This window comes from Gobio gobio (genome assembly GCF_949357685.1).
Source record: "Gobio gobio genome assembly, chromosome: 2".
NCBI lineage: Eukaryota > Metazoa > Chordata > Actinopteri > Cypriniformes > Gobionidae > Gobio > Gobio gobio.
The window spans coordinates 48234206-48378384 of record NC_137098.1 but is presented as its reverse complement, the minus strand read 5'-3'; the positions used below and the strand labels follow the sequence as shown (position 1 = coordinate 48378384).

General features: G+C 40.6%; 5 protein-coding genes across 11 annotated transcripts; 1 reads left to right on the top strand and 4 right to left on the bottom strand.

Moving 5' to 3' along the window:
• Positions 1-48994: 48994 nt before the first annotated feature.
• tspan3b (tetraspanin 3b) lies at positions 48995-56896 on the bottom strand. 3 transcript variants are annotated; one of them, XM_079842849.1, is made up of 7 exons: positions 56700-56896; positions 55516-55707; positions 55357-55431; positions 55159-55260; positions 54916-55068; positions 54753-54836; positions 48995-51172 (listed from the first exon to the last, which is right to left on the bottom strand). In XM_079842849.1, exons 1-7 carry the CDS (start codon positions 56760-56762, stop codon positions 51080-51082), a joined length of 762 nt encoding a protein of 253 aa, XP_079698975.1. In that variant the 5' UTR covers positions 56763-56896; the 3' UTR covers positions 48995-51079. The 3 variants fall into 3 exon arrangements, with proteins under 3 accessions (XP_079698975.1, XP_079698976.1, XP_079698974.1); XM_079842850.1 differs by having other exon boundaries at positions 49277-51172; positions 55516-55632; positions 56700-56883; XM_079842848.1 differs by having other exon boundaries at positions 49277-51172; positions 55357-55707.
• Positions 56897-72069: 15173 nt separating this feature from the next.
• On the bottom strand, positions 72070-88525 carry alpk3b (alpha-kinase 3b). 4 transcript variants are annotated; one of them, XM_079845738.1, is made up of 14 exons: positions 87892-88525; positions 87093-87131; positions 83507-83628; positions 83282-83399; positions 80670-83202; positions 75554-77393; positions 75035-75179; positions 74733-74860; positions 74573-74611; positions 74182-74456; positions 73936-74024; positions 73595-73812; positions 73446-73494; positions 72070-72898 (listed from the first exon to the last, which is right to left on the bottom strand). In XM_079845738.1, the coding sequence occupies exons 1-14, from the start codon at positions 88023-88025 to the stop codon at positions 72634-72636; spliced, it is 5994 nt and encodes a 1997-aa protein (XP_079701864.1). In that variant the 5' UTR covers positions 88026-88525; the 3' UTR covers positions 72070-72633. The 4 variants fall into 4 exon arrangements, with proteins under 4 accessions (XP_079701864.1, XP_079701866.1, XP_079701867.1 ...); XM_079845740.1 differs by having other exon boundaries at positions 83282-83427; positions 87892-88324; XM_079845741.1 differs by lacking the exon at positions 87093-87131 and having other exon boundaries at positions 83282-83427; positions 87892-88324.
• Positions 85706-136836, top strand: LOC307143991 (retinol dehydrogenase 11). 2 transcript variants are annotated; one of them, XM_079845901.1, is made up of 9 exons: positions 85706-85759; positions 87902-88036; positions 128709-128880; positions 129310-129450; positions 134813-135004; positions 135152-135313; positions 135634-135750; positions 135844-136048; positions 136380-136836. In XM_079845901.1, the coding sequence occupies exons 3-9, from the start codon at positions 128805-128807 to the stop codon at positions 136474-136476; spliced, it is 990 nt and encodes a 329-aa protein (XP_079702027.1). In that variant the 5' UTR covers positions 85706-85759; positions 87902-88036; positions 128709-128804; the 3' UTR covers positions 136477-136836. The 2 variants fall into 2 exon arrangements, with proteins under 2 accessions (XP_079702027.1, XP_079702026.1); XM_079845900.1 differs by lacking the exons at positions 85706-85759; positions 87902-88036 and having other exon boundaries at positions 128628-128880.
• On the bottom strand, positions 90888-122477 carry frmd5b (FERM domain containing 5b; the record flags this gene model as incomplete). Its single annotated transcript, XM_079845855.1, has 14 exons — positions 90888-94124; positions 100789-100895; positions 100988-101056; positions 102358-102432; positions 105549-105640; positions 105802-105865; positions 105972-106060; positions 106194-106281; positions 106420-106543; positions 106694-106791; positions 106954-107032; positions 107178-107220; positions 107865-107969; positions 122376-122477. 14 exons carry the CDS (start codon positions 122475-122477, stop codon positions 93556-93558), a joined length of 1704 nt encoding a protein of 567 aa, XP_079701981.1. The 3' UTR covers positions 90888-93555.
• tmed3 (transmembrane p24 trafficking protein 3) lies at positions 124548-126198 on the bottom strand. Its single transcript, XM_079837063.1, has 3 exons — positions 125930-126198; positions 125455-125700; positions 124548-125368 (listed from the first exon to the last, which is right to left on the bottom strand). Exons 1-3 carry the CDS (start codon positions 126071-126073, stop codon positions 125135-125137), a joined length of 624 nt encoding a protein of 207 aa, XP_079693189.1. The 5' UTR covers positions 126074-126198; the 3' UTR covers positions 124548-125134.
• Positions 136837-144179: the final 7343 nt, after the last annotated feature.

The window sequence follows — 144179 nt, the reverse complement described above, 5'->3', positions numbered from 1 at the left end:
ACCGTGTGGGGGCATATTGCTCTCGCTATATTCCGCACTGCACAAATCCTTGTGATATGATTCTGTTTTGCCTGCCGTATTCCCCATTTAATTAGCTCCTGACAAATCTTGTATTAAAGCAAAACATGCACTTGAGCAGTGAGTGATTTTAACTAATAAATACCTCTCTGACGGCCACCTTTCAGGATCACGTCAGTGATGATCGGCCGCCGCCCATCGCTGCTAAACACGCCGCAAATGGAACACGTATCCCAGAGCCGAGATGAGCCAAAATGATATAATTACAGGATCATCCAGCGTGGTTGCTTTCGTTGAGAAAATAGCCTATAATGTTAGAACTTGAACCGCCACATTCGGGTAAGATTGCATGATTGAATCATTAGCCAACACATAGGCTACTTATCTCACTCAATAGAACACAAAGTGAAAGGCAATGCACTTTAAAGAGCCTTGTGTATGTTCGATGATTTGTTAAAGCAGACTGCACAAAATGCATAGTGATAAGCAAAGGAAAACCAATAAATTCTTATCCTGGTTGCAAAGCCCACGTGATCCCACGGTTGGTGTTCGTATTGCTGCCTGCCTAACAGACATTTCTGCCTGGATGAAGGAGCATCACCTGCAACTCAACCTTGCAAAGACTGAACTGCTTGTAGTCTCAGCCAACCCAGCACTTCATCACAATCTCTCCATTCAGCTAGGATCATCAACCATAACTCCGTCCAGGACAGCCAGGAATCTTGGAGTTGTGATCGATGATCAGCTAAAATTCACTGACCACATTACTGCAACAACCCGGTCCTGCAGATTTGCATTATACAACATTAGGAAGATTAGAGCCTTCCTATCTGAGCAGACCACACAACTCTTGGTCCAAGCTCTTGTTCACTCCAGACTGGACTACTGTAATGCTCTTCTAGCAGGCCTTCCGGCATGCACTATCAAACCCTTGCAACTGATCCAGAATGCAGCGGCGAGGGTGATCTTTAACGAGCCGAAGAGAGCGCACGTCACGCCTCTCTTCATCAGACTCCACTGGCTACCAATAGCCGCTCGCATCAAATTCAAGGCACTGGTACTCGCCTTCAAAGCAACCACTGGCTCTGCACCAATTTACCTTAACTCGCTTGTTCAGACATACACACCCTCCAGGAGTTTGCGTTCTACCAGTGAACGACGCCTTGTGGTGCCATACCAGAGAGGCATGAAATCACTGTCACTGACCTTTTCCTGGACTGCCCCCACCTGGTGGAATGACCTGCCTATCTCAATTCGAGCAGCCGAGTCTTGTAGCCATGTTCAAAAAACATCTAAAGACGCATCTCTTCCAGCAGCACCTGACCAATCAAGAATAGCACTTAACATTCTATTTATTTTTCTGTCTGTCTAATTTATTTAAAAAAAAAAAAAAAAAAAAAAAAAAATCCTGTGTATTCTGTGTTAGATTAACTGAGACTTGTTACAGCACTTGCATACTGTAGCCTCTGACTGTTGTAGTTGCTTCTATTGCTCTCATTTGTAAGTCGCTTTGGATAAAAGCGTCTGCTAAATGACTAAATGTAAATGTAAATGTAAGCAGCGAGCAGCAAGTAGTAAGAGCGAACTGGATCTGCTTTAAATAGGCGCCCTGCTTTTAGCGTAGCCATTAGCAGCGAGGGGAGTTGAAACAGATGATGCAAATCATCTGATGAGACAGTGTTGTTACCAATAGCGTTAGCAGCGTCTTGACTACTTGGCCTGCCAGAACTGATGCTGACGCTCAATTTACGTTCGGCAGTTGATAGGCGATGAGAAAAGAACGCTCACGGGTGCATCTTATCGTCCGCGGCGGTGTGCTGGGAGAGCACTGCACCTACCCCCACCTGTGACGCGTCAACCTCCATCACAAACTGACGTGAAGGATCAGGGGCTACAAGGATGGGAGTTTCAGCTGCATTAGACCACCTGAACGTCGTTCTGGTGGAGTTTAAGGCAGTCAGAGGAGCGGCTAGTTGGCTGAAATTGCGAATAAAACGCAGCTAAAAATTAGCGAATCCCCAAAACCTCTGCAGGGCCTTACGGGAATCTGGGATTGGCCAATCTATCACAGCCTTAACTTTGTCAGGATCCATGCGCATCCCCTCAGACGACACGATGTACCCCAGGAACGGAACTGACTGTGCATGAAACGTGCACTTCTCCGCCTTGACAAAAAGCCCATTCTGAAGCAGCCTTTGGAGCACTCATCTGACGTGCTGAACATGTTCCTGGACAGAAGAGGAAAATATCAATATGTCATCCAGGTTGACATATATGAACTGATCGACCATGTCTCTCAACACGTCATTAACTAGTGCTTGGAAAACGGAAGGGGAGTTGGACAGGCCGAAAGGCATGACCAAGTATTGAAAGTGCCCCCTGGGGGTGTTAAATGCCGTCTTCTACTCACCCCCTCCCTTATGCGGGTGATGTCGGGTAAACTCTGTCCACCAAGTGCGTGCACTGAAATAGTCTGTTTGAGGGGAACCAATGTGTGGCGAGGGGGGCGTGGTTTAGCGAAGTCTGTGACGGGAGAGAGAGTCGGAGGACGAACGGCCCGTAAGTGGATCAAGCACAAATGATGAACACCTGTCTCTTGTTGTAGTAATTGGCGTGGAGAGAGTATATAGACCGGGAGGAAACAAGGACACAGTGAGAGAGAGCTGGAGACGGAGTGACAGACTGGGACTCGGCTGGCAAAAAAAGCAGAGAGGAACTGCTGGGAAAGAAACCGACGATTGAGACTGAAAAGTTATGAGAGATGTTTTGTTTTTGCGACGTGCACAGTGTTGTAACCTGAGTGAATTGAGTTATTAAAACCAGTTATGAGTCCCAGTAAGCCGACCCCTTTGTCTTCTTCCTTACCGTCACACAAACTTTACTACATTGGTGCCGAAACCCGGGAGGAAGAAGACCAGAGCCGCCACCATGCAAGCCCCGTCTCCATCAGGTACGCCATTTGCGGAGATAATCAAATCGCTCGCGGGCCTTCACCAGGAGCACCATCAGACGATGCTGGAGGTCAGAGAGGAGCAGGAGCGGCGGTTCCAGGCACTCCTCCTGACCCAGCAGCAGGACCGCAAGCTGATCCGGAGCTGGATTGGTTCCGGCCAGGGGAACACCATCGACCTTGGCCAAAGCCACCCACATGCAGCTCAACAAAATGGGACCGCAGGATGATCCGGAGGCTTTCCTGGACCTCTTCGAGCGGTCCGCTGACCGTGTGGGTGGCAGCGGTTGGACTGGCCAGTTCGCCTCATCCCACTACTGTCGGGAGAGGCACAGATCGCAGCCCAGCAACTGCCAGTCCAGAACCTCCTGGTCTACGACGACCTTCAACGGGCCAATCCTTCGTGATGGCCCAGCAGCTCCGGGATGCTTGCCGCAGATGGCTGATGGCCGACCAGGGTGACGTCGACCAGGGGCCAGTTGCATAAACTAAGCCATTATGTTAAGACAGTGGCTGCGTCCGAAATCGCGTACTATGTGAGTATGTACTACATTTGAATTAGAACGTACTTCACCACCGTTAAAAAAGTACGTTCTATATAGTATGAATACGGGTAGTATGAATGGAGTCCGGACGTACTACATGCGTCATGATGGAATTGTGATGTGCCATAACAGCGCATGTCACGTGACAGACGCTGTCATAACAGCGCGAAAATTTAAAGAGCCCATTCCACTGACTGCACCAACTAGCGATGTTTTTAGTTCTGCTTTCCGCTTTCATCAGCGTTTTTACGTTGTTCGAGCTCACAATCCAGAGGAGGCGTCGGTCAGCTACTCGCAGATCACGCCTACGTCGAGAGCTTTTGAGGAATTTCTCAAATAACGTAAGTATTATAATTTATTTAGCTATTAAATTTTACCTCAGAAAAAACAAACAAACACACAAACATGTGAACAATGACAGATGTTGATTTTTGGCAAAGAAAACGTACTTTATTTGCTTGTGATATTATCATTGATGAATAAACATGAGTTAATCAATAGAGATAAATATATGTGCGTCTCTATTGATTCATTCAGCCTGTCAGATACAATACACATGTATACATGTGTACATATGAAGACTTCAGATTTAAAAGCCTCTAAATGCCGTATTAAATTTTCTTCTAAAATGAAAATTTTATCAAGCACGTATGTTTAGGTTCAGTAATTAAATTTTAATGGTAATAGGTCCTTTTCATTGTCATTACATGATATGGACATGATATCTTCAGGTAAAGTGAGTCCTCATAACTCTTTTATTATATAACTTTTTTATTTTTATTTAGAGGATGAAGCTAGAAATATATATTTGTCATTACAGTGAAATAACTGAACAGAAATATACAAGCTCGATAAAAAAAAGATAATTCTAGAAGAAAATTTCAGATGGCACTTCAGAAGACATCTAAAGTCTTAATTTTATATATATATATATATATATATATATACATATATACATATATATATATATATATATATATACATATATACATATATATATATATATATACATATATATATATATATATACATATATATATATACATATATATATATATACATATATATATATATATACACATATATATATATACATATATATATATATATATATATATATTAAAAAATACACAAATATATAAATACACATATATACATAAGAAATTGTATCATATACATATAAATTATATTTATAAATAAGTCAACACAGGAAACAAGTGTCTTCAAGTGTATTAAAACTGTATTCTAAAATAAAAACTATATACACGTTTACAGATTGTGAGCCCTACAACCTACTGCCACCTGAATGCTGCGGTGCCAATTCTTCGGCTATATTTTGAAGATGGAGCTGACCTCCGCCCCAACCTCCGACTTTCACGGCAGTCCATCCAGTCCCTGATTGCTGCGGTGAAACCTGATTGCGACCACGGTTGGGAAAAGGACATCGAGGTGCTGGTGTTCCTTTACTGGATGGCCCATGCAGCATCATACCGGGTAAATCGCCTTTGACATCCCAAAGTCTACTGTGCACAACATTGTGCACAGAATGAGCAAGGCAGTCATCGGCATTTTGAGGCAGCTCATCGCTTTCCCCAGCGCAGATGACCTGGAGGCAGTGGGAGCAGGTTTTGCCCAGCTGGCAGGGTCTCCAGCGTTCGTGTTGTAGCTGGTGCCATAGATGGATGTCACATTCGGATTAAACCACCAGCAAGTGACGTCCAGTGCTACTTCAACCGGAAGCTATTTAATTCGGTCCAGCTGCAGGCCATCACTGACCACAAGGGGAAGTTCCTCGACATTTTTGTTAGGTATCCTGGGTCTGTGCACGATGCCAGGGTGCTGAAGAACAGCCCTGTGTATGCTGGCCGCCTGTATCCACCTGCAGGAAAGTGCATCCTTGGAGATGGTGGGTATCCTTGCCTGAGTGCGCCCATCTGCCTCATGACCCCATACAGAGAGCCTGTATAGAATGCTGTACAGGCTCGCTACAACAGGAAGCATTCCAGAGCACGGAGCATCGTTGAGAGGGCCTTTGGGATGCTGAAAACACGCTGGCGGTCCATTTTTTTCAAGGCCCTGGAAGTCAGCCCTGCTTTTGTGCCAGATGTCGTTGCATGCTGCACGGTGCTCCACAACCTCTGTCTTCTCAATGGGGACATTGTTGATCCTGAAGTTGCGGAGGATGATGATGGCCCACCTGAACCCCGCAACACAGAAGCCAGCGCAGGAGAGCACGTGCGGGACAATCTCGCTGCAGCGGCGTCTGCACCAGGCAACTGTGTGCCTGCTCTTCATGAGCACAATTACCTGTAAGACACTTTTTAACAGGTTATGTTTTTGTTTTCTAATCAGTTCTTGTTCTCAGAGTGACATTGTTCCAGCTTGTCTATGTTAGTAATGTTAGTTATTATATAAATAGTTAGGTGTGTGTGTGTGGGCACAGCCCCACAGGGTGCTGTGATGCGTACAGTGCAGTAGTAGTAGTTAGAGAGGTGCATGGCTATCTGTGTGCATCTCTCTGGATCTTACAGCTCACTGCGCTGGACAAAGCCTCTCCAGCACCAAGACTCCTGTTGGGCCTCCTCGCGGCTGCACATGGTAACTGGGGATATTGCAGACCCAGGCTAATCGACAGGGGATCTCGGAGCTACAGTGGTCCCTAGAGGTGACACCCACCAACCACTGGCACACTGCCTTAGGCTGTGTTAATTTGTGTACCAATTCTAACCCTAACCCTAACCCTACATATCACATATTCGAGGTTCATGTTTTACAAATTATTTACTGTGGAAATCCAAAAATTACCCAAGGCGTAAAGTCCTCATCTTGTACAAATGCTTTGAAAGAAACATATATTGAATTATTTTAAAGTGATGCCCTATAAATGAGATTGCTAGTATCAAAGTCTGTTTAGATCTTTTTGAAACCTATGAAAGTTATCTTACTGAAGTTAATTTTATTTCCTCATGATGACACTATAATAAAAAGTTTTAATACTTTTCTTTTGGTGGTGTTGTAAGCTCTATTATACTACTTTATGCCAATGTTATGTGATTTTGTTTTAAGCTTTGTATCCTGTATCCATTTGAAAGTTAAATACACAAAGATAAAGCAAATAGATTAGATCTGGATTTTTCTCTACAGTGCAGCACTCATATTCAGAGTCAGACAGCATATTTTTCAGATATACCTGCAGTTTGCTGGTTTCAAAAAACATCTGGAATCTGCTACAAAATAAGGACATACACAAAACACTTTAAAAATATTAATTACTCAATGCCACATATTAAGCACTTTACAACTGACAATCTAGATACTGTAAATCCCTGGAAATTAAGTGTTTTGTAATATAACTTGATAAAACAGCATGACAGTGAACTTACAAACAAATAAATGAAAATAGAGTGTGTATCATTTGATTTCTTTATTAACATTATTTTTTAGCAATTATTTCTAGTAGCTGAAGGAATCTTTCCTCTCTCTCTTTTGTCTCCCTTTCTCTCTCTCTCACTTCTCGGTCTCTTCTTTCATCTCTTTCTCTGGCCTCCTGTTCTAGTCTCTTCTCATGCTCTCGTCGCTCTCTTTCTTTTCTTTCCTCCTTCTCCTCCATCTCTATCCATCGCCTCTCCTCCCTTTCAATGGCATCTCTTTCTCTTTCAGCTTCCCTCTCCTCCATCTCTCGGATCAGCTCCTCAAAATCTTTTCTTTTCCTCCCTACTCTTTCACGCTCTGACCTCTCTGAGGATGGAGAGGTAACGTCTCAGGTTACGTATGTAACCTCTGTTCCCTGAGAACAGGGAACGAACGCTGCGTCTAGCTGACGCTATGGGGAACGCCCTTGGCGTGACTGGTGTCTGAAGCTACTATCGAATCACGTCAATCCTATTGACCGGCGACAGCCCATGACATCATCAATATGCGACCCGGAAGTATATAAGGGCGCCGTGCCAACACATACACATCTTCTCGTCTGAAGGGACTGTATGGCAGATAGGCCCTGAAGCATGGCAACGAGACGCAGCGTTCGTTCCCTGTTCTCAGGGAACAGAGGTTACATACGTAACCTGAGACGTTCCCTTTCGAAAGGGAACTCTCGCTGCGTCTAGCTGACGCTATGGGGAACGATATACCAACGCCGCCATGCTGAGGGGAGTGTCTGCCTATTGGCAGTGACAACTGTCAACACAAGTAAATTCAACTGAAAAACCTGAGCGACTCCCCCTCAGGACACACTGGGCTGTCAGCGACAGCACTCCCTACGGTCATAGCCCAAGCTATGCGACTAAATGGAACCCTAACGCCACTGCGTGAGGTTCTATCTAGACAGCTCAAAGGCCCGGGACCACTACTTCGACAGAAGGGGTCCCTTTAAGGGAATGTGGCTAGGGGACCCGAAGGAGCCCCAGCCAGTCACTGCTCGGGAAACAAGTTCTCCCGAGTGCCACCAGGGAGGCCTGACCTGGTGCCCTAAGTGTTATGGACACTTCGGTTTAGCCAACCCTGTCTGTTCAAAAACAGAGCCTCTGGATGGTGCCCAAACTAAGGGACTGAAAACTGGCAGTCCTACTTAGCCCGGAACTCAGAGACGGGTTATCCTAGAGAGCAATACTCAGGCCTATAGAGGCCTACTACCTAACAGCACGCCATGCTGGCAACCCGAGCATCCTGGCTCGGGAATCCACCCTCAGGGAGGCCTAGTGAGGCCTACTACCTGACAGCAATATATGCCAACTTTCAGAGCGTTCAAGCTCACCTCTAGGGAGGCCTAGAGAGGACTACCACCTGCCAGCGAAGCATGCTAACTGCTGAGGTAACGTCTAGGGAGGTCCCGTGGGCCACCTGATAACAGCTGAAGCTGTCTGTCAAGGTAACTGGAAAACTGAACTTGTTTTCTCAAGGAGGCCTAATGGAGGCCTACTACCTGACAGTCAAGCTACGCAGGCTAGCCGAGCATCCTGACTCAGGAACTCGCCCTCAAGGGAGGCCTATTGAGGCCTACTACCTGATAACCAGCCTTTAGGGAGGCCTGGAGAGGCCTGCTACCTGTTTGCGCCTCGTGCTAACGGTTTCTCAAGTGACTGGGTCCCAGGAACGCCTTAGGGAGGCCTGATGAGGCCTACTACCTGCCTCTGGGTAAACCCGGTGCGGGCCTACTGTCAGATAGCAATTTATGCTACTGATCTAGTGACCACAACCTGGGAACTCACCTTCAGGGAGGCCTAGTAAGGCCTTCCACCTGATAACCTGCTAGGCAGCATACCCGGACGCTGTGCGCCGGTACTCGCCTTTGGAGAGGCCTGGTTAAGGCCTTCCAACTAACAACAGGCCTTCAGGGAGGCCTGATGAGGCCTACTACCTGCCTCTGGGGAAGCCCAGTGCGGGCCTACTGTCAGATAGCAATTTATGCTACTGTTCGAGTGACCACAACCTGGGAGCTCACCCTCAGGGAGGCCTAGTAAGGCCTTCCACCTGATAACCTGCTAGGCCGCATACCCGGACGCCGTGCGTCGGTTCTCGCCTTCGGAGAGGCCTAGATAAGGCCTTCCAACAAACAGCAGGCCTTCAGGGAGGCCTGATGAGGCCTGCAACCTGCTAGCCGGCAGGCTAGTTGTCCCGATGTGACCATCGGTACTTCCTCCAGTGAGGCCTGGTCGAGGCCTTCCAACTGATAATGTGCCTTGTTCAAGAGGCCTATTGAGGCCTTCCAATTGACAGCCGACCCTCAGGGGAGCGTAATGGCTCTTTTATAACCTGATAGCCAGAATACTCCCGATGCCCAAACATCGGTACTTGCCTCCAGGGAGGCCTGACTGAGGCCTTCCACCTAACAGCCGACCATTAGGGAGGCTAAGTTTGTGGCCTATACCCTCATAGCCGGCCGGGCTATTTCTTTCCGATGGCCCGCATCGATACTTGCCCTCCCAGGGGGCCTGGTGAGGCCTACCCCGATAGCAAGTCATGCTAGCTGCCCAGGAACCTACTCCGGAAGCTCACCCTCAAAAAGAAGCCTGATGAGGCCTTCTATCTGATCGCAAGCCTACTAGGGAGGCCTAGTGAGGCCTACCACCTGCTAGCACAAACTCAACCGTGCTAACCATCAAGTGACTGAGACTCAGAGCACTCCTCCAGCGAGGCTTAGCTTTAGAGGCCTGTTAACTGGAAACAAACATTTGCACAATGTGAGAGTAACAAGGAAGACCCTAGGGGCTCGTCTCCATGGAGGCCTGATGAGGCCTACCACCTGATAGCCCGTCAGGCTAGCCATACCGATGTCAACCATCGGCCCTGGCCCTCAAGGAGGCCTGATGAGGCCTACTACCTGATAGCAAGCCCTGCTAGCTCCCCGAGTACCTGATTCAGGAACTCGTCTCCAGGGAGGCCTGGTAAGGCCTACCACCTGGTAGCAAGCTCACACTGACTGCTACGAAAATCTTGACAGTTAGACCACTGGCTGACTAATAGCTACCCATTGCACTGCTATGGGGACCCGTTCCCAGGGAGGCTTGTAAAGCCTACAAGCTGTACGAGTCTTACAATAGACGAAAAGAAACTGCCAGAATGACAAGCTGGCTGCTACTTAAACCAACGACTCTCAATGAGAGGAGGCTAACATAGGCAGGGAAGGTACAACAGGCTCAGAATCTCGTAGTGAACAGCCAGAGGTGACAGTGCTTCAGCAACGCACCTTCGTCATCCACATCCCAACTGACGCAACAGCGCTCAGTCTCTATAAACACTCTAAAAGAGACAAACTAATCCACCCTGAAGTGGCTTAGGGACACCAAAGACACATAGTAACCTTAAGCGGTAGACAAACACTCCATTCTCCCAGAAGGGCGTGCTACCGCTTAGTACTCCGCAAACATTTCAAAGAAAAGAGCGGCGGCCTAAACACCACTCTCACTATGAGAGGAGGCCCTCATTACATACATGTGACAACCATGCGCGGTGGCCTGCCTCGCGCCATCTTGACCGCCAAGGGAAAGCCAACACACGCTCACCTACACAGCCCAGCTCCTGGTGCTGCAGTAAGCCATCCTACAGGGGGAAACTTCAGTTAACTCCTCCTTCCTAATGGTTGCGTAAACCCACACTCTATACAGGGAACAACGGTCTGTAAGAAATACATATTTTAGTGTTATCACACAAAATAGACCAATCTCACCTGCGGCGTGTAGAGCGAAAACTCACCACACAGTTCTCATATGACCGCGGTGTTCTACCGCCCTTGCATGCCTGAAAGGGCGCTCTCACTGATCAAGCCAAGGCGGGCCGCCCCAGGCCTGATGTAAGAAGCGCCTGGAGAAACGCTCTATGATGAAAAGCTATGAGGGATCCTTCTTCCTACGGGAGACCCGCCCCTCTTGCGACCTCCTCCTATGAGGGGGCACACGAAAGGCCATACTGGTACTCTGGCCCTGTCTCCAGCCCTCGGGCCATGACGGGCCAGGCCCTCCCGCCTGCCTGGGTGCGGATCCGGATCTCAGCGGTACGCAGGTTAAACGCTGCCGAACGCGCCTTTGCCTCTGCACACTTTTATTGAAAAGTTTGCAAGGCAAAAACCCGGCGCATCGTGGAGAAAGCTCTTTCCTTTCTCCACGATATCCGCCGAGTTCGACCACAGATGTCTCTCCGAGGCCACCATCGCCGCCCACGATCAGCCGATCGCGGCAGCTGTTTTGCTTGGTGGCACGGAGAGCTAGACCTGTGGTGCTGCGCAGTTCGACTACCGCATCAGGGGTTAAAAAACCTACCCCTGATCGAGATCGCCCAGCAGATCTGCCTGGTACGCCTGAAACACCGCCATGGTGTGAAAAGCAGCACCAGCCTGACCTGCTGCCGTGTATGCCCCTGCCATTAAAGCACAACGTGATTTAGAGAGGTAGATGGCAGAGTTTGAGCTCTCAGTGTTGATGCCCACGAAATGCGAGAAAAGTTCGCAAACTTTCCTCGCCAGTCGGTAGCCTCAACACATATCCATATTCCCCTATCCCCTCGACATCAGCAAAGTTAAAACGCTGATGTCGATGAATATTGGGTCGAATATGGATTCTTCCATGCCCTCTCGATCTCTGAAAGAAGATCAGGAAGGAATGGAAGGCTCATCTGAGCTGATGGTTCATGGCCAAGGAGAAAACGATCTTGCAATCTACCATGAGCGATCTCTCCTCTAAAGCGCCAACATGGCAGCCGCAGCCTGCCTGCAACGTGTTCCATAACATTCATCAGCTCAGCATACACGGTCAGGGTGGCTGAGAGGATTCATACCACTCTCACCAGCCATCCCTAAGAGCACTTGCTGATTAGTCTCGTTAGCCGCCAGATCGTCAGAGAGGAATATAACCTCTCACGACGATCGGCGAGCTGCATCTGAGAACCCATGATGCATGCCAGTGCTCAGCCTCAGCGTGAGCGGGACAGCATCATCCAGTCCCAGATGCCAAACTCTCTTCCCTCAAGAAAAAAGCCAGACTAGAGTGGAGCGATCTCAGATTGAAAACCGCTCACACTCACACACAAACAACTTCAAATGAACTGACTGTGCATGCTCTTGATCCCAGGCAGTAAATACACACTCGTGTGTATTAATAAATGAATTTGTTTTACCTTAACTCGTATAGCACTTCAAACAGACAGTCCCTGAAGACGAGAACGATGTGTATGTGTTGGCACGGCGCCCTTATATACTTCCTGGTCGCATATTGATGATGTCATGGGCTGTCGCCGGTCAATAGGATTGACATGATTCGATAGTAGCTTCAGACACCAGTCACGCCGAGGGCGTTCCCCATAGCGTCAGCTAGACGCAGCGAGAGTTCCCTTTCGAAAGGGAACAGCAACATCCGGGCCATATGAGGCAATAAGGGTGGGTGGTGTGATGGAGGGTCTGCCCCCTATTGCCTCATCCATGGCAGAATACCATTTCCAGGATGCTGATGTAACATCCCCATCCTCAGTGCTCACCCCAGTCTGTGGGCATTTCAGATCCTACAAATATTTGAAAACAGAATATCAAGACAGTCAATTATATTGTAAAACATATGATTTATTAAATTACTACATTACAGGGCCAAACATAGGCATGATTAAATCATGACAGAATTCTCATTTTGGGGTGAACTACAATAATTAAAAAAAAAATCTTACTTTGTATTTTTGTTTAAGGTTTTCCCTTTTTTTTTTATCTGAACAGCAGACATTTTGCCCACTAGCCTCTGCTCTGTGATAAAAACTCTGCAATAAATGCACAGAAATCAAGCATAAAATGAATGCAGTAAGAGCTAGAGTAGAAATGTTTACATCTAACGTTAAAAACTAACTTACCATTGAATCTACAGCACTTGAATAAAATTACATTTGTCTTGTATACTTACTCAAAACCTTTTTTTGCTGCGTTCCTTTTCCCAGTGAAGAGGGCTTCATTAGCCACTCTCCACTCAATTAAAACACGGGTGTGTTCATCACCCTCTGCAAAATCAACACTGATTTTAACATGTGATGAACCATGGTCAATCTATTAATGTTACATAGACAAGCTGAGGTACACTTGTTAACAGTAGCTTGCTATGTAGCCAACAAATATTTGATAATATCAACACTGGTAAAGGAGAAATAAAATCGTTTTAATTTACTGAAGTTGTGTAACTATCTCATTAAACTGCTAAACAACGAACGTCGTTGTTTAATGAAAACAGTGTTACCTAGCTGATTTACATTAGCTCGGTCTAATAATGATAAAACTATAATTTTTCTAAATTGGCTGGAAAAGGACACCCTCAATTTACATTATTTAAACGTTTAACAATCAATCGTTTACTTATATGATGTTAAACAAATACAATTTAACCACAAATAAACAAAAAAATGTTTCTAAAGTACTTACACTTGAAAACAGCCGCATCTCCGTTTTCCGCCATTTTCAAATATAACGACAACTCCGCTCTCCCGTGGCATCATGGGATAGTAAAGTGTCCATCGTATGCGCACTTCAGAATCTCGCCGGAAGTAGTAGGCCATCCGGGTACTTTTCGCATACTGTTTTTCGAATTCTATGAATTCGGACATACTACTCTGCTCGCGTACTGTTTTTCGCATACTATATAGTATGGAAGTACGCGATTTCGGACACAGCCAAGATCTGTCTTAAGATCTAGTATGAGCCACCAGCAGTTAGGCAAGTGGCATTCAGTCTTACTTATCGTATCAAATTAGGCCAGTCTATGTTTTTATGTAACTGATTTTAAAAAATGATGAACAGTCTTAAAGAAAAAAATTTATGTCTAACTTGTAAGACTAGTCTTAACAGTTTATGCAACCGGCCCCGACCAGATCGTGGATCGAGTGGTGCTGGAGTAGTTCATTGCGCGGCTGCCCAGGAAAACCGTGCAGTGGGTCCAGTGCCACCGGCCGGCGTCGCTGAGTAAGGCCATTGAACTGGCGGCGGACCAACTGGTGGCTTGCCCGGGGGTCGGCGAACCCCTTCCGGCGGCTTCACTCTCTCTTCCCGCCCCTTCTGTTTCTCCTTCTCCCTATAGGCCGGTTCCGGCTCCCCGGACGAGGGGGGGCTTCCAGAACCGGGGTGCAGCTCGGGGAAGGTCTGGAGGTTTCCCGGAACGGTTTTCGGGAGTGCGAGCGCCACCCAGGGGCGTGGAGCCGACGGAGATGGAAGCTCCTCCCAGGAAAGCCGAGCCCTACCCACCTGCATGGGCTCATGATTGACAGGGTGACTGACCGCACTACCACCGTTTCCGCAAGGAAATCCCCGGAACTCCAAACTCGTGACTGGACGTGTATGATCCCTCTGTCGTTGTAAACCAGCGTCCACTCGGAATGCTAACTCGATCAAACCGTCAAGCTTGTTCGGTAACTCCAGAGTATAAATCTCCTCTTGTATGCGGTCAGCCAGCCCATGCAGGAACATGTCCCACTGCGCCTCCTCGTTCCAGATACACTCCGCTGCCAAAGTGCAGAATTCAATGACATAATCCGAAAGGTTTACGGCCTCCCTTCCTGACGCAGATCAGCTAGGTGACGGGCCGTCTCACGTCCCGCCACTGCCCGGTCGAAGACTTGCTTCATCTCCACGGAGAGTGTAGCGAACGAGGTACAACAGGGATGGCGGTTCTCCCACACTGCTGTCCCCCACAGTGCCGCACGTCCAGAAAGTAGCGTCATGAACAAGGCCACTTTTGATACCTCTGACGCAAATGTCACAGGTTGCAACGAGAAAAATATGTCACACTTCGTTAGAAATGCACAAAAGAGATTAGGCTCACTGGAATATCTCTCCGGTGTCCGTATCCTTGGCTCATGTTGACCACTCGTGGGAGGAAGTTGGGGAGGGAAGACGGAGAAGACGGAGAACAGAGGACTGAGTTTTGGGTTTCAGAACAGCTGAATTGAGGTAGTTCAATCAACTCTGAGTAGACTGACAGTGCACCACGACCATGTAAAGCCATGAACAATGGAGCTCCGAAATTACGATTCACCATGGCAACAGCACATTCGCATACTTCCGGGTCAAACGTAAGTTTAATTCTTAAAGGTCCCATGGCATGGCATTTTTCTATTATTAATAATGTTTCCTGAGGTGTACTTATATTGTTAGTATGATTTTTACATCATAAAATAATTATTCTTTTTCATAATTTAGAAATAAAAGGCATTTTTTTGTGGGGTGCACTGTAACCAGATAGCAGACCATTAATGCAGAGTTAATGCATCAACTAAAATATCATTGAATCAATGTTGAAATTTAACATTGATTTTTCATCAGGTTTGCACCCTGAAATAATGTTATTTCAATTATGAAAAATAGATGAAGATGGGCTTAAAATCAATATTTTTTCAACTACAATTAAATCACTTATTTAACAATGAATCAACATTGAATCAATGTTAATGCATTAATCAAATTATCATTGAAATGTTGATATTTAACATTGATTTTTCATCAGGTTTGCACCTTGAAATAATGTTATTTCAACAATGAAAAATAAATCAAGATGGGCATAAAATCTATATTTTTTCTACTTAAATTAAATAACTTATTTAACACTGAATCAACATAGAAACACTATAAAATCAATCTTTCTTTATGTACAGCAGGATTCTATGCCAGTTAATTTTCATATATGGCTGCAATTGATATGATTTTACATGCAAATGTATTTATTTATGCCCCCACAGTTTCAACAGGAAATCTCACATTGACTTAAAACAATTACATCTGAATTTATAACACACGTGAAAAACATGACAACCTGCATCTGCAAAATGGAAGTAAATACAAATGGAAACTCGCCAATAAAGACAGAAATGGGACAGTACTACTGAAAGAAAAAAGGTAGAAGAAAGAATGAAATACTCTGAATACTCTAAACTCAGGGGTTTCCACCATGAGCAATGCCCCCAAGCTTTTCAGGGGCGTAACGGAGCCATTTGTGCACCGTCCCAGCAAAGATTAACTCTGATGCCTCCTTTTTATCAGCATTCACTTGCAATGCACCTAAAAAAAACAAGAAGTTAGTAAATATTTGGAAATGTGACTAATTATACATTACAAATGTACTACAAAATGAAGTGAGATCAAAATGATGGTGAGATGGTGAGATGGTGCCCCAGTGGGTTAAACCATGGAACTGATCCTGTCACAATTCACCAGTGTGAGTGCCCATGAGAACCACCTGAGGGCACTCCACTTCAGACTGTCACTCCACCCCGGACTTGTCACTTCATCATAAACTACATTACCCATAATCCTTTGCCCGGACTCATCATCACTCATTGTTTGCACCTGTGGCTCATCACCTCATTACCCCATTACCCCAGCCCATATAAACCATGTTCACACTGTCTTTAACTGCGAAGTCTTGTTTTGTTGTAAACTGCATTTCTGAGCGTTTCCCTGGTTTCATGTCTCTGGTTTTGGATTTCTTGCCTGTTCCGTGGATTACCCTTTTGCCTGTCTCTCCTGCCTTGTTTGCCTGTTTGGACTGCTTTCCTGTGTATGACCTTTTTGCCTGTACTTTTGACTATGATTGTGGATTACCCTCCAATAAAGCTGCGTTTGGATCTTCTACCTTCTGTCTCAGAGCAGTACGTTACAGAAGACTTCGTCATGCACAGATCCAGCAGCCAAGTGACAGTCTATCCACAAATGAGTCCAGCCGCACAGATCATGCGTCTCCGTCAAGGAGATCGTCCTATTGAGGACAATGTCGTGGACTTTATAGAGGGGGCACATTTGACTACTATGGACTCGGTATGTCTTATGATTTTCTTCCTTGGGGGACTATCTGAGCCACTCAGTTCAATTATGCCACTTCACGATCCTAATTGGACATTAGAATTTTATATCAACATAGCATTATTGTTGAGCGGTTCTGCCTTTATGGTTGGTGTTGCAGAGGAGGAGTGCAGCACTCCCTCTGCCAAAATGGCCGTCACCCTACCAGAACCCTCTGTAGAGATGGCTCCTTCAGCCACTGACCTGCGTCCAGAGACGGCTGCTCCAGCCACTGACCTGCGTCCAGAGACGGCTGCTCCAGCCACTGACCTGCGTCCAGAGACGGCGGCTCCAGCCACTGACCTGCGTCCAGAGACGGCGGCTCCAACTACTGACACCGTGTCCCGAGTCCAGAGAGGGCTCCGGCCCGTGGCCCGTGTCCCGAGTCCCGAGTCCAGAGAGGGCTCCGGCCCGTGTCCCGAGTCCAGAGAAGGCTCCGGCCCGTGTCCCGAGTCCAGAGAGGGCTCCGGCCCGTGGCCCGAGTCCAGAGAGGGCTCCGGCCCGTGGCCCGAGTCCAGAGAGGGCTCCGGCCCGTGTCCCGAGTCCAGAGAGGGCTCCGGCCCGTGGCCCGTGTCCCGAGTCCAGAGAGGGCTCCGGCCCGTGGCCCGTGTCCCGAGTCCAGAGAGGGCTCCGGCCCGTGGCCCGTGTCCCGAGTCCAGAGAGGGCTCAGGCCCGTGGCCCGTGTCCCGAGTCCAGAGAGGGCTCCGGCCCGTGTCCCGAGTCCAGAGAAGGCTCCGGCCCGTGTCCCGAGTCCAGAGAGGGCTCCGGCCCGTGGCCCGAGTCCAGAGAGGGCTCCGGCCCGTGGCCCGAGTCCAGAGAGGGCTCCGGCCCGTGTCCCGAGTCCAGAGAGGGCTCCGGCCCGTGGCCCGTGTCCCGAGTCCAGAGAGGGCTCCGGCCCGTGGCCCGTGTCCCGAGTCCAGAGAGGGCTCCGGCCCGTGGCCCGTGTCCCGAGTCCAGAGAGGGCTCAGGCCCGTGGCCCGTGTCCCGAGTCCAGAGAGGGCTCCGGCCCGTGGCCCGTGTCCCGAGTCCAGAGAGGGCTCCGGCCCGTGGCCCGTGTCCCGAGTCCAGAGAGGGCTCCGGCCCGTGGCCCGTGTCCCGAGTCCAGAGAGGGCTCCGGCCCGTGTCCCGAGTCCAGAGAGGGCTCCGGCCCGTGGCCCGAGTCCAGAGAGGGCTCCGGCCCGTGTCCCGAGTCCAGAGAGGGCTCCGGCCCGTGTCCCGAGTCCAGAGAGGGCTCCGGCCCGTGTCCCGAGTCCAGAGAGGGCTCCGGCCCGTGTCCCGAGTCCAGAGAGGGCTCCGGCCCGTGGCCCGAGTCCAGAGAGGGCTCCGGCCCGTGGCCCGAGTCCAGAGAGGGCTCCGGCCCGTGGCCCGTGGCCCGAGTCCAGAGAGGGCTCCGGCCCGTGGCCCGTGTCCCGAGTCCAGAGAGGGCTCCGGCCCGTGGCCCGTGTCCCGAGTCCAGAGAGGGCTCCGGCCCGTGGCCCGTGTCCCGAGTCCAGAGAGGGCTCCGGCCCGTGGCCCGAGTCCAGAGAGGGCTCCGGCCCGTGGCCCGTGTCCCGAGTCCAGAGAGGGCTCCGGCCCGTGTCCCGAGTCCAGAGAGGGCTCCGGCCCGTGTCCCGAGTCCAGAGAGGGCTCCGCCTCCAGTCACGAGTCCAGAGAGGGCTCCGCTTCCAGTCACGAGTCCAGAGAGGGCTCCGCCTCCAGTCACGAGTCCAGAGAGGACTCCGCCCCCAGTCACGAGTCCAGATAGGACTCCGCCTCCAGTCACGAGTCCAGAGAGGACTCCGCCTCCAGTCACGAGTCCAGAGAGGACTCCGCCTCCAGTCACGAGTCCAGAGAGGACTCCGCCTCCAGTCACGAGTCCAGAGAGGACTCCGCCTCCAGTCACGAGTCCAGAGAGGACTCTTCCTCCTGTCCCGAGTCCAAAGAGGACTCTAACCGGGCCACCTGCTCAGCCTGCACCGTCGTGGGGGTCTCCAAGACCGTCTGCGCTGCTATGGTGGTCGTCTGCTCCGCCATGGGGGTCTTCAACCTCGTCTGCACTGCTGTGGTGGTCGTCTGCTCCGCCGTGGGGGTCTCCAAGACCATCTGCGCTGCTGTGGTGGTCATCTGCTCCACCGTGGGGGTCTCCAAGACCGTCTGTGCTGCGGTGGTGGTCATCTGCTCCGCCATGGGGGTCTCCAAGACCGTCTGCGCTGCTTTGGTGGTCATCTGCTCCACCGTGGGGGTCTCCAAGACCGTCTGCGCTGCTGTGGTGGTCGTCTGCTCCGCCGTGGGGGTCTCCAAGACCGTCTGCGCTGCTGTGGTGGTCGTCTGCTCCCCCATGGGGGTCTCCAACCTCGTCTGCACTGCTGTGGTGGTCGTCTGCTCCGCCGTGGGGGTCTCCAAAACCGTCTGCGCTGCTGTAGTGGTCATCTGCTCCACCGTGGGGGTCTCCAAGACCGTCTGCGCTGCTGTGGTGGTCGTCTGCTCCGCCATGGGGGTCTTCAACCTCGTCTGCGCTGCTGTGGTGGTCATCTGCTCCACCGTGGGGGTCTCCAAGACCATCTGCGCTGCTGTGGTGGTGGTCTGCTCCGCCGTGGGGGTCTTCAACCTCGTCTGTGCTGCTATGGTGGTCATCTGCTCCACCGTGGGGGTCTCCAAGACCATCTGCGCTGCTGTGGTGGTGGTCTGCTCCGCCGTGGGGGTCTTCAACCTCGTCTGTGCTGCTGTGGTGGTCATCTGCTCCACCGTGGGGGTCTCCAAGACCATCTGCGCTGCTGTGGTGGTGGTCTGCTCCGCCGTGGGGGTCTTCAACCTCGTCTGTGCTGCTGTGGTGGTCATCTGCTCCGCCATTGGGGTCTTCCACCTCGTCTGCGCTGCTGTGGTTATTTGCCCAGCCTGCTCCATCCTGGCCTCCTGCTCTGCCTCAGTCTCCAGGCCCTCTTCCACTCCATGGGCCTGGCCCTCCACCCCGCCCCCAGGTCCGCCTCCGCTCCACCTCCCTCCAGGATTATTATTATAGGAGTGTCTGGAAGCCACTCCTTAGGAGGGGGTCTATGTCACAATTCACCAGTGTGAGTGCCCATGAGAACCACCTGAGGGCACTCCACTTCAGACTGTCACTCCACCCCGGACTTGTCACTTCATCATAAACTACATTACCCATAATCCTTTGCCCGGACTCATCATCACTCATTGTTTGCACCTGTGTCTCATCACCTCATGTTCACACTGTCTTTAACTGCGAAGTCTTGTTTTGTTGTAAACTGCATTTCTGAGCGTTTCCCTGGTTTCATGTCTCTGGTTTTGGATTTTTTTGCCTGTTCCGTGGATTACCCTTTTGCCTGTCTCTCCTGCCTTGTTTGCCTGTTTGGACTGCTTTCCTGTGTATGACCTTTTTGCCTGTACTTTTGACTACGATTGTGGATTACCCTCCAATAAAGCTGCGTTTGGATCTTCTACCTTCTGTCTCAGAGCAGTACGTTACAGATACGCAGAAGGTTGCTGGTTCAATCCCAGTGGTCACCACCAGTGTGTCTTTGAGCAAGGCACTTTACTCCATGTTGCTCCAGGGGGATTGTCCTTGTAATAAGGGCACTGTAAATTTGGATAAAAGCGTCTGCCAAATGCATAAATGTAAATGTAAGTGAAACTTGAAATGAGATCAAAATCTTTACATTCCATTTAAAACACGCTGAATTTAAATTCAAGACTATTTAATGAATTTTAGTATAGACTTTTCCCTTTAAAGCACCTGCAGATACAGGAGGAATGAATGGAAAAGCAAGGTGAAAATACCTTCCAATATCTATCTTGTTTTATCTAATATTAATAATGTATTTAATAGTAAATAAACAAATAGTGTGAAAGTAAAACAAGTTAATCAATAATCAAGTAGTTAAATTAATAAAAGAGGAGCTGGATAGGCTACACAGTGGTTTGGAAGAGATTATCCATTTTACAACACGAACTGGAGGTGCAACAGTTTGCTAAATTTCTGCAGTTTGATATAACATTAGCTGCTTACAGAACTTAAAGATCTCACTCTTCTTTCGTTTTCTTTCTTGCTGCATTAAAGATTAAATTGGAATTCTGTAATTGTGGTCGGCCCTCGTGAGCTAATTGCACAGCTGAAGCAGAGCTACGAACTGATTGTCCTATTTCCCCTCACCGCACCAACAGGGCAATCAGTTCATGGCTCTGCTTCAGCTGTGCGATACCCGAACGAGGGCCGACCAGAATTACTGACATGCCAGAAATTCATCCGATCGCCGCTCGTTTCTCCCTGTACACTGGACAAATATGGGATGATTGTACTATCAAAATTATTAATAAATGCATGCCCAATTATCCATGAACTTAATATATTTTGTAGATATTTTTACTGTCCACAAACAAATGCCTTTCAACTTATGTGTGCCAAATACAGAATTACATGAATGTGCAGCATTTTGTACAAATAGACATAATTGTGAATGCACAACTTCGATTTTGTAATAATGTTGGTCAGAATCTGTGCGTGCAACGAGTAAGATGTGCATTTGTGGATCCGGTGCCGCACATGCATTCATTGACTCGTTTGTGAGTCAATCCTATTGTCTCAAAATCCAAATGAATTAAATAGGATCAACTCACAAACGAGGCAATGAATGCACACGTGGCACCAGATCCACAAAAGTACATCTTACTCGTTGCACGCACAGATGAATCATTTTGATTCTAAAATCATGCGAACACCTCACAACAAACGACGCATGACAAAGCTGAAAATCAGCCCGGCCCAAATAAGAGTTGCACGAGTCAGAATTTGGCTTGAAATCAGACGAAATTTGCACCGTGTATGCCCAGCTCAAGAAATAAAGATGAATAAAAATATGATAGGGTTTGGTGAAAAACAAACCGAAATTCAATGTATTAAAGGAACACGCCAACTTTTTGGGACTTTGGCTTATTAACTGTATTCCCCAGAGTTAGATAAGTCCATACATACCATTCTCATCTCTGTGCATCCCATAACTCTGTCTGACGCACCCACCGTTAGCCTAGCTTAGCACAAAGACTGGAGGTATATGGCTCCAGCTAGCCTACTGCTCAATAAGTGACAAAATAACACCAACATTTTCCTATTTACATGTTGTGATGTGTATAGTCACAGTGTGAACAAATAACAAAGTTACATGAGACACAGCCATATTATAAACGTCTACACACTGGGGACTATATTCTCAGAAGGCGCAGCACTGCTCTACTTCTGCGGAGGGCGGAGTGATTTGCTCGCAGGACCGGAGAAGCCCCGCTGTTACGTCTGTCAACAAAACCAATGTGACTAGGAAGATAGTAGCGAACGTGACTGTTGATCATGGCTGACTTTGAGGAATTGTCAGAGGATTTGTACTTTGTATCAAACCAAAATCCAGAACCATATCGTTTTGAGCCAGAATACACAGACAAGGTTTTTCACCAAACCCTATCATATTTTTATTCATCTTTATTTCTTGAGCTGGGCATACACGGTGCAAATTTCGTCTGATTTCGAGCCGAATTCTGACTCGTGCAACTCTTATTTGGGTCGGGCTGATTTTCAGCTTTGTCATGCGTCGTTTGTTGTGAGGTGTTCGCATGATTTTAGAATCAAACTGGTTCAGGTTCATCTGCACCATGGTACAACAGTGCTACACATGTTATCAAGAGAGAAACTCGTAACTTAGAGCGTAAATGGAAACAAACTAATTTAGAGGTATTTGGAATCGCGTGGAAAGATAGTATGTCACGTTATAAAAAGGCCCTAAAAGCAGCCAGGGCTGAGCATCTCCGCAAACTAATAGAAAATAACCAAAATAATCCAAGGTTTTTATTTAACACCGTGGCTAGACTAACAAATAAACAAGCATCGCCTGAGCAAAATATTCCGTTACAGTTTAGTAGTAATGATTTTATCAATTTCTTCACTGAGAAAATAGAAAGCATCAGAAACAAAATTGTAAATGTACAATCTTTAATGATGTCTTGTGATTCAACCGCAATTATCGCCCCTCAAGAACTATTACACTGCTTTACAACTATAGGACAGGAAGAGCTAAATAAACTTATCATTGCATCTAAACCAACAACATGTTCATTAGATCCAATACCCACTAAACTACTGAAAGAGTTGTTACCTGTAGTGGAAGAGCCTCTTCTCAATATTATTAACTCGTCTTTATCTTTAGGTCATGTTCCAAGAATATTCAAGTTGGCAGTCATAAAACCTCTCATTAAGAAGCCACAATTAGATCATAATAACCTAGCAAATTACAGACCAATTTCAAATCTTCCATTCATGTCTAAAATACTAGAAAAAGTTGTGTCCGCTCAATTGTGCTCTTTCTTGCAAGAAAATGATTTCTATGAAAAATTTTAATCAGGATTCAGGCCGCATCATAGCACAGAAACCGCGCTCGTTAAAATCACAAATGATTTACTTCTAGCTTCTGACCAAGGCTGTATCTCAATACTAGTTCTACTCGATCTTAGTGCTGCGTTCGATACTATAGATCATAAAATACTCTTAGATCGACTTCAAAATTTCACTGGTGTTCAGGGACAGGCATTAAACTGGTTTAGATCGTACTTATCAGACCGCTACCATTTTGTCTGTCTAAATGGGGAAAAATCAAAGATAACGTCTGTAGACTATGGGGTGCCGCAAGGATGCATGTTAGGCCCTCTGCTATTCTAAATATATATGCTGCCACTTGGTAATATTATAAGAAAACATGGAATTAATTTCCACTGTTATGCTGATGACACTCAATTATATATTTCATCACGACCAGATGAAAACGCTAAATTATCTAAACTGACAGCGTGTGTTGAAGATATTAAATACTGGATGACGTGTAATTTTCTGCTATTAAATTCAGATAAAACGGAGGTATTACTTATTGGTCCAAAAAACTGCCCACAAAACCTCTCACAATACAACTTTAACTTGGAAGGATGTCCTGTCACTTTATCCACTACAGTAAAAGACCTGGGTGTTATATTAGACCGCAACTTGTCTTTGTTACTTTGTTACTATGTTACAAGAACGGCATTTTTCCACCTTAGAAACATTGCTAAGCTACGTAACATGCTATCTATTTCTGATGCAGAAAAGTTAGTTCATGCATTCATGACCTCGAGACTAGATTACTGTAATGCTTTATTAGCTGGTTGTCCTGCATCATCAATAAACAAGCTACAGTTAGTCCAAAACGCAGCTGCTAGAGTTCTTACTAGATCAAGTAAATATGATCATATAACACAAATTTTATCATCTCTACACTGGTTACCTATTAAGTTCCGTATCAATTACAAAGTATTGCTACTGACCTATAAAGCCCTAAATGGTTTAGCTCCAGTGTATTTAACGGATCTTCTATCGCCCTACAATCCATCGCGCTCTTTAAGATCACTAAACTCGAGGCTTCTGGTCATTCCTAGGATATCTAAGTCCACTAAAGGAGGGAGGGCATTTTCACATTTAGCTCCTAAACTCTGGAATAGTCTTCCTGATATTGTTCGAGGTTCAGACTCGCTGTCCCAGTTTAAAACTAGATTAAAGACGCATCTCTTTAGCCAAGCATTCACATTATAATTACCTTTTATACTACAGTTAAATCGGATCAAAAGCATTAATATTCTGAACAGCAGCTATGCTAATTATTTCCCATCTGCTTTTCTGTTGTTATCTCGGGACACTAGTCCCGTGGTAATGAGTTTGTCAGCTCCAGTTTGTATCCAGCCTCTCATGGAGACTTCAGATGCCCCAACACCTGTGATGAGACGACTCGACGCCTGTGAAGAGACGACTCAATGCCAGCGTTGTTATGGCCTAAATTAATACATGATTGATTAACTTTTTCTAACATTTTTCTTTAACATTCTCTTTCTAACATTTTTCAATGTACATTTATGAAATGCACTTTCTGTAAAGCTGCTTTGAAACATTATGTATTGTGAAAAGCGCTATACAAATAAATTTGAATTTAATTGAATTGAACAAGGAGTTACAAACTTTGGAAGCTGATAGACAAGACGCCGAATGGATATGGATCCAAAGACACCTGTAGCCATCATCAAGTAGCCTACCATCGGGTTTGCTCAGAACATTTAACCGAGGACAACTATTTTGAAAAAATGGAATTTGCCCCACGGATCATGAAACGTGGCCTGAGGATACGGCCATCCCATAGGTAGTGACTACAGACAAGACAAAGAGGACCACCTGTGGCTGCGGTAAGTGTTCCGTTATGTTTTTAGATGACTAGCCTCCTGTAACAGTGCCATTAGCTAGATCTAATGTACGTTAGTGACACTATTACATGAATAGGGAGGTCACTACTGTATTGCAGTTGTTCCCGTGCTCCGTGTATCCCCTGTATGTTAGTATTGTGTTGTCCCGAACACGCTCTGACTGTCACAGTAACAAATGAGCGGTGCCAGAGGTAATTCGGCGTCCTGTCTAACAGCTTCCAAAGTTTTTAACTCCTTGTCTCTGTATTCTGGCTCAAAACGATATGGTTCTGGATTTTGGTTTGATACAAAGTAAAAATCCTCTGACAATTCCTCAAAGTCAGCCATGCAACAGTCACGTTCGCTACTATTTTCCTAGTCACGTTGGTTTTGTTGACAGACGTAGCAGTGGGGCTTCTCTCCGGACCTGCGAGCAAATCACTCCGCCCTCCGCAGAAGTAGAGCAGTGCAGCGCCTCATGAGAATATAGTCCCCAGTGTGTATACGTTTATAATATGGCTGTGTCTCATGTAACCTTGTTATTTGTACACACTGTGACTATACACATCACAACATGTAAATAGGAAAATGTTGGTGTTATTTTGTCACTTATTGAGCAGTAGGCTAGCTGGAGCCATATACCTCCAGTCTTTGTGCTAAGCTAAGCTAACGGTGGGTGTGTCAGACAGAGTTATGGGATGCACAGAGATGAGAATGGTATGTATGGACTTATCTAACTCTGGGGGATACAGTGAATAAGCTAAAATCCCAAAAAGTGGAGTGTTCCTTTAAAGAATATCCTGGCCGTTGGTTGTGTACGGAGGGTGTTCACGTGACTCTATTAACGTCGCAGTTCAATCTGACTCGCCCAGGAGAAGCACACAAGTTGTAAGAAATAAAGATAAATAAAAACACAAAATGAAAATTGAGATGAATTGTATTAATCTTTTTGTACTTACCTCTAAAAAAACACTGCTGCTGTCCTGTCTCTGTCTCTTTCGCTTGAAGAAGTCTGTTAAGCCGTTCTTTGATCTGAAGGTGCATTACCGCCACCTATTGGATTGGACTGTGCTTTGGGTTGTATTAGAAACAATGGCGTCTATAAAACCATACCAATCTGAGCCCAAATCGGACCTAGAACATTTTAGTGAAGATGATCGAGCAGAACCTGTTCAACCTGTTCATTCCTCAAGAGTAAAGACTGCGGCTCTATAGTGATCGCTACTGAATGTCACTGTTACTTTTGTATTTTTGGAATGATTATAGCCAAATATCTGTCGCAAGAACTATTAACCCAAAACGAACACTAAACATTGGCTTTACTAGTAGCCAAATCACACACAGAACCATGTTTAGCATGCCTGTAGATAAACAATACATAAAAGCTCTAATCAAAGAATAATTTACACTAATGCCAAGTTTGCTGTTGTGATTTTAACGTTAGGTGTTTGTAACGTTAGGTGTTCGTCGGATAACGTTAAGTATGAATGAGCATTTAACAGACTGGTTTGCAGAACAGCGTTGTCATCTGTTTACTTCCTTGCTACAACGTACAATTTACCTATTACAGGAAAACACATCGACGAAAAATAAATCATACTTACAGGTTGTGGCCCATAAACAGCTTCTGTTTTTAAATCCATCTTTCAGGACAAGCTGTTGTGCAAATCCTGCATTGAACTCGCGAAGATTGTGGAAGCTTTCCTCCGTGAAATGTGCAGTGGGAGCCGCGCGCGCCCGTCATGCATCCACACACTAGCAGTGTTTGTCTCGCGCAGCTGAACCGCGGCTCGTGAATTCCAAATACAGACGAATATTGTCCATTAGGTCACATTTTCCAGTCTTCTCCTCCAACCCCTCTCTGTCTTGTGCTTTGATTTATGATGGGCAGCATACAGTGAGGAAAATAAGTATTTGAACACCCTGCTATTTTGCAAGTTCTCCCACTTAGAAATCATGGAGGGGTCTGAAATTGTCGTCGTAGGTGCATGTCCACTGTGAGAGACATAATCTAAAAAAAAAAATCCAGAAATCACAATGTATGATTTTTTAACTGTTTATTTGTATGATACAGCTGCAAATAAGTAACACCTGAGAAAAACAATGTTAATATTTGGTACAGTAGCCTTTGTTTGCAATTACAGAGGTCAAACGTTTCCTGTAGTTTTTCACCAGGTTTGCACACACTGCAGGAGGGATTTTGGCCCACTCCTCCACACAGATCTTCTCTAGATCAGTCAGGTTTCTGGCCTGTCGCTGAGAAACACGGAGTTTGAGCTCCCTCCAAAGATTTTCTATTGGGTTTAGGTCTGGAGACTGGCTAGGCCACGCCAGAACCTTGATATGCTTCTTACAGAGCCACTCCTTGGTTATCCTGGCTGTGTGCTTCGGGTCATTGTCATGTTGGAAGACCTAGCCTCGACCCATCTTAAATGCTCTAACTGGTCTAAGGAGGTTGTTCCCCAAAATCTCGCAATACATGGCCCCGGTCATCCTCTCCTTAATACAGTGCAGTCGCCCTGTCCCATGTGCAGAAAAACACCCCCAAAGGGAGTTTCTTCCCCCAGGCCATCAGACTCCTGAACTCAGTCACGTGACTTCACTTCACCCCGCACACACATAAACATCCAGTTTTTTAACATTAACATCCACATACTGCCATTGCACTGCACTTTACGTTCCTATTGTTACTGCGTAACAACCTGTAATAAACCTGTTTGCACATCATACTCCTGTTTACACATCCATTATACTTCTTCATATATTTATATATATATATTTTATGTTAACCACTTATTTTTAAGTCTACAGTTTATCTCACGTATCATATCCACTTATTTTATATTTTTATATTTTTATTTTTATATTTTTATTTTTATCTTATTTCCTATTTTTATCTTTTACTTGATTTATTTATAATTCTACTTATGTTAATACTTTTTATTCTAATTTTATTCTATTTCTATTTCAATTTCCCCTTGTGTTTCTTGTAACTGTTATTTGCACTGTCCATGGAGCGGACCTGTTTACATTTCACTGCCAGTTGTATATTGTGTATATAACTGTGTATGTGACAAATAAAACTCTTGAATCTTGAATCTTGAATCCAAAGCATGATGCTACCACCCCCATGCTTCACAGTAGGGATGGTGTTCTTGGGATGGTACTCATCATCATTCTTCTTCCTCCAAACACGTTTAGTGGAATTATGACCAAAAAGTTCTATTTTGGTCTCATCTGACCACATGACTTTCTCCCATGACTCCTCTTGATCATCCAAATGGTCATTGGCAAACTTAAGACGGGCCTGGACATGTGCTGGTTTAAGCAGGGGAACCTTCCGTGCCATGCATGATTTCAAACCATGACGTCTTAGTGTATTACCAACAGTAACCTTGGAAATGGTGGTCCCAGCTCTTTTCAGGTCATTGACCAGCTCCTCCCGTGTAGTTCTGGGCTGATTTCTCACCTTTCTTAGGATCATTGAGACCCCACGAGGTGAGATCTTGCATGGAGCCCCAGTCCGAGGGAGATTGACAGTCATGTTTAGCTTCTTCCATTTTCTAATGATTGCTCCAACAGTGGACCTTTTTTCACCAAGCTACTTGGCAATTTCCCCGTAGCCCTTTCCAGCCTTGTGGAGGTGTACAATTTTGTCTTTAGTGTCTTTGGACAGCTCTTTGGTCTTGGCCATGTTAGTAGTTGGATTCTTACTGATTGTATGGGGTGGACAGGTGTCTTTATGCAGCTAACGACCTCAAACAGGTGCATCTAATTTAGGATAATAAATGGAGTGGAGGTGGACATTTTAAAGGCAGACTAACAGGTCTTTAAGGGTCAGAATTCTTGCCGATAGACAGGTGTTCAAATACTTATTTGCAGCTGTATCATGCAAATAAATAGTTAAAAAATCATACTAGTGTTAATTTCGTCAGACGAGACGAGACTAAATATGTTCGTCAACAACCTTTTTTTTCATGACAAAGACGAGACGATGACGAGACTGCACCAATGTCCAAAAACGCTGACTAAGACTAAATTAACATGCATTATTGTTGACGAAAAAGGACGAGACTAAAATGTTTTGCTTAAAATAAAAACTAAGATAAAATCTTTCTTCATTTTCGTCTACAATTGTCTATACTTTTGCATCATGAGATAGAATATTCAGCTGTTCAAAATATTCCGAAAGAGTTTGCGCTGTTGCTCAGTACAAGTCTCTCTCATACTCCTCCTGTTGCTGCAAGCCTGTCATCTCGCGGTGGCGCGCACGGTCACGTGGTTCCCAGAGCGCTCAATACTTCTAGCGCTGTGTCAATACATTTGAATGGCTTAAGCCGCGTAAGTTACACAACAGCTTCCCAATACAGGTGTTTGCCGCAATTTTTTGGTAAACAGTACAGCATAGTGTGCATTGATTATTACGTCAACCACATTTACAGTATAGTTTTATTATGGGGAGTGGTAGAGATGCAACATTGTTAACATTAATGTTAATGTTTTTCTTGTATTTAGCCCTCAGGTTTTCCTTACTAATTAAGTCACACTTATACTCATTGGTGGTCAAATGTGACCATACACCTTAACTATTTTTAAAATAAATAGACTATATTTTAGTTCAATAATATTTATTTAATATTTTGAGGAGATATTTTGGTACTAAATACTATTTGTGCAATAATTATGGTCCATTAATGACCGCTTAAAAAATATTTCTTCTAATATTTTTATTATTTATATTACAATTAGTGTATTTATTAAGGTTAAAATAGAGAATTCAAATGCAAAGAGGCAAATTAGAGTCATTTTGTGGCTGGAAAAATATAAATTTTCACTTGTAATGCCATTACTGGTGCCTGTATGGCTCTTTAATCAATATACATGCAGTCTAGTTGTCACAGGGTGTTTTGGTGTTGGTTCATGTTTATTGTTCATTGTTCTAGGTTCTGTTTTCAGTTTATGTTCATGGTTATGTTTGAGTTTGTCATGTTCACAGTCTTGTCGTGCACTTCCTGGTCTTGTCACGTGATTCCCATGCCCTCATGTGTTGTCATGTCATTGGTTCATTGTCTCATCACTGTTCACAGGTGTCACTTGTCTTGTCATTAGTCTGTGTGTGTATTTAAGCCCTCATGTTTGCCTAGTGATGGGCAGACCGAGGCTTCGTGAAGCACTGAAGCAGTTGAAGCAAATGTGTCATATTGTTTCGAAGCTTCGAATCAATCTGACACCCGTCTCTACGGCGCCATCTAGTGGTCATTTCCATGTGTTGATCTGAAATACCTTGACAATGATCCATGTAAAAAAAATTGTTTTTAACATCTGTCTGACAACTACATGATCTTGGTTTTGTAACCTGTAGCCTTGTCATTGTAAAGAACTATATATATTTTGTTTGTTATACAAAATGAACATTAATAAAATAAATAAAGCCACAATGTGTCACATTTGTCACAAAACATTTTTATTCAAAAATATGAATTGCTCTGCTGTTGAAGGACTCAGCTGACTTCTTTTTTTACATATAATTTCTCCAGCCTTTGAAAAAATCCTCTCACAAGGGACACTTGTTGCTGGCATGCACAAATATTTTTGGATGATGTAAATACATGGATGATGTATTGTTGCAGAAGGCTAGCTGCCTATCACAATACACACATCTCACTTTATTTGGTGCTTCCAAATGGAAATGCTCCCACACCACAGATGTACGGCATCTCTTGCGTGCAGCCTCCATTTTTATATATTCTATTAATATATCTATCTATATATCACCTATGAATCTATATCTATATAATTCTATATATCTAACTTATGCTGTGCTATCTATCTGTCACTATCTAACTTAGCCTATATGAATGTGTCACTATATCTATACTATATGTCACTGTCTATACTGTCTATCAGTCAATATATCTAATTTAAATCTAGCCTAAATATAACTAACCAAAGCGCACTATAAATCTCACTGCTATCACAAAATCACTGCTATCACAAAATCACTCTCCTCTCACAAAAACCCACGAGGTGAAGATGGATTTACTTCACTTTTAAACTGTGGTGGTTTATACAGATGTGTGACTGTGTGGCTTGTTCCCGCCCCCTTTAATCAACGCAGTTTCGGCAGCGCCACCTGATGAAACACTTTGAAGCTTCATTTAGCCATAGTCACGTGACATGGGTGTTTCGAATCACAGTTCGGAGCAGTGTTTCGAAACATCTGCGCTTCGGGATCTCGGCAAAGCCCCGAAACGTCTGTTTCGCGTCTGCCATCCCTATGTTTGCCATGTGTCTTTGTCAAGTATTGAATGTTGTAACCCGCTGTCGGTGAGTTTTGTTTAGCCATGCCATGACTTTGTTTTATGTTTTGCCAAGTTAAGCCAAGTCTTTGTTTTAAGTTTAAGTTTTGTTAATAAAGCTGCATTTGGGTCCAACTACTTGCCTTCAGTGGATAAACGTTACACTAGTTGCTCAAAAAAGTATTGCAGATCATAACTGCTTATATAAATATGTAGAGTAGGCCATATAAATATGAATTCATACTGAATCAAGATCGAAATATCTGTGCCCATCGTCTCATAAGCTAATGCTGATTTTAGGCATCTACGCTGTAAATCAACCAGTTAGCTATGGTGTTGTGGCACATACATTATGCAGGTTATATATATTTTATGTAACTTATTTTTCCACACAATATATTGAGTTTTCCTTTGACTAAAACCAGACTAAAATGACGAGACTTTTAGTCGACTAAAACTTGACTAAGATACCTTGAGTTGTCTTTTGACTAAAACTAAACTAAAATGATGAGACTAAAACTTGACTAACAAAAAATGATATGTGAATGACTAAATATGACTAAAACTAACAAGGACATTTGGCACAGGACTAAGACTAAGACTAAATTAAAAATAGGTGACAAAATTAACATTAAATCATACATTGTGATTTCTGGATTTTTTTTAATATATTATGTCTCTCACAGTGGACATGCACATAAGATGACAATTTCAGACCCCTCCATGATTTCCAAGTGGGAGAACTTGTAAAATAGCAGGGTGTTCAAATACTTATTTTCCTCACTGTATATCTAAGTGAAGTGAAGTGTGGCCAAGTATGGTTGGAATTTGTGCTCTGCATTTAACCCATCCAAGTGCACACACACAGTAGTGAACACACACACCCGGAGCAGTGGGCAACCGTATTGCTGCGGCGCCCGGGGAGCAGTTGGGGGTTTGGTGCCTTGCTCAAGGGTCTCACCTCAGTCTTGAGGAGGGTGCTGGTTATTCACTCCCCCCACCAATTCCTGCCGGACCTGAGACTCGAACCCGCAACCTTCCGGTTACAAGTCCGGAACGCACTGTTAAACGTTAAACGCACTGCAACGCACCCCCGTCCCTAGGAAGGCTGAACAAAGCAAGTACCCCAGACCTGCAATCCGGATGAAAATAACAGCGTTTCGTCGGCATTGCAGCAACACTACTCCAGCCTACTAACCACAACAACGCAGCGATACAAAATGGCCTCGCCCCCCCCCCTTATTTAATATTCTCGGAGGAGGGGTTTATGTAAATATTGGGGCTGGTGATGTCAGCAACCCTGGAGGAATGTCTGTAGTCGCCTACCGGCCGTTTGCTGTAGTCCTTAGAAATTGATTTCTTTAAAAGCAAATATCTCCCTTTGCTTTAAACTTTGAAGGTTGTAACTTTGCAGATGTTGTTTATGCTCAAGCAGCAACATTACGTGCTAGCTAAAGTTAGAATAGTGAAATCGTGGTTTACCACCCCGATTATAAATATCATCCAGTGTCTTTTTCAATGTGCAGCAGCTTTTCCCACATAGTCTAATGCTCTTTTCACATAATGTTCTCTAATCCAACCTGTTACATTTCTGAATTAGGGTAATGAAATTAACATTTAACTTCTATTCAGCCAATAGCAAGAAGGCAGAGGCTCACAAAATGATGGGAGGACCTGCACCAGCATCACTGACAGAAGAAGAGGAGATGGAGGAAGAATAATATAATCCAACGGGGGGGGGGGGGGGGGGGGGGGGGGACTGTTGCTTTTGTATTTAGCAAATAAAGATGACCAAATACATTGTGAATCATTTGTGTTTATTTAACACCTGTGGTGTATGGCATATTTTAGACTACCGCTTCATTTTCGGAAGGTGCAATGGGAATATGCGTACCAATGCATCCAACCACATTGTAAATCCTAAAGGAGGTTACTTCCAGAGGTTGATATCCAACCAACCTCAAGTGATAAGATATCAAGTGAACGTCATTTAACCTGATTTCTACACCACTGACCTGCAATCCTTTTTGATGCTCTCATGGGTTTGTGCCCAGGAAACAACACAAACATATTCAGAAAGAGCTCACGTGAGAGTGAGGCAAATGTTCCTTTCCTCTCTGCATACATCGGCCTTACTAATACTCTGCATCCCTGATATAATATAGAAAACTATCATTAAAACATGGTACTGCTCAAATATGCATGTGGATATAGCAAGCAAAAAATCCTCTCCTGACATGAATGTAACTCAATACAAATTATTGCAGCCTCCTCATCTACAGGATGCTATTTGTCATTTTGACAGTGTCCTCTTGATAAAAATATTTGCAGTGAATAAATGTACCTACGCTGCAAAAAATGCTTACTGCTTGTAATTTCCAGTCAAAATATCTAAAGATTCTTAAATCAATGTGCATTTTCTTCATAAGAAAAATTACATAAGTATTTAGTTTTGTTTCCTGGGGGACAAAAAAAAAACTAATTTAAGTGCATTTTTCTTATTTTGCTAATTATCTGCCAATAGGGTAAGAAAATATACTCAGTATGAAAAGCATTTGTGAGGCATGAATGAATTAAGTATTTAAACACCGCTGGAGCTTTAAAAAGGGGGAGGAGACAGAAAGAAACTCTGGGTTTACCAAAGAAAACCTGCTCCCGACCAGGTTAGATTCACAGAGTAAGTTACCGTGGTAACTGACTCTGAGTATAAGTTACCTCTCTTTCAGAAACGGGCTTGACTTACCCTGCTTTCTCAGGTTTAACATACCTCCCATTCTGAAACGGAAAACGACTCAGTTATTAACATAACCTCGGTTCCCTGAGAGAAGGGAGTGAGTATTGCGTAGTCAATACGCTAGGGGGACTCCTAGTTCCTCAAGAATTGAAGCAAATTTATCCTTAATATTATCCATATAAAATGCAGTGCAGCTTCACAGCAGACCTAGCAGAGCGTATAAGCGTGCTGATTGGCTGTGCTGCGGCAACTGCACGAACCTATGGCGAGGCGACTGAGCGGGGGGACCAATGAGATGGCTACCATGCTCCCGCCCGAACAGTCCGCCTGAATTTGCATAACGCATCTATAAAAGACTGTGTCACGCCATAGGAACTCAGTTTACAAATCGGCTGAAGCAACACACTGAGCGAGCACAAGCACGGCAGGCTACGCAATACTCGCTCCCTTCTCTCAGGGAACCGAGGTTATGTTAATAACCGAGTCGTTCCCTTTCTAGAGAATCACTCGTATTGCGTAGTCAATACGCTAGGGGGCCCAATGTAAAACGCTGTGCGTGCTATATCTCCCACATAAGGCTTGTAGAAACTACAACACTGTGTAGAGAGAATGAACCCTTAACCAGCCAAACGTGGTGGGCCTCGAAGAGGGTAACCAGACAATATATATGGGCAGGATAAAAATCGGGCCTTTTATGAAGGTGTAATGGAGCCGGACAGAGTCGGGCTTATTGCATTAGTATGCTTGTGATTACGTATGTGTGGTTCACAATATGTCATATGGAAAGAATACCCGCTTGTAAAGCGGGAACCTCCAAATTATAGAATCTGATAAATGTGGACGTGAGGCCCAGCCTGCCGCCGCACACATATATCAGCCAGTGGTATCCCACTAGACCAGGCCCATGAAGAGGCCATGCCTCTCGTGGAGTGAGCTCTGATGCCTATGGGGCAGTTGAGGCCCTTAGACTGATAAGCCAGCAATATAGCGTCGACTATCCATCTAGACAATCTCTGTTTCGTGACCGGACTACCTTTGGTGCGGCCGCCGAAGCAGACAGAGAGCTGTTCTGACTGCCTGAAGGGGGCAGAACGATCTATGTATAATCTCAGTGCCCTGACCGGGCAGAGCAAATTTGCGTCTGTTTCACCTTTGAACGGAGTGGAGAGTACTTTAGGTACATAACCGTACCTTGGCTTGAGGATGACTCTGGAGTCATTAGGCCCAAACTCTAGACAGGATGCACTCGTTGAAAGTGCATGTAGGTCACCTACTCTCTTTACGGACGCTAAAGCCAGCAAAAAAGCAGCTTTGAGCGAAAGGTGCTTTAAGCTTACTTACTGCAGCGGTTCAAATGGTGTTCCTTTCATAGCCTGTAAGACTGTAGAAAGGTCCCATACAGGAACTGCGGGGGGGGCTTCAGCCTTCTGGCCCCTTTAAGGAAGCGCATTATGAGCTCGCATTTCCCCAGGGACTGACCCGTCCCCTGGATGTGATGCACCGCTATTGTGGCCACATATACTTTGAACGTGGAGGGGGAGCGACCCGCGTCCCGCAGTGTGAAAATTTGCGAGAGGATTTGTTTCATAGTCAGCATTCTGAACGTGCGCTTCATCAGCATTTTGTTCAGCTGTCTGAGATCTAGGATGGGTCTGAGACCATCATCCTTATATGGAATGAGGAAGTTGAGGCTGTAGAAGCGTGACTCGCTTAGCGACGGGTGCACGCTAGTATTCTAGCAGCCTCATAACTTCAGCGTGAAGCACGTGACTCACGCTGCTTCTCACGAGGTCTCGATCACAGCGCAAAAGCGTGGGGGTCCGAGAGCAAACTGCAACGAGTAGCCTCGATTTGTAATGTTAAAAATCCATTCTGATATGCCCGGGATGGTCTGCCATGCCTGGGTACATGTAGCTAGGGGTTGAATTACATTCAGGGATGGGTCGCTTTGTAAAAGGGGCCCGGTGGCCTGGTTGTTTTGTGCTTGTGACGCACTGGGGATATTGAGAGAGTGTGGTGGCGGTCCAGCCAACCAGCATTAGTGTGCAGACCATAGACTATAAAAAAATATGGACGTAGTGTCCGTGACGTCACCCATAGGATTCTGATGAGCCTTTCTGAAGCGCAAAGTATGGACGAGATGGCCATTGCCAACTTGGCAGCGCGTCATTGCACGTCACTCCCAGATAACAGAAAATGGGCAAAAAGGCGGTACGTGGGCGGAGCTGAAGTGACGCAATGACTAACAGCCAGCGGATAAATGGCTATCCACCTGTCACTCAAAGTGGCCACGCCCTTAATTATGCAGAACTTTAATGCTTTATATAATGTAAACGAATGAGTTAATCACCCCCCTCACAGTTGTCATGAAGGGCAAAATTAGCCGTATAGACCAAAACCACAATTTGTACCAGGCTGTAAACATGTTTTATTCTGCTGTAAAGTTGGGCATTTTAACATGGGGCTCAATGAGATTCTGCTCCCTTCTGGAGCCTGTCCCTAGCGGCCAGTCGATGAATTTCAGTATATGTCACTTCCGTATTGGTTTCAAGAGAAACTGCGGGAGGTTGCCGCTTGGTGCAGACAAACTTATTTGACAACAGGTTGTCTGGCTGTCATATTTACATCTCCATCCATCTGAATAAAGGGGGATGGGGAGAACATAAAGGAAGTTTGTGGCAGTAATCTGGCCGTGGCGGGACTTTAGAGTGATTTTGTGGCGCTGAGTTAACAGCGCTATATGCAGGGGTGCACATCATGGACATACTGCCTACAGTATAAAAGAGGAAAAAACTCTAAATTGAGACGCCTGTTAGAGCAGGGCTCGAACCGGCAATCCTGTGTGCAAAAGTGCACTGCCTCTTACCACTGTACCAGCAGCTCAGAGCTTTTATTAGGATCGCCGTTAATATAGCGTTATGTGTGCAGGCATGCGTGCTTCATAACAGGCTCGTTACTACAGTGTTGAACCTCTTCTAGTCGCCTCATAGAGGGAACTGGGAGAATTGTAGAGAGTGAAGCTTTGCCGCCATTTTAAACAGAGGAAGAGGATTCTGAGAGCGCTACCCGAGGGGAGCGTGTGCTCGCACGCTGTAGCATCACTCGTCTATTCTGGTATTCTCTGTTTGCAGCGCAACTGCGCAGCCCGAGGAGAGAATAGGCAGAGTGTATGACCGGTGAGTGCTCTGGCTGCCTCTGGTCGCGGAGTTTCTTCCTGCGCGGTCCAAAAGGGAGAACGGATGGGGCGGGATCATCGTTGTAGATGGCAAGCCGAGCCCGCAGGGTCAGCGGTGCCATCCCGACACACTCCGAGCAGCCGCCCTGGGAGAGTGCCATTGATGTGACGATCACCGCTCTGCATAGGGCCTCTGCACGAGGCGCAGGTGGGACGAGGCATTTGAAACAAAGCACTCGATTTTCGACAAGATTACGACGTCCTCAGAAGTGCATGGGTTCCGCTGAGGTGCTGTTCGACGGCTGCTTCAGGTCCAGAGATCAGCGAAGTGGTGAGTCGCTGAAGGAGAGTTCCTATGGCGTGACACAGTCTTTTATAGACGCGTTATGCAAATGCAGGCGGACTGTTTGGGCGGGAGCATGGTACACTCTAAAAAAAAGGTTCTAAATGGCACCAAAAATGGTTCTTGGCTCGTAATCATAGGGGAACCTTTTTTAGTGCTATATGGCACCAATTTTGGTGCTTCAGTGGTTCTTCAGCGGTTCTTCAGAGGTTCTTCACCGGTTCTTCAGAGGTTCTTCACCAGTTCTTTGACTAAGGTGCTATATAGCACCTCTGAAGAACCGCTGAAGATCCACTGAAGCACCAAAATTGGTGCTATATAGAACTAAAAAAGGTTCCCCTATGACTACGAGCCTTTTTTTTAGAGTGTAGTCACCTCATTGGTCTCCCCGCTCCATCGCCTTGCAATAGGTTCGTGCAGTTGCAGCAGCACAGCCAATCAGCACGCTTATACGCTCTGCTAGGTCTGCTGTGCAGCTGCACTGTTTTACATGGATCATCTTAAGGATAAAATTTGCTTCAATTCTCGAGGAACTAAGAGTCCCCCTAGCGTATTGATTATGCAATACGAGTGATTCTCTCGAAAGGGAACCAAGAGTTCCCCTCATCTCAGAGTTTTCACTTAACCTCCTTTCTGAAACGGGCCCCTGGACTTTATATTGTGTTTTGTTCATGTTTTATTATGTGTGTGCGGCAGCCGTCCGTGAGGGACTGTCTGCTTTACTTTCATTTTGTGTTTATTTATTAAAGGGGTCATGAACTGGCTTTTTAAAAAAAATTATACTGTTGTCTGAGGCCAACTTATGACGTTTGCGTGGTTTTTACATTGAAAAACAGTATAATCAATAAGTAATAGGCTATTTTCTACCCTGGTTTTGAGGCTCTCTCCTGGAACGCTCTGTTTTTATGGGCGTGCCGCACTGAAGACTTGGAAGTAAACGCCCACGGCTAGGATTGGATAAAATTTGCATATTTAATGAGCTTCAGCTCCACTGTCAGTACATGTGGGAATTGTTTTCAAAGCGTGTGGGAAAACGGCAACCGGAATGAATCACCCACAGGGCTCGCAAAATATCTTTATCAAACAAACACAATGATTTACCTCTCATCCACCCGCAATTGATTGGAATGTTATTTTTTTATTACTTGGCCCGCCCGATCGGTGGATATACACCGCACACACACACACACACACACAAACAAGTGCGCGCACAAGCCCTTCAAATATCAAGTCAAGAGAGTGAACAACGCACATCAAGAAAGGAATGTTATTTCACTATTATATATCAAAAGCTCAAGGGAAAGTTGATTTCTCAATCAACGGTTCCACCTCTTTCTTCCCATAACAACGAACTGTGTTACACACTGTCTAACAAGTCAGAACACTCAACTCGCATCACATTTTTGAGCTCACAGGTGAAGTACAATGCTGCTCACAGTAAAATGCCACATTTTATGACAAACATTTTTTTTTCAGGAAGGAAAGTAAAAATGATCAAGATTATTTTTTGCCTAGCAATCATTGTATTAGATACAGTTATTTGACTTGCATAATCTAAAGCTATTTCTCTAGTTTAATTTGATTATTTGCATTCATGCTAACTTCAAACCCACATGCTAAAACAGTTAGCAAGTTGTGGCTGTTAGGGGTGGGGATAGTTGTAACAGTTTATTAAAAATGTTATAACCAACCGTCATGATGATTCAAGTTATCAATCACATCCCCTGTTAAGACAAAATCAGATAAAAGCATTATCCGCCTCAATAGAGCGTAAACTATATTTTTTTGTGCACATTTGTAGAATTTATGTGCATCTCTGCGTTTTCATCCAACATTTTTATGAGATATCCCAAAACATAAAATAGATGGATGGCAACATGTCTAGTGACTGTACTGTTATGTGACAGGAATACAGCACACTCACACAAACACACACAGCAATTGTTTTTGTGCTAAATTTAAAGTCCTTGAAATACAATAGTTCCCTTTCAGTCGGTCACATTCGACGTACGTCGGAACTGACCGACGAATTGGGATCTGTTTTCAGAGACCGACTTACTTCGAGTAATTAAAAACGAGCCAATAAACATTGGCATGCGATCACGCATTCCACGCACCGCCCCGCGTTGCGGGTATAAATAAGGAAGTGGAAGTGCCGCATACCGCTTTCAACTTCGGAGCCGAGCATTTCAGACATTTCTGGTGTTCCTACGAAGAGTTCAACTATCTAGTAGCGGATAGAGAAAAAATCCCTACCTGTTCCGGTCCAGTGTCGGTGTGACGGTGCCTTGCAGCGGTGGTCGCGAGACTCCAAGGAGAACAACAGCTGTTTCCACAGCTCGCTGGGCGTTTTCCCGTTGAGTGCTCACAGCGGGCTTGCACCTTTGAACCGCTGTGAGCCGCGGCCATTTCCCCTGTGTGCCTCGGCACTGTCGGAGTGGTTCTTTTCTTCTCTCACTAAAAGAGCATCACGGTTTGACCCTGCGTCTTTTTCAAGATGTCATTCAAACCGTGTGTTTCTGGATGCCGTCGGTTTCTGTCCCCAGTTGACGGACACGATCGCTGTCTCTCGTGTTTGGGCGTTCAGCACGCAGAGGCGGCTTTCGTGGATGAGTCATGTTCGCACTGCGCGAACATGACCATCGCAGTGCTACGGTCTAGGCTCCAGTACCTCAAAAGGGGTGGAGTCCCATTGCGCATCCCCCGATCTAGTGGTCCTCCCGCTGCAAAGCAGAGGGCTGCTACTTTGGCTGATGCCTTTGGTGGAGATCTGAGGGTGACGGTCAGGGCACCCCAAACCAGTCAACAGGCTGCTCGGGCCCCTCCCCCCTCCGCTGCGCCGGCGCAGTTCCCGGAAGATCGCGGTGGTCCTTCCCATGGGGGGCCGCCCGTTTCTTTCGGGGCTCCTGCTGAGGACATGCTATCGATAGCTGCATCGGGGGACGAGCTAATGGACTCTGGAGATGAAGATTCGGCTGCGTTGCCCCCTTCGGGTGTGGCACTGTTGCCCGAGTCTGATCCAGAGCTCACGGCTATGCTTTCCCGGGCCGCCGCGAGTGTCGGGCTCGAGTGGAACCCTCCACCGTGTCCCGAACCTTCGCGGCTGGACGATTGGTATCTCGGGACGGCCCGTGCTGGTTCTCAGTGCCCCACCCCAGTGCCTTTCTTTCCGGAAGTGCATCAGGAGCTCACGAAGTCGTGGACGGCGCCCTGCAGCGCTCGTTCACGATCAGCGAGTTCCTCCGTCCTCACTACCCTCGATGGAGGCGCGGCTAAGGGTTACGTGGAGGTCCCTCCAGTGGAACGGTCGGTTGCGATGCAACTGTGTCCTAAGACCGGCTCCGACTAGCGGGGCCATCCGCGTCTCCCCTCCCGGGCGTGTAGGTTCTCGTCCAGCCTAACGGGCAAGACCTACACAGCCTGTGGAAAAGCCGCGTCTTCTCTGCATGCCATGGCGCTCCTGCAGGTCTACCAGGCCAAAGCGCTCAAGGAATTGCTTGAGGGTAGTTCCAACCCGGGGGTTATGCAGGAACTGCGTACCGCAACGGACCTCGCCCTCCGGGCGACGAAAGTTGCCGCACGCACCCTGGGTCGGGCGATGTCCACTCTGGTGGTCCAGGAACGCCACCTATGGCTGAACCTGGCGGATATGCGTGAGACCGACAAGGTGCGGTTCCTCAACGCCCCTGTCTGCCAGGCCGGCCTCTTCGGCGACGCCATCGAGAGCTTCGCCCAGCAGTTCTCGGTGGCACAGAAGCAGACGGAGGCCATCAAGAACATCCTGCCCCGGCGACCTGCTGCTGCCTCCACCCAGTCGCCGGCTGCACCTCCGCCTGCTCGTCGCCGAGGGCGTCCCCCTGCGGCCGCCTCCGCCCCTGCTAAACCCAAGCAGCAGCCTTCACCATCGGGGAAGCAGGGTGCCGGCCGTAAGGGTGCCACCCAACCCGTGTTGGGGCCGGCTAAGTCGGCAGGCAAGCGCAAGGGCAAGCAGCCCTGACACGGGGAGCCCAGGGAGAAGAGGAGCTGCTCCAGGGGAGGTGGTGTCCGCACCCCTCCCCCCCCGGAGGAGGACCGGGGGGGGAATGTCCAGACCGGTACACAGAACATCCTGCCACATTCTCAATAAAAGAGCAGTTTCCTCCCTCCCTGAGCCCCGAGAGGGACAGGTTGGCAGTGCGCGACGCCCCCGGGCCTTGCCACTCCTTTCCTTCCCTCTCACCCCTCGCCAGGGGGCAGCAGAGTGGGCACCGAGGATGCCCCCGGGCCTTCTCACCCACTCTCTGCCCCACCTGGAGTATTCAGACAACACTCCGGGCCGCCTCCGGGCCTCCCGAGTCGGGTCTGAATACTCCACCTCGCTGCCTCACCCCAGGTACGTCTGTGGTGCCGTTGATCCCGCTAGTTCGGTCTCTGGGGGCCTGGCTAGGTCTCCCCAGGCCGTCTCGCTGGCTCATCCGTACCATCAGACTCGGCTATGCGATTCAATTCGCACGCCGGCCTCCCAAGTACAGGGGCATCCTCTTCACCTCCGTGCGGAGCAGCGATGCCCATGTCTTGCGGTCTGAGATCGATGTCCTGCTGGCGAAGGGCGCGGTCGAGCCGGTTCCTCCTGCCGATATGAGGTCGGGGTTCTACAGCCCCTACTTCATTGTACCCAAGAAAGGGGGTGGGTTAAGGCCAATCTTGGAACTGCGCATTCTGAATCGGGCCCTGCACAAGCTTCCGTTCAAAATGTTAACGCAGAAACGCATTTTCCAATGCATCCGTCCCCAAGATTGGTTCGCAGCGATCGACCTGAAGGACGCGTACTTTCATGTCTCTATCCTTCCTCGACACAGACCGTTCCTGCGCTTTGCGTTCGAGGGGAGGGCATATCAGTACAAAGTCTTGCCCTTCGGGCTGTCCCTGTCGCCTCGCGTCTTCACGAAGGTCGTCGAGGCAGCTATTGTTCCGCTCAGAGAACGCGGCATTCGCTTACTCAACTATCTCAACGACTGGCTCATACTCGCCCAGTCTCAGGAGCAGTTGTGCGAACACAGGGACATGGTGCTCAGTCACCTCAGCCTGTTGGGACTTCGGGTCAACCGAGAGAAGAGCAAACTCTGCCCCGCGCAGAGGATCTCTTATCTCGGTATGGAGCTGGATTCGGTCAGCCGGACAGCGCGCCTCACTCCAGAGCGCGTCCGGTCAGTGTTGAACTGCTTGAATACGTTCAAAGGCAGGACAGCGGTCCCACTGAAATTATTTCAGAGGCTCCTGGGGCATATGGCATCTGCAGCCGCGGTAATGCCGCTTGGATTGCTTCATATGAGTGTAGCGTATTAGGGTTACATATATATTTAAATAAAAAATTAGCTCAATAGGGAATTGTGGGTATTAATATTTAGGGATTTATGATTAATCATAACGGGTTATAATCTAATCACCAATCTCCAAAATCACCCAAAATGGGAATACCTCACCTCGGTATTTATGCAATATAATATATATATATATATATATATATATATATATGGTTAACAACAATTTATTGTAATTAACTACAGATATATCTATATTAAATAATCACAGAATAACCCCAAGGGAGTTGATTCAAAATTCCTCTCTGTTCCGTTTAAAGAACGAGCGGAGATTCCTTATCCACTCACCAGGTCTACTCTTCCTACCCAATTTTCGGGAAGTTTATCCCTCTGGCCACAAAGGACAAACTTTCCGAGTTATGGTATTAATTAAAGCATTCAACGATGCTTATAAGAGCTCGTAGCTTAGATCTGACATTAAAGGGACTCGTGTTCCGTGAGCAAACAATGACAATCAAAACGTGAATATCATGGTTTTAATAAAGATTAATACTACGATTACATATGACTACATAAAGAATACATGTATTTACAGAATAGTGGAAAGTAAAGAGGAGGATGAGGGGAAGGGAAAGGAAAGGAAGGAGGGTAAGATCCTGTCCGATCCGACACCTTCCCAGACAAAACCATTGGAGCCAGCAAGAAATATCACCTTAAACAGGGGTACAATCTTTAAAACGCATCTAAATTTCGGTAGAATTGATACTTGCATGGTTTCTTGGTGTTGTGTAAAGCAAGATGCGTGCGTTGGCGTTTCTCAGAGAGTTTGCGCGCTGAAGCGTTCTCTCCGTTTGGTTCTTCCAGAGCTTCGTTGGTCCGCGGGACTTTTAAAGGTGTCGTCTTGGAAGGGAAAATTCATCTCGTCCAGCTAAGTGCGTCCGCTGACTGCGTCGCGGAGCGCGTCGATCTTCAAAGGAAACATCAGCTTGGCTGGACCGCGCCGGCCCGCAGGTCGAAAACCCGCGAGCCGCGCTGATGAGATGGGAGGAAAAGGAAATTTGTCTCGTCCGGGGTTCTTTGCAAGATGACTGAGCCCGGGTGTGCTCGAGTTACTGTACTTTAAAGTCCAGTAACCTCCGCCCACCTTCTCTGAGATGACCAATCGTAGATGTGGATTGGAAGCGGGAAAGTTCCTTTGTTTGGACTTTTATCACTCACTGGAATGTTAATGCTGGCAAACACAACGAGTGAGGTTTTGCTCCAAAAGGGCTAAGCATATTAACGGTACATGTCATAATCATACTTTTTACATAATTGGCTAAGGCAAAGAAAGAGGAACGGATAGACACCAAACATGCTAGTTTAAATGCATGAAAGACGGTGTATCTCTTTTACAGAGCCATCTTGAGCATTTAAGATTAACATCACACAAATACATAAATATATACTTTGTGGTCAACATACATATAACACAAGGGTCATCACATATATTTCTGGGATGGTTAAATTAAAGGCTAATATGAAGAGGAATACTTGTGTGTGTGTGTGTGTGTGTCTGTGTGTGTGTGTGTGTGTGTGTGTGTGTCTGTCTGTGTGTGTGTGTGTGTGTGTGATAGGAATCTATTTGAAGTTCCTCACAAGGTGATAACGGCACGGCCTGCGTTGTCTCTGCTGGTCGTAAGGGTGATAGTGCGGCCATTTGGCCAGCCTCAACTGGCACCACTACACTCATTTATATGCTAATACTAATTCATAGGCAGAGCTGTGCAAAAGGATCTGCATCTCTGGTGTTTCTCGAACGACCCACCACTTTGATCTCATGTCAAGAGCGACTCCAGACGCTACAGGAGACCGCTTCAACGCTGGTTGCACGACCGAGTCCCGAGATGGGCGTGGCAGAGCGGTCAGTACCGGGTCCTAGTTACTCCTTAATGTCGCCAAACCTTCAGTCCGTGGTCAGACCCCTCGTTTCTCCGGGCCGGAGTGTCCCTAGAACAGGTGTCGAGGCATGCAGTGGTCTTCACGGATGCCTCATCCACGGGCTGGGGGGCCACGTACAACGGGCACGCAGCTTCGGGTCTGTGGACGGGGCCCCAACTGCGTTGGCATATCAATTGCCTAGAGTTACTGGCGGTACGTCTTGCCCTGGCCCGGTTCAAGAAACCGCTTCGGGGCAAGCACGTACTGGTCCGTTCGGACAGCACTGTGGCCGTTGCGTACATCAACCGTCAGGGGGGTCTACGCTCCTGTTGCATGCTCCGGCTCGCCCGCCATCTCCTCCTGTGGAGTCAGAAGTTTGTGAGGTCACTTCGTGCCATTCACATCCCAGGTGCGCTGAACCAGACAGCCGACGAGCTCTCTCGCCAGTCGACACCTCCGGGCGAATGGCGACTCCACCCCCGGAGCGTCCAGCTGATATGGGACCACTTTGGAGTTGCACAGGTAGACCTGTTCGCTTCTCCGGACTCGACCCATTGTCAGTGGTACTACTCCCTGACCGGAGGTACCTTAGGCATAGATGCACTGGCGCACAGCTGGCCCCGGGACCTACGCAAGTATGCGTTCCCCCCAGTGAGCCTTCTCGCACAGACACTGTGCAAGGTCAGGGAGGACGAGGAGTAGGTCTTGTTAGTTGCGCCCTACTGGCCCAACCGGACCTGGTTCCCAGAACTCACACTCCTCGCGACAGCCCCTCCCTGGCCGATCCCCCTGAGGAAGGACCTGCTTTCTCAGGGGCGGGGCACTCTATGGCACCCGCGTCCAGACCTCTGGAATCTCCATGTCTGGTCCCTGGACGGGACGCGGAGGTTCTAGGTGGCCTACCACAAGCAGTGGTAGACACCATCGCTTCAGCTAGAGCCCCCTCTACGAGGCGCCTCTACTCTCTGAAGTGGAACCTGTTCGTTGAGTGGTGCTCTTCCCGCCGGGAAGACCCCCGAAAGTGTTCGATTAACGTTGTGCTTTCCTTCCTGCAGGATGGGTTGGATCGAAGGCTGTCTCCCTTCACCCTCAAAGTGTACGTCGCAGCAATAGCGGCGTATCACGATGCAGTAGATGGTAAATCCTTAGGTAAGCACGACTTAATCGTCAGGTTCCTCAGAGGTGCGAGGAGACTAAATCCTCCTCGTTCTACCTCGATACCCTCTTGGGACTTAGCCCTGGTGCTCAGAGCACTTCAGGGTCCCCCATTTGAGCCTTTGCAGTCTGTTGAGATAAAAATCCTGTCCATGAAGACAGTTCTCCTGATTGCATTGGCTTCAATCAAGAGGGTAGGGGACCTGCATGCACTCTCGGTCGACGAATCGTGCCTAGAATTCGGGCCGGCCAACTCTCACGTTGTCCTGAGACCCCGGCCTGGATACGTGCCCAAGAATCCTACCACTCCCTTTCGGGACCAGGTGGTGAACCTGCAAGCGCTGCCTTCGGAGGAGGCAGACCCAGCCCTAGCTTTGTTATGTCCCATCCGCGCTCTTCGCGCTTACGTTGACCGGACTCAGAGCTTCAGATCCTCACAGCAGCTCTTTATCTGTTACGGAGGCCAGCAGAAGGGAAAGGCTGTCTCCAAGCAGAGGTTGGCCCACTGGATAGTGGATGCCATTGTCTTGGCTTACCGGTCCCAAGACGTACCTTGCCCGTTCGGGTTACGAGCACACTCAACAAGGAGTGTTGCTTCTTCCTGGGCGTTGGCTCAAGGCGCCTCGCTGACAGATATATGTAGAGCTGCGGGCTGGGCGACACCTAACACGTTCGCTAGATTTTATAGCCTCCGTGTAGAGCCGGTATCTTCCCGCATTCTCGCCCCCAGTGGCCAGCAGCGCTAAGTGCCCGTTCTAAGTGTCGGCTTGCATACGCCATTCCCGCCCTCTGGGCCGGATACGTGCGTCTATTTGCTCCAGTCGTGTTCCCCGAAAATCGGCTAACCCTGTGAGTTCCTCCGTCACCCCTCCGGTGTCAGACGTGGCGGCCGTCTAATGCCAGGCCTGCACCCGTATGCTTGTGGAACGTGTGTGTAGGCTGGGTTCCATATGTTGCGGTCCCCTCTAGGCTACCCCATATGTGTATTTTCCACGGTACCAGCTACCCTACTCGGCTAGCCCCGTGTCTTTCCCTCGACAGAGCTTCCTCTGTCGTCTCTGGCTGTGTTCTTCCCCCCCTGGAACCAGGTTGGGTCCACTCCAGAGACTGCCATTTGTTGCACTACCCTGTTAGGTTAGTCCTTATGTGTATTCCACCTCTCCTTCCATTGAAGGATGTGGTCCGCAGCGTACCATCTCCCGAGACGGGCACGCTTTCCCAGCGTTATCCAATAGTCACGCTGAGTGGGTCTTGCAGGAACAGCAGTGACTGTCCTTCCCTGCCCGGAGCCCTGACTCCCACTCTAACATAGGAGTGGTCCAGCGAGCTCAGGCAGGACGCTGGAAGGGCCAGCCTCCTGGCGTGTTGGTAGGGATCCCAATTCGTCGGTCAGTTCCGACGTACGTCGAACGTGACCGACTGAAAGGGAACGTCTCGGTTACGTATGTAACCCTCGTTCCCTGAAGGAGGGAACGGAGACGTACGTCCCGTCGCCAGGTGCTGTGCTTCAGCTGAAGGCCCGAGCCACTTATCTCGGCTCCTCAGTTGAAAACGGTATGCGGCACTTCCACTTCCTTATTTATACCCGCAACGCGGGGCGGTGCGTGGAATGCGTGATCGCATGCCAATGTTTATTGGCTCGTTTTTAATTACTCGAAGTAGGTCGGTCTCTGAAAACAGATCCCAATTCGTCGGTCAGTTCCGACGTGCGTCTCCGTTCCCTCCTTCAGGGAACGAGGGTTACATACGTAACCGAGACGTTTTTGTTACTTTAAATTGTTCACTTATTCAAAACTGATTATTCTTTGTTCTTCAATGACATTGTTGCATAAATTTTGATTGTGTGGATCTTAATTCAGCAAATTAGCTCTCACTGTTACATCTATCCACAGCCTATGTTACAACTCACTCATGTTGTAACAACAGAACTCTTTTTGTTTGACATTAACTCACATAATGTGTGATTGTGTTGTGTCCAAGTGAGTTATATTTGAGGCAGATAAATGTGGCTACCATGTAGCCTATCAAAATTTGAGACATATGGAACAAACAACCAGAGTTACTGATGCTCAAACAAAAGATGTAACTTTCATCCCTGGTCTCCCCTCTAATTCATTTTAAGTGTCATGACATTTGACTAAGTGAATATTTGCATACATTGCTTACATAAAAATTTGCATTTAGCCTATATATATATATATATATTTATATATATTTACTGAGTCTTCCTTACGACTGTATTTACTGACTGGCTTTCCACAGAAGAGATGAAGATTGTCTGGGTTGCTCTTTTCCTCTCAGCTCATTGTGAGCTGACTTTAACTTTGATTAGGAAACACATTTTAATTAGAAACTCTATGACCTGGAGTGATGCTCAAAACTTTTGCAGACATAACTATGTCGACCTGTCCACTATAGACAGCCAAGAGGAACTTACCAGGTTCAACAGCAATCCAGATGCAGTCATTCAGTGGAACATAGAATGCTGGATTGGTTCGAGTAGCCCCTCTGCTAATGGCCAATGGGTGTGGAGTGATGGAAGCAATGACACTTTTATGATATATCAAGGTTTACTAAATGGCCAAGGAACTGAATTTTGTGGCAAAATAGAAACTGGTATATTGAAGGACAGCGTATGTAGTGAAATTAAGCCTTTTTTCTGTTACAAGTGGGAACCTGAAGTGATCGTGGTAACCGAGAACAAGAGCTGGGAGGAAGCATTAGAATACTGCAGGACTCAACACACTGACTTGGCCTGTTTGCTGACCAGTCTACATCTCTTACAAGCCCAAAACAAGACTGCAGTCATTCAAACCCCCAGCGTGTGGACAGGTTTGCGTTTCCTGTCAGGTTCCTGGTTCTGTGTGAGTGGGGAATCTCTGGGAAATTTGGTCCAGCTGCCAGAATGCCCTGCCAATGCCCTTTACTGTGGATCTCGAAACCTGAAAGCTGGAAGTTGGGAGAACAGAGACTGTTCAGAGAAACTTAACTTTTTCTGTTATTAAAGGGTAAGAAAGCACCCTTTCTTATAACAAAGCATATATTTGTGTTTCAGTCAATACATTGCTCGTATTTACAAAGGCAATTTTTTTCATTGTCTATTTGTTTATTCTAAAACAAATGTTGTAATAAAATTAAAAAGTATTTGAAGACACACATGTATGCATTTGGTAGACTTATTACATATACAGTTAACATTTATATGCTGCTTTTTTCATATAATGCAGTAGAATATATTGAAGTAATGTAGTTTTTTTGTGTTTTTTTTCCAGAGGCGATGAGAAGAGCATCCGATAAAAACAAATGAAGAAATTATCAAATAAATAGCCCTTTATTTTACTTAAAAACTCAGTGAATTAGCACAAATGTCTACAATTTATGTAAAAGTAATGCTTATGCTCCTTGCATTCTGTCTCATATATGCTATATGTTTATAACTTGTCTCAATTGAAAAACACGTGATGATACATCACTTTGAAACATAAATTTGTTTTCAACCTATACATTTAGTGAGTTTGTATTTGTCATAGATTTGCTGTACTTTTAGAAATGATATGTTTTACAGTCTGTGAGCTTTGCAAAGAACAATATACTAGTTCAGAATCTATAAAGATGATTTTAAGATTTATAAATACTCTCTGAAAGATTAATTGAAAACATTTTTTTTTACATTCTTGTTTTCCCTTTTAACATTTTGTGCACACCTTACACACAGGAACCAAAAGTTGATTTTATTATTCCCATACACTGTGACATTTTGATCACTGTCATTGTAATTAAATGTTAAATTGAAAAAAATCTTGAGTCATACAAGTGTTTAAAGACAGCCAGAGTTTTTGTCAATTGGTTTTTAGAAGAACCATGTGCAAGATAAAAATCACATTTTAGACGGCATTTTTTTCCTTCACATTTTTGAATTTTATTTTCATATAATGTATAAAAAAAGCAATCAATTTTAAGTTCAGTGATTTATTTTTTGACCCAGATCAACATTACAGTACTTTGCAATAGACATTGTTATACTTCTACTGGGAGAAATGAATAGCATGTATTTGTCAAATATTGTGAAAATGTGTCATGTGCTGATGACCCATGAGCATCTTCATGCTATAGTGAACACTGATTGACCATTAATGTCAGTGACCCTTTGTAATAGGGACACTATGTCACTCTTACAAAGGACAAGGGTACTTAAAGGCTCATTTGAATGTTTTTCTTCACAAAACAATCATGTACGTTTTTTGTGTACACAATTTTTTTTTTTTTTTTTCAATTTTGTTAGAGATAATATACTCTAAGTTATATCATTGTTCAATATTCAGTGGTGTAAATGCAGGTTTTAGCCAAGCAAATAATTGTTTCCCAGTCACAGGCATTGCACAGGAGTTTAGTGAATTTTCAAAAGCTCAATTTTATTTTACAAATACATTAAATTATTTTGTTAGACTTGTTAGACTGAAGGCTTGTTTTACTGCTAAGTGTAATATGCACTTTATCTAATGCAATCTTGTTTTTAATTGGAAGTTTAATGCTGCTGCTTGATGCTTTAGTTTGTATCATGATTTTTCTCTAAAGGTAAATGCATGCTGCAGAAATGCAAACTCTGAATGAGAGGAAAAGAAAGTTGCCTGAAAATAATTCAAATGAACACAACTTCATAACAATCTTTCTTCTTCATTATAACTGAGGGATTACTTCTACGACACATACTGTAAATAATAAACTATGTCAACCAGTGACTTCAGTCTAGAGCTTCTTTGGCCTATAACAAACACTTGCAATAAAACTTAATAACACATTACCATGACACATGGAATAAATTAGTGTAAAATGTTTACAATATAACAAACAACTGAATGATGATTTTCTGCTCATCAGACTCTGGCAAATATCAGTAGTGCTGTAAATAAAGGAACAATCCAATACTTTTTAATTTTAGGAACATTATCTTCACAATCAAACCAGTGCGAGGCTACTCAAGCTGTCAAAGCTTCTTTTTTTGTCATCAAACAAAGGTATTGATTTAATACTAGTGTAGAAAAGTGGTAGCCTGATTTCATTTAAATGTGTACAGTACACTGGCTGGGAGGACCAGCCATTCCCATGATTCCATGCAGTACTCAGGCATCTATACCCGTGCTGACAAGCAGTTCATAGGCAGGGTCATGACCTCTGCGGCAAAGGACCACACATGCACACAGCAGCCCAAGCATCTGTGCAGAGAACAGGAAACTATGGTCAAGACATACATTTACATTGAGGATAATGACAGAAAAGGTTATGAGAACGTATTTCAAATATTCTGTATTATCTGTAAACATCAAGGAGGCAATATAGTTCATAAAAGGAAGCATAAATGTTGAAAAAAAATTTGATCAAAGAACTAACAAAAAGAGAATAGCTGCAATGAACTCTAAATAAACATATTTTTTTATAACAGACTATTACACAGCTATTATGAATACTGCATGGAAGCTTGTTTCCACCAAGGAAAAATATTATAAATCTAAGCTATAGGGAGAGAGCGGGGCACAACCGAATGCTTTTTGACTTTCTCAGTTTGTGTAAATCCACTTGTGGTTCAGAGTATTTATTTCCCCCCACAAAATTTCACACGTCTAGTACTATTATGTGGTTTTATTTCATTAATACAGTGTATACTTTTTTCTTGATTTAACCCGAAAGAATGGAAGTGAAGTGTGACAACATGCCCCATAGGTGGGGCATGTTGTAACATGTGAGGGGCACAATGTAACATGACCAAATGACAGCTTAAAATGTTATCTGATATGATCAAAAAAATATCCAAGACAAACTAAAATATTTTGTAAATAATATACAATACTTAAAAAAAAATTTTTTTTTATTAATAATTAAAAATAAACACATTTTTTAATTTGACAACAAACACACGGTAAAACACAGCTATACAGCATAGTTCAACATATAATAATAATAATTTATAATTTCTGAACATTGACTCTCAGTCATTATTCATCTTTTTCTCATGGTTTCTCAATAGAATTCATAAAAGTATAGAATAGAATAGCAGAATTGTTACAACATACCCCAACTCATGGGATCGTGTCTTCTGCTGGTTAGATCAGAATTAAAGAACTTTCTCAACTGTTAAATACAGATATAAGATTAAAATAATAACAGATCTGTCTAATTTTAAATAAACACAAAAAACAAAGATGAAAAATTAACTTAAGTAGGAAATTTACTTTTACTATTGTTAAATAAATGTTGTGATATCTTCCAAAGATTTTTTAATTATGGTGCAATTTTTTCCCTATATAGCATACATGGGCAATATACGGCCCGGGGGCCGGATCCGGCCCGCATAGTGCTTCAATCCGGCCCCCGCGATGCGCTCGATGTGCTGGCAATTTGGATGAAAGTTGAATTTTTGTATTCAGGATTACAAATGAAATGTTTAAGCTTTTGATCGTTATGGTCGCATATATGGGATTTTTACTTCTGTGCCCCTGAGAGTACGGTCCCACATGGTATTTAGGATGTTCAGTGACGTCGCATGACTGCCGGATTCAAACTGTGCTGTTGCGCGTTGGTTGGCGCTGAGCCAGAGACGGACGAGCTCAGCCTCAGCCTCAGCGCTGTCATATATCACAACTATGCAGTTTTTGTTCAACCTCATAATGTTTAGGTTTCAGACATTTCAATACACATAAGCACGAGTATAACAATACATTTGGAGTTTGTAAAATACACACTGATGGCTGTGGAAGCAGCAATAACAATCTATTCAAATATAATTTTTCCGAAGTGATATTATATCAGACAAACATAGTAGAAGTAACTATTAAGTTTACTCTATTCTTGTCACAGTTGACCGGCCACTTTCTTGCACGTATTTCGGGAGAAACTGATGACCCTGATTCTCTGGGAATAAAAGCGATGCATCTGTAATACAGTGTTATTGTGGGTGCGGTGTCGCGTGACAAATATGACGCATCGCCGTGGAAACATTAAGGGGGAACAATCTAAAATAGGAACCGCCTTGAAAAAACTCACTGGGGAGTCAGTTAGAATATTAAAATTAAGCGTGAAACAAGGGTTAATATATGCATAATAAATGACGCTGGCTTATCTTTTTATTAAGCTAGTTATCAGTGTGTATTGATCATTGATGGTATAACGTTAAGCCCCCTTAACAATTTCATGTGCCCCATTTCATACTGCATTACATACTGCATGCATGTCCTGTAGATGGTGATGATGATACAGCTAAATCAAATTTAAATTCTGTGAGACGCATTGGACTATTCCATGTTGTTCTTTATCTTTCAAGCAAACATACGTGTGATGAAGTTGATCTGCACTTAAATTGTTCTATTTTATAAAAGATTTAAACAACATATGTTAAAAAAGAAATTACAAAAAAATCAATAATAACAAGTGAAATAAGCTGAATATGTTTTTCATTTAGTGATGAAGGTATCCCCAATTCAATTTTATAATTCCAAGCCAGATTGCCTGAAGTCTGTATGTTAATGTAACCTGCACACAGACATTTGCAGTTTTGTTAATAGTTTTCGATATTGAATAGCTACAGCTGGCATGAATGACAGTTGAACTATATGCAGGGTAGTGTAGTAAATTAATCCTTGAAAGTAAATCCAGTTATTGTAACCTATGTAGAGTAGCCTATGTCAGACAGGCCGCACAAATATATATATATATTAGGCCTTGAAATAGGCTGGCAAAAGTCAAAGTAACTGTAGCCTTATACATATCTGCATTTAATTAAGCATTTAATTAAGTACTGCATTTAATTAAGTACGATTTAATCATGTAACTATGTTTAATTGCAATTGTCCAAAGTGTGGCCCTCCGTTTACTTTGTCAAAGTAACTGTGGCCCTCAGACTAAAACTGTTGCCCACCCCTGCTATATAGTGTTGATATGGCAACTAGTAAATACACAAAGTTTCGTCATGCTGCCATGTGTGGAAAGTTTCAAACCATGTGTGTTACAACTAACCACGCGTTAGGTTGTGCCCTGCTCACCCCTAAATGTAATTGCGACTTTTTTCACAATTCTGGAAAAAAAAGCAGAATCATGAGATATAAAATTGTAATTCCGAGGGAGAAAAGTTAGAATTGTGAGATAAAAAGTCGCAATTACCTGGCTTATTTATTTATTATTCCGCGGCGGAAACAAGCTTCCATCAGTAATCCAGACTGATATGATGGTGCATTCCAGATAAACAGAACTCTGTGGTTGCATCTCAATCAGCTCCATAGTCATGAATGAGTATTGTGGACATGAATTTGGGTGCTTGTGATTAAATGGAAGGCGTATAGAAGTGAAATCTTGGGTATATGTATACCCTCGAGTCGACTGGCTTGGGTCCTGACGGTCAAATGGATCCGGCCAAGGATAGACAATTTTAAATGTTGAAGGTAGGCTCTGTTATTATCTCTTTTATAATTTGCTCTACTTTCATCTCTAGTATCACACACCTCACACCTCAGACTCGCTCTCTCATGTCTCATACTAACACAAATGATGCCATCTATTGTCTCAGTTATAGACTGTTTTGAAAATGATCTCAGAGGACGTCTTGTTGCTGGGTCTTGCTTAATATAATATTCATGTAAGATTATAAAATAATTTGGAATCAGTTTTTCATGTCCATGTATTTATTTATTTGTAACCTGATTAGCCAGGTTACGTTTTCCATGTGGTGTTTCCATTATTTTACACTCCCTGTTCTTACTGCTATGACTTATTGTGTGACAATGGTTGGCCTCAACTGCAAATTACCTGTATGCCAGCGAATGTTAATGCAGCCAGTATGACGTACAGCATAATGTCCTTAAGTTTCTTTACTACAAGAACTTCACAGCCCTGTAACAAGAAGTTCAGTTATACTAAATTAGCCATTTAATAGTTTTGGACTTCAGGAGAATGTGTGTGAGGGTGTTACCTCTGGGTAAAGGTCTCCTGGTCGCATTAAAGTCCCAGTGCAATTACTGATGGTGGGTTTGCAGCAGCTCACTGGAACGCTATTGTTTTTGGACTCAATAAACCAGTGAGTGTTCATCCAATCAGAGTAGTTATGAATGCCACAACAGTGGAGCTAAAAGTGAAAGATTGTAAGAAGAGAGGTTTAGAGAGAATTGTGGAGGGGATTATGAAAAAAGAGAGGTAAAGGAAGTGATGGTGTTACTTGTCGCTGCACATAGTCAATGGCCCTGCTGGGAGCGTCTGTGTTGGTGCCTTTATATTCATTATATACTTTCTGAATAGAGTGATTCACCACAGCCTCGACCTTTTGGAGAAGAAGAAAAATATTTTTCAGTGTTTTAACAATGTCACCTTCAAACTACCTACATGCACACATACATGTCATTTTATTATTTCCAACCTTGGCTCTGTAAATATACCCTAGCACCACTACAACCACTTCTGTAGCAAAGACCAGTAGCAGCACTGCTGAGAACTGCAGAAAAATCAGAACAATCAGAGAAGATTCTGAATACAAAGCTACTGTATATATGTGTAAGTGAGGGGTGTCAGACTTTACCGTGACCAGGCCACAGCGGCTTTCTCGAATGGTGGCACAGCAGCCAATGAAACCAATGACAAAAAGAAGCGTGCCCACAGCAATTATCACCATGGCAGGGATGAAGGTGTAGATATCCTCAAAAAAATGATCATAATCATCATATGTGATAAAAACATAGGCCCCAATGTAGCACAGTATACCTGCGGCAGCCTGGGAAGGGTGCAACAGAAATATTGTTAGTGGTTCTGAAATTGCACGCAATCAACTTTTATAGAAACCTGTTCTGAGAGATTCAAACGTTGTCCATTTGTCATTTTTGTTTTAGGATTGTCATTTTAATTGCAATATATCAAATCAGGCATCATTTTATGCAGTTATCCCTCCAACAAAAATGATGTGTTGTTTTTGAGCCTGATATAGAGGCAGTATTACAAGCAGTGTTTATGTCTGTCTGAATGTATCAGTTGCCTCTAGGCCTGTGAGGGTTCAACTAAATTGTGGATAAGGGCTAGATTTTAAAATAGCTACTGTTGTATTTCACTGGAGTTCTATTAAAATTATGTCACAATTACTATTAGCCTACACAATTATTATATATAGTATTTTAAGTTTTGTAAACATTAACTTACTTTTACTGCTATTCATTACAAGTCACCACATTTATATCAGGCTATATATTATACCAATAGGTATTTGGATGTCACAATCATGTACTTCAAGTTTCATTATTAGACTGGATTAAGATACAAATTTAATTGAAACTGGTGATGATGACTGATCATCTCAAAGATGTTTAAGACAAAGACATGCTTTATAATTTTCAGAATTGATAAACAAAAGGAAAAGCCCGTTTTTTTTCTAGAATATCATATAGTCTTGATTTTCCTTGCAATTACAGACATCACAGATATTTTTAGCGGATCTTACAGGCCTATATGGATCTTATATTATGGAATATGAATAGATTGAATATATAAAGGACAAATAGGCAGAACTATTGAATTTCACCGGGTGCTATTTAGCGCTTAATTCTTTTAATGATGCATTGCATTTAAAATCATAATAGATTTCTGTTTATTAAAAGCCTGTCGATTATGCATGTAAACAACAGCTCGTTCGCTGTAACGTTAGCTCGTGCATCCCTGCAGAGCTATGCCATAGTGCCTGCACTGCAAACCAGCTATTATATGTAGGCAACTTACCCAAAAAATCAGGTTTAGGAAGACTAAAACCGTCTTCGAAGAAATAACACCACATTGTCCCATGATCACGCTGAGGATAGAGTAAATATTTAAATCCAGGGAAAGCGATTTACGTTAATAGCAGATGCATATCGTGCGATTGTCAGGCTCCGCTAGTCAACAGAGCATCCAACTGGACAGCGGCAGTCACGTGTCCCACTGACCTCAATAAAGCGAACCGCGCTATTTGTTGTCTGAGCTGCAGGCAGACGCTAATACACAGTCCAATGTATTTTACACAACATTAACTCTTCTGTTTAAGAAACTGCGCCAACCTGTGTTCCTTAGGTCATATGTGATCAACCTTGAAAAGTATTTTTTAAAATGAATTCATGAACAGTCTAAAGACCCCATAAGAGACTTTGTACATCCATTTCAACAATTATGGTAGTGTTGTTGCAAGTAGGCCTAAAATTATGTTCTAGTCTTTAGTCAAAGAAACCTTTGGAATTACATGCTAGCCTATGTATATGATGTTTCAAATTATGTGTAGGCCAATTCTTTAAAAACAGAAGACAATAGATGGACAAAATATGTTGTAAAAAGCTCATCTTGTTATAAAATGCAGGCTTCTTACACAGCATTCACAATCAATTCAAAAGTCAAAGACCAGTTCAAAATAGAAATGTAATGTAAATGTCGGTTCTTCACTGTTGTAGGAGACATGTTTACATGTTTCTTTGGTTATCTTGTCATGTTTATAAAAAAAGAAGGAAAGCAATGTTAGTGTTATGTTGAGAAGGCTAAATGGAGAACAAGGTGCAAGTCAAAAACAATTGTTGTCATTTGTATTTGTCTAAAGATAATGAGCTTGTGTAGTAAATTTATATCAGATAGGATTATGGTCAACTGATTTTCACATTGACAGAAACAGACTCCAAAGGTAATTATATAGGCCTACATATAGAGCACAAATATGTATTTGGTAATTTGTAGGACTCTTTGCACAGTTTGTACAAGTATTACATTCAGTTCTCAGGGCAAGGGAAAATATTATATAACAATGTGTCAGTTTTCACCTTGCGTTATTTTTATGTAGCCTATACTATTTTGGTAATTTAGCACACTTATAACTGTTTTATCTTGTAGTGCTTTGAAGTTTGATGTTTTAATGTGATGTTTAATGTGTGTGTGATGTTTGTAAAAATTTAAACATACTCGAAACTTGGGCTGAGCGATAAAACAATGAATTCCTGAACACCTGAATTCAACGAAGAACACAAATGTCTAGATTTAAACCGTTTAAAGATATAGATGAAACAGTGCTGAAATTCTCAACAGCACTGCCAATAAGGAGAAACATTGTGTGAACGATTCAGTTTGAAGACTTCAATTTACAAATCACTGTCATTACCATGGATTTGCAGTAGTAGGCCTAACTAACTGCACCATGTAGAAATGTGGTATATTCATATAGAGTTTGATTTTATTATTATGTATTAAATGAGTAATATAATGTAATTGTATTTTTTATATTTTTTGTAATTAAGCTATAGCATTTGAGCATTTGTATTCACACTGAATGTATTTAGGCTACTGTTATAACAAATACCATAGTTACGTTTCACCATGGTATGAGGTACTATGCCTGGTTTTACCTATGGTCACCATGTTCTAAATGTATGATAATACGGATGACCAATGGTTAATTTTAATAAAAGCCTAACTCAAACAGTCAGAATATTTACATTTTACCCTATAAAAATGAGGTTACAATTTTTACAGATGTTATATTTTTATTAATGAACCTAAATTTACATCTACATCCCAACTCAAGCTGTCAACTCAAGGTACAACTCAAGAGACAAAACACATATTATTAATATTGCAGTCTGTAATGCAAACTGTGCTGAAGATACGTGTCATCAAAGTCAGGCAACACAAACCTGTTTCATGATTTGAAACAATATCACCCGTTAGAACATGTAGAAACTAAGAAAAAAAAAATGTCCATTAAGGAAAAAAGACTGAAAATTAATTTTACTTAAGGTAACTCATGCATATGTTGATGTAGAATAATAAATAAATAAAATTCTACCTTGTGAAAAGTTAATCTGTTTGGCAAGTGTTTGTCATGTTCGTACAATAAAGAGTTGTTTTAAACCACAATTAACTGCCTGGTTTATTTTAATCAGGAGCTAAAATCTGCCTTTAAGCTTGAAAGAAATAAAGAGTTTACATTTATCATGACAATTATCAATATAGACTGATATGAAAAAATTGATCGTGATCATTTTTTTGGCCATATTGCCCAGCCCTACTCACAACTGAGATCATACTGTTGTGCTTTGGTTGATCTCTTTTTAATTTATATTGTTTTTTTTTTCCTTACTCATGCCTCAAATGTCCTTATACAAGTGTGTAACTTTTTTAGTTTTCATAAAATACCATTTGTTGTAGACTAAATAATACCTTCTACAATTACATCTCAGTAATCAATGAAAACTCCAAGAATAGCTGTTCTCCAAATCTCTCAATCCCCCTCATCTGTTTAACACATTCACTGAACTTTCACTGAATAGAAATTAAGATACAAATTAAGACACTTTTAACATTGTAGTTGCATGCAGGAGCAACTGACTTCACTAATTTAGTCTTTATTTAATACAAATTATTGGAAAAAAAGATACAATTCTGGACATCCTCTAAAAATAAATATACAAGTATAACCTGTTGCATTTCTTGTGACATGGAGGTGGTTAATAGGTTTAGGTTTAATCAAATGACAGTTGATGAAAAAGCAATTACAAATTCCATGTGAATTAAACCTTTGAAGATTTCAGGCAATGGAAGTCATCATCATTTTTTATAATCTTGGATGTAGCTTTCTAATATCTTCATTAATATTGCAGTCTCCTAGAACAACCAGAAACAGTACATATGACTCAATTATTGATCTGTGGTTATCATGCAGAATTGTGCAAGCAAATTCATTTAAATCACATTATTCATGAAAAGTATTTTCAGAAGAACATTCTCTCATATTTTATCAGTCACACTTAAAATCGACAGAAAATCCTTACCGGAACTTTAGGGCGGATCTCCTGGGAGTCGAGGTGTGTTTGAAGCGCGATCCTCAGCATCTCCTGGTAGAGGTCCGCGGGCTCGACCTGCTGGGGATTCAGGGCAGCCTCGATGGCTTTCATCGTGGAGTCGTCCCTGGTCGGCAAGCGTTCGCTGTCCACGACACTTTTCTTCCCCATAAAATGACCTTAAGTGTCAAATCACATTTCTGTTCTAGGTATGTCACGTTACATGTAGCACAATAATCAAGTCAAGTAGGCTATGCATCTCACCTGTTGCCCATAAATTTCCTCTCGGGTTAACTTTGATCTTTGCAACTTTGTTTCTTAGTTCAGTCATGTCAAGGCTCACTGAGGACGTTATTGGAATGTAAAAAGAGAACAGCACAAGGTACGTGAGGAATCCACAGTGGCAAAAACTGGCTACACTTAAACTGGACATATCTAAACGTTGTCGGTGTCTCCTTCTCCCTCTCAATGCGCGTACATCTACTACGACTGGGGGAGTCAGATGTTGTTTTTATATCGCGCGGATGGGAGGGCTGGAGGGGTGTAGTAATCACTTATTGCGTTCCATTCAAGTCCAGCGAACAGCTGCGACGTCGCCGATATCTGCGAATTTGGTGCGTGTTGTGAATATAAGAGAGCCTATGGAAAAGTAATTTTCACTTGCCAACACGTTCCAACATTTTGCAGAGTCAAATCTCTCTGAACTGCGAGGTTCAGTTCAGCTTCAGCACCATGGACAACACTCACATCGCATGCTGCTAAAGTTGCTGTCACATTTGGCTTCCCAAAGGATTTCACATGATTATTAGTTGAACTGAAAGCTATTTATCCTTTTTTTTATTAATTGTCTTAATTCCTCATTCTAACCTTACCAGTATGGAGGCCAGCCAAGACCAACTGGGATATTTTGTTCATACTTTTTGTTGCCATATCGTCATGATCTCTGCTTTGATTTGTTGTTATGAATTCAGTTCTCTATTTTTTTGTTTGTTTTTGTAATTGATAGTGACGGTGAATAAAAAATATACTGATGTACATGGACTCAAGTCTCTTATTGGGAATTTATTAAATGTATTATTTATTCTATAGCATTCATGTAAAATATTCAAAATAAAGTCATAACATAAACATATTTTGTAAAATAAAAAGTAAAATAAATTACAGTAAAATTACTGTAAAAATTATTATACTGTAAAAATAAATTGCGGTAAGGGCATCATACTGTAAAAATAAATTGCGGTAAGGGCATCATACTGTAAAAATAAATTGCGGTAAGGGCATCATACTGTAAAACACATTTACAGGTAAGCTACTGTAAAGGTGCAGTTACAGTAACTTACTGGCAATAGTGCTGCCAGTAAGTTACCGCAAAAATACAATAAAATGTCTAACAGTGTATGTACTGTTCAAAACAATGTCACATAGAAATCCTATTATTTATAAATAATCAATAAATAAATGGTGAATATGTTTTTGAATGGGTTCATATGATGCTTCTGGTACCAATGATGGTCCATTCATATGTTTGTTAAATGCAAAAAGTTCAGGTTCAAAATCATATCTTGTGAGTCGAATTACACAATATGGTAAATTGCCAATACTTGTCGGTTATGACATTATGCGAAATTAACTCAAATACCCTAATGCTAAAAACACATTTTGCTTTCTTTATGGCTTGTATTCATTTTAGAGTCATGTTCATTCACAGTCAATGGCATGCCTTACTCTAAAAAGCTTGCTTAAACATCATTAAAGAAATCAACTTATATCAGGTTCTCCTCATCTTGTTTTTCATTCTTTCATGAAAATCAATGCGGTTCCCTGTGGGAGGAGGGGTGTTTCCTTCACAGTTTCCGGGTGGGAGGGAGAGGGTGAGGACGCAGGGTGAACTTGTCGACGGTTGAAGGTGAAAATGCAATCCATTACCACCAGTGACACCTCTTTTCCCAATAGCCTGACATACTGAAACCCTAATGGTGTGACTCCAGTGAACACGCATTCAATTCATTTTTTCCCCTCTGCAGTCTGAAACAAATGGGCCAGTGACTCACAAGGGACACAACATGCCATAAAACTCAGATGTGTGGAAGCAGATGCTGGCTGATTAATGCTGAGAATTTAGAGGTGCTAACCTTCCCCTGCCTCACACCTTTCTTTATGATGATAACCCACATAAGAACTAAGCTGTAGTAAGAGTGCAGAGAGAGAGTGTAACCCTGAACCTGGCCTGTCTCTCACCCATGCCTTTTTAACATTTACACACGTTTTAAAGTGTGAATGAAAAAGGCAGAGTGATTTATTTTTTATGACGCTGAATGTGATAAGCACTACCTAATTATCACTTTGCATTAGTGCTTGCACATTTTTAATATGTGTCTTGTGTTTTGACAGAATCTGCTGAAGCAGCATGACAGATCAAATCATTTGTTAGAGGTAAGAAATAGTTTGTAGATGGCCAATAAAAGTAAATTTGAATGATGATTTAAGATTCTGAATATTTATCATAAGATTATCCATAAATGGCAAAAAAAGAGTATTGAACAAAGTACAAAGTAGAAAGACACATCACACAATACACTTATGACCTCAGAAAACGACATCATTTAAATGTGATTGATAACTCAACCTTTAAATTGCATTAGTTCAGTACACTGGAATAATAGCTATTAATGGGCAGCACAGTTGGTAGCACTGTCTTGCTGCACAGAAAGAAGGTCCCTGGGTCAAGTCCTGGCTGAGCCAGGAGGCATTTCTCTGTAGAGTTTGCATGTTCTCTCTGTGCTGGCATGGGTGGCCAACAAAAACAGTTAATTTAATGATGTTTTGTATGATAAACCCATTTCTGTTAAATGTCCATGAAAGTACCACAATGTGAAATGTCAGGGCAAGTAATTGATGGACAAGTGTTTATACCACCTGTGAAAACATAACATACTTCTTCCATTTAATGTGTGTGCTAAAATGTTTTTAAGCCTCATCTCAAAACTGAATGTAATTCGGTAACACTTTACAGTATGGTCTCATTTATAATGCATTAACTAACATGAACTAACAATGAGCAATGTATATTTACAGCGTTTGTTAACCGTAGTTTTTTTTTAATAAAATAAAAATGCTTATGTTCATGTTAGTTGTTCCCCCTGTTGTCAATAATTGTATCTATTAAAACTCATCTTTGATCCCCTAAATGACAAAACGACAAAATGATTTCAATGTTTTTTCATATGAAAAAAAATTCTTCATGCCTTAAAATAGCTTGAATGTAAATCTTCACCCTTGCTTCATTTAGTATATGCTATACTCACTGTTGCAAAATTCCAAATACATTTTTTATGCAAGAATTATGTCTTTCTTGTTATATTATCCCACAAATTAATACCACTGCTGTTTTCAAAATATGTTGTAAAATAACTATCCTAGGTTCAGAAAAATTATCATTACACTATTATGATTTTGAGCCATATAAGTATAAAGTTCAAACACACTAATTTAATCCCAGTATTTCCATCTTTATCAGTCTGTGTAAATATTTCCATACTCAAAATGTTTCTCTTTATTATCATAAAATGCTGTTCTAATTTCCTGAAGGGACGTTATACTATAAAACAAATTATTATGATGATTAAGCACAAACAATTAGGTGAGAATGACAGTAATTTATGAGTAGGTACTTAGTCTTATAGTGAGTAGTGTGAGTAATCACTGGAACAACAGGTCCTGGCCAATTTCTTAGCATCTGTCATTGTTTACTTGTGACTGAAAGTTATTGCTTACTTTATTGTCTTTGCAGAGATACTGTCGGCAGTTTCAGTTTCTCAACAACATCTACTGAACTAACAAGACCATTGCATTGTAAGTAAAGAAACACCTTGATGGACGTTGGACAAACATTACCACTTTAATTGCTTGGTTGGCTCCCATGGCGGTAGGGTACATCTGAGAGGCCGACTAATCTTATCAAAACAATATGTGACACTCCATATGTTATGCTAGTAGATAAAAAGCAAGCAGGATTCACACAATATATTGGTTAACTAGCAGTCGTATTGCCAAATCATCCAAAAAATTGATCAACTTTTATCCTTCCTGAGTCCTGAGTGCACAAAATGTTTTTTTTATATCAGCCAGAAAGAATTGGAAAGAAAGATGATGACATGCTGTCTGTTCCTAAGGACTGAATCAGTTCCCGAACAGCTAACTTTTTTATGACTGAGGTCAGCCTCATCCAAGCAGAACTTAGTTTATTTTTTCCAATATGAAGACTTGGTGAAGCATGTCGGTCTTTGTATTGTTTATGAACATCTGATTATATGATATGCAGCTGGATCTATTACTTACACCCAGATGAGTCTTAGTAGGAGTTTCCACCTCACACTCTGGAGAATATACACCTCTATTGCGCTGTTTGCATCTCTTGCCACACCATTAAACCCTTTGACAACACACACCTGTGCTGGGCATTGTGACTCACATTCAGCCAGACAGAAGGACAACTTTGACTGAGTCATTCCCTGATTGTATCATTTCTTGAATGTCAGTTGATGAAATATTGCCAGTTGGTTATTAATGACAGTGAAGCACATATAGCTCAACACCCACATTTTGAAGCTCTGGCTAATAAACTAATAAACACACTATATTGCAACCACTGTTAAGAAGTTGCACAACTCTCACAAATCATGTATATCTATATGCAAAATTGAACTACACAGAAACAGAATGAAATTGGTGAGTAAAACTTTATTTGTTTATTTATTTTACTTATTTACTATTATGAACATTTAAATAACTATTTCCTCGTGTTAAATCCATGAGCTTAAAGATGCATTTCCTGCAGGAAAAATGAGTTTTCCTTTTTATGGGTGTACTGGTGTGGAGATGTGTTATGTATTTACAGCAGATGGTAGAAATACAGCAACAGAGGCTGATTTGAGAAGTCTGTGTTGGTTGTATTGATTGTATATTGATTATGTAAGTGATAATGTACAGCCAGCAGGGCTTTATCGCAAAGTAAACATTAAATACTCACCCTGAATGGGTTTATTTTATGATAATGATCTCTTGACTGAACATTATCCTGCTTATTACACGGCTACATGAAATATTGAATTTATTGCTATCACAATCTACGTTGAAATTATAATTTTACCTTTACATTATCTAGGAAATAAATGTCCATTACTAAAACAGATGGCCTAGCAAAAAGTCGAACATTGCCACAATATTACAGTAGCTTAATATTAATAGGCCTAATAACTGCTCTGATGTCATTTTCTCGACAGTCGTGTTGTGTCTAGTTGTGTCTGCATGAAACATTAAAGTATTTGTGTTTTGTATTGCCGGTTGATATAAATGAATATCCAGTACAATCAACTACACCAGTCCTGCACAATGGTCAGTCGCGGATATTATTAAACACTGACCAAAGGACTATTGATCTAACCCGTAATCTTTCAAAAAGCATTATCATATAATTAGCCAGTCATGATTTCATTGAAGAATGTTTAGCCTTTTCTCTTGTTAAGATGCACAGCGTGAAGGCTGCGAGATTGTTATCTGAATGTCAGAGCAACACAGAGTTCACACACGGTCTGCAGTGCCAGATTATACCACCAGTGACAGTTACCACAGTGACAGCATAGACACATTTGCTGCCACCAACTTTTAGTGGATAAGAGATAAAAGTTGTTAAAATGCCAGCGCTATTGTGACATTTCAGAAGCTTCGGGTGCTTCTAATACAATTCCCTATTTAGTGCAAAAATTACATCCCCACGTGTCATCATGATTATCACCATGAAAACGATGACAGTATAATAGGCTACCATATGGGTTTCCTTGAATTTTTCAACCTGACATTTTAATAATATTAAATGATATAAGGTGTATTTTGCTCATGATCTTTTAAAAGCACAATGTTTGCACATTCAAACAGAACAGGAACCCTTTCCTCTCATCCTTCTCACTCTGCATTTGTTTTTAATTAATGAGTTTGCCTGTTCATACTCAGTCTGGATTCCAGTCTAACCCTCCACTTTGTAGCTTATTACTTCATCATGACGTGAGCAGGCAATTACGCATAAGTACATGCTAGGGACTATAATTAGGCTCCCTCATGGTAGGCATTTGCAAAACCTCAGGCTAGAATATATATTCGTTCATTCGACTAATTTATCACAATCAAAGTATATGGCAATTCCTTATCACCAATGCTCTGCTGGATATGTGAGACTATGTTAATGCATTCATTACTCTGCACACTCTTCTCAGATCCTGTCTAGGTTTTGGAATGTTTCATTTTGTATTCATAATGTTGTCTCCATATGTGTCACTGTTAGCCTACTCACTGAGTTATACTTCTCACTTTGTTCCATTTTTTATTTTTATTTAAATATTTAAATAAATACTTTTTAACTAAATAATAACTGTTTGTCAGATGAATGTTGTTATGGAAGGTTATAGATACTGCTTACATGAAACAGGTTGCATTAGTTGTGTTAATGGGATTTTGTTTTTTTAAATGTCTGTAAAAAGTCACAATTGTTGAAAAAATCCTCATCAATATATTGATATAGTCCACTTTATATATAGTCTTAAATTCATGATTATCTGCATTAATACCTCTTACCACAAAACCAACCCAATATTACGAAAACAAGGCAAAACATGACAAACATCTAATGGATTTTAGTGGGTAGTTTAAATTTGTTTAAGTAAAGTCATTCAAATTAGGTTCTTGGGCCGGTTGCAAAATGGCTATCCTAATGAGCTGTAAAGCTATTGTTAAAACGCATAGAATGCATCCAGTACAGAGTCCTTCCTGCATACAAGCTTGTAAACAAGGTGAAATAGAGCAGATTCAAAATCCACAGTCAAAATCCACCAATTTAACATACCTCTATATGGGACTTACTCTTTGGATGGATTCCCGCAAATTTACAGATTGATCACCTGCATCTTATATAAGAAACATTACCTGGCTTTTAGTTCAAATAATCCAGTAATTCAATGTGAGATAAGATATTTGAGATAAATCAGATGGCACAATAGACAAAATAAACATTTCAAATGAATATTCAACATTTAAGTCCCTGTCATTATATGAATAGTAAATAAATAATGTTTACATCAGTTTCTGTGTTTCCATCATGCCTCACGCATTAAGCTCAATTCAGCCATAGATAGTTCCCTTTCGAAAGGGAACTCTCGCTGCGTCTAGCTGACGCTATGGGAACGCCCTCGGCGTGACTGGTGTCTGAAGCTACTATCGAATCACGGCAAAGTCTTTGACCGACGTCAGCCCATGACGTCATCAACGTGCGACCCGGAAGTATAAAAGGGCGCCGTGCCAACACATACACATCTTTCTCGTCTTCAGGGACTGTCTGTTTGAACTGCTATACGAGTTAAGGTAAAACAAATTCAATTATTAATACACACGAGTGTGTATTTACTGCCTGGGATCAAGAGCATGCACAGTCAAGTTCATTTGAAGTTGTTTGTGTGTAAGTGTGAGCGGTTTTCAATCTGAGATCGCTCCACTCTAGTCTGGCTTTTTTCCTGAGGGAAGAAAGTTTGGCATCTGGGACTGGATGATGCTGTCCCGCTCAAGCTGAGGCTGAGCGTTGGCATACATCATGGGTTCTCAGATGCAGCTCGCCGATCGTCGCGACGATCTGGCGGTTAACGAGACTAAACAGCAAGTGCTCTTAGGGATGGCTGGTGAGAGTGGTATGAATCCTCTCAGCCACCCTGACCGTGTATGCTGAGCTGATGAATGTTATGGAACGTACTACAGGCAGGCTGCGGCTGCCATGTTGGCGCGTTAGAGGAGAGATCGCTCGTGGTAGATTGCACGATCGTTTTCTCCTTGGCCATAAACCATCACCGTACTTCTAACTGGAATATGCAACCACTTTCCACTGCACTTTTACACTTTCTTTCGGATAGCTCTGTCCATAATTTATTGTACTAACTTAATCCACTGCTATATTCCTCATATTAGCCTAACATATTATTGTATACCTCTAACTGTAAAATTCTGTTCAAGTAATAACCGTCTGTATATTTATTCATAGTACATAGTCACCTGTAAATTCTGTTTATAGTAATAGCCATCTGTATATTTATTCATAGTACATATTCACCTGTAAATTCTGTTTATAGTAATAGCCATCTGTATATTTATTCACTGTATATATTCATCTGTAAATTCAGTTCTACTTATAGTAATAACCATCTCTCTACTTATACATATTTATATATATTCAGAACATTTTTATGTCCTGCACTTACGCAACCATTGTATATATCCTGCACTTGCTGCTATTGCACTTCTGGTTAGACCTAAACTGCATTTCGTTGCCTTGTACTTGTACTTGTGTAATGACAATAAAGTTGAATCTAATCTAATCTAATCTAATCAGCTCAGATGAGCCTTCCATTCCTTCTTGATCTTCTTACAGAGATCGAGAGGGCATGGAAGAATCCATATTCGACCCAATATTCATCAGCATCAGCGTTTAACTTCGCTGATGTCGAGGGGATAGGGGAATATGGATATGTGTTGAGGCTACCGACTGGCGAGGAAAGTTTGCGGACTTTTCTCGCGTTTCGTGGGCATCAACACTGAGAGCTCAAACTGTGCTTTAATGGCAGGGGCATACACGGCAGCGGGTCAGGCTGGTGCTGCTTTTCACACCATGGCGGTGTTTCAGGCATACCAGGCGGACCTGCTGGAGGATCTCGACCAGGGGGCCGGGCTGTCCCCTGAGGCGGTTGCTGAGCTGCGCCGCACCACAGATCTTGCTCTCCGGGCCACCAAGCAGACTGCTGCTGCCATCGGCCGCTCTATGGCGGCTATGGTGGTCACGGAGAGGCATCTGTGGCTGAGCATGGCTGATATCGGGGAGAAAGAGAAAGGCTTTCTCCTCGATTCGCCGGCTTCGCCGACTGAATTTTTCGGCACCTCCGTTGAGGCGGGGGTTGGAAAGTTCGGGGAGGCGAAGGCGCGTTCAGCGGCATTTAAGACATGCATACCGCTGAGATCCGCGCCCCCACCCAGGCAGGCGGGACCTGGTCCTTCACGGTCTGAGGACCGTAGGCAGGACCAGAGGGCTAGCGTCTCCTCTCGTGCCCCCCCCCTCCGTGGAGGAGCAGGGCACAGAGGAGATGGGATTCCCGGGGGGAAAAAGGATCTGAGGGAGGTGATCCAGGACCAACGCTCTCGGCGTTGGTGATGGATCACTTCCCTTGAGGGCGGTTACATCCTAGCCCTCTCCTTTTTTCCTTTTTAATGTCTTTTAATGATTTTTTACCCAGGCACTTCTTACATCAGGCCTGAGGCGGGCCCATGATGAGTAGAACTATGTTCTGACGGCCCGCCCGGACCTGCTCAGTGAGAACGCCCCTTTCAGGCATTCGAGGGCGGTAGAACATGGTGGTGAGAACCGCACAATGAGTCTTCGCTCAGCATGCCGCAGGTGAGAGTGGTCATTTTTGTGTATTACACTAAAAATATGTATTTCTTACAGACCCCAGGTTTCCTGTATAGAGTTGGGTATTCATCAACGACTGAACGCTGAGGCGTCAGTTGGGATGTGGATGAAGGAGACGCGTTGCTGAGGCACCGCCACCGTTGGTAATATGTACCACTTAGATCGGAGGCTCTAGTAAGGCAGGTGCCAATGCTGAGGCATCAAGGTACTGCTAGCCTAGCTGGCTATCAGGTTAAAAAGGGGCAAATACGCTCTCCTGAAGGTCGGCTGTCAATTGTAGGCCTCAGTAGGCCTCTTGAACAAGGCGCTTTTTCAGTTGGAAGGCCTCAACCAGGCCTCACTGGAGGTATGTACCGATGTGCGCATCGGGATAGCTAGCCTGGTGGCTATCAGGTTGTAGGCCTCATCAGGCCTCCCTGAAGGCCCGCTGTTAGTTGTAAGGCCTTATTAGGCCTCCCTGAGGGTGAGCTCTCAGGTTGTGATCACTACCAGAGGCAGGTTGTAGGCCTCATCAGGCCTCCCTGAAGGCCTGCTGTTAATTCTAAGACCTTACTAGGCCTTTCTGAGGGTGAGCTCCCAGATTGTGGTCACTCCCAGAGGCAGGTTGTAGGCCTCATCAGGCCTCCCTGAAGACCTGCTGTTAAATTCTAAGGTAGTAGGCCCCATCAGGCCTCCCTAAGGCGTTCCTGGGATCCAGTCATTTGATACAGTTAGCACGCATTGCAAACAGGTAGCAGGCCTCTCCAGGCCTCCCTAAAGGCTGGTTATCAGGTAGTAGGCCTTAATAGGCCTCCCTTGAGGGCGAGTTCCTTAATCAGGATGCTCGAAAAGCCTGCGTAGCTTGACTGTCGGGTAGTAGGCCTCAATAGGCCTCCCGGAGGGTGAGCTCCCAGATTGTGGTCACTCGAACAAGGTAGTAGGCCCCATCAGGCCTCCCTAATGTGTTCTTGGGACCCAGTCATTTGAAACAGTTAGCACGTATTGCAAACAGGTAGTAGGCCTCTCCAGGCCTCCCTGAAGGCTGCTTATCAGGTAGTAGGCCTTAATAGGCCTCCCTTGAGGGCGAGATCCTTAATCAGGATGCTCGAAAAGCCTGCGTAGCTTGACTGTCGAGTCCCAGATGGTGGTCACTCGAACGAGGTAGTAGGCCCCATCAGGCCTCCCTGAGGTGTTCCTGGGACCCAGTCATTTAGCACGTATTGCAATCAGGTAGTAGGCCTCTCCAGGCCTCCCTAAAGGCTGGTTATCAGGTAGTAGGCCTTAAATAGGCCTCCCTTGAGGACGGGTTCCTTAAACAGGATGCCCGACTAGCCTGCGTAGCTTGACTGTCAAGTAGTAGGCCTCCATAGGCCTCCTTGAGAAAACAAGGGTAACCTCAGCAGGCGGTATTGCTGTCAGGTAGTAGGCCTCACTAAGGCCTCCCTGAGGACGGAGTCCCGAGCCTGGATGCTTGGGTTTCCAGCATGGCTTGCGGTTAGGTAGTAGGCCTCTATAGGCCTCCCTGGAATACCCGCTATCAAGTAGTAGGCCCACAGGGCCTCCTTGAAGTTGAAGTTCCTGAGCTAGGCACTTTGATTACCAGTTCTCTGTGAGAAATTGTGGTAGTTGGGCCTACAGCTGGAGGTTACTCGCCAGGCAGGCTCAGCTGCTCCCCTCAATGAGGGTCGTCTATGAGTGCTCAGCCGCCTGAGCCTGGTCAGACGGTCGTAGGCCTCTCATGAGGCCTCCCTGTTAGATCAGTCATTAAGGCCCTTTCGGCCTCCCTACTGCTTTGAAACACAAGCACCTGGTAGATCCTTGATTTGAGCAGGCAGACTCCCCTCGATAGCAAGGGTTGAAAAGCACTACGCTGAGTGTTGCTCTCTTGGATAACCCGTCTCTGAGTTCCGGGCTAAGTAAGACTGCCTGTGTTTCAGTCCCTTAGCTTGGACGCCCCTTGGGCACCATCCAGAGGCTCTGTTTGAACAGACAGGGTTGGCTAAACCGAAGTGTCCATAACACTTAGGGCACCAGGTCAGGCCTCCCTGGTGGCACTCGGGAGAACATTTCCCGAGTAGTGACTGGCTGGGGTTCCTTCGGGTCCCCTAGCCACATTCCCTTGAAGGGACCCCTTCTTTGGAAGTAGTGGTCCCGGGCCTTCGAGCTGTCTAGATGGAACTCCACGCAGTGCGTTAGGGTTCCGTTTAGTTGTATAGCTTGGGCTATGACCGTAGGGAGTGCTGTCACTGTCAGCCCAGGACCTGAGGGGGAATCGCTCAGGTTTTTCTATGAATTACTTGAGTTGACAGTTGTCACTGCCAATGGGCAGACACTCCCCTCAGCATGGCGGCGTTGGTATATCGTTCCCCATAGCGTCAGCTAGACGCAGCGAGAGTTCCCTTTCGAAAGGGAACGTCTAAGGTTACGTATGTAACCTCTGTTCCCTGAGAACAGGGAACGAGCGCTGCGTCGCGTTGCCATGCTTCAGGGCCTATCTGCCATACAGTCCCTTCAGACGAGAAGATGTGTATGTGTTGGCACGGCGCCCTTTTATACTTCCGGGTCGCACGTTGATGACGTCATGGGCTGACGTCGGTCAAAGACTTTGCCGTGATTCGATAGTAGCTTCAGACACCAGTCACGCCGAGGGCGTTCCCATAGCGTCAGCTAGACGCAGCGCTCGTTCCCTGTTCTCAGGGAACAGAGGTTACATACGTAACCTTAGACGTTTTTGTTCATCTAAAAATGAAAAATGTTTCTCCCCTACTTGTTGTGCAAAAACCAAGTTAATTTCTTATGTGGAACACAAAAGATTTGAGAGTATGTATTATAAAGTGCCGAAGCATTTTAATAGACAACGTTCAATAGCTTACAGGGTTTCTTAAAGTTAAAGATTATGCTTTGAAAAAAGATTTTCAATTTCAGGAGACATCACGTTAATCCACAACCAAATGGAAATAATATTCTCTCTCATCTCATACAATAAAAGTTCCTTTATAACTAAATTCATATATATTTTTTTATTATTATTTACAAACAGCTCGTCAGCCAACATCACTGTATTTCCTTTAGAAATAAACAAAGAGGTAATACAATTTTGTAGTCCTACAGCTCCTCTTGACATTTTCACACACAGTTATACAATGCCCTTTCAAAAAACCTCTGAGGATTATACAACGGATTCTGCAACAGAAGATTAGGTTTTGTTTCTGGATTTACATATTTCATTGAAAATGTTGCATTCATCAAAAGAATGTTTTTTACTTGCAGTGCAGCTGCATCTTAACTGCAGATCAGGCGACCTTTCCGATCAATAACAGACATAGCTCTCCTTTTTTCCATTTAATTTTATCTTTGTATATGGACTACTTTAAACATTTACTTCGAGTTAGGTTGAGGTCTGAAGGTTTAGCTTGCGGGATACTTTGGGGCTCTTTGTGGCCTTGCGTGAGGTCTGGGGACTGGAGGAGCTGGAAGCTGTTTTCCGTTGTAGTAGTGGGCTGCTTGAGCCTTTGGGTCTAGTTGGAGTCTGAAGTGTTTCTGGGGCTTTGAGAGGTTTGAGGTTTAAGAGACCACAGAAGTAATTACACTGATGCTGAATGTGAAACTGCTCAAAAACCTGCGGATTAGCTTCACAGGGAAACCCATGATACCTGCATCAGAAAAAAAACAATAAGCATGTGTCAAGAAATTACAGAATATCATAGCACTTTAAATGAATCTATAATGTTTAAACCAATTAAATCCCATACAATACCAAAAGTTTAGGGTTGGGATTTTCATGTTTTTGAAAGAAGTCTCTTATGCACACCAAGGCTGCATTTATTTGATCAAAATCAATATGTACAGTTTATATATTTAAAATGTAATTTACTGTGATGGTAAAGCTGAATTTTCAGCATCATTACTTTAGTCTTTAGTGTCACATGATCCTTCAGAAATTATTATCTGGTGCATAAGAAACATTTCTTATTATTATCACAGTTGATAAATGTGCTGCTTAATATTTTTGTGGAAACCGTGATTCACACATTTTTCATGATTCTATAATGAATAAAACGCTAAAAAAACAGCATTCATGTGTTTTTTTTTGTGACAATGTAAAAGCCTTTGCTCTTACTTCTGATCAAATGAATGCATCCTTGCTGAAAAGAAATGTTACTATCAGAAAACCTGAATGAATTGTAACAGTATACCCACCCCTTTGACCTGATTGCTATTCCGATATTTGTCAGTATTGTATCAACTCCTGCAACAGAAAAAAAAACAATAGTATCAAAGTCATCATTTGAACTATAGTGCAAAGACATGAACAATCATTTGTTCTGGATACATTTTCTCTAATTTACCATCAAGTCTGGAGAACAGCACATTTCCATTGGTCCACTGGTGGATCCAGTGCTGAAGAGAAGAACATTTTTGTCCCACCTCTAACTTCTTATTCAATACCAGTGACCCGGTACGATCCAATCCACAATACCGTACATAGACACCCTTAAGCTCTGCTTCCACTGTTGCATAAGGAATACTGCTTGCTGGCCAGTACATGAAGTATAGAGGGATTACCCTGAAAAATTTACAGTCATAGTGACAACACTATGCATACAATATGCTCTTTGACCTGTAATAAAACTACAGAATGAAATCACATGCTTTGAGCAGAGCTTGGTAGAGAAAAAACCTCACTTACTCCAGTGCTGCACCAAAGCTCTCTATCACTCTCGTCTCTGCAGCAAAGATCTTGAGGTACTCTCTGGCCATGTTCTGAATTCTACATTCCTATAAATTAGAAATGTACAGTCCTATTAATGAGGAACTTTTGGGAAGAAATTCTAAATATTGTAGGGAATAAAAGTGTCACATCTTATAGTTGAGAAATTGTACAAATTGATATTTCTCATATTTCATGTGATATTTCACTTAAAAGAGTTGTCACCTGTTTTGTGATTTGGAGATTCCTTTCAGCCAAAACAGTCTCTTCTCTGCTCTCATATGCAATAGGGCTCCGCGTTTTCATAAAACATGAGCTGCCCGATTCAAACACGGGAACTAACCCGTAGATCACTTTCAGCCGTCTGGTTTTATGCTCACATCCCATTCCGACCTGAGCTTCTTCTGTTGTGACACGGCCGTAGAACTTTGAGCCCCAGCAGCCTGCATCAGCAAGACCTTTACTAAATATCAGGGGAGTCATCTCAATCTCCTCACCGACTATATATGAGAGAGAGAAAGAGAGATTGAAATGGTTAAAGGGACAGAGAGATTTATATGCAGACTGAGAGGGTCAACAAAAGACTGAAAGAACTATACAGCTGCTATTTTTCTACCTTCCAGGAGCTCCTCACACAGAAACATATTGGAAATAACTGTCAACAGATGTAACAGACAACAAAATAACAATTAGAAAAATTCCTGTGCAAATTTTAACGTATGGGTAATTTATACAAAAGAACATTTAAGAAAGTTAAGAACATAGATGGGACTTACACTCTGCACTGAGAAGATACTCAGTGGAATCTTTGCCATAATCATTGGTAATTGTGCATCTGTAAACACCACAGTCTCTTTTGGACATCCGTATAATAGCCAAGCACACCTGAGTCTCGTCTCCTGCACTAAAACAGAGAACAAAACAATATACCAGCAGGCGGCAGAGTACGTTGGTACGCTCAGCTAAGCCTATAATAATAATATAATGTTGTATATTGTACATTGTCATATGACATCATTGATTAGAGCTTGAAGCACTGGATAACACTAGGGGTCAGTAAAACTCTAGGAGTGCGTACCTTCTCTTTATCTCTGCAATCTCCACCTCATCCTTGAACCACTTTATTGTCGAGTCACTTACTATGTTGAAAAACTGACACCAGAGTTTCAGATGTCCAGAGGCGTCAAACACCTCTGGTCGGATTTTACGGATAACCTGTGGAACTGCAAGGAAGGAGAGAGAGGAAAGTAAACATAACAAAGTGCCAAAATGGTGAGATACACACATTCCAAAGGCAAAGTGAGCAACGGACATTAGTACCAAAAAGGCCATGAGTTTGATTCCCAGGAAATGCATAAAACACATTGTAGCTTTGCATAAAAGTGTGCCCAAATGTATGAATGTAAATGTAGCAAAATCTACTGTATTTGATGACACGCTCCATTGTTTTATGGTCAAACACACCATCACATGACAAGCATTATTAATAGTTCCTAGAATTCAGCTTTTCTGCCCGTTGTGAACCCCTTGTCTACACTATTAATTGAAAATAACTGCTGTAATTGAGTGTTCAGTGTCCATTCCTTCATATTTTTACCTTTGAACTGGTTTTCTTTGTCTTTCTCTGTTGATTTGGGCTTAATGTTCTCATTTCCCGCAGGCTTGGGGAGGTCAGCTGGGACACTCCTCCGGGTGAGACGAGGGGAGTGCGTTTCTAATGATGTCTTCAATGGTGAGTTACTGACTGATTGAGATTCAGGTTGTGTTTTCAAAGATAATTTATCCCCCTGATATGCATCTCTATTTGCTTCTTCAAGACATACGGTCATTCCTATTTCACTCTTCTCTGTTTTAGTGCTGGGGAATGTAGTCTTTTGACTGGTGGCAAGTTCACTCTGGCTACCAGCAGAGTTGGCCTGATGGTCTGTGTTCTTCAGTGGGATTGTTACCTTACAGATACCAGGCTGTATCACTGCAGAATTTGCTTCCTCCACATATTTATCATTGTCTTTAGAGTTTATATGTGTTGCAGCATTGAACATGGCTCTGGTGGGACTTTGATTTGACATCTCAAGGTCCAATGCAGCCGATTTCAAATCTTTTATGAAGGAGTCAGAATCAGTTTTCAAATTAAGATCTGTTTTTGAAAGACGAATGTCAGCATCGGGATGTTGCGTAGTAACCCCTGATAGTCTAATAAAACCTGTTGCAACATTCTCAGTGGAACAATGGCTTGATGATTCAGGTCCTTGAATCAGGTTTTCTTGACTTAGTTGCTGTTGATCAGGCTTGTTGACTTCAGAAGTTTGCGAACGCAGGGAAAGATCAAACTTCTCATCTCGTAGACCTTTCGATTCTAAAACGGCTGTGGTTTTGTTTGTGGTGTCTGTGCAATCAGAATGAATAAGTGCACTTGTTTGACTGACTGTGTTGCTATTTGTCACATTAGAGGTTACTGCATTTGCTTCATTTCTGATTTTAACCGTATCTGATTTATTACTCTTGCATACAGTGTGTTCTGTTTTGTCTGTACTATTTTGAGATATGCTGTCCACATCTGTAATATATATTGTAGGAATGGTAAATTCTGTGGGTAAAGCTTTTGAGTGTTGGGAGAAGAATGTAGAGGGGCCAGAATGATCATTGCCTTTTTTTGCAGAGTAATTTTGCATCTTGTGATGAGTTGATACAGGTACTTCAAATGTGGTAACTTTAGATTGTTCCTGTTTGTCCATTTTAGTAACATTGTCTGTAGATACTAGCGAAGAGCTCTGACACTCACTGGCCTTAGTATCTTTCATTTCAACTTTAGAAATAGAGGAGATATTCATGGTCTGTGGTTGCACTACATTGGAGTTTAACATGCAAATTTGTACAAACTCTGTGACAATGACTTGATTTGTGGAATGGTTTGAGTTTGCCATTGATTTTTCTTTTGAAATGCTGTTCTGTATGTGTACATTTGTACTTGTATTTATGATCTCATTTTCTTCCATACTGTTCAAAGACATGGATGCAGATTTTGTTTCATCCTGAGGTTTGTCAGACTCTTTGACAAGTTGGTTTTCAGCTTTGTTATCCTTCTCACGCACTCTGGTTAATGTGTCATCTCCTAATGAGGAACTCATAGCTGTAACTTGGCCATCATGACGCATGTGTGAAACATGACCTGAGGAGATTTTCTCACTTGACTGAGTGTTTTGAGACCCAGTGACAAGTGTACTGCTCTTTGTTGATGCCACAGACTTGTCACCTGCTCTCAACTTCTTTCCCTGTGATGCAAGGTGGCAGGAACTGAGTGTGTCCGTAACACTCGCAGTGACCTCACACATCAATGGGGATTTCTCCTTTAACGCTTTGGCCACTTCCTTATGAAAAGGAGGAATATCTTCATGAATCAGTGGCTCTGTGGGCTCAGTGTGAGTATCGTCTGCAGCCTGAAATCATAGAATTATATTTATTTTCAGAAGCCTTAAAGGGATAGTTTGACCAAAAATAAAAATAATTGACCCACCTTTATGTTGTTCCTAACCTGTGTAACTTTTCTTTCTTCTGTGAAAGATGATTCAACTTTTTTCTTCTTCCATGCAATGAAAGTCAATGGGGTCCAAAGCAACACTGGACCCCACTGATTTTTATTGGACACTACACTTTAAAAGTTTTGAGTTGGTAAGAGTGGCCACATTTTAGAGTGGCCTATTATTGTGGCCAGCCTAAGGCACACCTGTGCAATAATCATGCTGTCTAATCAGCATCTTGATATGCCGCACCTGTGAGGTGGATCTCGGCAAAGGAGAAGTGCTCACTAACACAGATTTAGACAGATTTGTGAAAGGGGTGGTAAACCACGATTTCACTATACTAACTTTAGCTAGTGTGTAATGCTGCTGCTTGAGCATAAACAACATCTGCAAAGTTACAACGTTCAAAGTTTAAAGCAAAGGGAGATATTTGCTTTTAAAGAAATCCATTTCTAAGAACTACAGCAAACGGCCAGTAGGTGACTACACACATTCCTCCAGGGTTGGTGACATCACCAGGCTCAATATTTACATAAACCCCTCCTCCGAGAATATTAAATAAGGGGGGGTGAGGCCATTTTGTATCACGGCGCTGTTGTGGTATAGTTATGCTGGAGTGTTGTTGCCGCGATGCCGAGGAAACGCTGTTATTTTCATCCGGATTGCAGGTCTGGGGTACTTGCTTTGTTCAGCCTTCCTTTAGGGACAGGGGTGCGTTGCAGAGCGTTTAACATACAGCATGTTATATGCACGTGTGTTTGAGACAGAGCGGAACAGGCGCTGCGGGGCTCCCGCAGCACATCTCACGGAGGAAAACCAATCTTCGCGAGTTTTCCACAATCTTCGCGAGTTTAATGCCAGATTTGCACAACGTCAGCTGCGTGAGACAAACGCGGCCAGTGTGTGAATGCACGACGCGCGCGGGGCTCCCTCCCGCAGCACATTTCACGGAGGAAAACTTCCACAATGTTCGCGAGTTCAATGCAGGATATGCACAACGGCTTGTCCTGAAAGCTGGATTTACAAACAGAAGCTGTTTACGGGCCACAACCTGTAAGTCTGATTTATTTTTCATCGATGTGTTTTCCTGTAATAGGTTGTAGCAAGGAAGTAAACAGATGACAACGCTGTTCTGCAAACCAGTCTGTTAAATGCTCATTCATACTTAACGTTATCCGACGAACACCTATCGTTACAAACACTAACGTTAAAATCTCAACAGCGAACTTGGCATTAGTGTAAATGATTCTTAGATTAGAGCTTTTATGTATTGTTTATCTACAGGCATGCTAAACATGGTTCTGTGTGTGATTTGGCTAACTTACTAGTGAAGCCAGTGTTTAGTGTTCGTTTTGGGTTAATAGTTCTTGCGACAGATATTTGGCTATAATCGTTCTAAAAATACAAAAGTAACAGTGCCATTCAGTAGCGATCACTATAGATCCGCAGTCTTTACTCTTGAGGAATGAACAGGTTGAACAGGTTCTGCTCGATCATCTTCACTAAAATGTTCTGGGTCTGATTCGGGCTCAGATTGGTATGGTTTTATTGACGCCATTGTTTCTAATACTGACCAAAGCACAGCCTCCAGGTAAGGGGCGTGACGTTTCCGATAAACGTGCACTGCGTTTAGCGAATCACAGCACACTGGGCCAGCTAACCAATCTGAGCCCATTGCGTATTTTTGAGGGACTGGCTTCATACAACCCGGAAAGCATCAGACCGTTTTACAAGGAGGGACAGAGCAGTGTAGAATAAAGGTCAAATATATGAAAAATAATGATTTTTTTTTTTAAACGAAGCATGAACACATGTTACAGTGCACCCCACAAACACAATCAAGCCTTCAAAAGAATGTTTTTTACCACCCCTTGAACAATATTTGAGAGAAATAAGCCTTTTGTGTACATAGAAAGTCTTAGATCTTTCAGCTCATGAAAAATGGGGGCAAAAATAAAAGTGTTGCATTTATAATTTTGTTCAGTGTATTTTTTTGGAAATTGTGATATTCTTTTTTCAGGATTATTTAATTAAATGTATTTGACACAGAAATCTATTGTAACAATGTAAAGATCTTTACTGTCATCTTTGGTCAATTTCATGCATCCTTGTTGAGAAAAATAATTACAAATTTCTTTCAAATTAAAATCTTACTGACTCAAAACTTTTGAGCGTTAGCATTAAATGCGTTAGCAAAAAAACCTACAATCTTCTTTTGTGTTCCACGGACAAAAAAAAGTCCTACAGGTTAGGAATGACGAGTCAGTAAAATATTTTTCTTTTTAGGGTAAATAAATATCCCTTTAACATATAATATATATTCTCATGGAGCTATTAACATTTTATATATTTTTTAAAATACAGACATTTCTTTTATGGAAAGCTAATTTACTCATACAACAGAATTAAACCATATACCGGTTATGTTGCACTGTACTAATGCCAGATCCCTGACAACTGTAAATCTGCAGGAAGCTTCTGCCTCTTAGCACTTGAGTCCTTAATCTAAAATCAACAGAGAATTATATTAGCTGAACCTCTGTAATATTAGCACTTGATTATCTCTCATTTATCTAGGATAAGAGAAAAAAACTTGAGGAAGAATGAGAGAAAATAAGTGGTTTTAAATTTGACAGACCTCAATATTTAAGACAATGTGAATGCCCTAATTATATGATTACAAGTTAGAATGAGAAGCCGCCTGTTTTCAGTTGACTAGGTCTATCTTTGCTTCTTGTTTAGCATCTATTGCCTTGGGGAAGCTGTTGTACTGGCCATATTTAGAGAGTATTTTAAGGCTTTATGAGATCAGAGGGGAATGTGGGATATTAAAAGGAGAGCAGCTGGTCTTTCCACAGCACTTACGGCTTACACAGTAAAGTTGTATTTTGTATCTACTTTTAAGACGCAATGTAGCAACAGGTGATTTGAGACAGCTAACACATCTGATGGATCTCAGGATCTCTATACTTCTGTGTGTCCTAGAGCCACAATGTGCGTAATGGGAATATTATTATTGTCTGTGACCCTATTTGTGTGTCATTTAAGATGGGTCTTGTCACATCATCAAAGTCATGCTTGGGGCTCTATTTATAGTTTATGATTGTGGCTGAGGGGGGTTACTGGTCTCACTACCACTGGGAACATTACACTCACATGAAGTCACAGCCAAGAGCATGAGGAAACACTCACCAAGCCCCTAAGAGAGCATGCAGATGCATTCCTCTCCCCTGTGTCCACATTGACGTCATTCCCGCCACAAGAATGAGACAAGATCCTCACACATGTACCTACTGGATTTCTATTCCCGTGGTCATCAAAATCCATGAGCTTGTTGTCTATAAATCTTGGATTACAGTTCTGGGTAGTATCTAGAGCTTTAAGTTGGAGGTTTGATGTCCCTTTGTTAGATGATTCTGTTAGCTTTGTGTTTTCGACCACCTCGTTTGTCTGGGTTGTCAGGGAAATCTTCAATGCCTGTAGTTTTTGGGTTGCAATGGGCTTTTGAGCTCTCTTTGATTCTGAGGGACTTTCCTTTGCATCCTTTGACTGTTTTTCACTCTTTCTTGTGTCTGTAATGTCCATTTTCTTTCTAGATTCAGTCACTGTGGTGATCTGAGCATCTTGAGTTCTCTTTGATTCTTCAGCAGCACTTTTGTTTACTTTTACTGACTGTTTTTCATCCGTTTTCGTGTCTATTATGTCCATTTTCTTTCTAGATTCAGTCACGGTGGTGATCTGAGCAACTTTAGCTCTATTTGATTCTTCAGAGGCACTTTTGTTTACTTTTACTGACTGTTTTTCATTGGTTTTTGTGTCTGTTATGTCCATTTCCTTTCTAGATTCAGTCTCTGAGGCGATCTGAGCATCCTGAGCCCTCTTTGATTGGTTTGAGGGAATTTTGTTTACATTCACTGACTGTTTTTTATTCATTTCTGTGTCTGTTATGTCCATTGTGTTTCTAGAATTAGTCATCGAGGCGATCTGAACACCTTGAGCTGTCTTTGATTGTTCTGAGACACTTTTGTTTACTTTTACTGACTGCTTTTCTTTTATTTTTGTGTCTTTTATGTCCATTTTAGTTCTAGATTCAGTCACTGTGGTGATCTGAGCACCTTGAGCTCTCTTTAATTCTTCGGCAGCACTTTTGTTTACTTTTACTGCTTGTTTTTCATCCATTTTTGTGTCTGTTATGTCCATTTTCTTTCTAGATTCAGTCACGGTGGTGATCTGAGCACCTTTAGCTCTATTTGATTCTTCAGAGGCACTTTTGTTCACATTCACTGACTGTTTTTCATTCATTTTTGTGTCTGTTATGTACATTTTCTTTGTAGATTCAGTCACTGTGGTGATCTGAGCACCTTGAGCTCTTTTTGATTCATTTGAGAGACTTTTGTTCACATTCACTGACTGCTTTTCATTCATTTTTGTGTCTGTTATTTCCATTTCGTTTCTAGATTCAGTCACTGAGATGATCTGAGCACCTTTAGCTCTCTTTGATTCTTCAGAGGCACTTTTGTTTACTTTTACTGGCTGCTTTTCATTCATTTTTGTGTCTGTTATGTCCGTTTTCTTTCTAGATTCAGTCACTGAGGCGATTTGAAGACCTTTAGCTCTCTTTGATTCTTCAGAGGTACTTTTGTTCACATTCACTGACTGTTTTTCATCCGTTTTTGTGTCTGTTATGTCCATTTTCTTTCCAGATTCAATCACTGTGGTGATCTGAACACCTTGAGCTCTCTTTGATTCTTCAGAGGCACTTTTGTTTACTTTTACTGACTGCTTTTCATTCATTTTTGTATCTGTTGTGTCCATTTTCTTCCTAGATTCAGTCACTGTGGTGATCTGAGCACCTTTAGCTTTCTTTGCTTCATTTGAGAGACGTTTGTTCACATTCACTGACTGCTTTTCATTCATTTTTGTGTCTGTTATTTCCATTTCGTTTCTAGATTCAGTCACTGAGATGATCTGAGCACCTTTAGCTCTCTTTGATTCTTCAGAGGCACTTTTGTTTACTTTTACTGGCTGCTTTTCATTCATTTGTATGTCTATTATGTCCATTTTGCTTCTAGATTCAGTCACTGAGGCGATCTGAGCGACTGTGTTCTGTACCTCAATCTTCTCATTGGAAGTCACTCTCTCATTCTCTTCCCTTCTTCCAGTTGCTCTGTTTTCTTTGCTTCTCTCTGTTGCAGCTGTTGAGATTTTGAGCTTCTTCTTGACATAATTCTCATTGGTCTGTTTGCTGGAGGCACTATGCACAGTATCATGGATATACGTTAGCCCCTCACTGTCTTTGTCTCTGTTTGCAATCATTTCAGAGTTTGAGATGCCATTGAAAGGTGCTGCTGCTGACACTTGAACAGGAGCAGCTAATCTGTCCTCTACTGAAGGTGTTTGACTGAGAGCATCCACCTCCACGGCATTCTCCTCTGAAGGGCTGCCAGCGCCCCTGGTCTCCATGGACCTGCGTTTCCTCTGGGCTCTTTCAGGACTGCTCATCATGTCATGCTCAAAGGCTGCTGGGACATTCTCTTTCCCTATATTGCGATGCTCCTCCTGCTCATGGCGGCGGTTCTCGTTACGCAGTCTAAGCTTCGCAAAGTAATTTTGATGAATCTTGTACTCGCTCATTGTTCCGACCTCCAACACACCTGAACATGACACAATGCCTCGACTGTTCTGTGCTGATGCTTGGTAAATTGCAGCATCCTCCAGAGTACAGCTAAGATAGAAATAAGCACTGTAAATGTTCACTGAACAATAATCAAAAGAAGAGAAAATGTTCTCAGAAAAGAGCATACTTGTATATTTGGAGTGTGTGTGTCTTGTCATCATGTGAAATTTCATATTTGGGAAGGCCGCAGTATCTGTCCAGCTGTATGTCATCTTTGTACCATGTCACCTGAGGGACTGGGTGGCCTGAAAATGTGATGGCCAAAAACAAAAGCTGGTGAACAGAAAGTTTGTACCACTTTAGTAATGCTCCATTATACTGTACAATGCATTCACTTGTTTTGATGGGATACCTGAAACCACACAGTGGAACTTGACATTAACGTCTTCAGACACAGCTTTGGATTTTAAGGTGGACTCAAATGTTGGTGGTGTCTCCTCTGTTAATTGAGCCATGACACTGCAGAGAGTGCTCCTAAAATAGAGGTAAATGATCCCAGGCTAAATTAGCATAAAACATTTGCATCATCATCAGCACAGCACTGACATCACTGTCACCATTATTGTTAGCATTTATGCAAGGGTGTAATTTTGCCAAATTCCCTCCATTGGCCCCTACCAATCATGGGCTTCTAATAAACCCCATCCATTGAATTGGCTCTATCACCCTCTCTCCTCTCCACCTATAGCTGGTGTGTGGTGAGCGCACTGGCGCCGTTGTACTGTGGCTAGCAAGTGGATGCTGCACACTGGTGGTGGTTGAGGAGAGGTTGTAAAGCGCTTTGGGTGTACAGGAGTACATATGAAAGAGCTATATAAATGTCTCATTAATTAATTCAAAGTAAGATTTACAGTGTTTATATTGGCTAGGTGAGACATAATATTAAAATAAATGGAAAATTCTAAATATTAGAACTGTATAACCAACCCTTTTTAGATGTGTGACTCTATAGATAGACTCATCATTAATGTGTTTTTATCATAAGCCTTTTCTTTCCTATATCTTACAATGACTTTACTAATTTGGTGTATTTTCTATGTCATTTCTGTTTTGTTTTTGTATGAATATGACAATAAAATGGAAACTTTCTATTCATTTTTCTGTCTGTCTAATTTATTAAAAAAAAAAAAAAAATAATAATAATAATAATAATAATAATAATAATCCTGGGTGTTCTGTGTTAGATTAACTGAGACTTGTTACAGCACTTGCATACTGTAGCCTCTGACTGTTGTAGTTGCTTCCATTGCTCTCATTTGTAAGTCGCTTTGGATAAAAGCGTCTGCTTAATGACTAAATGTAAATGTAAATGTAACTTAGTCTTTGAAACATAATTTCACAATTTATTCATTCATTTTATGTATAGATAATAAGGTTCTATATATTGTGCTTTTTGTGTTTGATTATAATGGAGCTATAAGAATTTTTCCCCAGAGCCTCTCTTCTGTTCAATGACACGTATTCAATTCCGGTTCAGGATTGACAATGACAAGACAATGCCGAAAGATACATTCTGTAGTAATGTCAATGTATCATGCAAAGAAAGGGATTAATTTAAACTACTCACATAGAGTAATTTTAATAACTTGTCGACAAGTTGCTGGTGAATTGCAGAGCTGGTGCAAACATATCCACATCGCTATAATCAGATGCTTAACTGCTGCCTTCTCACTGCTGTCATTTTTGTTGTGCGTTTATTTTGTTAGCCTACTGAAATGAAAGCGTGCAGCTGCATATTTACACATTCATTCTAAACGTCGCTCTCAGCAGCGTGGGCAACGTCGGGATGCCTATATCAAAGGTATTTCCAACTTCTTTTTACTTCTAAGCAATTAATGAAAAAAGAACGTGGCCTTGAGTATTTTGGGGCCTTAAATCACATTCAGTTTTTTGTAATCTGCACGAGTGCAAGCAGGAACAATTAATGAGTTGCTGGCTGCAGTTCACTTAATGGCCACCTGTGTCGCTAATAAAACAAGTTTCTGAATTCTAGCCCCATTAGTTCGCCCAAAAATGAAAATTCTGTCATCACTTACTCACCCTCATGTCGTTCCAAACCTTCGGAAAGCAAACAAAGATCTTATGAAATCTGGGAGCTTTCTGTCCTTCCATTAGCTACACAACTACCACTTTCAATCCCCAGAAGGTAGTAAAATCATCCTTAAAGTAAACTATGTGACTCGGTTTAACCTCAATTTTATGAAGCGACACAAGTGCTTTGTTTCGCACAGAAAACATAATTTACCACTTTATTTACAAAATATTAATCTCAGACGCACGTTCACACACAACAACGTCTGCTCTAGCGTCAACACAACATGCATGTAGCCTATCGTGGTGCTCTTGAACACTTATTTGAGTTTAATAATTAGTAAATAAAGTAGTAGCCTAAATTATTTTTGCGCAAACAAAGCACTCGTGTCACTTCATAAAATAGAGGATGAACCATCTGCAGTCACATTAATTACTTTTATGATGTCTTTACCTTTCTGGGGCTTGAAAGTGGAAGTTGTGTATAACAGTCAATGGAGGGACAGAAAGCTCTCAGATTTCATTTGTGTTTCGAAGATGAACGAACGTCTTACGGGTTTGGAACAACATAAGGGTGAGTAATTAATAGTGTTGTAGTACTCGAGACCGGTCTTGGTCTCGAGACCGGTCTTAAGACCATTTTTTGAAGGTCTTGGTCTTGTCTCGGTCTCGACTGCATTTCTCCTCGGTCTTGTCTTGGTCTCGGACTTAGAGGACTCGCGATTTTATCTCAAGACCAGTCAAGACCACAACTGCAAGGATATCACTAAATTGCCGATGCATTGTCTGATTTAACATCATTAATGTGATTTGATGTAAAATGTACAGCTTAAAATGCAATAAATAACTTTGAAATATGATTTCTTTTGTTACTGTGCTGCCGGGTTCAAAATCAATGCAGCATTGTCTCAAAAATGCCCAAAATTAGATTGCGATTTAGTTTTTTTATATAACATAGAATATAATTAAGCAATATCGCAAGAGCAAGAGAGCTATTTTCGTGCATATAAGCGTGATTGCAAATTATATTGATTTATAACAACTGCTTTGAACAAATCGGTTGAATAAAGGATTCTGTGACTGTTAAATACTGTTAATGTTTTAATGTTAAATTAATCAACATTATTTATGCAGGTGTAATTGTACCAATTCAGATGCAGCTTCTGTGCCATGATTTTTATTGTTAGTGATTTGATTGGTAACAGCGCTATAGTGTCTTACTATTGTAATTGTATTTATTCATTAAATATAAGTCATTTCTCAGACAGTAGATATGGATCTTTTAGATTAATTTAAGGAGTGCTGGTCTGGTCTTGACTCGGTCTCGCCCTGTCTTGGTCTTGGTCTTGTCTTGGTCTCAACCCCACAAAGTCTTGGTCTTGTCTTGGTCTCGGCACACGCTGGTCTTGGTCTCGACTTGGTCTCGGTTTAGTTGGTCTTGACTACAACACTAGTAATTAAAGACAGAATTTTCCTTTTTGGGTGAACTAACCCTTTAATCTAGACACATTAAGTAAAGAGTATGCTTGAAATATCAATTGTGAGCAGGATATTTTTATTGTGCATCAAATTATTTCCATATAGGGTACATAAAATGTTCAACACCATCATTTTCATTAGTAAATTATGTTAAACAATGCATCATCAAGATGAGATGGAAATTACACTACAGTGGGAATTTTCATGAAATGTGAAAAAAACATATTGTGAAACATATAGCTATGTTGTGACATTATGTTGGACATTGTTAGTGGACAAAATGAAATCTATTGAGAGTGTGAAAAGTGTGTTTTAAGAGACTATTTTCTAAAAGTTCACAGGGATCAAAGTGCCTCAAACACCCATAAATCATACCTGCTGAGAAATTTGTTAAGTTAGTTAGTTCTGGATAACAGTTGTCTTTTTACCTGGATGGCTTGAACTGAGAGAATCTATGGCCGACGTAGCTAAGCAGAGATGAAGCAAGCACAAGAATCAGCCATGCACACAAGTTTGTTTTAGTGATGAATCTCACAGAAACTCTAGCATTCAGGTATATTTGTAATTAAGTATATGTTTGTTTGTTTTTGTTTTTTGGGAATATATAGATATAATGCATGTCACATTTATTTGGTACATACTAAAGCTTTCATAATATTTAAAGGTTGCGTTTTTGACAAAACATATTTGATAACTGTGATAAGTAGCTAAGTAGCACTGGTGAATACTAAAAGACATTTAGTGACGGTGACCATACGCACTACTTATTTATAACCTTATGACCTTCACACAAGGCTTTCAAGAGACAGACAGACCAGTGGTGGAACTCTGAACTATTTGCAGTAAAGTATGGAAATAAAATATATTCTATTAGTAAGGAAACAGAATCTCTCAATCACCCTGTATGGCTTCCACTTTTTTTTGTATTATTTGTTTATATAATTATGAACTTCATGTAAGCTTGAATTAATTTGTTATAAGGAAGCTTATGGCTTTTAATGTGCATTATTTATGTGCTATTTATTAAGGCCTATCTATCTAAATTGTTGTTTAAGCAAATTATTTATCACAAATCTCCAATTTAACGATCACTAAAAATTTATATTTTGAAAGTAATTGTACAGATGCTTTTATCAACATATTACAAGGACAGTCCCTCTGTAATAACCAGAGTTAAATGCTTTACACAATGGCACTGATTTTGTGTCAGGAATGAGAAACCTGTACCTGCTTTCAGATCGGACACTGCTCAGGTAGCTCCTACCGCCAGACCTTCTATTCTGAGAGGTGGTATCGCTGGCACTGGAGTAAGACCTTCCATCACTTGAGAGTGAACGGTTCATCAGCCTTCTGGAACTCATCTTCTTAATCTGTAAGTCTCCACATGCATTCACAAAGTCAACTGCTTGTATCCGACATTCTTAAAGGCTGTCAACATTAAACTGCAAAAGAATTTGTTTTCCCAAACTTAGAAATGTAAGGGTTCCAGCAAAAATCTTCTGTCATCCTAGCCAGCATCCAGCAGTAGATTTGTCCCTGGTTTTTGTCTTTACTTTGACACTCAGGGGTGCATTCTACAAGCTCAGTGTTTTCTTTCAGTGCTGTTGGACTCCTGGGGTGGTGCACAGGGGCATAAGACTCTGCTGTTTCCAATCAGTCTGCAGCTTGCGTGGCCATGAAGGCTAATTATAGCAGGGCCACAAATAGGCACACAAGCACATCACATTTTCCAAAACCGACTTACTAGGTTTTTTTTTTAACTAAAACATCCTTCTCTTGCTGAAATCCATGAAAGAAATCCCTCTTACATTTTCAAGCTCAGTGCAGGACCAGCACCACTAGTGTAAGCAGGTAAGCAACCATATTAATTGAACACATGTGGGTGTTGAGAGGATATGTGGTGTTTGTTAGTCCTGTCGTAACCCAGGATAACCCTTAAATGGACCATCTATTCAAGTAAACCTGCTTGTCTGCCTGATGGCATTTCTCTGAGCTCCATTAAAGCTCACTATAAAGTCAGGCATCTGGGGACACGGGGTTCCTTTCCAAGCACCATGAGGCTGTAGTTACATGGACATCTCATGATGATAGTTTTCATCCAGTGTGTATCAATGGAAGTATGGAAAGCTTGTTGAGTATTTTGATTTGTGGTGCCACATGCAGGTGAACATCATCAGGTCACACCAGGAACCACTGAAACCGATAACCATTTAAAATGTACCTCTTTTGTATGACATGGACTGGATACTGGATACAAATGTATTTTTATCATGTCACTGGTGATCACCAAAGCTTCATTTTTTGGTTCAAAAATACAGTTAAAACAGTAACATAGAGAACAATTATTACTGATTTCTATTGTACTATACACTATATTGCCAAAAGTTTTGGGACACCTGCCTTCGCCTTCACATGAACTTTAATGACATCCCAGTCTTAATCCATAGGGTTTAATTTGGCCCATCCTTTGCAGCTTCAACTCTTCTGGGAAGGCTTTCCAAAAGGTTTAGGAGTGTGTTTATGGGAATTTCTGACCATTCTTCTAAGCGCATTTGTGAGGTCAGGCACTGAAGGCCTGGCTTGCAGTCTCTGCTCTAACTCATCCCAAAGCTGTTCTATCAGTTTGAGGTCAGGACTCGACTCTGTGCAGGCCAGTCAAGTTCCTTCACACCAAAGTTACTCATCCATGTCTTTATGGACCTTGCTTTGTGCACTGGTGCGCAGTCATGTTGGAACAGGAAGGGACCATCCCCAAACTGTTCCCACAAAGTTGGGAGCATGAAATTGTCCAAAATGTCTTGGTATGCTGAAATATTAAGACTTCCTTTCACTGCACTGTAAAAAAAATTCAGGTCTCCAATTGAAAATGTTCTAGTGACCAATCACATCTACATTTTTCAGTTGGACAAATTGAAATTCTGTGAATTGATGCAATTTAATCCACAGAAATTCAATTTGGCCAACTAAAAAATTTAGATGTGATCAGTCACTAGAAAATTTTCAATTGGAGACCTAATTTTTTTTTTACAGTGTGGAACTAAAGGAAATAGAAAACAGAAAGCTCAAAAGAACAACATTGATTTGAAATATTAAATCTTTTGCAATATTATAAATGTCTTTACTGTTACTTTGATCAGTTTAATGCATCCTTTCTGAATTAAAGTATTAATTTCTTAAAGAAAAAAAGTACTTACCCCAAACTTTTTAACTGTATTGTATAAGGCACTATTAAACATAGAAATATTAGGTAAATTCAGTCTTTATTTCAGAGTGGAATAAAATATCTGGTGTCTCTTGTGTATATCTTTACATTGACTCTAATTTGCTCAGGTTAAAAGAAAATGTTGGCTTGGGTGTATTCCGTCATTATTAAAGCCCATAGTTAGGATAATAGGTAGTTAATTCAGTTGATTTGTAGCACTGACAGTTACATTGCACCAGTGTTGCTCTGAGCTGTGAGCAAAATCAGTTATTGAAAGTCTATGACCAAAACACATAAACATTCAAGATGGCAATGTGACATTCCAGAGCATGCTTGAACTAAGGCTGGAGAATTTAGTGTTTTGTTGTGTTCATTCAGCTGCTTTATGAATTTCCCCTCACCTCTACTTTTTTTTTACCTTTTATTGTCTGTTTAATGTCTGATCTCTTCCGTGAATAAAAACCTTGTGCATTCAGTAAAGAAATATGCACTCTCTGAAACCAAGTCTGAGGTAAATGATCCAGTTTGAGGCTTTACATAATATGGATTTTTCTGGCATATTTTGACATGAACTGCTTTATATAAGCTCTCCCCTCTCCTCTCCACTTTTAGGTTTGCCTGAACATTAGTAATATATGAAAATGTGTTTTGGATAAGAGGAGTGTTTCTGCCGACTAGTGGTAATTGCTTAACACTGCAATGACTTCTGCAGCGATATTTGTAAAAGGTGATTTGTCATGCACTTTCACATCAGTAGGCTAAACTTACTGATGTAAGTAATATTTGAAAGAGTTCCTGTTTTCTACAATGTCTCGGGAACTTATTTTAAATTATTTTAAAATAGGTCAATAAGAATGTTGAGAAGACATACAAACTGTCTCAAGGCAACTTTTAAATTCTAAACTTTGAATCAAGATTACATGCTGCAGACCTACATCAATCAGAATTTCTCATTTATTATTTTTTTGATGATTTTATTAAACTCACAAAAACTGCATATAAGTAGGCTACATTAAATTTGGTTTGGAGAAGGTTTATTTATTTTTTAGAAAAACATAAAAATAAACTGCTTTAATGCCTTCTTAGTACAACACAGGGTAACCAATTTATGGTATGAAACAATGAAAATCAAAGATGAAATTTACAGTAAATAATAATCTGATGCTATACAGTGAGCAGGAAGATCACAGGGCTCAGGCACAGTCGAGTCATTGTATAACAGTGTAATTCATTATCCATTTCAGATTGTCTTCTGAGGTACAATATTTCAATCTGCTATTGCTTTGAGCGAAACATATCATTTGAAAGGGCTGCAACAGTGTCAATCACCATCAGTAACAGATCTGAAGAATTAGTCAGTCACAGTAGATGGGAGTTGATTTATAGCGTGACCTGCAGCTTGCAACCGGCACAATGTCAGACAAACAAATTCTTAGGTTACTGAATTTGTAATGCACTTCTCAACCATGTTGTTGTTTTAGGTTAGCAAAACACTTTTCTGCTGGCTTATCAGTGTCATTTGTATTGCTTGATTTCTTTTTGTATTATTATCACATAATGCAGGTGTTTTCATCTGTGCCATCAGTGGTATTGTTGCATACTGTACTAGGCTATTGTATGAAGCTACACACAAGTGACACACAACAGCACATAAAATAATTACATCACACTATGTTCCTTTCTTGAAATATAGGTTTTTCAACCCCCAAATATGATTCAGATCTTTTCAGGACATTTGCATTTGCTGCAGGCCTGACATTTTGAGAGTACCGATGAGTTCCAATTTTTTATTTTCTTGACAAGCTTTTCTACCAAATATATTTAAAATGTGCATATAGTTATGTGTGATTACTTCCACAGATGACCATCAGTTTGTCATTTAAAATGAATTACTCTGCCACTAGTCTTACGGCTATGTGTCTCATGAAGGCAACAGAAACATAATAGAAATTGAACATATTGTCATTTGGTTTAAACTGAAAATTCATTTACCATGTCATCCATTCTGAGACTATGCCTTATAAGATCATTTCTATAATCACACGACTGGATAACCAAAAAATTCATCATCACCAGAAGACATGTTCACATTTTAAGTCTGAAAATTAAGGCCGTGTAAGTGGAAGAATGAGGTCTCCAAATTATTGATGCAAGCTTAAAAAATAATTTGAGATAATTCAATATTTTTTCAGAAATAGTTCAGACTTTCAAACATTTCACATTACTTTGTCCATCCAGTACACTTTCTTCACCCTCATCAGAACATTTGAATCTCAAGGCCACCATTTTTCACTAAATATCAGGGCTCATTTGCGTGGATAGTATAGGAATTACAGGCAATTTCTCACTGACCCATACCTTGGTGTTGAAGTCTTTACACAAATGTATCCTCTGTAACTCTTTACCATAAGGTTGAATTTATTAATGCATTAGGAATCATGAACAATTAGCAACCATTTTAAAGGATTTCTTATTGTAAGTTAATTGAAGTGTACTATTATTCAATGTTCATTTATGTTTGTTCATAATAAAGATGGATAAATAGTTCATGAGTTCATGATATCTAATGTTAAACCTTATTGTAAAGTGCTAAATTCTCATCAAAACACCACTGAAGCACTATTAAAAGAGATAATTCTGTCAATGGCTTTGATCCATACCATCGACCCACAATCATGTTTATAGTATGGTATGGATCAAATTTACACCCTGTACCAACATATTACACTTACACAAATACCTCATTCTAAAAACCTCTGAACTCACTCTCAAGCTCATGGCCAATATTAAAGAGATAGTTCACCCAAAAATGAAAATGCTCTCATCCTTTACTCATCCTTGTGTCATATGAAGATACTGATATTGAGAACCTGAGAAGTTTCTGTCCCTTCATTGAAAGTCCAGGTAACCAAAAGTGCAAAAATCTCATAATGGTGTCATCCATATGAATTGGGCAGTTTTTTGAAGAGATCCGATCACTTTATATGATGAACAGATTTAACTTAGGCTTCTGTTCACATATAAACACGTATCACATCCCATATCACGATCATATCTCTTCTCAAGACTTGTATTAAACCACTTGATTCATGTGGATTTGTTTTACAACAGACTGCCTGAAATTTCAGTGAAGGAACAGAAACCTCTCAGGTTTCATAACAAATATCTTGAGTTTCAAAGATGAACTAAAATCCTGTTGGTTTAGAACAACATATGAGTGAATAAATTATGACAGAATTTTCATTTTGGGGTGAACTACCTTTAATGGCTGTCCCAGCCCTATTTTCTATTTTCTATGTCTATTTTCTGACCAATAAAGGCATCTTTGTCTTTGATTGCAGTATGAGGTCTTACTTGTCACAGTCTGGTTGAGCATTTCTTTAGTGTAGATATTCTATTTAAATGATAGATAAAGGACGCGTGGGTGACAGCAGCATTTAAAGAGCTATACATACTATTTTTTTTTACCCAACTGCTGCAGAGAACAACTTCACAATAACTAGAGCTGAAACATACAGGTTCTCGTCTTGGCATGGTAGGAAGTCCACGGCTTTGGCTATGTAGATATTAGTAATTTCATTTTAATTTCATGGTACCATGATATTAATGCTTAGAACGTCCCACTCTCAGACTACTACAGACTACACGCTCAGGAGACAGAGAGGGGTGCTTATGCACTCAAGTCTCAGTCATTTATTAATGAGATTCCCACCCATCCAGCGCAACTTGCAGGCCAGCCAGCGCCTAAGGGGGCAAAAGTATTCATAGTGGAACTGCTGGAATTCGGGTGTCCTCCGGATGTCCCTAAGAAAGGCCAAGTCCAGCTCAGATTCTGTTAGCACAATAAGAAGGAGAAGGAGGGCAAAGAGCAGAGCCAGGGTCACTAAGAAAAGACGGGCCAAACTACAGATGACCACATTCACCCCTTCCTCTGGTCCATGCTGGGATGGCAGAGTCTTCTCCAGGTGCGAACGTTTCCCTTTGGGCTTAACGGCCTGTGGCCTTGCCTGGTTTTGAGTGCACTGTTCTGTTCCTCCTTCCTCTTGGATCCTGCGTGGGCCATTTGTGTGGCGAACCTGAGCCTGGTCTGAGGGGTCGTTGGACACCGGTGTGGGAAGCACGCTGTCAGAGGGACTGTAAGAGTCCTCCGAAAATTCAGCCGTTCCTCCCTCGGCTCCATGGGAGCGTAGGAATGAGTTGCCATTGGATACCGATCGTACTGGTGTGGAATGGCCACTGTCACGCAAGGACTCCAAACCTGAAACACAGTGAGGATGTTCAGTGATTGTGTTGGATGCATTGATGTCTATTTGCTTTCAGGATTGTGTGTCAGTCAGAATTGAATTTAGAATGCTTTGACTTTGCAGTGAGGTGGCAAACAGGATGCAGAATTGCAATTATAAATTGATTATTAATTTAAGGAAGCATAAATTAACCTGAGTACACTAATAAGTGTCTAGTTAAGAATGGAAGGCTAGTCAAGAATGATGGCTTGACAAAGCATTGCCTGAAAGTTTAGAGTAGTTGAAAAATTTGAAAAGAACAGAAATTTTAAGTCTTAAGAACAGACAAATAGATCTGTTTGAAATGTCACGTATAGAAATGTATACTTCATGTACACACTAAATTTCAAAAGTCAGGGGTTAGTAAGATTTCTGAAGGATCACGTGACATATTCAGCTTTGACATGACAGGATCATATTACATTTCAAAATAAGCTAAAATAGAAAACAGTTATTTTAAATTATCACACTATCACTGTATTTCTGATAAATAAATTCAGCATTGGTGAGCATAAGAAAGACTTTTTAAAAACTACAAATTACAATAAAAAAACATTTTTAAAAATCTTACCAACCCCAAACATACACTGTAAAAAAATGCTGTAAAAAAACGGCGACATTTTGACAGTAAAATGCTGTTTTCCATTAAAACAGTAATATACCGTAGAAAACAACGCATTCTGGGTAATATTTGTTATTTTCGAGAAAATAGCCAACAGGAATATACCGTGAATTAACAGTGCTCAAAGTCGACACTCAGAGGCTGTGCTCCAAATCACACCCTATACCCTCATTCACTATTCCCTACACTAGTTTACTGATAGTGAGCGAAAATAAGTGAGTGAATTCAAACACCTGATGAACACCTGCTGTTATCAACGAAGGAAAGAGATACATGAACAGAAAAAAGTTGCTTTCATCAACTGAAGATAAAAGAAGATATTAAATCTCCACAAACAGCATTACCAGCTTCACACATTACTAACCAGACTGACTTTATTTCTGTCAGACGTCTACAGAACTTATTTTGACGTTACCATTATGGTGATTAGTGTTTGCTTTAGTTGGGCTCTTGAACCATGACATAATAACTTTAGTTTTTTTCTATTGCTGCTCAAACTGTGTGTTTTAAATACATTTGTTATAGCATGCAAAGCCGAAAGAAAATGTAAACAGATGATGTTGACTATTTATTAATGGTCTGATTCACTGAGCTCTTTCACAATCTAATCTATAATGATATAGATGACGTTTTATTTTATGGTAACGCAATAATTTTACAGCATAAGTTCCATCAGTGTCGCAACAACTAGATAATTTTAAGGACAGGAAAAAAGCTTGTGGTCAAAATATTTTGACTACCAGAGTCATTCAGACTCAAATAGACATCAAGAATCGGCGTATGAATCTCAACAATGGTAACAATCAAAAGCTTCATTCTGCAATGCATGCTGGGTACAGGCATTGTGCAAAAATCATCCATGACTCCCAGCATGCATTGCGGCATGAATAAATTATGCTGATGAATAGCCTGGTTATTTTCTTTAATTCTTAATATTTACCTTTATTTTTGGTGTTGTTTTTGTGTTGACTTTTGGTAGTGTTTTGTGATGTTCAGAGTTGATCTGTTCATCTTTTTTTTTGACTGTCACCATTGTTGAGATTCATATGCGGATTCTTCATGTCTATGTGAGTCTATAGGGCACCATAGTACAAACCATTTATGTATTTCATGAGTTTAAAAAATCCTTCATAACTGATTCCTAATCACTGTTTGATATTTTACAAACTGTCACAGTTTTGGTAATGAAAAATAAGGGTAACATGAGATGTATATATTAAAAAAAAAGGTTTTGTTTAGGGAATAGACAATGAATGAGATGAACGAACCAAGCATTTCATTATGTTTATGTCACAATCAATAACACCTGATCACAAGTGTTTTGCTACAACAAATGTGTCTAAGAAACACACAGTCATAGAAGCCAAAGAAAAACTATTGTTACAAAGTCAAGGGTCAAGAGCCCAACTGAAGCAAACACTAATCACCATAATGGTGACCAAACATTTTCAATTAAACATCAAAAGTTAATTTGATCTGTTAATTTTCTATAAGAGCTTCTGTAGATGTCTGACAGAAATAAAGTAAATCTGGTGAGTAATAAGTGAAGCTGGTAATGCTGTTTGTGGAGTTGTTTAATCCTCCTCTGCTTTAATGTCTTCTTTTATTTTCAGTTGATTTCATCTAAGGCTGTGGCTGAAGTCAGTTGTACTTCTCTTTCCTTGAGTGGTTCTGGTTGTTAACAGCAGGTGCTCATCACTAATTCTCAATTATCACTTAATTAATATCTTAATTATCTCATTAACTTCAACAATGCTTCAATTACTCTAACACTCTGTAGTGTGGACACATATAAGTGTTCATTTAAAACTGAAGATTTTGCTGTGGAGTTTAAAGGGTTAAAGGAATTAGATGAAAATTAACGGTAAACAACTGTAAATTAATTTACGGAAAAGTACTGTAAAAAAACAGCAGTTAGAAAAAAACAGCAGTTTACTGGCAACCAGAGCTGCCAGTAGATTACCGTAAAATCAAAGAAAAAACAGTAATATACTGTAAAACGTAACAGTCAGATTTACCAGATGAATCAAGATATTTTCACTGAAATAGTAGTGAAAGTTAATAGAAAAAAGTTGTGCAAAGTCTGTAACTGATAAGGAGAGTAAATATTAAAATGAACTTGTGTTGTTGCACAAGATGATATAGAAGAGATCTTTTAGTTTAATTAATTTGTTTTGTGGGTCACCATTGTGCTGGAGAGTAGAGCCTGTGCTTCAGTCCAGGATGAGCAGAGAAACACTGATGAAATGCTGCTTGATGCTTTATTTAAAGTCAGTGACTGTGTTTGCTAATGCAGTTATGAGCTGTTTGTTGAGTAATTTATCACATACATGTGTGCTATTGCTAGCGATGAACTGTAAAAATTGAAGTTAAAGTCATCTACTTTCACTACTACACATTACGTGTTTGCAGTTTATATTAAGAAATGTTCCTTTTCAGTGGACTCAAATTAAATGTTTACAGCACAAACACCCTATGAATGCTAGTTTTAAAATGAGAACTGTTTGAAGCAATCAGTTTTTCAAATGAAAAGAGTTACATTTCATGGTATTATTACGGTAACATACTGTAAAAAAGGAGAGCTGTAAATAAACAGTAGAGGGCTGTAAATTAACAGTATATTGCTGGCAACCACAGCTGCCAGTAGATTACCGTTATTTTACAGCACAATTTTTTACAGTGTAGTATATAGTTAACTTTTAAGCAACATTCCATTAGTATTCATAAAGACATCATTTACAATAATTCAACTGGTACAAATGTACTGATAATATGTACTACGACACAGGAAAATATAGCTCCACCCACAATCCATGTTAACAATGGTCGCACTCCAATTTGCTATATAATAGCAAGTTCAAATGCAGTCACACTGAAATAAGTTGAATGCCCAGCTGTTCCAAATGACCAAGAGCTTTACCTGCAGTGCTGGTGGGTTGAACACCAAGTCTGGATGAAGCTCCAGAGGAAGTGGAGGAGCTGGGCAAGGACGGGAACAGAGGCAGAGCTCCTAGAGCTTTCCCTAATAGTCTAGGCCCCATCGTCAACACCCGTACCGTCACATCCCGGTAACAGTGGTTGATCATCCGCAGGTGAACATTCACCTTTGTTTTAATCCGTATGAGACACTTCACCATGGTTTCAGAATGTAGCCGCTAACGTGTCTGATGTTCTTACCCCTGCGCAAGTGTGTCACCAATAGACCCCTTTTTTTCCCTCTATCCTCCTGAACAAAGATGACATAACACTATGTGTGTGTTTGAAAAAGTGAGTGTGAGAAAGCGAGAACACCTTAAAGCCCTAAAGCTCCATAAATCCCCCTATGCCCAAAAGCCCAGCTGTCCTGCATGCTCCAACCCCCTCAAACTCATTATGGGCTGTAACAAAAGAGCACATACACAACACACACTCATCCTGACACAAACCACATGACATACATGGACAGGCTCTCTATTAATAGACGGTGTAATAATAACTGGTGATACCTATGATAACCTATGTTATTTTGAATTGACCAGTATGTATTTTTGCAAACACACCCTGTCTTTTTCACTAAAGTACTAGACTTTTATTCTTTCTGTAAAGAGCAGGTACTAGAACGAAACTAACCTTAAACTCAAAATATATAGCACACTTATAGAGTACCCTCACACATAGACAAAGGCAACCATGATGGCATTTGGCAGTGCAGTAAAGTGACTGGAACAGGTGAACGTCTGGTCACATTGGGAACAATGAGAGCAGTTCTCATGTTACATACAGAGCAATAGAGAGAGATTGAGTGTGGTGTATTTCTATCCAGAGCACACTTTTTAGAGCACATCTTCCCAGCTTCACGATTTGCAATCATGACTATGTACACTATCGTTCAAAAGTTTGGGGTCAGTAAGAAATGAATACTTTTATTATGCAAGGACACATTAAATTGATCAAAAGTTACAGTAGACGTTACAAAGAAAATGCTTCTTTCTTTAAACTATCTATTCATCAAAGGAACCTTAAGCAACATAACAGTTTTGAACATTGATAATAATAAGAAATGTTTATTGAGCAGCAAATCAGCATATTAGAATGATTTCTGAATGACCATGTGATTGAATGATGTTGAAAATACATTTTTGATCAAATAAATGCAGCTTTGGTAAGCATAAGAGACTTCTTGCAAAAACATTAGGAAATCTTACCCCAAACTTTTGAATGGTACTGTGGTCTATGTAGGGTTTTGCCTAACTGTATATTTGTTTTAAGTTGAAGTATCTCTGAATTGTAATTTTACAACTGAATTGTAAATTGTAATAAAAAACAATAAATAAATAAAAAATAGGTGGGGCTTAAAAACGTACTGCAAGTTATGGTCCAGCAAGGACTCAATAATGAATCCTAGTGGAAGAATAAACCAAACCAAAAATCTCCAGTGTGCTTTTTATTATAGAGGAGATACAACGTTATACCACCACCAGATGGCATCATTTCAGTGCATATGGACCAATAGATCTTGTCTTGAGTTGCATTGGATTCAGACACAGACAGAGAATGCAATAACTGCTTTTCTAGCTACAAATTACATTGAATATTTGGGAAGTTATATGCTTAGGTTGTGTGTTTGTGTGGCCTGGTAAACCCTAAATTTTGGGGAAAATATATTTCCACAAAGATGGCAATATATGCAATCCTTGACATTGTGGGGACATTTTTTAGTAAATGTTATATTTATAATGTGCAGTTTGTACAGTATAAAAATCATGATGTCTATGGAAAGTCTTCATAAAACATGAAAACGTGTGTGTTTGTGTTCTTGTTTAACCTTCATTGTGCGGACTAAATGATAGATTTCTTGACATTGTGGGGACATTTTTTAGTCCCGTGAGGAAAATAGCTTATAAATCATACTTGATGTTTTTTTGAAAATGTAAAAAAGCAGAATGTTTTCTGCGAGGGTTGTGTTTAGGGGTACTGTTAGAGGAAAGGATATACAGTTTGTACAGTATAAAAAACATTATGTCTAAAGTCATCATTGTATGCGTGTGTGTTTGATTAAGTTTGATTATACTTAATTATACAAGTTTGTTCAACATGTCCTCACTATTCAAAAATGCCTCCAAAACAGACTTGAGAGCAGAAACTTACTAGTTAAAAATGCTTTTAATTCAGCTAAATCTGATTGTATTTAAAGGGATAGTTCACCCAAAAAATGTTTTAAAAATCCCATAATTTACTCACCCTCGAGCCATCCTAGGTGTATATGACATTTTTCCTTCAGACAAATACAATCTGAGTTATATTAAAAAATGTCCTGGCTCTTCCAAGCATTATAATGGCAGTAAATGGCAGCCCAAAAATTGAAGCCCAAAAAGGTGCATCCATACATTATAAAAGTACTCCACATGGCTCCGGGGGGTTAATAAAGACCATCTGAAGCGAATCGTTGGGTTTTTGTAAGAAAAATATCCATATTTCACACAAATACTTTATTAACCCCCGGAGCTGTATGGATTACTTTTATAATGGGTGGATGCACATTTTTGATCTTCAAATTTTGGGTTGCCTTTCACTGCTATTATAATGCTTGAATTAGCCAGGACATTTTAATATAACTCCGATTGTATTCGTCTGAAAGAAGAATGTCATATATACCTAGGATGGCTTGAGGGTGAGTAAATTAATATTGGATAATTTTCACTTTTGGTTGAACTAACCCTTTAAATCAAGTGTTTTGCACAAGTTTCACAAAAATCAGTGGAAGTCTCTGAGATGTTCTATATATAGTGATGTGATGTACATATAAAAATGTGTGTGTGTGTGTGTGTGTGTGTGTGTGTGTGTGTGTGTGTGTGTGTGTGTGTGTGTGTGTGTGTGTGTGTGTGTGTGTGTGTGTGTGTGTGTGTGTGTGTGTGTGTGTGTGTGTGTGTGTGTGTGTGTGTGTGTGTGTGTGTGTGTGTGTGTGTGTGTGTGTGTGTGTGTGTGTGTGTGTGTGTGTGTGTGTGTGTGTCTCTATGCTTGTAGGCATATGGGCATACCCTCCATGATGGAAATATGGACTGCTCTCCTTCGTGTTCGTGGAACGCTACTCTGTCGTGGGCCATGAGTGATGGAGGGACAACTCCTACTGGGGACCATCCCAGCCCTGAACCCACAAATAGATGTGGCATATCAATTGACATGGTGTCAAGTACAGTAAAACTGTTAAGAAAATAAGTCAGTGATGAGAAGACACACCTGTGGATCTCTGGAGGCTCTCGTCTGATTTTGGCACTCTGTTCCATCACTTCCTTGGCCACTTTACCACTTTAAGGGAAATTATGCAACCAAAATATTAGCGTCACTTGCAGCTAATCCATTAATTAGCATATACACTGATCATGCATAACATTATTACCACTGACAGGTGAAGTGAATAACACTGATTATCTCTTCATCACGGCACATGTTAGTGGGTGGGATATATTAGGCAGCAAGTGAACATTTTGTCCTCAAAGTTGACGTGTTATAAGCAGGAAAAATGGGATTTGAGCGAGTTTTACAAGGGCCCAACGGCGATGGCTAGACGATTGGGTCAGAGCATCTCCAAAACTTCAGCTCTTGTGGGCTATTCCCGGTCTGCAGTGGGTCAAAAGTTGGCCACAGAAGGAACCTCCGACTGGGTCATGGGCAGCCAAGGCTCATTGATGGACTTGGAGAGCGAAGGCTGGCCCGTGTGGTCCGATCAAACAGACGAGCTACTGTAGCTCAGATTGTTTAAGAAGAGAATGCTAGTTCTGATAGAAAGGTGTCAGAATACACAGTGCATCGCAGTTTTTTGCATATGGGGCTGCATAACTGCAGACCAGTCAGGGGGCCTATGCTGACCCCTGTCCACCGCCGAAAGCACCAACAGTGGGCACGTGACCATCAGAACTGGACCACGGAGCAATGGAAGAAGATGGCCTGGTCTGATGAATCACGTGAATGCGTGTGTGTAGCTTACCTGGGAAACACATGGCACCAGGATGCACTATGAAGGCAAGCCGGTGGAGGCAGTGTGATGCTTTGGGCAATGTTCTGCTGGGAAACCTTGGGTCCTGCCATCCATGTGGATGTTACTTTGACACGTACCACCTACCTAAACATTGCTGCAGACCATGTACACCCTTTCATGGAAACAGTATTCCCTGGTGGCTGTGGCCTCTTTCAGCAGGATAATGCGCCCTGCCACAAAGCAAAAATGGTTCAGGAATGGTATGAGGAGCACAACAACGAGTCTGAGGTGTTGGCTTGGCCTCCAAATTCCCCAGATCTCAATCCAATCGAGCATCTGTGGGAGCATCTGAACAAAAAAGTCAGATCCATGGAGGCCCCACTTCGCAACTTACAGGACTTACAGGATCTGCTGCTAACATCTTGGTGCCAGATACCACAGCACACCTTCAGGGGTCTAGTGGAGTCCATGCCTTGACGGGTCAGGGCTGTTTTGGCAGTAAAAGGGGGACCAACACAATATTAGGAATAATGTTATGCCTCATCAGTGTATTAAAAACACAAACGTAAGTAAGCAGGGCTTACTTACTTATGGGGTTCACTTAATAACCACCAGAGCAGATACTACTCACCTATATCTAAAGCGGCTTCCTTTGAAGAAAAGATTACTACTGGACACAGTGCGAACTTGACTTGATTTCTCAAACCTGTTTGGAATGGAGAGAATGAGAGAGATAGGTTAACAAATAAATACGAAAAATATCTGATTGTCAAAAACAGTGGTTTTCAACCTTTTTGACTTGAAGATCCCCCATTGGCCAACATATTATCTGAGGGTCCTCCATATTGGTTCAGATATTTCCTCTCGTATTTATGCTCTAATTATGACAGTTTTTATAATTCTTTTATTAACTGAAACTGGGAGTGTTGATATATAATGATATAATTAACCACAATTAATTTTGTGAATGTTTATGGGGGGGTATGATTTCCGTTTACAGCTTTCTTACCTGTACACGATGGCAATTTGCTTCAGGGGGGTTGGGGCGGAATTGCAGTTTCTTTCAGTTTTTTCCCCTCAGTGACTTGAAACCCAATCCTTACGTTTAAAAGTGTCATTCTGCAATTTCTTTAAAAAAAAATCCTATCATCACTGGCGTGGCATGCAATGAATTCTGGGGTAGACAAGGCTGCAAAGGATCCATCTATTGTATCCTTCATTCCACAGGAAACAGAGGTCTGGGGTAGACAAGGCTGCAAAGGATCCATCTATTGTATCCTTCATTCCACAGGAAACAGAGGTCACATTTCAAGGAGCCTTCGAATTGGGACAGCCTTCATCGCGCCGCTGTCTGCCTTTTAATGCGGCCTTCGAAGGACGCAGTCTCTGAATTGAGACGCAGCTACTGAGAAGGCTCTGTCAAAATCGAAGGGGCAAGGACATGGGCTTCGGAACCATTGTATGTGGGTGGGACAAGACCCACCCACTTTTTACGATCAATGATATTGGACCCACTCACTTTTATCGTCTCTAATTCAGCCCCCAGTCTGTTTACCTACCCCTAACCAATAAACACTTATTATTAAACACATGTTAGACACTTTATTTCCACTTCATTTTAATTGAAAATAAATGCCTTTCCAATCTGATACGTGATGGGAAAAGGGATTAGAGTGAGTTCGGCAAAAGGCGGATTCGAACCTCGGGTCAATTTGCGTCAAAACTTGACGCCATGCGTCTTACCCCTACACTATTGCCGCTCTCAATGATACAGTGATTTCCGAAATTTTGTCTTGCCCAACCAGAAGTTTAGCAAACAAGTCGGTATATTTGTACTTAATGTAAATGGCATCTACTCCTTTTTCTGAGAGGACCCACCCACATTTCTTTTGCTTCCGACGCCCATGGTCAAGGATCTGTCTAAATAAATGTCCCTCGCCCATTTGACGAAGCTGAACGCACTTCAAAATGGCGGCAGGGATTCCCCCAAAGGGAAGTACCCAGGGAAGTTAGAGAGTATAATCTAAAAGTCGAGGTAAACGTAGTCTAGTAAGCCTAAAGACCTTGATTAGCTTGTTCAGGTGTGTTTAGTTAGAGTTAGAGTATACTTTATTGCCCTTTTCAGGAAATTTGGGTTACACTTTATTTTAAGGTGTCTTTGTTACAGTGTAATTATACATTTACATACTGAGTAATAATAATTAAGTACATGTACTTACTATAGGGTTAGGGTTTGGTTTAGGGTTAGCTCCATGTAATTATGCATAATTTATAGTTATTACTATAGTAACTACATGTAACATATGTAACAGTGACACTGTAAAATAAAGTGTTACCAAAACTTGTCTTGGACTCAATTAGGGTTTAATTAGGGTTGGAGCTAAACTCTACAGGAAAGTGGACCTCAAGAGCCAGAGTTGAGTATTGTATCAGTCACTGCCTACAACACTGGATCCTTCATTGGAAACCGAAAATACGTAGTTTACTCTTTGAATTCTAGCACCTGGGAACTACACACTGTAAAAAAAGAAAAGTTGACATGACTTAAAATTGTAAGGCAACTTGCTGCACAGCTTTTTTGAGTTTACTCAAATTTTAAACAAAGTAGTTCACTTAACTCAATTAACTGAGTAAGGTCACATGTCTCCCAATTTAAGATGTTTTGTTCAGCTGATTAAGTTTCTATTTTATTAAGTTTATTTTATTTTTTTATGTCACCATCATGGTGATGAGTGTTTTCTTTAGTTGGGCAGTTTGACGACTTTTTAATGTTTGGCAAGAAAAGATAATCAAATGCTGTCAGCTGCTCGATGATAAGAATATAATCATTGTGTAGTGGTTTAATTCACAGATTTTATGAGTTTAATATGAGCAATATACTATTAGCTTTTTTTTTATTGTGATTCTAGAAAAGATCAAATATGGTTTTAATCAAAATAGTTGACTAAGGTTTAAAACCGATTGTACATTAAGCACTTTGACCTCCAATGAGATTTTCTCACACAGACATCAAGAATCAGCCTATAAATCTCAACAATGGTTACATGCTTCATACCGCAATGCATTCTGGGAGCCATGGATGAGTTTTGCATGATGCACCCAGAATGCATTGTTAACTTGTTGCAACTTGTATGCTTGTTAACTTTTATTTTTACGTCATTTACAAATCGAATTTACAATTAATACTAGGTTGGTCCAACAATTGTTGAACCAACTTATTTTGACCAGTTAAGCCAACTTTTTTGCATTTAATTGTCCAGTTAACTAAAAGATTATCATTAGTCAAAATGTTTGTGAGTTAGATTTTTTACAGTGCACAAGTTGACACCGTTATGACTAAAAGGTTGATAAGAAGTAATTCCTACTTAAACGAGGCGCTATCTGAATGGCCAAGTCTATCTATAGCAGACTGGGAGTGGCCATGGATGTCAACATGCCTAGTGCATTATGGGTGTTGATTTTTTCCTACCTATATGGCAAAAGGGAAGACAACAGTTTTTCTTTGTTTTCTGTAGTCGGGTAGCACAGATTTAATCCCTAATGCATAGGCAGCCAAGTTTTATTGAAAGCCCATTAGGCCAGCGGTGAAGTACCCCCTTTTAGTTTTTTTTTTATATAAATAATTTTAATTATTCTGTAGCCCTTTTATAAGTTTGCTATGGCCCCACAATGGTCCCCGGCACCCTAGGTTGAGAACCACTGGTTTTAACTAAATTAAATCATAGGAAAGGTGTTTTATGCTTGCTTGCTCTTTCTCTTTTTATCTTTCCATGCTTGAGCTTTATTTCAGCCTGAATGTTCAAAAGGTTATGGCACACTCACTGGTAGAAAGCTTGGTTTTCCACCCCACACTTCCATAAATGCTTACAGGCCTCAGGTGTTGGAGCAAAGTAAGTCAAGATGATCTTCTGATCCTTAGTAAAGGTCACAGAGGTCAGTAAGTTAAATTGTTTAGTGGTTAAACAGAACAGGTTTGTTTCCTGATCAATTCCTGAGTCCTGCATCAATCTGCATTCATCTTACTTTTGACCATTTGTTCTTCTGCATAACCTGGCGCTGCCTTGCAGTCACCTACCTCTTGATGAGTTGCATATATATGAAATGTCTTTCCTTCGAACTTTAGTTTGGTCACCTCGTTCCTGTTCAATATGACAAAATACTGTCAAAGTTATTCATATACACAGTCATTTGATCTTGACTGCTAAGCAAATGAAAATGATATGCGGGATTAATTTCGCCTCTCACCATTTGAGGAAATGAATCCGCCTGTTCCCCTGCAGTACCACAAAGCCAAAGGGGGTAAATGCAAGAAATGCTGCATTCCCAGACACATCCTGTCATACAAAACAAAAAAATACTGCATGTTTTCACTTCTTTGTGAATGTAAAATGACGATTAACAGACTTTCAGTTCAGAAACTTGAAATTATTTTCTGTATATGAGCAGCTGATAAATTTGGATACTGACTTTGCAGGGGTGTGGATCTACTCCATATGTTTCAAGAGACTGAGCTTTCCTTAAGAAATTCATTTCAGATATCTCAGGACTCTGGCCTCTGTAGGAAATGAACAGACTAGTTAATATTCATTGTTTGTTCTGGGAGATAAATTTCATAATCTTTCCATTAAATACCAGCACTCCTGTTAAAAGAGTGACATACTGCATGTGACAGGCTAATTGAATGTAAGCTTACGTCAGCTCGGATTTGTGGATCTCAGCAATGCGGCGCTCCAGGCGCTCAGAATGCTTTGGGAAAAACTGAAACTTAGAGCTGTAACCTTCCGGATGCTTCCCCGGATCATAATCTCCAATCTCAGCTAAAATATTTGAGGAAGAATAAAACAAAACCAGTGTCATCTTGACAGTTTTGTTTTACTGTAATGTCATTCATATAACAAAGCTCTTGAGATACCATAATTCAACAAATATTGTAAGGAATGGCTCCAGTGACTGTGGTTTGCTGTTACCCTGCAGAATAAATGCAGCCAATGTAGCAGCATCTGAACTTTTGCACAGGAGTCGGCCATGATACAAATCTCTTTTAATCTGTAGGAAGACAAGGTATCTGAAAACAATGCAGAGCACATATTGAACTGTCAGTGTGTTAATCATACATACATCAGAGAATTGTAAGACTCAGTAACTTGTCTAATATAATTCCCTACAGATTGCTTAACTAACTATGTCAATTTTGAACAATAATGGACTCCATTGTAATGAGCAGTACCTAGTGATCTCTTCTTTAAGAGCTGCAGGGTCCGGAGGATAGAATTTAACACGCAAACACATAGTGTAGGGTGGCTGAGCTAGGACACAAAATATCCACGTGGATGTAATCAACCATACAATATACATTTTCTGCCTTTTTGAAGGATATTTAAATGCAAAGATTATTCTTTTCACAACATGCACACAGTGTAAAAAGGATTTTCCACATACAATATGACTTACATCTCATTTGTTTGGTAATTGGCTTGCTGAAATCCAGCCAGTGCTGAAACAAAAAAATGAAAAATAAATGATGTCTAGAATGCCGATAAAAATTCCATTTTAACACAATGCTATGACCAGTATTGTCAACTGATGACTGTTCACAACATTACATATCGATTGCGTCACCCCTTGCAGCTCTTCATCTGAATAAGCATGTGCTCATCGGGTGTCCTGCTTCAAGCTCATGCACGAACATTAACATTGATACAGTCAACATGCATGGTTATTAACAAGTCAGAATTAGAATATGTATTAGCATGAACCTTAGTCAGGGCAGATACCATATTTAATCAATTGATGTGACAGAGAACAAGGCTGTGATGAATATACAGCCAATTGGTTGTGCTGTCTGAAAGTCTACTTTTTCACAATCCATTGTTCTTGACTGGATTATTTAAAAAACATTTCCAGTGATACATTGGCTGAATAATCAACATCAAGGCACCCAACAATACAACCTATTGAATCGACTGTACTTGCCTCACAGCCTTGTTTTAATTTTTTTTTTAATGGTGTCCACCCTTCCAAACTAAGTTCCACCCTAACCATCATGTCCAATATCAATCAAAATATAAAAACAACCACTTTCCACAAGCTTAGTACACTACTAACTACTCATATTATATTTATTGTATAGGAACTCACTCGTTGCTTGTCTGGGTCCACAAATCTGATGCCAAAGTAGTCTTTCTCCAGCAAGTTTAGATGATGGCAGACCTGCTCAAACACCCATTGACCTTTTGCGTCCCTCTGGAACAGAGAGACACAATGTGACAATGTTTGTACACAGTCCTTGGAATCATATTGGATCATATCACAGTTCTATAGTATTGAACATTACTCAACTTATTTTGCCGACCAGTGTTATCTTGAGGGTAACACATTTTGTATTTGATCTCAATTTATTAACCAATGTCAATGTTGTTGTCATTCGATGATCCAATTCAACCACTTTAAACAGTCCAACAGTGATTCTAACTAACACATTTTAGTTAACTTTACTTAATGTCTTAACTTAATTGTAAAAATCTAGTAATCTGTACTATTCACATTCCTTGTTTACTCAGAAAACCCAAGTTAAGATTAATTGATTGGTTTGAGTGCCATTTTGTCAATCAAAAAAAAAAAAATCACCATTATGGTGATCAGTGTTCCCTTTGGTTGGGCACTTGGAACATTCATATTATTATAACTCTGTTCCTATTGATGCAGCGATGCAACAAGAAATCACAGTTATTTGGTTTCGAAGGAAGAGAAGTAATAAATATGTTCCTTTTAAAGGTTGACCTAGCGTCTGACTGAATAATTAACTATAGTTAATGATTTAGTCAGAAATTAAGGTCACCTTTAAAAATGAACCTATGTGATATTTCCCTTTATGCCGTATAATGATCGTTTACAATTTTATTGCTAACACTTCACTTGCGTTATAAACACCAGTGAGACTTTTAATTGGGTTGATATAATCCCTTTATATTTGTAACAATATCTTGCAGTTGACCATGCTTGAGTCACACAGACTTCAACATTCAGCATGCAAAATGGTAACAAAGGTAGCTTTACTAAGTAAAGAGTAAATCTAAATTAAATTATCAAGTACACTCTACTGTTCTTTTTTAGTTACTAGAACTCTTGTGTAAGTGAACTATACTAACAAAGTATTTGTTAGCACAACATACTATTCCTATTTCACTTTACTTGTTTTTTAAGTCAATCTTGCATGCTTTTTTTGTAGGTCTACCTAATTAGATTTTACAATGTAGAAATGTTAGATGACCAACAGTAATATCCAGTGATTCAAACTACTAAACTATTTTGTCAAATTTCACTAATTTACGCAATTCATGAATCGAGACAAGAATGTGATGAGACCAGAAACTTTAGGAGCTATTTGCAGCATAGGCATAAGATGAAGAGTGAATGTGTGCACATTGTGACTGAATTTAATGAACTTTCTGTAAAAAGTACCTCAAAGGTACATATTGGTACCAAAATTGTACATATTATTCCCTAAATGGTACATATCAGAATCCTTTTCAAGGGTACCATCCCAGTGACAGCTTTTTTCTGAGAGTGATTAATAATTAAGTGACTATACAAATGTATTTAATAATAAACAATAAAATAAAACTGTTTATCTATAAGTTGTACAAAATAATTTATATCAACCATTTAATATTAAAATTATGTTTCTACTCCAATTTGTTGTTGAAATATTCACGTGCGCTACAAATACAGTTTTTTTTATTCGCTTTGGTACTATTTTCACAAGCAAGGTGTGCATTTTCAAAACTCATGGTACTAATATCACAACAGATCATCAAAAGTGCACTTTTTTCAAACATTTAAGCATATTTTCAATTGTGTTAGTACAATACACAAAACTACAAAGTATCCTTTTCACCACAAAAAATAACTGTTTCATCTATGTAAATGTTTCATTCACAGTAACTGCCTTTCATAAAGCTCTTTCTATGAAACTTTTGATTTGCATCTCTTCTCGTTCAGTTTAATACATTTGTCTATTATTTAATCCAACAGATCTTAATGGTTAATCAATTAATCATTTGGTTCCCCTATAGATTTCTTTTAGATATTGATTCTATATACATAGTTTCTACTTTGTTTGCAATTTCCGATATAGATAACCATATGTAATTATTTATTTTTACATTATAAGCAATTGATCATAGATTATAACTACTATGTTCAAAGTGCGTGCGCGTGTGTGGCCTGGTAAACTCTACATTATGGGGACAAGATGTCCCTATAAAGATGGCAGTATCCTAATTACTTGTCCTTGCAGGGACTTTTTTTTTTTTTTACTGTAATGTAAAAATGTAGAAAGTTTTGTGTGATTGATAGGTTTATGGGTAGGGTTAGTGTAAGGGGAGAGAATATACAGTTTGTAACCATTATGCCTGCTTACAGTTTTTTTTATTCGCTTTGGTACTATTTTCACAAGCAAGGTGTACATTTTCGAAACTCATAGTGCTAACATCACAACAGATCATCAAAAGTGCACTTTTTTCAAACATTTAAGCATATTTTCAATTGTGTTAGTACAATACACAAAACCACAAAGTATCCTTTTCACTACACAAAATAAGTGTTTCATCTTTATAAATGTTTCATTCACAGTAACTGCCTTTCATAAAGCTCTTACTATCAAACTTTTGATTTGCATCTCTTCTCGTTCAGTTTTATACATTTGTCTTTTATTTAATCCAACTGATCTTAATGGTTAATCAATGAATCATTTGGTACACCAATAGATTTCTATATATATTGATTATATAGACATAGTTTCTACTTTGTTTGCAATTTCCGAAATGGATAGCCATATGAAATGAATTATTTTAAGTTTATGATTTATCTTTGATTATAAGGTGTGTGTTTGTGGCCTGGTAAACTCTACATTATGGGGACAAAAAGACAGCAATATCCTAAATCCTTTTCCTTGCAGGGACATTTTTTGGTCAAGCTTATGAATCATAGAGAATGAGTTTTTTTGAAAATGTGAAAATGCAGAAATGTTTCTTTGATGTGTAGTGTAAGGGGAAAGAATATAGATTTCGAACAGTATAAAAATCATAATGTCTATGGAGAGTGGGACAGAAATATTTTCAATTTGTGAATAGAGCAGAATAGAGTATAAGGGAGTGGAAATAGTCAATGACGGTGTAACATCAGACTGATCAGAAATCAGAAGAAGGGAGACAGATGGTATAAAATATAGAATTTTACATTACAGTATGTATGCCATGTGATACTGTAAACAGATTACCATGGTAGAGACTGCCACATTACTGTAACTCACCCTTATAAAGCTCAACTACAGTAGATTCAGTCATATGGTACAGTGAGAACATGTATGTGAGAACATGTATGGGCAGCAAACTCTGTTATAGCACAGAACCTCATGGCTGTGTCATAACTTTATCACACCTTTTTGATAACACACTGAATACTATTACAAACATCATTGGATTCGATTACATAAGTTAGGTAATGCAAGTGTATTTTCTAATGAGGAATATGTAGCCTGTGTTACTGTAGATACTGTAGATAATTCAGCAACGAGGGAGATTTGAAACATGTATATTGCATTGTTTGCTGTTGGATGAACTGATTGTTTAAAGTACTAAATTGAAAGAAGATCACACTGTTGTGTTTTGGTGATTAAACCAAATGTTTTCATTAAATATTACAATAATCTTGTGTTTGAAACAGTGATTATGTGGACTGAAAATATGTGCAAGTGAATGAAAGCATTACATCAGGTTTTGAAAGAATGACTTGTTGTGTTACAAGTGTGATCAGTTTGGATTTTTGTACGATGAGTTTTGAAAATGTACACCTTACTTGTGAAAATAGTACCAAAGCGAATAAAAAAAACTGTATACCCAGAAAGATAGTGAACCAGACATATGTGTGTGAGTGTGTGTGTGTGAGTGAGTGAACAGAGCAGAGTAGAGTATAAGGGAAAGGAAATAGTCAATGACAATGTAACATCAGACTGATCAGAAATACATCAGAAGAAGGGAGACAGATGGCATCAAATACAGCATTTTACTGTACATTACAGTATGTATGCATTTGATACTGTAAACAGATTACCATGGTAGAGACACATTACTGTAACTCACCCTTATAAAGCTCAACTACAGTAGATTCAGTCATATGGTACAGTGAGAGCATTTACTGTATTGGCAGCAAACTCTGTTCTATAGCCCAGAACCTCATGGCTGTGTTGTAACTTCATCACACCTTTTGATAACACACTGAATAGATACTATTACAAACATTATAGATTAAATAACATAAATTAGGTAATGTAAGCGTATTTTCTTATGTGGCATCTGTAGCCTGTGTTACTGTAGATAATTCAGCAACAAGGGTGATTTGAAACATGTATCTTGCATTGTTTGCTGTTGGATGAACTGATTGTTAAAAGTACTAAACTGACAGAAGATCATACTGTTGTGTTTCAGTGATTAAACCGAATGTTCTCATTACATATTACAATAATCTTGTGTTTGAAACAATGATTATGTGGACTGAAGATATGTGCCACTGAATGAAAGCATTACATCAGGTTTTGAAAGAATGACTAGCTGTGTTACAAGTGTGATCAGTTTAGATTTTTGTACTAAGAGTTTTGAAAATGTACACCTTACTAGTGAAAATAGTACCAAAGCAAATAAAAAAAACTGTAATGTTTAGTGAGTTCACGCATCATTAGAAAACAGCATAGATTGATTTGAGATTTAATAATTCATATCAGTATCAATTAAAATCGATCTTTTCCACACAGCAGACATGTTTACTTGCTGTAGTTTATCCACTTTGTGGCGTGAAATAGACACTGATGCAGTCAAAATGACCGCTACATATGGGGATTCTTGTGTTGATTAAGGCAATCTTGCTGTTTCTCTAAATACCACTGCTGAATGAGGTATTTTGTTAGAGTGGTGAAAAGTTTTTTATATCAAACCCTGGTTGTGGAAATCATTTCAGTGGCAGTCAGGGGATAATTAAGGAGAGAGCGTGTGAGCATTGGTTTGCCTTCTGTTTAAGTTCAAGCATTATGTCTCTTGCTCCAGAGAGAGCTTAATATTTCAGAATCTCTCTGGAGACATCTGAGCTCAATCAAATATTAACAATCACACAGCACTTTGAAGGCATCTTAGAAAGCTTTAGAGCTGTGTGATAGAGGAAAGTCAGATTTTAAAATAATCATTACTTGCAAAAAGCAGTTCAGGAAGGCGAGGGATCAGGGTCACAACAGCAGCTTTCACGACTAAACAGAAGGAAGTGAACTAGCAGACAGGCTTATCAGACATTATAAGCACGAATGTAGAGCGTTTGCCCGGTTCAGCACATGCAAGTACAGTATGACACATCTCCAGGAAAAACACCTGGATATATTATACACAGAAACAGTTGAAATTTGATAAATAAGGAAAGTATTTTGTTTGTTTTTTATAAGTGTGCTCATGATTGGAAGGGAGGCAGTGTTCATGTCAGAAACTACAAGCAACGTCTGACACTAGTCATCTCAGTATGTTCTCAGATCTCCATTCCATGAGATTAAATATTAAATTCAGCTCCATATCAACAACATAAACAATATTAATAAATTATGCCTTTCAGGTCATGAGAAGGGAAACCTAGTGAGAGGTAAAGGTGTGTGTGTGTGTGTGTGTGTGTGTGTGTGTGTGTGTGTGTGTGTGTGTGTGTGTGTGTGTGTGTGTGTGTGTGTGTGTGTGTGTGTGTGTGTGTGTGTGTGTGTGTGTGTGTGTGTGTGTGTGTGTGTGTGTGTGTGTGTGTGTGTGTGTGTGTGTGTGTGTGTGTGTGGGCATGTTTTTGTGAAATATCAGGACACAAATGTGTATAATGACATGGGTATGACATAGGTATTACAAAAAGAGGGTGAAATATGAGGACGTTCCCCATGTCCTCACTTTTCAAAATGCTTATAAATCATACAGAACAAGTTTTTTTTCACAGAAAGTGAACTGCACAGTCTCCTGTGAGGGCTAGGTTTAGGGGCAGGGGCAGTGTAAGGGGATAGAAAATACGGTTTGTACGGTATAAAAACCATTACGCCTATGGAATGTCCTCGCATTTCACAAAAACAAACATGTGTGTGTGTGTGTGAGAGAGAGAGGGGGGGGGGGGGGGGGAGAGGGAGAGAGAGAAAGAGGTTCATATGGTTCTCTAGGTGAAAAGCAGTCTATGGTTATAGCTCGCTTGCTTCTACTTGACAACTAAAAATAGTAGTGTGAGGAGAAGAACTATGTTCTTAATGAAAACTTTACCTCTCTCTTGCTTTACACTTTAAATACTTTATATGCAAAACCCCAAATCTTCCACATCATGATTTAGACAGCTGCACTGGAGCATGTATTGAAATCTTGGACAGAGTGATCTGAGTGCCAAAATGATCTACACCTAATGGCATATGGCCAATTTTACTCTACAGCAACATATTCCCCTGTTTCTCCGGCATGTATAGGTTATAATCAAATGAGAAGTCTGTTTCGATTCTCCCACATAATAGTAACCTTACAGAGAAGTCTACTAAGTTTTAAAAAGATAATGCTGCTGCAAGTCTTATTTCCTTGTTTTATGCACTGAACAAATAATAACTTGTATTCACTATTTGCTTTTATTTTATGGAAAAGAGCAACGTGAACATTATGCTAAACCTCTTTTTTTCACAGAAGAAAGTCAAAGGGGTTTGGAATGTTCACACGCTAAGTGAAAGTGTAAAGTTGGAAGTGTAAGTAATTCGGCCATTATTTAATTAATAGTATCATGTTTTTCTAAATATGTACAGCCATATGAGATGAATTCAGTTATATCAGTAGCTTAAATAAAAATAAAAATAAACTTTCCAGGAAACCTGGAAACCCCAGATTTCAGTCCAATGCGACTATATTGGCCTAACATGAACAAGAACTTAGTGCCCTTTCAAATACAAAACAAACTATATACAGTACATAAAATTAATTCATACAAACATTTAATTGCTTTGAATGAAGAAACCAAGAGAAAAATCCCTAAAAATTACTTGATTAGGCTGTAAGCAACTACTATATAAAGCATGTCTTCACAGAATGACTTGCATCCCGGTGAATTAATTTCCTTTAGCATCAGTGTAAATTCACCCTGACCTGGTTTATTTAATCATCTTATCTTTTAGTTGCATACCTTGAGGTTAATCTTACAAGCAGTATTTGAGCAGGATGAGCAACAATGCGATTTTCAGCTGAGAAACTGAGTAAACCATACACAGAATATATAACAGCAAGGTCTTTTACAACAACAAAAATGAGTGAGCTATAAAGTTATCCTTTCACATTTCAACATACTGGCAAGCACACTAAATTGTGGGAGACAAGAGATCCAGATTATCTAATTCTTGGTTTGTTGTTTGTCTTGTAACGTTAGCTCAAGTCAGTAACAAAGTCGGAAAGACATGTACATGTCACTGCTGCAGGGAGTGTGAGAAGAGGCCTTGGACAATGAAAGTAGACACAAATAATATCTTTACATTGTCTGACAGTCAAAGAGATTAAAATTAGCTTGAATGCAAATCATGTAAGATAAAGTGATTTCAATGAGTAGTAGAGTTTACATTTATAAATTTAGCAGACACTTTTATTCAGTTTAATGAATTGAATTTATGTTCTTGTATTTGGCAGATTTAAGGATTCCCTGGGAATTGAACGCATGATTGCTACCATTATTCTCTACTATTTGAGCTACAGGAATTTGCATTGGATACAAAATAAAAATAAAGATTCTCTTTCTGATATATTCTGCACTCATATCAATACCACTATGAAATAAATGCAATTATTTGTATGTATTTTATCATGAACAGAATGACATATCTGTCACTGTTTTTTTTCTCTCATTCATTCTTTTGTTCATGGTCATGTGTTGATTTAGAAGATTTAGAATGACTGACTGTGGAGTTTGATCCGATGAGGCAGGTGAACTAGCCATACCCTACGGTCATTTTACAAATTACACAGTTTATAAAGCCTTCCACTCTTCTTAGTATTACTATTCAGCACAACAACTGCTGGACTATTAAAGAAAAACATCTATATGTACAAACCAAGACATTTATCGTGAAGTCCACAAGTGAACCAGGATATTTCTTTTCTGAAAACATTTTGTTCCTCAAAAATATATACACTGTTTAGTAGCAACAAACAATAACCTCAGCTAGTTGCATAAACATACCATTGTCAAGACTGTGTCTTAAAAGGATAGTTCACCCAAAAATGAAAATTATGTCATTAATTGCTCACCCTCATGTCATTCCAAACCCACAAGACCTTCGTTCATCTTTGGAAAACAAATTAAGACATTTTTAAAGAAATCCGAGAGCTATCTGCATAACCACACACAGGCAGTGTTGTATAATATCAAGGGAATGCAATTACCCTGCCTCCTTGTTTATTGTAGATGCCATTTTGTTACACATATTTTGCCAATTCATTGAATATAAAGTATTGTGTACAATTTTGTTATTTTTGTTGATAAGTAATGCCTTATACTGCATACTGAGTTTACCAGAGTTCAAGGACATGAAGTGGCATCCTGCTTGCACCTGTGAGCCCTTGAGCAGGATCTTGGAAACTTTGGGAAAGTTACAACTTGCATCAATCAATAAGATTAGAACCTAACTTTGGTTGGAAACAGTATAAAAGATGAGCTGTTTGCCTCTTTGGACACTGATACGTCAGTACCCCCGATGCCTAGAAGCCCAGGACAAGACGCAAAGAGCTGACTACATCTTTGACTCAATGTGTGTTTATTTTATTTTATACTTTAAAGGGAGGGTCTAATGCTATTTCTGACTTATTTACACTGTTAAAGTCTGTGTGTCGTGTTTGCTGTTAGTTGTGGTGAAAGCATTTTGTGAGAGAAAACGCCTGCAATGACGAGATCACTGCATTCACGCGATCAACAAGACTGCATGTGTACTCAATGCTCATCACTGCAGCTTTTTTATGTGATGGGAATAGATCATAAAATAATGCTATAGTCAACACTTTGACGATTCATTCATCTCGACGGCTGTGATGGTAAAAAAAAACGTAGTTTAGAGGGGTTCCACATGTTACAAAGTTCGTAGAATAAGGAGGAAGACGACAGGTCGTGTTACTGGGACTCGTGTTTATTCCGACCTCTCAGATACAAACAAAATAAACTTGCGCTCACAGTGCTCTCAACAACTCGGTACAATATAACTTTCTCAGCAATCTTTATCCAGCTCTGCATCTCTCTGGTCCACATGCAGCCCGTCTCTCTCTGGCAGTGTTTGCAGATCTCGTTAAACCACGCCCCCTCCGCCACATAATCTAATACTCATTTCAAATGCAAAGATGTCAGCCAATCACAACAGTGGCCGTTTTCACTGAAGTCTCACAGCAGACACACCCCTTGAAACAGAGCATTCAAGCCAGAGGGCTAATATCAGTATAGAAAAATGCTTTTTATTTCTAAATTATGACATTTTTAGGTGTAAAAACCATACTAGCAATATAAGTACACCTCAGGAAACATTATAAAATTAAAAACAAAATCCATGCCATGGGTCCTTTAAAATAGTCCATGTGACAGTGGTTCAACCTTAATGTTATGAAGCGACGAGAATACTTTTTGTGTGCAAAACAAAACAAAAATAACTTTATTCAACAATCTCTTCTCTTCAACGTCATTCTCCTACACTATTGACGTAGTAAACACAGTGCAGCGCTTCCAGGTTCTACATCAGAACACCGGCTCTGTTCACGTAAGCACGACGCATACGTGTGATCCTGATGCAGGAACTGGCCAATCAGTGGCCCATAATGAAGTTGATGATACATGGAGCAACTTTTTTAGCACTGTTGCCAGTCTATGTTGCCAAGCGCTGTTGCTTGGGCACTTTCCCATTGAGAATGGGCAACAAATATCTATCTGGATACTTTAGATCGGTCATGGGCCCTGTGTCTCACCTGGTTGCCCGTTGACGGCAACATTGCAAAAAAAAGTTGCCCCATGTATCATCGCCAGCATTCTGACGTAGAACCTGGAAGCGCTTCACTGTGTTTTGGGGAGACCGGGCAGGGTTGTAACATGGGGTAAGATGTAACACTGTAAGTTTGACAGGTCAGAAAAGAGCTGTGGTAACGTCATTAATATCATACAGTCCCATCTTCTTTTTGAGCTCACAGGAGAAATTGAATGTGACTCTAAGCAAATTTGTAGATTTTATGACCAAAAAAGTGATTTTCAGTATCAAGTATAAAGTTTTCATCAAGATTATGTTTTTCCTAGCAATCATTGAATTGTATGTACAATTATTTAACTTACATGACCTGAAGTAGCTATTTCTCTAGTTTAATTTGATGGTTTGAATTTATGCTAACTTCATGCTAAAACAGTTAGCTACATTATGGCTGTTAGGGGTGGGGATAGTTGTAACAGTTTATTAAAAATGTTACAACCAACCCCTATGATGATTTCAATGAGTCCAGTTATCAATCACATCCTTTGTTGTGGCAAAGTTATGTGAGTGTTTTGTTGCGTATTTAGGGATTTATTCAGTAAATGTGTTTCCATCATAGTTTATGCTCATGTCGTCTTCCCAGATAAAAATTATCTTTTTAAATTATCTATTTAAAATGTTTTATTTTTGTGCACATTATTAGAATGTATGCACATCTTGATGTTTCCATCCAGCATTTTTTATGCAATATATCAAAATTCACATAAAAATAGGTGGTGACTGAACCCTTATGTAACAGGAATACACACACACTCACACAAACATGCAGCATCTGTTTTGCACTAAATTTAAAGTTATTTTAAAAAGCAATATAATGTTTATTGTCAGTTTAAATTGTTTACGTTGTTCAAAACTTTTTTTCTCTGTTCTTCAATGATGCTTATGCAAAAATTGGATGGTGTGGGTGTTATTTCAGCAAATGACCACTCAGTGTTACATCAATCCCCAGCTAGTGTTACAACTCACCCCAGTAGTGGGGTAGGTTGTAACAACGGAACTCTTTGTATTTGACATTAACTCACATAATTTGTAATTGTGTAGTACATCTCTAAGTTATATTGAAGCAGACAAATGTGGCTACCATGTATAAAAAGTTGACACATCTAGCATAAACAACCACTGAGTAACTGATGCTCAAACAAAAAGTGTTACAACCATCCCGTTCTCCCCTACTATGTGAATTGCGTAGAAGAATGACGTTGAAGAGAGATTGTTATTTTGGTTTACTTTTTGTGAGCAAAAAAAAAAAAACATTCACGTCGTAATCTATTATATGTTCATAATATTAAGGTTGAACCACTGTATTCACATGGACTATTTTAACGATGTCTTTACTAAATTATTGTGACTTGAAAGTTGCAATGATGTTGCTGCCTATGTGTGGTTCAGAAAGCACTTAGATTTTTATCAAAAATATCTTAATTTGTGTTCCGAAGATGAACGAAGGTCTTATGGGTTTGGAACAACATGAGGGTGAGTAATTAATGAAAGAATCTTTGGGCTTTTGGATGAACTAACCCTTTAAATACTATTATGATCCACTAAGGGGCAATCAGTCTTACGTTTTGGTCTCAAATTAGACCAATCTACATTTGGTCTATGTGCTGACTTAAAAAAGTCTTAAGGAAAACAAAAATGTGAAGACTAATTTATAAGCCTAATTTAAGCTTTTTACCAAGAGAACCCTATGAACCATTTATATCCTTCATTCCTTCTCTCTTTCGATCTTTTTCTCTCTTATGCCCGTTTCTTAACACACATGCAGTTACACAAAATCACACCTTTACATCTCACTAGGTTTCCCTTCTCATGACCTGAAAGGTATCATTTATTAATATTGTTTATGTTGTTGATATGGAGCTGAATTTAATATTTAATCTCATGGAATGGAGATCTGAGAACATACTGAGATGACTAGTGTCAGAAATTGTTTGTAGTTTCTGACATGAACACTGCCTCCCTTCCAATCATGAGCACACTTATAAAAAACAAACAAAATAATTGCCTTATTTATTATTGCTGCTGTTTCTGTGTATAATATATCCAGGTGTTTTTCCACCCATGTGTCATACTGTATACTTGCATGTGCTGAACCAGGCAAATGCTCTACATTTGCGCTAATAATGTGTATTGTGGAAAATTAATATCCTGGTTCTAAGAGAAGATGTGCACTTCATTGATAACTGCCTGGTGTTAAATGAGAATGAGGGTCTGCTGATATCTAGAGATAAAGAGTGATATAAGCCCTGTAATCAATAACCCTTAATCTAATCACGCAAAAAAAAACAAAAAAACATAGATTCTATACACCACAATGTTTTTGTGGCACAAACGAAATCCACGAAATACAACACAATCTGGTAGAAAGAGAGCAGACAAAAACAATAACATTGTTTTCATTCAACAAAGAACTTGATTCAAATTCTTGATAATTTGTGTAATAGAAAGAGACACCACCACCGTGAAAACTGCAAATCATAATGTGCATGCATGCTACTGTGAGATATGAAGGGGAAAAAAGCAATTAGATACTGCAAACTGAGTAAGATGTGCCTTCCTGAGGACATGCCCTCAACAACTGGTTCTTTCATATCAACCTAATTATGATTCTGAAATGCTAATTAGAACAATGCAGCCCAGATAGGATAAGTCAAGAGTGGTGCAGGGGACAAATTATACAACATTTTAGAATTGAATTCTGAATAGTTGGCGTTTGACAGGCATGTAGTATGTGTGGCCAAATAATAAGCAGTGAAATATAGCTGAGAGGCAACCGCTGACCTACACAAAGGTGAGCTCTGTAATGAAGGTATATGTGTGTGAGTGTCTCATATATCTGGTCTCTTGATGTGTGGCTGCCAGGAGCCAAACGCAGTCAGCAGTCTCTCAAAAGAGAGAGGCCATATTACACTAATAAGCATTTCATCACTAACCAAACTCCACTGTCCTGATCAATCAATTACAGAGGACGATCCCAAGTGGGACAGGGGAGGAAAGGACAGGAGAGGATTGTCTCTGTTTGCAATGTACACCCGCCATGTTTGAATGAATCCTGTGTAACAGACGGGTGTGTGCGTTTGCACACGTGTGCTCATATCCTGTCTGACGAGAGCAGGAGCAGCTGGGAACCGATGATGGAATCGGCCTGTTGCCATGGAGACCACAGCATCACACAGAATTCCAAGGACAATGGAATGTCACAATCTGAGGCTGATATTCCCAGTCATACCACAAACATGACCTCACACAACTAGTACCATGAATGATGAACAACATCAAATGCACTGTTCCGAGAGTAAATGCTTCATGTTGTCAAATCCCGTGTGTATAGAACTTATACACAGATCCCTTACTATTTCGAATGCATAAACTTCTTTTCCTGGAAAAAGAGGATATATATCTTGTTCCAGTGTTTAAGAATTCTGCCTCAACTGAGCTCTGAATATAAACAAACACAAAATCCTTCAGTGACTTGCACATGTTGAGTTCAGTCATGATAAACTGTCCCACCAAAATGAGTTTCAGACACATGAACACATAACACATAACATATTTTTTAAGCATTTAGCCCAAAATGCATGTCAATTGTGTTGACCTCTTTGTCAAAAAGAACTTCAAAATATCCACATTGACTGTTTATAGCCAGAGCAGCTGTAACACCAAAGTATTAGGCCTACATATTTTAGCTACTGCAATCTTTCAGCAACTGTTGTTGATTATGAACATCTGTGAATAGTTCAGCCCAGGAGGAAACTCATTAATAAAAACATGCCTAACACTTCCATTGCACCTGAGACATTTTCAGTGCTCTGGCTTTTCAAGCTCCTCTGTATGGACAAAAAAAACAAACAACCAAAAAACACTGTTCTTCTTGGCAACTTAGCATCTCAGCCAATGGTTTTGCTATGATAATATAATAATAATAAGATGACTCATTATAACAATCCCAAACTTTGCTTTTAATTAGTCAATGCATAGGCTACAACTCAATAAAATGGCACGTTCTAATCGATCCATTTGCTGCCTTAGACAAGTGGTGGAAACAAATCATCTCTAAAGGCATCAAGAAGACCGTATATTGAAACAATCTAAACAGCACGATAATGTGACTTGTGGTAGACTATGTTTGGCCAAACAAGAAGCAGAACAGCTACTGAATCGCCACCAGTGTTGCACGCAGGCTACAACAATCTTTCAGCAGCTGTTGTCGTGGATAGTTCGCCCCGAGAGGCAATTTAATGTATGAAACCTTTCTACTAGTGCCTCTTCCCAGTTCCCGCTGAATGTGACTCAGGTCTCTCGGGCTGGCGGCAGGCACTGCGTGACAGGTGACCCGCTGCTCTCTAAAGGAAAAAAGACGGGTCACCGAAACTAGCGCTGATTCATTCATCAAGGAAATTTCGTAACACGTTAATTAGCCATTACGCATTGCAGCCCTTGTGCAGTGTCCAGATTTGTACAGATGCTCGCGGATTTTCCCGCTTGAATGCGCAGCATCAGCAGCGCGAGCATAAGACACGTGTGTCGGTGATGGGGATCACCCTGTTGTGATGATGAAAACATGTTAATATACTGACCTGAACCGTGCAAGAATATTCCGAGTCGTCCAGCAGTCGCACCGTACAGTTGAATTCCCTGTCAAGAGTCCGATCGCTGCCACTCATCAGTCGGCTCAACATATTGGCCAGTCAGTACAGACGCACGAGCGTTTAGGACGAGCGCAACATGTCACTCACTGCAGACATGCCAGACAGACCCTTCTCGGTGATCAGAAGCCCTTTTGAGTCATTGCTCCCCATCTTTATCCTTCGAACTGGACGGTGTGGTCTCCTCTGCCGTTGGTGGTTCTATGCCAACGTTGGAGGTAGTCCAATGCACTGAATAGACTCAGGCACAACAGCCCATCCATATTCATGCATTATTTCAAGGGAGGGCTGAGGCGAAATGTATTCATAAACTGGAAGCCAGTGAGAGTCAATGTTCATAACTGTTGGTGTGTAGATAAAGAAAGATTTCTCGTCTGGACCCTGGAGGATCATTAACATTTATTAAAAATCTGGGTTTCTGACCAGCAAAATGTACTTTACATTATTGTTTAGATCTACAGTTAAGACGGTCTTGCTTGTGCCAAAATAAGTATTACCTGTTCAAATTCACATCACATTCTTTTGAAATGTTACAAAATTACTGTTTTCCCCATAACAAATACAGAAATATAATAAATATAAACATATCCCCTGGTGGTGAAAGACTAATTTTTTGGCATCTTCTTAAATATCACTTTGACATGTCCGTGATGAGGCCTATATGATATTAAGACGACTCATAAAATCAATCCCAAACTTTGCTTTTAATTATTCAATTTACATAAGGCAGGAATATAAACAACTCGATTTAAGGTATTAATGACATAATAGATCAATGAAACCACAAATCAATTCAACTTCCTGTGCCGAGATATGAAAAACAGAGATAGGCTACCTTTACAATTATTTCAGGAATATGAAATATGTCTCGTCTATAAAATAGCTTTTGAATTGCACGTTAAGTTGATGTTTCAGTTAGAGTGATACATGATGCAAGCCCTTAAAACCAGCAATTGTGTGCATGCAGTTGGCACTTGACGGGATTTATAATTAAAGGGGTCATGAACTGCATTTCACAAGTTCACACTTACAAATAAGTCTGATAGAATAAATGGTATGCGTATTTAAAGTGCTGTCCAAAGAGAGGGCTATACGAGCTCTGTATTGGCCCGAACCCAGAGTACTCCCCCCATATCACTGGCTGTGGTAGGAAAAAGCAAAGAGTGAGGAGTAGGGGTGGTGGAGGGATGCTGAAAACTGTCGAGAAATGTAGGTGAGTCAACTGTATTTATATATATATATATATATATATATATATATATATATATATATATATATATACATACTTCCTCTCATGCTGATCGGATAGATGTGGCAATTGCTGATGACAAGTTGATTGGATAGATTATTTGAACGTGCTCCTTCTGAACTTTGAAATGAAACATCACTTTTTTTTTGTTATTTTATAATGTTTCCTGATGTGCACATATAGTGTAAGTATGATTTTTATATCAAAAATTGGCATCATTTAGAAATAAAATGCCATATGAATTCCTTGAACGCTCTGTTGAAATGGGGCGTCATGCTACTAAGAGAAACAACGTGAAGTTGACCGTTTAATCACTGGCTTGATTTAGAAATTCATTAACAGCAATAAACGATTTTGAGACAAAGAACGTCAAACTGTACATGAATTGTAACATATCAGAAATCACTGATCACAGATCAGGCATTAGAATTACATTACTGTCAGGTGACTCGGGTCTTACAGTAAAAGTCCTCACCGAAATTGCTAATGATTTCCCAAAGAATCCACAGTGTAACAAACAAATAAAAGACATTCACAAAGTTAAAAATAAATTACCACTTTCCTAACATTAAGATCCTTTGGAAGAAAATTGTACTTTTTAGTTGTGATCCTGTTTCTCTCTTCTCATCTCACTAATGGACCAGTGGGCAGGGCCAAAGATGCAATGATGTAGGTATTTTGTCACCCAACTTCCTCATAATGTGACAATCTAAAACCTTTTAATAAGGCTGTTTTTGGACTAATGAGGAAGTTGAGTTCTAAAACTTACAGGATGTTTTTATAGTACAATAACCACTTACACGTCAAAAGATCAAGGACATTTTGATTTCTCAATTCATGACCTCTTTAAGGGATGAAGGGAAAAATATTAACTTTAATAAGCATTTCATACTTTTCCAGATATATCTATACATATAAATAAATCACCTGCATGTATTTTTCCCTTTTGAATGTGGGCTAAACAAAGAAGGGTTTTGCTAAATAGAAAAACAGAGGTTCAACACAGCAACATAATCATCCATTATCGTATATCATTATAATTACCAAACAAAAACTACCAAAACTATTCTTTGTTTTCTATATAAAGTATGTTAAGACATATGCATTTAAAGTCGACAAAGGCATACTTCAAGTGGACAAAAGTACAACTTTACAAACCAAACAACACTGGTACAAACCAAAAACAGAAAGAAGTGGCATAATAAAGGTGCAACAGGTCAATTTCCATTACTGCAACAGTGAGCAATGCACATAGAGGCCAATTTGAATATATAACAAGTTAATGTACTCCTTGCAGCTTTTAGTACATTACTCTGTAATTAAGGCATTTTGTTTGACATGGAGGTCCTTTTTATTGGTTGTAAGTAACAGTCAAAACTTGTTTTAAGGGGATCAGCTGATTATCTTCGAGGAGAGAAGATGACAAACTAAAGATCTAGGTCTATGTGCTGGTGGCAACACTGGCTTTCTTGTCATTGAAGAAACTCTTAAGCATAAGCACCTGGCCAATACAGACCACAAACAGGATGATGGTCTCCCCGATTGACCAAATGTGCACACGGTCATTCAGATCTTCAGCCCTGAGTCGGTCCTGAGCCTCTCGAAGACGATACCAGGTCTGAGAGTCGGATACCACTTTCAGGATCTCATGGATAGACAAGCAGGCCGACTCCATCTGCATGATTTATTCAGAGGTTCATATCAAATGCATATATGCAGAGAGCATGCAGAATGTGAGTGCATGGTGCTTGTGTTTCTCACCTGTGTGAGAGCTGTCGCTCTGTTCATGTCAGGCAATAATCTGTCATCATCTCCCGTTCGGAAGTCCAGGTAAACGGTTTTGTGAGAGAAGGTGGAGAACTCGTTGCTAAAGCAGACTCTGTACACTCCCTTCATGGTTGTTGTATGGGAAAAGCTGTCATATTGCTTTTTTCGTTCCTGATAGAGCATGTTATTCATTGGATCTGTCACAAAACAGTCAACATCATAGTTCCCTCCAGCAATAACCTGTATGAAAAGGAAAGCATTAATACTGGAATTTGGGAATATGGAATACATTGTATCTTCAATTGTTTAACGATGTTTGACAGTGTTGTATTTTGGAGCCGGAAATATCTGTTGGTGCTCCAAAAAAACTGGTAAATAATCAACAAACGTGGACTAGCAAAAGACAAATAATCAACCAACATTGCAAATAATCAACCAACATTGCAAAACACACAAAAAAGTAAATTACCTGAAAGTCTATATCAAACTTGACTCCTTGCTCTAGGTCTTCGTGAAAGCATTGTTTCTCATTATCGGGCAATTCAAAAGTTAATTCGGTGGCATTTATAAAGGCTATGTACACAGCCAAAATTAAAAGACAAATGTGTCTCATGATGTTTAAGTTGGAAGAAAACTTAAATTATTCTTTACAAAGCCTCCTCTATTGAGTTAAAGCTGGTTTGGTGAACGCACTCTGCTACTTGACAGCTTGAAGCCGACACACCACTGACGTGGCACGAAGACGGAGAACTTCCGGGTTATTGGGCGTTTTATTTTTCAAAATAAATATAGGTGAGTCGTTGATTTGTCCAGAGGGAACAGCTAGTCTAGTCGTTTTTTTTATTATCTAAAAAAATAAAGACAATTTATGCAATCATGTGAAATAATAAACAAAAGTAGCGTCATGTAATTAGATAATTATAAATAATCTACAATTTTGGCAAAACATTATATAGCTACTGGGCGGCACGATTTGGGGAAAATATCTAATTGCGATTATTCTGGTTAAAATTGCGATTGCGATTTAAAATGCGATTATTATTTTATAAAAAAAATTACAAATGAAAAGTGTGTATATAACATTTTATGTTAATATATTAATATGGCTAATAATATTGCTAAATAAAAATAAGAAATATTACTATTACAATAACATTTTCATTATTAAAAAATTAAAATAGCATGCCATTTAAGAATAAATATAACAGTATAATAATTATTATAATTATTATTATTATTATTATTATTATTATTATATTTTACAGAAAACTTCTACTACAGACAGCCTATGACTAAAAATCATTAGAAAGGTCTAAGGATTTATTGCAAAATATATGTATTATTATAAAAATCTGTGCTTTTTAAAGTCTATGTCTTTCATATGAAATATGAGCCTCTTATGCATTCACTGTGTGGATTAAAACTCCTGTACATTGAAGAAAAACGTATGGGTTGGTTGGCATATCAATTTATTTAGAAGTATTATTTTTTTCTTATTTTCTACCCAAAAGTTTAATTCATACTGGAAGCCAGAGGGCGCCCTCGAGCAGAAACTCCACATTTTCCTCAGAAAAGTAATCGTTCGTTTTCAGGAAATCCCATGTGAAGCTCGCGCTGTTGGCTGAATGAAACGGAGATATAAACGCTTTGACTGATTAAACATGAAGATAATACTTCTGCGACAAGATATGGTGTATTTGGCTTCTTCAAGCCTTCTCGAGTATTTTCATAATAATAAAGTATGCAGTGCTGATTGACATTCTGTGATAAGAAGCCACATCAGCTTGACTGACGATATGAAGTGAGTAAAAATTAAACGTAAATGTAATTAAACGTTGTATTTTGTTGGACAACAGGTTTATGAACGCTTCACATAACTAGTTTGTGAAGATGTTTGACACGTGTTGCTTTTTTTCAAACGCACGTTATAAGCGACTCAAACTCCCAGTGCTTTCAGAGATTGAGCAGTGTTTACTGATCGCAGAGCCGCTCTTCACTGATACACTGGCCATTTATTTATTTCAATAAAATCGCGGCCTTTACGCTTTCATAAGCGCACATAAGCCAAATCGCGATTGCGGTTCGATTTCGATTAATAGCCCTTCTATAGTTGGGCTCTTTTATTTTCAATTGACTGACTGTAGTTACTAAGAAAGCAATAATATAGTTCTTACCATACCTCATGGTTTTTATCCTATTACTTTGGACAAAGCAAAGCTGTTTCCAACCAGTTGGTGTACTTTATAGTTAAAAGTTGTCATGCTCTGATAGCTCTATGGAGTGTGTCAGGAACTGGGGTAGGAAATGCATATATAAGAAGAAACAATTTAACAAAAACTGGAATAGGCTATATCTTTGAAGATATATTAGCCTATTTTAATTTCAAAAAGTAGAAGTCTTAAAATAAATATTTGTATTCATATTTTGTTTTTCACTATGAGTTCTGAAAATATTCTTTGTTTAATGCTGTATAGCAATCAACAGCAAACTTGCATGATGCTTACGAGTATTATGATCCTTATTTCTTCGAAAAATTTGATTTTCCGCACAGCCTTCAAAATGTTGACCTTTCTAATCATTGTTATTTTTTCATTGGTTAGGGAAAACAAATAGGATGGAGCCTTAAACTTTGGCATGTAGCACAAGGTTATGTACACAAATATGTGCTCATCCATGTTTCAGGTCCTCGTCTGAATAGAAAGTTATCATTAAATACACGCACAAACACTATTCTAACGATTAAAATGACCAGAGAAAAGTGGCACTGACCAAATCTCTGAGCTACTATGTTGGAACTGGCTGGACAGTTTTCTGAGTGTTTACTAAAGCAAAGGTTTTAAAAAAAATGGTATGCCAAGGACCTGCAAATATGATACATTTATAATATATAAAGGTAGTTATATATTTTCATGTATAAAAGCCTTTTTTTTTACCTGTGTGAATATTTACTTTGATTAAGTTGACTATCTTTTTTCTACCCACCAGTCTATCTGATCAGGCAGGGGCACCCCTGTCAATTTAAGTGTATTTTTTTTGCACGTTTTATCGTCCACCAGGCTTAGATCAGACTGTAAGCCAGCACCACTAATTATTTAAAATGTATTATGAAACTCTTGATTATTGTTGTTTCTGTGTATGCCAAAGCCTCATTTTACAAACAACAAACGGACTCTTATTTTGAAATTTGAGACTGCCGCACGTGAGCCCGCTGTGTTTACTAGACTCTGGAGTTCTCTTTTCCTGTGTAGTGTGTGGAGGCGGTGACCTGTCTGTCTGCGGACACTTTCGATGCTGAAGGAGCTGGACTGCTTATATCGTAGTTGAAGGTGAATCTACCAGGTGTAATGATGCAGGAATACACAAAGACAGCGAAGGAGTTTATGGAAGAACACCCTACAGTCACAGCTGTCCTGATTACGGGTAGGCAAAAGTTACATCGATAAAACAATGGCTTTCCAGAATAATCAGGGTTCCCAGGGCAACAAAAAACATGTACATTTGAGACACTTTTAAAACTGAGCGTTACATTTGTATAAAATTCCAGTAATCACGAATGGTTTTTGCAAGTTATGTAAAAGGTAAAAGAAAAAAAGACATTAGATTTAATTAATTGAAAGAAAACTCTGTTATACTTGAAATAATGACACATCTAAGGTTTTTTCTTATTTTTTATATATTATCTTATTGATATATCTATAAGCCTTTTGCATGTGTATTGGATAACCTTTGCCTGTCCTTATCAAATGTACCGACGTTATGAGAGTAGGTTAGAGGGGAGATAATGATGGTGCAGTAAAAAAAAACAAAAAATATGCTGATGTTACAGTAATGTTTCACCTGTACCGGTAGGTGTCGGTCTGTTTGCCCTGCGGAGATGGCTGGCTGGTGGAGTCTGCCGCAGCAAAGTGCGCTTGGACGGCAAAACTGTCCTGATAACGGGAGCCAACACTGGCATCGGTAAAGAGACTGCGGTGGACATTGCTCAGAGAGGTCAGATCATTTTGATGGAGCTCTTAAGATGTTATTTTAAAGTATTAGTTGAACCGGCATCATATGATAGGTCTATATAGTAGCAAGTCTATTTTGTGATATTATATCAGTAAGAATTTTCAAGATTATAACAAAAATAATAACATTTTAAATCAGGTTGAAAACTAGGGTTATTTCTTATCACTATCAGATTTAAAAACAAGTTCAAAATATGTGATATAAAAAAAAAAAATTATTGACAACCTTAAAACAGTCATAAGAGTCTAAAGAGGTCCACTCTGGGATATTTTTGCGTGTGTGTGTGTGTGTGTGTGTGTGTGTGTGTGTGTGTGTGTGTGTGTGTGTGAGAGAGAGAGAGAGAGAGAGAGAGAGATTTGGCAGTATGGAAGCAGAATAGTCTCGTTAATAACTCACGCAAAAAACACGATGCACACATGTGTAGCCAATTTCACATGCATGAAACCAAATTCACGTGCACAAAATAAAATTATGCAAATGCAAAACACAATTCGTAGATTTACAACTGTGCACAAAAACTTTCAAATGTTTAAAATGTACAAGTTCATCCTTGACCGTGAATGTGCAAATTGTCATACGTGTGTGAATTGCCTTGGATTTGTGTGTGTGTATTTTTGAGGCTTTCCTGGCAGCGCTCTCCTCCCACCCGAATCAGTCCTACTCTTTAGCCAATCAGATTTAAGCTTATCAATCTGCCAATCATAATCGCGTGCTTACGACAACAGAGGTATGTGCAGTTTGATCCGTTCATTTCTGTGTTTACTGAAACTAAGAAGTTAGATATCAGTTGTAGCGATTGTTTATTAACTGCTGTGTGAAAATAAACATTTATTTGAAGTATTGATGGATTCTTATGTTTACTTCATAAATAATTATTCATGTGCATGCCATACAATGTTAGGATTTTAGATTCATAATCTCCATAGAAAGCATAACAATGGTTTGAATTAGTAGACCGATATATCGGCCGGCGATATTTGCGATTTTTAAGTGTATCGGCATCGGCCGATATAAGGCTGCTGCGTTCGGCGATATTTTTTTCCCTGCATTATTTACAGACAGCCGTCCACAGGGCAGCTCTCACCGTCTTCAAACTGTCTTGCTCTCCCTCGCGCATATTAATCAGAATCAATTGAGAATTAAAGGTCCCGTTTTTCGTGTTTTTTTGAAGCTTTGATTGTGTTTACAGTGTGCAATATAACGTGTTCATGTTTCGCGTGTAAAAAAACACAGTATTTTTCACACAATTTACTTATCTGTATACTGCTGTTTTCACTGTCCTCAAAACGGCTTGAAAGATTTCCCTGTTCTATGAAGTCCCTCCTTCAGAAACACGTAACGAGTTCTGATTGTGCCAGCGGTTTTCCGTGTTGTGATTCGACAGCAGTTTAGTGCACGCAGAGCGCATGTTACCGTAAAGGTCACGCGTCTCACCATAACGGGGATGCATGATCTCAATGATCTCTAAGTACAGCGTCCCTGGGAAAGCCAAACAAAGGTGACTTGACTCCGGGATGAAAATAACAGCGTCTCGACGACATGGCGACAAACAAACTATACGAACGCAACACTTCCTATTCTCCACGCGGGAGCAGCAAGACCACGCCCCCTTTTTTGCGTGTTCTTGTGGGCGGAGGTTAGTCGACAAACTGCTCTACTGACGTAATTAAAGCAGGATGTACAGGGATGTAGTCCAAACCGGCCGTTCGCTGTAGGCTTTGAAAGGGAACTTCTGTTAAATAAAATATCTCGCTTGGCATTGAACTTTGAGCTTTATAATATTACAGGTATTATAAATGCTCTAACAGCAACATTACACACTAACTAAAGTTTGAAAAATGGGATCACGAAGAACAGGACCTTTAACACGATGGTAAAAGGTAGAAAGACTGAAGTTTCACGTGGAGCATTGGGAGATTTTTTCCTGAATTACCACTGGTGTTGCTCTACAAGAGATTAAGGAAAGTGCACCTGCACTCTAGGTGAAAATGGACCAACCCAGCAATTGGGTTGTTTTAAGCAAACATTTAACCCAACCGCTGGGTCAAAACAACCCAATTGCTGGGTTAGTCCATATTCAACCCAACTTGGGTTATTTTTAACCCAGCATTTTTTAGAGTGTAACCATTAAATGACTAGGTTGTAAACAGTTTTAAAATGAAGTATAGTACAGTCAATGTGCACTTTATTATGCTGCTTGCTTGTTGATACTGTGTGCAATAGTGTAATTATTTTATTTATGCTTAAATATTTATTTTCACCACTGAACACTTTTTTTTTTCTTGTTCTACATCACCTGTTTTTACTATTTTTTTAATATTGTTTTTTTTAGTTCAATAAATGTTCCTTTTTTAAATTGTAAATTTTAAATTGTTATCATCATGATCATTGTGTCATTTTTATGATGTAAATTGAGGGAGCAAAAGCAGTATCGGCTCAAGAAAATCGGCAGCCCGTATCGGTCATCGGCTAAGGCTGATGAAAAAAAAACGGTATCGGCATCGGCACTAAAAAATCCATATCGGTCGATCCCTAGTTTGAATGATGAGAGATGGTGTATATAAATAGACGATTATGAGAAATATTACAGTTTTGGATATTTTTCACGTGGTCTTGTACTATTATTTAATTAGGAAAGAGCAGTAACAGCAGTGTGTTTGTACCTGCATGTCATGTCCACCACACATTCAACTAATGATAAATTATGTAATGAAGTGCATACATTGGAGACCATGTATCTTTCATCTATGCTTTGTTTTAAGCTGCATATATATGCAGTTTTATTGTTTCAGATTTCCTACACAGATGATGTATGAAGTTGCAGAAACAACCAGTACCTTGACATTACCATTCCTACTGTAATTCTTTCAAAACAGTCATGTTGCAAGCCATCCATTTTGACTGCTGTTTCAACAATAGGTTGAAAGTCATGCATTGTTACTGCATTAATGTACACTCAATGAATAAAGCCCTGCTATGCATGATTAAATGCTCTTGTTTTATGTCAGAATTTTCAAAGAAAAAGATTCAAAGGCAATTGCTACAGTTGATGTATACATTTTATTAATTTGAAAGTTTCTGAATCCTTTGGGAATAAAACCTATACGAAATGACTTGGCCATGATTAAAGAGATAGTTCACCCAAAAATGAAAATTCTGTCATTTTTTTACTCACCCTCAAAGAAAAAAGAAATTCATACAGGTTTTGAACAACTTGAGGGTGAGTAAATGATGAACTGACAATCTCAAGTATGAAGGAGCACAACATTTAGTACAGAGGGAAAACATTTTAATATATATATATATATAATGTGTGTGTTTGTGTGTTTCTTCTATAGTTGTGAGATTGGCTGACTAACAGTTTGAAGCTGGGTTATGAGTTCTTCAGTCACGGGGCATTTTACTGGAACCACAATGTCATTGCATGGCTGGTCAGGGATGTTGGTAGTGTTCCAGTCAGAGTCTTCTTTTCTTTTAAAGTAGATAAATGTTTATGGCCAAACGATACATTAAAGTGCTATACATCAGGTGAAAGTTAACAAATGAAATGTGTTCAATCTAGTCATCTCTAGACCCCTCTCTGTCAGAACTTATCAGATTTTGGTGTGATATTTAAAGCAGTCAGCAGCACGTAGTACAAGAGGTGCAGACAGAGGAAGAGCAGGAAGCAGGAGATTAAGTGATGGTAAAATAATTGAATATAGTTTACTGAGTAATCTTAGTTGCATTGTGTTAATTGCATCTCTATGATCAGTATGTCTTTGTCTGATCAGCATAAAAACTGTTTTTTTGCCAGGCAAAGTAAAATTAATGCTTCACAACATTGTCCTGTGACATTGAAAACCTTGAGATGACAATACAGCACAGAATATGAAAGTACATGTGTAGTGAATAGATTAAGAAATTAATACAAAGTATAAAAGCGAATAAAGAAACATTAATTTAGATGTTTGTGACTCCTATCCAGATGTCACGCCAAAGGTGTGTAATCCTGAAAAATACAGGGGAACAATAAGTGTGTAATAATTTAACACTATACTGTTGCACAAATGGCAAAATATCTTAATACAAATATTTGTTCACTATGTAAAAACAAAAATCTCGATGAGGCCAGTGCTGAGTGGGAGCTATTGGCCACCCAGATGATTGTTTTGCAATCATTTGCGTGATTGTAACTGAGAGAGCTGTCCGAGGGGCTCTGTACCTGCAGCTAAAATACAAAAAAACAAGCATCCTTTCCTCTTCATATGGGACATCTGATAATCACAGTTGCTTACATCTGTTAATATTTAATAAACAGTCGCTACAACTGATATCTAACTTCAGTAAACACAGAAATGAACTGATCAACCTGCACATACCTCTGCTTAGCCATGATTTAAACTGTGGTCGAAAGCAGGTGGGCCCGCGCTCACTCGATTATGATTGGCCGATTGATAAGCTTAAATCTGATTGGCTAAAGAGTAGGACTGATCCGGGTGGGAGGAGAGCGCTGCCAGGAAAGTCTCAAAAATAAACACGCACAAATCCAAGGCAATTCACACTCGTATGACGATTTGCACATTCACGTTCAAGGATGAACTTGTACATTTTAAACATTTGAAAGTTTTTGTGCACAGTTGTAAATCTACGAATTGAGTTTTGCATTTGTGAAATGTATTTTATGAATATATAATTTTATTTTGCGCACGTGAATTGTTTTTTGTGCACGTGAATTTGGTTTCATGCATGTGAAAACGGCTACACGTGTGCATCGTGTTTTTTACGTGAGTTATTAACGAGACTATTCTGCTTCCATAATATTGACCTTGATTTAGAGGACAAAAGTTTAAACAAATTGACAGCATTTTTTACTTTTAAGCTCCACAAAAATAAAATTGATAACATGTTTATCATAGCAGATGTGTATTCAAGTCAATTTGTTGGTCCTAATTGAATGTTTAATGTATTTTTTAATAACTTTTTGAATCCAGACACAAAATGAGCATCACTTCAATGACCCTAATAACAGTGCAGATGGAAAATCTGTCCCTGCATTTCACAAACAGGCTGGTTAAATGATTGATGGAGGCTCTATCTTATTTGGTTGATATTTATACTCATTGACATTTAGTACCCTCCTTAATGGTATATGCGATGAGTATGATAAAGGATAATAAATTCACAGGGCGAAGATAAAACTGGTTTAAGCAATCCATCACTTATGAAACTACACTAACATAGCCCAGTTTGTTATTCTGAGGCTAATAACATGCCTTCGTGGTTAGAAACTTCTGTGGTTGATGGTTGGAGAAAATCATTGCATTGTCACGATAGTGACTGTTTATAAATCTCCATTTTTCAGGTGCTAGGGTGATTCTGGCATGCAGAGACATGGGCAGAGCCAATAAAGCAGCGGATGAGATCAGGAAGAGGAGCGGAAATGGCAATGTGGTTGTGAAGATGCTGGATCTGGCTTCCTTGCAGTCTGTCCGAGCTCTAGCCAGAGATGTACAGCAGAATGAGGAGAGATTGGATATTCTCATTAATAATGCCGGTAAGGAATGTCAGACAGATTATAATGCATAAGCACATAGTTTTTCTTTTCTTTTTTTGGCTAAAAATTATTAGGTTTGCTCTGTCAGGAAATTAAACCAATATTTATTTTTTTGTGTATTTATTGTTTTTTTTTTCCTGCCAACAGGGATAATGATGTGCCCACAGTGGCAGACAGAAGATGGCTTTGAGATGCAGTTTGGGGTGAACCACCTGGGCCATTTCCTGCTTACCAACTTACTTCTGGACTTGTTGAAGAAATCAACACCTAGCCGTGTTGTCAATGTGTCTAGCTTGGCCCATGAGAAAGGTGTGGAATCCCATTTATGTCTTTATGTGGTTAGCTGAATTATGCCTAACAAAGCTTGCTCATTTTTATAATTTGGTCTCTAAATTATATAATATATTATATAATTGGACTCCTTGTCCAAATTCCTGACAAGATGCTCAGTTTTGACAAAATGTAAGGTAATTGTATTTTACCAGTGTGCATTGATGGTATTATTTTCCAACATAATCATTTTTATTTCAATGTATTACAGTGTAAATACATGTATGGTAAGACACGGTCATTATTTTGATTCCCAGGCATGTAACTCGTTCAATTTCAAATTATTTTCTGTTGGATAGGCGAGATTTATTTTGATGATATAAACCTGGAGAAAGACTACGATCCACACGTAAGCTATCGACAGAGCAAGCTGGCCAATGTTCTGTTTACCCATGAACTAGCTGTCAGGTTGAAAGGTAAGCTATATATCCCTCTTATTGAATTGAAACATCACAGCGTCAAACTCTCAATCATGCTGCTTTCAAACACTTTCCCTGTATATCATTCAGGCACAGGAGTGACAACTTACTCTTTGCATCCCGGTGTGATCCGTACTGAACTTGGTCGACACTTATTACCCACGCTGGCTCTGTGGAAGAGGCTTTTGCTCTTGCCCTTTTTTTTCTTTGTCAAAACACCATGGCAGGGTTCACAGACGACCATCTATTGTGCAGTGGATGAGAGTCTGCAGAATACCAGTGGCCTGTACTACAGGTCTGTAGCTTTTTAACGGCAATTTAGTACGATTTTGCTCATCAAGTAAAAAACCTTTCTAAAGTTAGTGTTACAACACAAAACAAGGTTGCATGTGTGTAACCTCTCACAAGATATCATAGACTAGCACCAAATTATAGGAAGAAGTTGACAAACTTGAGACAACAAGCTTTGAAGTTTTACAATGGATGTCTTCATCATTTTAATAAGGTCAAAATTGAAAACAACAAACTTTTTTCCATACTGTTTTAAATTGTGTTGTCTGAGCATTGTCGTTCAATTATGATCATTTCATGCTGTTGTTAATTGCTCTCTTTTGGTCATTTTGCAGTGATTGTGCACCCAAAGAGGCGGCTCCTCAGGGTAGGGATGATGCTGCAGCCCGCAGACTGTGGGATCTCAGTACTTCCATGGTGGGTCTGGCTTGAGACAACACCTTGCCCGATGAAAATCACTCTCTTCATTTAAAAACCGTGTGTTGCCTTTTCCTGCCTAGATTTTATATTCCAAATTTTCAGACTATTAAATCTGCTTAGTTTACATAAAGAACAGAGAGGATGTAGGAAAGTCGTCCTGTTTCAATGTACAGGATGACACCTATGCAATAAAATAAACTACAAAATGAAGTGTAAATTGAAGTTCGTTTAAATTTGTGAGATCTTAATGCTATTAGCCATATTGCGCATAGCTATACAAATTAGACATTTGATATACCTTATAAATGCAAATTTCATTGCCAGTGCTTGTGTAATTTGTTACCATGTTTCACAATAAAAGTCTACGCATTACATGAATGTAGGTAACATTTTGACAAAGCCTATTTTTCAGGGATGAAAGACATTATATGAATTGTAAATTAAAGGTAAAGAGCATTTCATATAGTAAAAGCCGTAGCATGACACGAGAGGCATTTGGAAAAATGGGAATATTTAATACTTTTCCCCTTACATAATTCGTTTATCTGAATGTTTTTGCTCACAGATTTATTTTTAATGCGATTTATTTCAAACTTGAAACTTTTTTGGTATTGTATTCTTTAAGCCGTGAGCATTATTGTCATCAAAAGATAATAAAGTCTGTATTAAGAAAAGTAACACATACTCTACCAATTTGCAAAGACAATGAATCTAATCTACTGCTAATTTATTATTATAAAGATAAATGTGATTGAGAAGTGTCCTATGTTTGGTAAAGCCGAACACAAAAAGACACTAAAAATACACCAACTCATGTGCTGCTCGAGAGTTTACACTGAGACATATACATACCCCTACATTTCAGTTTTAGTATAGTAAAATTAAAAATATTAGTATTCATTGGGACCATAATTTAGATGTACAAAACTCAAACATGATGGTTAAATGTATGAAGTATGACACAAAAAGAAATGACATGCAATTATGAGCAAAGTAAATCATATATTAGTTAGAAAAGGTTTTAAAATAATAGTTATTCAGTCATTGACATTCACAAATTTGCACATATCACCAACGCACCCTGACCTGAGCGCCCAGTAGACACAAAGCTGTATGTGTCAGCCACATGCCCTTATCAGTTCTCCGTCCAACAGATTCACCATCTTTAGCTGGGCTGGAAAAGTGATAAGGAGATGTGAGCGACCATTTGAACATATACTCAACAGTCCCACTGAGAACTCCAACTGCTTCCATACCAAACTCCGGCACAAGTTCCCACCTGCTCTGTCCAGCTTTATTCTTTCATCCAAAAGAACAGCAAATGAGTCTTCGTGACATGTCTACCCATATAGGTAGCTGCAGCTGAGATTACCAGGTTAGGCAGGACATCTGTGATTTTTCCAGTGGCTCTCAGTAGCTTTCCACCAAGATAAGTCTAAGTCCGTCTTCCACAAACCATAGTTTTGAAGCAGGAGCTCTGCATGGTGTAGTACAACCTCACAGTTTGTACGTATGCCACTGTGGACACACCCCACAGATGAGTTTTATTTCCTCTCCACCCCACCTATCTGCAAGTCAACCATGACATGCCATTGGTTCACAATTGGGGATCATAGGTCAAACCCCTTCAGCAGCCAAAAGAGAGTGTTTATTTGTTGGTTGCGCTGTCAGTCATGATCAAACCAGCCAATGAAACAGGAAAGACCAGGTCCAGTAGGTGTGTTTTATCGCAGGTGTGACTGAAATGAACATTCCAGTCTTCACATACCTGTCTGCACCATCTCCTCTTCTTCTGCTTCTCTGGCTGCGACACACCCTCTTCAGACAAGAGACGGAACACTTCCTGCTGTTGTTTTTATGGGCTTACACCTGCCAAAATCACTCAGCATCACTTGTCACTCAATGCTCGATAAGGGATAAAGAAGTAAGAAGACTACAATGATATAGAGTTGGTTTGGAAAACCAAGGAGGAGAAACATTTTAAGAAGGAAAAGCTTTTTTTGAGTTTCAGAGTTGAATGACTGCACTGAATCCCACATGCACTCACTTAAAACTCCATTCAGCCATTTGAAATCACCAGCTAATAGGGAACGTTCTCGGTAACTATGGGTAACATTCTGGCAAGGTTTTCAGTAATGTTAATAGAACGTTCGTTCAAAGTTATTTGGTGTTTAATCACGGTATTAAAACATTAGCACAAAAATTTTATTTATACATCCATTGAACATTTTTCTGAAACATTTTAGTTGGACATTAGTCTAAAGTTTTTTTAAACATTACTACTTTTTTCAGATGCTTCAGACAACATTCAGAAGAAACAATACAAGCAAAAACATTCCTTTAATGTTTTCTCTAGCGTTCACATAACCAAGAAGAACATTTTCATAACTTAACGGGAACATTTGCAAAACATTCATATTTCACCCCCAAAAAAATTATTCTGTCATTATTTACTCCCCTTCATGTAAATTCAAACCTGCTAAAAAAAATAAAACAAATTTTTTTAAAGCAACATTGAACCTCATGGACCTTCATTGTATAGACCAAACAAAAACAACCACATACACATTTTTTAAAATGTAAAATGATGACAGTAGTTTTTTTTTTGTTTTTTTTTGTGGACTGTCCCTATAACAGGTGCATGCAGTAACATGCTCTGTTTGCTATGAGCAATCAACATCACATTAAATCTCCCCACGCAGAGACACCGTGGGATGTATCAGGGTGTGTGTGTTTGTCATTGTACACATGTGCCTCAAGGTGGTGTGAGAATGCAGGTTTGTAGCATTCCAGGGAATACAAACTCACTGTACGGCTTCTGCTTAAGACGAGTTAAAACAAGTAAAAAGCTTAATCATCCTTCAATGCGACTAAGAACTTATCTCTTGCAATCATGTGTAATGAGTGTCAGAGACATAAGAAATATATAACGCTTATGTCTTGTACAAAATAGGCTGAAGGGGACAGAGACACGCACAAATGCACACGCATTCAAACGCACATCTGGGAGGAGGTCAGACAGCTGTCCAACAAATTAAATCACGCTCATCTCTCAGTGACTCAACAAATGCTTCACAGACTGAACATGGTTTGGTTTATTCTTAACACTAAAATTAAGTTAAACTTCGAAGTTAATAAATCAAGTCAAAGTTGGGATTAATTAGGTGAAAATGTCAAAAATTTGACACCAATTCAGATGCAACTTCGCTGCCTGGAAAGTAGTAAAATCATGTTTTAGTGTTTAAATAAAACATCTTTAACATTGTTTCTTTCCAAATCCAAGCAAAATCAACAAGACCACTCTTTCCACACATTTTGACCTGTTTGGTCAATTTTTGGAGTATCCCTGCTTGTCAGTTTAGGGAGGTCAATAGGCTGTGGCATCTTTCCTGACCTCTGGTTGTAGTATGGATCATATCTTCCAAACTGGCATAGGATAATGTACCAAAATCCCTGACTTCAACAACAATCTATGACTTATATTCTTCATCTCTGCCATCACCCTCGCTGCTTATATCCTCATTGATCTTCAACTTTTTCCTTCTTTACTACAACCTTATTTTCTGATGCACTGCTGTCAGTATCATCAATACTTTTTGCAAAAGGTACAGCTTTTCCTCTCTGTCTTCTATAAAACTTACTAACAGCAACTTAAAACTAAAATAAAAAGACTATTATACTGCCTGCCAGTACTGAACAATAGTGCCAGGAACACAGAAAATATGTATTCCCTTAAAAGACTTTGTCATTTATGCATAAGGCACAGATTGTTTGGTCTTTGAATTATTGATTTTACAAAATGTGCATTCGAAATGACCAAACACAAAACACATTTGAATGTGCAATTCTATTTTTAAAAATAAAAAAAATGTAATTTATATGCATTTCCTAGTCTAAAATGAACTCTAAAATGTGACTGCATGTGTGTCTCCTTCATTTGCATTCTTGTCGTCAAAAATTTCAAGCACATGGCACATAGATTTTAATTTTATTGGCTGAAGGGGATGTCATTATGATTGAATTTTAAATGCAATTTTCTTTGCGTCATTTATAAATGACGATGCCCCATGGAGGGTAGATGAGCTTGGTTTATATAATTCCCAGAAACCAAACCCAGTTTAAAGCATTATATTCCTTTAACAACTGTGGATCGCCTAAAGCAGATTCATAAATACATTGAATTTTTGAAGAGCTATAATAAATATATTACATTTTAAAAAGTATAATAAAGCAAATGAAATTACATACATACAATATATTGATTTTATTGGCAAATTGAAGTAGTACGTAAAAAGGCCACATGGACTCATCTCTACTGCAGAGAGATGAGCAGACGTTCCGCCTGACTGGTTGTTTTGCGAGTGATGGTTAGTGATGTCTTAGCATGCCTGTGTCAGGGAAAGAGAGCCAGTGACTCTGTGGGCTTTGTGGCCAATTATCTAGTTGAGTTCCTCTGGATGGTGTGAAAGTCGCATGCAAAGCAAACAAGCTTCAGTCATCCTTTATCTGATCCTGGAGTTCCGTCCAAATCACACACCAGGATCATTCATGTGGATAATAGGATATATGCTAAAACATCTTCAGCACTGCAGCAGGATTACAGAACACACATTCCTATTAGTCATCTCCTGTTCATCATCATTTATAAAATAAAAAAAAAACTTAAAAAAAAGTTTAATTCTTAAACTTGTTGTAAATATACATTTGGGACGTTAAGTAAGGAATATTGTGCAATTTATTTTTAATGATCTAAAATATAAATTAAGGACAACATAGCAAAGTATGTATAGCTTTAATTACTGTTGAAGAAGCATTATTGAAAATAAAATAAAAATTGTTAATCTGCTAACGTCTTACAGTTTTTTTTATTGCTTACATGCTAAAAGTGAAACTTGAGGCCCACTCAGTGAAATCATTCACTCATGTACCTAATCTTCAGCCCATGCAAGTCTGCAAAACTACAAGCACATTATACGCTTTACACTCAGTTTGTAATTGAAAAACAAACTTTTTGCAAAAAAATCTAAACACAGTTCTCATTAGACACATCAGTCAAAACTAACAGCTCGTTTATTTAATTTGGGGAAACACTGACATTTAAATGCCACAATAATTTACTGATTATCTACACCACAATGGTCATGTGTGAAAACAATTATACAAATTGATCACTTAGAAATCAAACTCAGTGTTTTGAAAAAGAAAGAAATTATTTTTACCCCCTTGCAATTCTGTTTATTGTGTAAATATGTTATATACTATTGTGAAATATATATATATTTCTATATAGGGTCTATATATATACTGTACACACACATGTCAGAAAGTCAACTTTGTTTCTAAAGCACTTTATACAAAACAGTTTTAAAGCAATAGTAACAAATTCAAATCCACATGCTGTAAAGTAGCTCAAACAAGTCAATAGTGTCTTTAAAGTCAGTTCATTGTTGATTCAGTTCAGTTCCATAATAAAATTCATCAGCTGTATGTACAGTGTATTTGTACGTCTAAGTGCTATGAGTCATGACAAACTCCTGCACTCTGAATAAGCAAAAGACACAAGAGTAGTGTTTTACATTATTCACATTTGTGTGTATTTTGGCGTGTGTGGCCAATCATTTTATGTTTGTGTGTAGAGTTACAACGCAAAAAAAATGTTCGTGTGTGTATAGAGTTTTGAGGAATGGAGCCATAGTGTAAGCATTTTTTTTAAACTGTAATTTCACAGACTGCTTGTAATGTTATTGAACAAACATATTGATATATGCATCACTGCAATATTAAGTTTTGTTCAAAATATATAACTGTAAATAAATGTCATTTTATTTTAATTCTTTTAAAATAGTAGAGGTAATTATGTTTTTCAACAACTTACATTAAGAACAGCTATAGCATATATTTTCATCGTCACACTCACAAATGTTAAAGAGTTCAAATGTAAAGTACACATATTCCCTGTTTGTTTGTTTGTTTGTTTGTTTGTTTTTTTAGGTGACTATATTCTGCCTGATAGGCCTACCGCAGTTTCGTATGAAAGAGCAAAGTCAGACCAACCCCTTACTCTCAAACTGAAACATGAGAAGTTGTGAAAAAATAAGAAAAATATTTAATTTCTTTTCAAGCTGAATGTATTTTCTTTCTTTTTATTGCCCTGGACTTATACATGTTTCAATAGAATTTAATTATGAAATGTGGTTATTTCTGAGAAATACGATTATCAACTTCACATTTTCACATCCTAACAAACATAAGCTAAAGCAACACAAATTTGGTCATAACTGGTTTTGTCATCACTGTTTGGAAAACTAAAAAATATTCATCATTTAAAGACGGAAGGCTACAGTGAAGCTACTCGTATAAAAAGATACAAAACAGCTTGGCACACTGAGGCTACTTAAAGGGGCTTTATTATTTACTATTTTACAACCATACTAAATACATTGAAACATACATTTACACTAAATATCCAATTTAAATTAAAAGCTACACAAGGACTTTTGTAAAAAAAAAAAAAAAAAAAAATTGAACTGTTGATATAAGATTATTTTCTGCCTTTCCTAAGATTCCTTCAAATACAAGTGTAGGCCTAATGGACTGAAGAGAGCTTAGTATGCATCAGTTCTTCGAGTAATCTATAGTAGTAGACCTACGCATGACCTTGCTGCAAATGCTTTATACAATTGAACTTCTCAGCCGCTAGAGGGAGACACTTCCCCTGGTACTGGCTCATAAAGAAGGAAATGAAAATGGCTCCTGACGTCCCACTTTGATCCACAGGGTTGGTTGTCCACCGCAGGGTCCAGCGAGACACTTCTCGCTCATCCGGACTGAACGGCATATGGAACAGTACTCTAGCAAAGCCTACTACTACTTCTACAAAGATTTGGTGAATTCGGAGACTGCATACTAGAATAGGCCTACTACTTCTACTGTTTCTATCATAGAAAGATGTGGTAAAAGTAGTAAGAGTAGTAGCTGTATGCCGTTCATAGCAGCTGTGTCCGAAATTGCATACAGCTACAATATAACGTTAGTAGGCGAAAAACAGCATTTGACAAAAGAATTATATCTGAATTCACCGTATTCATAAAAGAGTAGGCAAAAAAGTAGGCTACCCGGTAACCATACGAGTAGCCTACCATCGCATACAATGGACACTTTATTATCCCATGATGAGGCCATAATAGAGGATTTGTGAATGTTGACAGGTCACATGATGACAACATGGCGAATGTAGTATGCCCGGGTTTCATTCATAATACACGCATTCATAGGATATAGGCCCTGTCCCAAATGGCACACTTCATGTGCACTTTCGGTCTTGTGGACTTACAAAGGCCGCTGCGTGCGCGTGTCCGTTAAGTCCACGATACCGTAGTAGAGTGTCCCATTTGTCATTTTAGGTCTCAGAAGGGTGCTCGCGAGCGCCCCCCTTTGATGTCGATACGCGCCCTCCATGCGCACTTCAGCCGAGCCGCACTGGTGTGAGCTATGCAGCGGACTTCTTCCCGGCAGTCAAAGCGGCATTACGTCGTGAAAGTGCGGACTCAGAGTTAGACAGTGAGGGTTTAGGGTGGCATTTGGGACAGGGCCATAGAGTGTACTTTTTAGCGCTTGCAAAGTAAGTATATTTTGAATTAGTAGGCCTACCTAGTCGGGAGAGTATGTAATTTTAGATGCAGCCAATATCTTTATATGGCAGAAATAGTATGAAT

Bases quoted from the DNA above. Each gene is read 5' to 3' on its own strand.
- tspan3b (XM_079842848.1), bottom strand. From the start codon at position 56,762: ATGGGACAATGTGGTGTTATTTCTTCGAAGACGGTTTTAGTCTTCCTA. The intron at 55,708-56,699 runs GTAAGTTGCCTA...CACCCTTCCCAG, and splicing joins TCCTAAACCTGATTTTTTGG to GCTGCCGCAGGTATACTGTG. The intron at 55,261-55,356 runs GTTGGAAATAAT...CTTCTCCAAAAG, and splicing joins GGTATATTTACAGAGCCAAG to GTCGAGGCTGTGGTGAATCA.
- alpk3b (XM_079845738.1), bottom strand. From the start codon at position 88,025: ATGAGTTCCAGAAGGCTGATGAACCGTTCACTCTCAAGTGATGGAAGG. The intron at 73,813-73,935 runs GTAAGTGAGGTT...TAAATTTTTCAG, and splicing joins AGCTTTGGTGCAGCACTGGA to GGTAATCCCTCTATACTTCA. The intron at 72,899-73,445 runs GTGGGTATACTG...TTTCTGATGCAG, and splicing joins ATAGCAATCAGGTCAAAGGG to GTATCATGGGTTTCCCTGTG.
- tmed3 (XM_079837063.1), bottom strand. From the start codon at position 126,073: ATGAGACACATTTGTCTTTTAATTTTGGCTGTGTACATAGCCTTTATA. The intron at 125,701-125,929 runs GTAATTTACTTT...CTTTTCATACAG, and splicing joins AGTTTGATATAGACTTTCAG to GTTATTGCTGGAGGGAACTA. The intron at 125,369-125,454 runs GTGAGAAACACA...TAAATCATGCAG, and splicing joins GAGCGACAGCTCTCACACAG to ATGGAGTCGGCCTGCTTGTC.
- LOC307143991 (XM_079845901.1), top strand. From the start codon at position 128,805: ATGATGCAGGAATACACAAAGACAGCGAAGGAGTTTATGGAAGAACAC. The intron at 129,451-134,812 runs GTCAGATCATTT...TCCATTTTTCAG, and splicing joins GGTGGACATTGCTCAGAGAG to GTGCTAGGGTGATTCTGGCA. The intron at 135,314-135,633 runs GTGTGGAATCCC...TCTGTTGGATAG, and splicing joins TAGCTTGGCCCATGAGAAAG to GCGAGATTTATTTTGATGAT.